Consider the following 143,154-nt stretch of genomic DNA (forward strand, 5'->3'; position numbering starts at 1 on the left):
GTGACATGGCTAAGGACAGTGACATAGGGCATTGAGAGGTCCAGGCTGACACCAGTTGATCAGTGACTGATCAGTACATCAACCCTGAACTGCCCCAGGGGTGGCACGTGCCAGCGGTGGGAACATGTGGTCGTGCAGCCTCCATGTGAGGTCCTGCCTGAGATAGCACCTGGAGCATCCCAGAGGCAGTGGGCAGGAGCCTGTGGTGGTGGTGTGGGGAGGGATGAGCTGTCCCAGAGAGAAGGAGGCTCTGCAGGGGGTTGAGATGGTGACTTACTGGAGACAGCTTAATTCAGGAGACTTCAGTCAGAGGCTTATGTTTAAGAGCTGTTGAGCTGAAAAGCTCTGAGTTAAGGAAATACTAAGTTTTGAAGCTTAACAGCTTGTGATTTTTTTTTTTTTTTTTTTAGGGAAAAATGAAACCATGGAGGGATATAAATCCAAGAAGCCAAGCCCTAGGATTTAATGCAGTGAAAAGACTGGAAAGTGGAATTTCCCACTGGTTTGTGTAGGGTTGTCTGCAGAGGTTTGTCTCTTCTTGCCTCCCTTTGGAAGCATTCAAGCAGCTACCATATGCTTTCAGAGAGGAGCTGCGATGCTCCTGGGTGGTGGGACCAAGGAAAGCCTGTGAGCATCCTCCCTGTGCAGGACAGGCAGGACACCAGAGCAGGGGTGGCCCGGCTCGGGGCATGGGGTGGGGGCATGCACTGACTGAGGAGCCCTGGGTAGTGGACATAGGCTGCCCGGGGAATGGCACTAGTCCACTTGTCTCTCCTTTAGCTTGAGATGTCCATCAGTTTCAGTGCTTTTGTTTTCTTCATTCCTCTACTGATAAAGCACTGAGATTTATTTAACAAGTATGCTGGAGCTTTCAGAGGAATCTGAGGTTTCAGTTCCCAAATCCCATGGAAGTTCAGGAGGTGTTTCTGTGGAAAAAAAACTTTGCAAATCTTGAAACCCTGGCTGCTGAATAAGAGGCTTTGTTAGTTTTTTCTTTTTTCTTACGAAGTGATCATACACATCACAGCAAGGACTGTAGCATGCTGGGTTATCCTTTTGCATGGGGCCGTGAGACGTGCATATGGTCTGGAGCTGGAAGAGGTACTGCTTTTGCCTCTTCCCCAGTGGTCTAGGAAGGGCTGTTGGCTGCAGAAGCTCTTGGGGGGGGCACCCCTGCTCTCTCTGGAGCTGGGACAGCCTGTCTGCAGCACTGGGCTGGCTTGTGGCAGCTTTTGGGATTTCCTGGCCATCTCTGTCCTCCCAGGACTTTGTGCTTTGCCCTGCCACAGCTCCCTCCCCTTCCAGTCCACAGAAGGCTTGTCCCAGTTTGTTGCCCCTCTTATTAATGCTACAGAATGAAAGCTGCCATGCTTGATATCCTATTATTTGTATTATTTATAGTATTCCCTTATCCTGTTACTTTATGTTTGTTTATATTTGGCATGCATTATGTGCTTTTTCAGTCTTCATTCTTGAAGGCAGGAGTGGTCAGAAGGGGCCTCCTCTGGTCATGGCAGGGAGGGCTCCAGCTCTTGCTCACCATTAAGAGACTTCAGGTCACTCCTCACAGCAATTCTCTCCTTAATGCTGATGTGTTATCTTTATCCAGGCTGCAGATAGAGACCTTCACCTCTTTCCAGCTGGGCTTCCCAGCAACTATTAAATAGCAAGTACATCTTGCTAAAAAGATGGGGTCATGCCACATCTGGGTCTCAGTTGTACCAGTCCTCAGGTCTCTTGACTAAGGCCCTAACCCACCCAGGTGCTGGGTCACCGCATGGGATTGATGCTTCTGTATTGGCAGGATTAATGTCTCTAGTTCCCGGTGCCATCCCCACTGGCTGGCGTGGCATGGCCTTCACATGTTCTAGGTTGGCATCTGATTTGTGGGGCTTATCAAGCACCGCTCAACAGTCACAAGCTAAAAACTTGGTGAACATAAGGCAGCCAGCAGCAAAAGCTCTCTTTTGGGTTCTTTTTTTAGTGTAGTAAAGGAAAGATGTGTTACGTATGTTCTGATTTAGTGTTTCAGATGCTTGGTGTGGGAATTCAGCATTTCTGCTTTCACTGTATTTATGCCTTTCAGTTACTTTCCTATGCCTCCATGCATTTTCAAAGTCCAGGCAACCAGCAGAGCAGTTGCAGACACACATTGGGTCTGTGCTGATCTCCCTGGGTCTTCATCTGTCTCGGGGCTTGGTGAAATCCCAGTGTAAAAGCTGATGACGTATGGTTTGGATTGCTTTTTGTTTCCCTACACATGATTTGTTTATGTCCAGGGAGAAACTTCAGTGTGCTAAAATCTAAATTCCATCTGGAGTTAACTGATAAGTGAGCCTTCCCTATGCCTTTTGGTATGCAGTGAAATCTGGGAGCTTCAGGGGCTGAGCACCAGCACCTAGCAGCTTTCCAGCCTCGCAGCTGCTGTCTGACAACTCGTGGTGAAGCAAGGTGCTGGGGACCAACCATGGGTGCAAAGCACCAAAATTGCTAAACACCAAATCATCACGTGCTCTTCTTGCGTTCAAACCATCCTGACGCAGGAGTAGGGAGCTGCTGCTTTCTGCTGCTACCTGTACAAGGCGGGGGAAGCATCACGGGGTGCGTTGGCAGCGTTAGGGGCTGAAGAGGGCTGCAGAAAGCAAAAAAGCTGTCCATGTCTGCTGCTCCTGGCTGCTCTGACCTGCCCTGCTCTAAGCACCTTTCCTGTGCAGTTGCTTGCAGGGCTCTGTCTCAGGGAATGCGTTTTTCATTTAGAAATTGCAGCTTAGCTTGTTCACCTTTTGTACGGCCTTTCCCTCTCTTCGCCCATAGGTACCAGCAGGGCTGTTGGCCATGCTGCCACCTACCACACTGATGACTTGAAAATTGCTTTCAGAATTTTCATGCAAGTTATACATGTATATATGGCTCTGTGTGTTGTGCTTTCAGTGCTTCAAATCAGGGTTTTAGCCTGGCACTTTGTAGCTGGCTGAATCCGAGTCCTGACAGTTTGCTCTTCACCATGTTCTTTCTGCAAGGTTGTGGCTGAATGTCATGGTGCTAAGGCTTAAGTCCTGTCCTCCTGGGTGTTAGTTCAGGGTTGTTTTGAGGTGGCTCTTCTGTCAAATGGCAGTAACTGCGAAGCATCCTCTCACTCTCTGTCTGTCCAGGCTATGTACCAGAAGTGTTTCTAAAATCCCTTCCTACCTTGGGATGAAGTTGCCTTTTTGTGTGTAAACTGAATAAAGACAGAATATGCACCACAGCCCTTCTGAAAGTTGTCTTTCCTTTTACTGAGGGTTTAAAATATAGAAATGCTCTTCAAGTTGATTTTCAGTAAGAACTGCTTATTGAAATGACCCAAGGTTTCAGGTGCAGAAGATGACAGAGGCAAATGGTGCACTGGTTTGCTTGCCAGCCACAGGGCTGGGATGTAGAGCTGAGCTTGGTCTTTGTAAAATGTCAGCCTGGGTTTTTTCTTTTTCCTTTAAATACTGGATCTAAAGGAGAAAGGTCCCCGGTGGCACAGTGTGCCAGGTGCAGTGGGGCCGGATCCTGCGCTGGCCTTTGCTGCCGGCTTCTCATTCACATTCCAAAGGGACATCCAGTGGGTGGGAAGGTTTCCTGCTCAAGCATGCTGCTAAGTCCTTGGGCCCATTGAATGGGTTTCATGCTCTGTGAAATGTCTGCTCGTTGGGTGATATGGACCACTGGAGCAGGGCAAGGGAAACTCATTTCACTGGGGGCACCTTCACAGCCCTACAAGCAAAAGGTCATGCTGCTCAGACTTTGATTGGAGCTGCTGAAGAGCAGTCACTAATCCAATAAGCCACCAAGGCACTGTAGGACATAGTCTTAATTCAGGCATTTGCATGGGTGAGTGAAAGGCAGTAACCCTGGGAGATCCCAGGGAACGCCCTGCAGTGCAGAGACCCTACCTGGCCTGCGTCTGGCTTAATAAAATGTTGTGAACGTCAAGCTTGCAGGAGCACGCTGCGCTGGCCTTCGCGCCCCACGTATGCCCTATGGAAAATAAACAGCTTAAAATAAAAGTGTTCATTTCCCAGTAGGCATTGGCTGTGCTGGCTGGGTTTGTGTTGGGAATCAGATCAAAAAGCAGCCTTCAGCAGAGAAGCAATAGGCATGGGTACAGAGCTCTTAATATATATATATGCACATACACTCACGTATCTTCATAACAACATGCAGCTAAGTGATATTTCTATTTTGCCACAGATACATGTGAGCTACCTCATCTGTTTTCTGTGCTCAGCTGTGTTCTTCAAGGCTGGTAGCCTGAGATTCACTTAATATTGGTATTATCCTTCAGGTAACTCTTGGGATTTTAAAGGGCTTTGTCAGACTATCGAGGCACAAAGCATGGATCTAGTTTAAATAAAGAACTCATGGGCGATTGCAAATGAAATGTTTTAATAATTGAAAAGAGAAAAATCCAATGTGGCCACTTTAAAACACCCCCCCAGGTGTTGCCCTGGCAGTTCTCACTGTTTGAGGTGCTGTAGCTGCTGTAGTTTTCCCTGTTGTTGGGGGAACTGAAACTATAAACGTTAGCAGCAGCTTCACAAATTACTTTTATAGCCATGTTGCTTCCGTCTGGGTGCAGCAGCCCTGGGCTGGCTTGGGTGTTGGACAACGCCATCAGTCGCTGTCTAAGGAGCCTTTTCTCAGAGGTGGGTGATGGGTCTGCCATGATGCAAAGCCCCAAAGTGGTGGGATGGGTGCTCGTGGCCGCTGTAGGGACTTCCATCTCTTCCCCAGCGCTTGCCAATGGCATTTTGACATCGGACTGGTCTTCCGAAGGCACACAGTAGCGAACCATGAACTTCCCTTTAGATACTATTTACATCACTGGGGTGTGCAGGTGTAAAACATTGTCCTAGTTAAAGACCCTGAGGTCCTCGAGGCCAGCCCACATGTTGGTGACATAGAGCAGCTGATGTGCTCAGAGTGCTCAAGGCTGTGCTCACGTAGGAAAGGGGGGCAGGTCGTGTGTGGGATGCTTTGGATTTGAAAACCTCACCAAGAAATCCTGACTTCCATATTACAGTTGCTGAATTTTCTGTACTCGTGGAAGGAGAAAAACACGATGCTTTCAGCTGGCACAAAATGTCACCTGTGTGAAAGGTTCAGCTTTGAGGCTTGGCAGGATGAACCTGATGTCTGATGGTAACGGTGCAGCAGCTTGGCACTGTCATGGCAAGGGTGGGGACCAAGTTTCAGGTACTCCTTTTCTGCACGGATCCTGCTTCCTCAAGGATAATTCTGGGGTTGGGAAGAGAGAAAGGTGACATGGGCTGTTGGTGCAGCAGGAGAAATCTGATTTCAGCTGAGGATGACATCCTTGGTCTGGTGCGGTCTGTGGTGCGCTGGCCATCTGCGGGAGACTTGGTGGCCTTTTCAGGCTCTCCCTTGGGTGGAGAGGCCATGCAGGCTTCCCACAGCCAACCTCTACCATCTTCCCCCTCGGCATGTGATTTATGACAGACTGATTTTACGGCCTTGCATTTGTGCCTAAAGAAGAGTTAAAGGGGAAAAACTATCTAAGGAGGGCCAAAGAAACCCATCACGGCCCAACTCCTGCCCTGGGGCTGTTTCTGAGACAGCTCAGATTAGTTTTCTGGTTGCTCTGAGTTTCAGAGGTCGGGAAAGCAGAGAAGGAGCAATCAAAGCTCATGCTTGCAGATGACTATGAGCAGCTGCAAGTGTTGGGGAGGAGTTACTGCCTTTCGGCTTTGCAGAACTGCTGTGTGTGTTGTGCAGGGTCTCCTTGGACGGCAGATACTGGATTTAGCGGGGTGATGGGCTGGTGCACATGGAAATGCTGGGCTTGACCCCACGCTGTGCCGTGCCCGTGGGTGACTGAGCAGTGCCCAGTGGCAGAAGGTGGTGTACACTGGGTTCCTCCACACCCAGACTGCCTCAAGGAAAAGAAACATTGGTGATGATTAGGAATATATTGAATATTTTCACATCTAAGCTAAATGCTCTCATCCTGCGAGTCCCCAGGTTCTGTTTCTACCGTTTCTGTGTGGGCATCTTGGTGAGTTCAATGTGCAGGGCTCGGGAAAGTGGCTCTGATGGTCTTGGCCGTCCTTGGAAACAGCCTTCAGCTGTGGTGAGGTGCCATGGGCCCGCTGTGACGGGGATGTGTGATGCCACTGATGTTGGTGGCATCAGTAATTGACAGTGGTTTGGATTTTTTTTTTTTTTTAACTTGTGGATCCGTAAGACCAGAAGTGTGAAGTCCGTTAGATATATCTAATACGTGAGTTAGTGCTGGAGGTTTTGTAAGAACTTGCTTTGGTCACTGTTTTCAAACTTCTTAATGTTTTCTGTGCTTCTTGGGCCTGAAAACTCTGTGATTTGCTGTCTGAAGGGTCTCCAGTGATGGACTCTGGGGATGAAAGATGCTGCTTGCTTTGTGGCTGAGAACACGGGGGCAGTGAGCGCTTCGCTCCCCACAGATGTGGGAGCAGCAGGGCCCAACACGCTGCGCCGATGTGCGCTGTTATTCGAGTGGAGAATTTGGAAAGCTCGGAGTTATGAGCTATGGTTATGTTCTCACTTAATAAGGTGTTAACTGACGTTAGGCGCTCTTCGGAGACTTAGGCTATGCGTGGAGGTTAACAGTTCCTGGCGTTTTGTCTGCTATAAACGAGCTTTCAGAGACGGGGAAAGAGTTACCGCACGCTCTCAGCGTGTGAATTTTTTTCTTTACCTGAAAAAAAAAAAAAAAAAATCAGGAGGGGGAAGCCCGCTCGGCTGTCCCCGGGGCTGCCGGCGCGCTGCGGCGGGGCCGGGCCGGGGGTGCGGCGCGGCGGCGCGGCCGCTGGAGGGCAGGCGAAGCGTGCCGAACCGGGCGGGCAGCGGCCCCGCGGCCGGGGAGCGCCGGGCAAACCCCGACAACCTGACCCCGGTGTCACTGTCCCGCCGCGGGAGCGGTGCCGGGCTCATGGACCCGGGCGGGCGCGGCGCGGCCCGGCCCTGCCCGAGCGGCGGCGGGGCCGGGGGCCGGCGGGGGCGGGTGCCCCGGCCCGCAGGGGGCCGCGCCGGGGCTGGCGGGGGCCCCGCTGCTGCCCGCCCGGGGCTCGCCGGGGCCGGGACGCGCTCCTGCCCGCTCGGAGGTAAGAGCGCACCGGGCCGGGCCCCCCCCGCCGCCCCCCGCCGCCCCCCGCCCCGGCCGAGCGCGGGGGGAGCGGCCGCGGCTGACACGTGTCGGCGGCGCGGAGCGGGGCGCGGAGCGGAGCGGGGCGGCAGCCCGGCCGCGGGGGCAGCGGCAGCAGCCGGTCTGTTGGGTTTTGGTGGTTGTTTTGGGGTTTTTGGTGGTTTGGTGTTTTTTGTTTGGTTTTTTTTTTTTTTTTTCACCTCGCGTCTCGGGCGAGCAGCGGCGGTGCCCGCTCCGTCGGGCCGGGGAGGGCGCGGAGGGGGCCGGAGCGGCGCAGCCCCTCTCGCTCCCCCCCCCGCCCCCCCGCCCTTTTTCTTTTTCCTTTCCTTGTTTTTTTTAAAAAAATACTTTCCTCGCCGCCCCTGCCCTCCCGGGCGGGCTGCGCAGGCGGTGCCCCATCCGCGCAGGCGGTGCCAGCCCCGCGGGGGGCTGCCCGGGCGGGTCCCGCCTCCCGCTCCGCGCCCCGCGCATCGCCATGCCGCCCGCGCGGAGCGGGGCGCGGAGCGGGGCGCGGCGGCGGCGCTGTGCGGGCGCGGGGCCGCGGAGAGGCTTTATCCGCCTCGCAGGGCTGGCCCGGGGGGGCGGCGGGGGGGCACTTGCTGATGATCGGAAGTTACTGACAATAAGCACCTTCATCCCCCCCAAAGGCGGAGAGAGAGAGAGGGAGAGGAGGAGGAGGAGGAGAGACAGGGGGAGAGGAGAGCTGATGCCTAAGCGAGTCACTCGGAGGAGGCAAAGCGGGCGGTACCACAACTTCTCGGCGGCGCGGAGCGGCGCGGAGCGGCGCGGAGCGGAGCTCGCCGGCCGGATCGCTCCCATGTCAGGGCGGCGGTGGGGAACTGCACTCCGCTAGCGTGAAGCCACTGACCGCCCCCTCTCCTCGCCCAGCGATGTATTCACTGCTCTCAGCCTGCACTTGCCTGTAAGGATTATGGCATATTTAAAAATATTTTTTATTATTTTTTAAATTTTTTTAAAATTGTTTTTATTTTTTTTTAAACTTTTATTTTGGAGGCTCCGGTTGCATTTTCCTTGCAATCAGGTGGTAATCGGGACCCGAGCCTTTTTATAAGCAGAGCATCGCTCTGCGCCCTTTAAAGAATTGCAAACAAAAACAAAGCAAAAAAAAAAAAATCAACTTTAACCATTTTACCGCATCATTTGATCTTTTGTTGCTTTTTTTTTTTCTCCTCTCCAGATGTTTACATTTCCTGCTGCTGTGCTTTCAGGTACAGGTACGTGTCCTTTCTGTCCTCTTTTGCTTTTGGTTGTAAAATAGAAACAAAGGCGGCGTGCTGACCTCGGAGTGCCAGGCAGTTTTGGCTAGGGCTTTCACTTTTTTCCCGTCTAGTTTTTATAGCCGTATTAAACCGATCCCCGCGCCAGATGCCGGAGTGTCACTTGCGCTGGGAAGGGGCTGCCCCTCGCCGAGCTCCGCGGGCGCGGGCCGGGGCGCAGCCGGGTGCGCCGGTAGCCGGCCGTAGCGGGATCCTCTGGAGTGCATTAGCCTGGCTAATGATGTGAGAGGGAGTGCTGGACTCTCCTCCTTGCACAATGTTGATTGATGCACTTGCCTTGGAAGAGCAGGCGCTCTCCTGCTCGCCCTCCTTTTTTTTTTTTTTTCTTCCCCCCCCCCCCTCCCCTCCCAAGGAACTTACTCCCAAAAACTGATACTTTGAAAAACACGACTTTCCCTAGCCAGGAGAAGGAGGCTGCGTGCTCCCTCCCCATTATTCAGTAGAAAGCCGTCCAAGTCAGATCCTGCCTTTGATCCTGCCTCGGCAGGAATGGAGCGGTTGGAGGAACACCCTGAGTGGCGAGGCTCTGCAGCCCGGGTGCCCGCGCCACGGGGACGGTGGCTGGGGGTGCCGGGACACCCGCTGCCCCCCAACAGCCCCGGGACTGTGCAGCTCCCTGGGATGGGGCTTCTGGCTGGGCATCCCGGAGCAGACCCACCTGTGGGGCTGGGCAGAGCAGGTGCCGCTGCCCCGGCGGGTCCAGCCCCCCGTCCCGCTGGGGCTGGGGGACGCTTGTGCCACCCTCTTGGCCCCGCGCTGGGCTTTGGCCCGGATTGCACCTGCTCACCCTGTCACAGGTACCCGACCGCAGCGAGGGATGGACCTGGAGAAGCACAGCCCTGCAGCCTTGGAGGGGGCTCCATCCCTCTGGCCAAGCTAAAACCCAAACCAGCCCCAGCCCCTGCTCCCCTACCCCTGAAAAAAAAATCCCCGGTCACATTTTTTTTTCATTCCCCTCTGAAAACTGCAGCTCGAACCTAACACCAGCAGAGCCTCCCTTCGGCGGAGCAGCCTCCTCATCAGGAGAGGATCCACAGCTGTAAATTACCCTGCGGTTGGAAGGCGTTTGCTGTATTTCTCCGGTGCGTTTTGGTTTTTTTTCAAGCCCGAGGAATAACAGGCTGCGCAGGGCTCGCAGCAACGGCACCCTTTGCAGCGGGGAGACATTTTTTTGCGCTTGTGCGGTAACTGAAGTTAATCAGCCCTCCAGCCCCCTCCCTCTCCCCCTCCCTTTGGTGCTTTTAGTGAATCAGAAAAAGTTTGGCTGGCTGCCTGGAAAGCACTTGCTAAAATCTGATCTCTTACTTCAGCAGCCTTAAAACTTGGGAAGTTATTGGCATTTATACAGTTGGAGCTTGCAGGCTTCCAAAGCAATAAAATAATAAAAAAAAAAAAAAAGCTCTGCGCTCTGGTGCTATTAGAACCATACTTGCTCCATTTCGTGCTGATTTTGCAGCATTTTGCGGGATTTGAGGCAGGATCCGCTGCGGATGGGCGCTGCGGAGGTGCCCTGGGCCGCGGCTGGAGGGGCAGCAGATCGCGCTGGGTGTTACACTGAGAGGCGAGCTCTTTCGGCGATTAGTGTTGGGAGCCAAAACATTAGATTAGTCATACTCAAGGGCCTTCGAGTGAGTGTTTACAGTATTAATGGTAGATGAAAAGATGTGAATGCTGTAAGTTTTTATTGCCCATTTTGTTACACTTTCTTTCTGGATTTATTCACGGGATTACATGTTTTGAGCCTGAATGGGAGCGAGGGATTATAGGATTTCTTTTATAATGATCAGTTTGGGTAGGAGTTAGCCTTTGGTGAACTGGAGTAAATTAATGCATCACTTAGGTTTAATATTTATTTAGGCTAAAGGAAGTTGTTTAGTTTTGCTTAAAGGGCTCTGTGTTGTATTGGGGAGATTTAAGAGTGCCTGAAATGGATTATATTCTAAGGCCACCATTCACCCTCCCGTGCAAGCCATGATCAGCGGGTCGTCCCATGTGTTAGTCTTTGAGTTACGCTCCTCTGCTGCTCTTACCCTGTGGCTCTGCATGCAAAGGTAAAAATCCCTCCAGCATGTGTTGGGGCTGGAGGTATTCTGGAGTAAAATACTTCAGAATCTCGCTATTTCGTATCTTCTATTAGTTACTTGTGTACAAAGACTGTGGTGCGTTGGCGTGCATGCTGCCTGCAGTTAGGTGGTATGGTAGCTCAGCTGCTGGCTAAAAGCTTTCTTGTAGACCCCGAGCCCACCTCTGCAGCCACCTGTAGGTGACCCCGCGGGGTGTAGTGTCACCTGTGGGCAGGTTGTGGCAGCACCGAAGAGGCATCGCCCAGGCTGGACCATGGGGAGGTCAAAGGGATGGGAGCTTTTAGGAGCAGGATTTAGACTCCTGGACGAGTCAGACTCCTCCAGGTCTTTGCTGTTGGGTGACATTTCCACCAAGGGACACCTGGGAATAGCACGTGGAAGGTCAGAGGGGAGCGCTGCTGGAGCGCAGGTGATAGGTGCTGGTGGCTGCATGCTGGCACGCTATGAGAGCAGCCCTGTACCTTCCAGGGCTGTGAGGAGGACAGCTCGTTCTGCGGTCCCTTCCCCCGTGGCAGCAATGTCTCTGTCTTGTTTTTTTCTCTTGCATCTTGCGATGTTCCTTTGCTGCTTGGGGTTGTTGCAGTCCCCAAGGCAGCAGGGACACTGGATATCCTTGGGGACACTGGAGATATTAATTTATGCAGGTTGTTCTTACGGATGCCCTTTCACCGCTGGTTACTAAACTCTCCCTCTATCACTTATCTTTAGCATCCTTCAGTTTAATTCTCCTGCTGCCTTCTCATACTTCCAGGAGCAATTTGTCCTCCATGTGCTTTTCCCCTCCATACGTCCCGGGGCGTTTTTGGGTTTAGCTTTGGAGTCAGTCCCTGCTCTTCATGCAGGCGAGAAACCTTGCGTGGATGGAGGGGATCTCCTATGCTGTGCTGGCTCTGGCAGCCCTGGTGGCCCTTAGGACATCAGGGTTGGGGACATGGGACCTCGGGAGCTCAGAGGTTCTCCTTTTCCGGGTCAAGTGGAGGCTGGAGGCAGCTTCGGTGTAGGCTGAGTAGGATGTGAGGTTTTGGGTGCTGCCCTGGTTTGCAAGAGCTTCTGTCTCTTCTGCCTCTGGGCCACCTCCAGCACATCGTCAGCTGGGGTATGGGCTGAAGCCGGCATGGGCTGCCCCGGCCGTGCTGTAGAGCAGAGGCTGATGCTGCCTCAGCCTCTTCCCTGCCCTGATAAACCTCAGCGTGTTCTTCTACATGAAGTTCATCTGTCTTAGATTATGAAGAGGTCTCTGATAGGGCCAAATCCTTTGCTTTTATGGCTCTTGTAGGTTAAGATCCAGCTTTGGAATCTGATCCAGAAGCAAACAGGAGGTCAGAGAAGCGCACGCAAGGCAGCACCGGGCTATTTTCACATCTGCTGGTGTTGTGTAAGAGGAAGGCTGCTGTGCACCATGCCAATAGCAACTTATGTTTCTCCTAAGCTCCTGTGCAGCGACAGACCGTTATTGTTTGGGGCTCTGTAAAGTGAGACATAGAGAAGTGTTGCTTCCACACGTTCAGTGAGCCAGATCCTGCGGTCTGGCGAAGCTGCGCGCAGCACATGTCAGAGGCGTGAGCCTGCTGAGCAGCTCCCTCCCCTCTCCCGGTCTGCTCCTCCGCAGCCGTCCTCCCCAGGGGTGGTTGGATGTGAGTGCCACCAAACGGCGCTGGGGACACCGTTGTGGACAAGCCAGAATGTGGTCCTTGTCACAGTCCAGCTTGCCTTGCCACGGGGCTTCTGGCCGCCCCTTCTGCAGGCATGAAGTCATGCTGGAGTCAAGGGTCCCTGCTCGTCCTGCCCTCGCTCTCCTGGCAGCAGCACTGGTGGCCGGCACCGAAGGCGGGGTGCTGGACCGCGCGGCCCCAGCGGGGTTATTCTCATGCCTACCCTCCCTGCGGATGGGCGCCCACCTGCCCACCCCTCCTTGGGGTGACACGAGCATCTGTCTTGAGATGGCGGCCAAGGCTGCGTGTGCTGCCAGGGGCGGATGCTCTGGGACTTGGGCATCACTGCAGCGCTCTTGAAGGTGCCCACGCTGTGGGATAGGGCGGGCGCTACTTCGATGCAGCGTACAGCTCCGCTCCTTGCGGCAAAGCCCTGCGTGCCGAGACTCGCCGGGGGCCCGGCGCCCTGCGGCTCCCAGGCTGGCAGGTCCTGTGCTTGCCATCTCCGCTCAGCCTGGACCGGGACCACCGAGTCCTCAGCACAGCACCCCCGTGCCGGCACCTGCCTTCTGCTCCACGAGGGTGTCTGAACCCCCTCAGATGAAGGTCGCGCTCCTCCATGAGAACATCTGAAGTGAGTTACACTTTCCAGCCCTGTCTCACTGTGGTTCCTGCCGCGCTGCAATGCCCGCCTGAGCTGGCCCACCCTGCGCTCGTGTGGGGCTGCTAGCACACAGGTTGTAGAAGTGATGCTGTGAAGGACAAAATATGGCAAAAGTGGTCTGGGAAAGGCTGGGAAGTTTTCTGTTGATTTTTCTGATCACAGCTAATTTAATAATTAGGCAGTGAGAAGACAAGAGAAACTACATAAGCAAAGCTTGATTTAATTAGAGGAGGAGGAGTTCAGTGATGTTGATGAAGTGCATGACCCTATCACGGGCTGGAGCTGATGAGATGCTCCACGGCTCTGGGTCTGTGCTGCTGCTGGGCTCGTGCAGCAGATGCAGTGCCTGCTCGTGTGACTCTGCTAGTCTGCGACCCACAGAGGCAGGGTTTGGCTGCGCATTAAATCATTTGTTCCTGTTTAAAACCCCCTTGCTCTCCAGGAAACGACCGTGCTGCTTGGCACAAGGGATTTTTATTCCCCCTGCTGACTCATTGCACCGGTCTACAAAGTGTTGTGTCCTGAAGCTGCCCCTCGTGCCTTGCTTCTGCCTCCCAGTCTCTGGAGAGCTCAGGCTCGTGGAGGAAGAGGAGACACATTGGAGCAGTTGCCTGGGCTGGAGGGGGGAAGCCTATGAGTTTCCTATGGGAGAATCGAGACTGAGATTAGCATGGAGTGAGTCCAGATGTGGGTCTTGCTCCTACACAGATGGGGGTACGCAGCCTGTGCCCCCCGCAGTGGCTGCTGGCTGCCTGCCCTGGGCACATGCTGCCTTTGCTTCCCACAGTCCCCAGCCCTTCAATGTGCTGGGACAGGTCCTCTGTCAGAAGACCCCTCAAACAATGTTTAGCAGGAAAATTTGCAACAATAAAGTCAGTCAGAAACAAAAGTGAACTCCTTCAGCATTTGGGGGGCTTAAGCATTTTTTGGGGTGGGTTGTGGCAATGGGCAGCAAAGCAGAGCTGCTGCTTGGAGGCTTTGACCTGCACACCTGCATGCATTGCAGTTTGACTTCTCAGAGATGTGCAAAATGCTTCAGAGTAACAGACGACTCAGGTGTTGTTGAAGAGAGCATGTAGAAGGGAATAATAGGTGCAGGGTTCAGATTTCCCCCGTTTGAGATAGCTGGACGCATTGTGGTTGTTATATTTCATTTCTATTTTGCTTTCCTTGTTGCACCTGACATGTCCAAGACTGGACAGAGGTGAGCAAGCTGGGTTTGGAGCAGTGCTGGGTTTTTCAGGAGGGGTGCCCGCTCAAACCCCACTTGTTTTATGCTTGTAGAGCAGCTTGCCCATAGTGTATCGAGGCAGGAAAGAAAAGAGCAGAATGGGCAAAGGGTGACGCTTCCCAAGCCCTGCCAGTGCATTTGGGAGGTGGTGATGCAGCTGGTGGCAGGTCCTTTGGCAAGGGGGAGGCGGGAGTGACTGCTGAGGGCTTCTGGGTGCTCAGGTAGGATGAACAGCATCGGGGGGGACTCAGGTGGCCACTCAGAATATTTGATTTTGCCCTAAGCTGATAGCGTCAAGCTGGTCAGGCGGGTGAGTGGATATCTCCCTCCTCTGCAGGAGTCTGAGCTCAAGAGAAAGACTCCCCTGGGGCTGAAAATAATTGTTTTGGATCTATAATGCTACTTCCCGGATCCTTGGGAGTATTTTTATGGGTCTCTTCCTTTCCTTAGGAGCTGGGAAAACCCCTGTTGTGCACTGTCCTCTCTCCACACTTGCTGAGCAATAGCTGCTTTCGCTTTGATTCTCCCCAGATACAGAGACTTTAGATATCAGATGTGATAACAGCAGGTGAAGAATGTGTTCAGGGAACAGCATGATTTAAAAAGGAAGAAAAAGGAGTGGCTGCTCTTGGTGCCTGGGCAGGGAGATGTGAGGCCAGGGCCTTTGCCTAGCGTCTCTGCAAACTGCTCTGGTCACACCATGCGTGCTGGGGGGGCTGGAAGCCGTGGGCACAGGGAGGTGCACAGCCCTGACAGGGCTGGCAGGCAGGAGCCCCCCAGATGCTGCCGAGAGAGATGCTCTGTTGCAAAGCGTGACCTTCCCATGCTCTGCTGCTAAGACCAGGGGGGCTTCCACATGGGAATCTGCGGCCCTGACAGGTCTGAACCTTGTGGTTTTTTCTTTCCTTCCCTGGGTTTTTGTGTTTTGATCACCCACTGTGCCGTAACAGCAGGTACAACCAGAAATTATGCAAAGCTGTGCATTACGCTGCCTACCTGGTATGTCGCTTCTGTGTCCTGGTACCTCTCCAGATGTCCATGGAGGATTAGGCATCCAGTGAAGCAGCTGGAGGAAAAGTAAGAAAAAAAAAAACCAAAATAGAAAAGACCGTCTGGCTCTGCCAAAGTATTTTCCTATTGGCATTCAGCAGCCTCACCATAGCATGAAGAGAAAGAAAGGGGAACAGAGAGAGGAAGGAGGAGGCTTAGCCTGTCATGGTCTGCATGTTTCCCTTTGTGCGAGCTCCTTGCCGTGCTGGGGGCTGCGGTGGGTGGGAGCTGACGTGCCAATCTTCCCCGCTTGGCCAGGGGCAGGCTGCGGGGTTCGTGCCCCCGGCGTTGGCTCACCAGCTTGCTTCAATGCGGGCCTGGGCTCCCCAGGCAGTGCTTCGACACCTCCCTGCCTGTTTTGCCTGCACAAACAGCTGGGTTTCAAGCTAAACTACAGGGCAGAGTTTTCCACGTAGTCACAGCACATCCTCCCCTGGCACAGCACTTTGCCAAACCTTTGCCAAACTCCACTCACACCCTGCTCGCTGCACACATTTGCTTTTTCAGGAGGTTATCTGCTTTATTCTGCTGCAGCCAGTGGAAAAGGGGTCGTGCTGCCAGGAAATCTGAAATGCCTTTAACATACTGACCTTAGAGTGCAGTAACAGCATCTAACTGCATGTAGCTCCTGTCTCAGTGTGGTGTTTCTGCTTTGTGGCTGTAGCTGAGTGGGTGCCCGTCGAGCCCGCTGGTGATGCTGGCTGAGGTGAACTTTGCTTTGGAGGCAAGCTGGGAGGAAAGGGGGAAGATCTGAGACTCTGGTGTTGGGTAATCACAGCCCCAGCCTCGGGGGGCAGTTGAAATGGGATAGAAAGAGGGCAGTGGGGAACAGTCCAGCAGGTCCTGCTCACTGCCACATGGCCGGTAATGATGGGAGGGGAGACAGAGCCTGGCCCTCGGGCTTGCCCTATGCCGAGATGGAAGGTGAGACAGTGCCTTCCTGGGTTCATCAGAGCAAACTGGGGGGGCTGGGGCTTGTCCCAGGCAGAGGCAGAGCCCCAGGCGGTGGCCAGGCTGAGGGGCCTGATCCTGCAAACAACGGGAGGACAGCTCTGAGGGGAAGCAGAGTGGTGAGGGGCTGGCTGTGCCCTGTGATTCCTCTGTTGATGTTCATAATCCAAATCACGTTGAGATTGATGAATGCTAAACCTTGGTGGAGGTCCCAGGGAACTGCATATTGCATGGATACAAATACTGAATGCAGCAGTTGGTACCGGATTGCTCTTCCTACAAGGTATTTCCAGCACTCCTTATTCCTCCCGGTTCCTTTTTCTCCTGCTGTATGTTTCAAATCCCATTCTTTCCTGCTAAAGGAAATATCTTTGGCATAATTTTTAAGGACAGCTTGTTAAAAAGCTGTTGTATCTTTTGGAATACCCCGAGCTGCTCTTCTGCAGAAATCCAGAATTAACAGAAAAAATGCAGGAAGCAGTGGCAAGCCTGGTAAATAACTGGGCTTGCAGCATGCGTGCCGGGTGACCATGGGCACATGGCTGGCGGGATATGAAGCCCTGGGAATATAAATTAGAAAATGGGATGAAGGACACTATTGATAGAAAGGCATTTTGCTGCTTCTCTGTTGCTATTAACCCATTTGAAGAGGTCTGGGAAGCTGGTGCTGAGGTGCTGCGATCACAGGGGTTCCCTCACCTGCAGGTGGGACTGGGGTCACCTCCTTCCCTGCAAACCCTGGGCAATCCATGAACCGTGCTGCTCCTTGGGCTTCTCCCATCAAATAGTCAGATACAAACCTGAGCACATGCTAATACTTACATTCCCAACTTGGATTCAAACCGTAGGTAGAATTGGACTCGGTTATAGGAATGTACAAACTAACAGCGAGTGGGGTGCGCACTCTAATTCCAGCCATGATTTCCAACTCTAAAATGAAAGCCGATTTTGACCCCTTTAAGCTGCCAGGCCTTAAGGTTACAATCCTGTATGAGTCGCATCAGTCCCTCAATGTGAGGCTGTACTGTAAGATTGCATGGTGCAGTGCAGTATTGATTATCTGTAAAATAAATTATGATGTATGTAGTGCAGGTTTCTGACCCCGTGGTCATGACCTCGCGGTGATTGGGGAGACTTCCAACCAGCTGAGATCAGAATAGCAAACAGCCCCCCAGCAATCAATAGTAAAACTGGCAGGTCTGATTTTTGGGGCCTTTTACAGGAATAATGTTTGATGCTGTGTACACATGGCATTTTTATCCTGGGGAACAGGCAGTTCTACAAACTTCACCTGAAATTAAATGTGAAACTCTGTGTCGGGTGTTCTGCTGTGTGGCAAGCCAGTCTAACCACGGGGCAGTCAGGGATGGAAGACTTTGCAGTGTAAAAGGGAGCGTGTGTGTTTCTACGTTGGGGTTTTCAGTGATCAGCAAAGCTGGTACGTCTCAGGTTGGAAGGGAGGAGTGAGGGCAGCTCTGCCCGGCAGCACTGGCCAGTCCCAGCCATGGTCTGCAGGGCAGGCGTGGAGGGTCTGCCCTGCTTATATTGTGTATTTATTTTGTGAGTTCGATATAGCATTATCTCAGTCCCTACGAGAGAACTCTTCTGACCTGCAAGCCAAACTGACCATTTTGTGGCAAAAATGATAGCTAGATTGTGGGGCTGAATTTTGAGAGATGTGCAGATGCCTGCAGATGTGGATGTGGTGAATGAGGCGCCTGCTCCAGTGCTTTGCTGGGGTTGCCCCCCTAACCTGTGTAGGTGCAGCAGAGCCACCAAAGCACTGGCAAGGTGGGGGACAGGACTGGGCTGCTCTGAGGCACCCCGAGAGCATCTTCCTCGTTCCTGACCCCGTTAGCGTGAGCATCACTGCGGTGCCTCCAGCTCCTGGGCCAGCTGGGCTGCGCTGGCTGATTTGGAGAGGGAGCAAATAAATGGGAATAGTCTGAAAGAGAGACAGAGGACTTGCTTTTGTGCTGTTTATGTTAGAAGAGTAGGTAATATGAATTTAATTGCCGTTTGAATTTAACAAAGGAGAAAATGGAATTTGTGCAGTTTTCATTTCCTTCTGGGAGCCTGATTTCCCCAGCGTGCACCATCACTGTGTGTGCCAAGAAGCTGAACAACACCAGGTTAAGTTGTGGGGTTTCAGTTCTAAAGAAAATCTTTGCTAACTCTGACACAGGGCCAGCAAGGCTGAGCTTGCAAAGCTGCTCTGTTAGCCGGGTGGCGGGCCCGGGGAGGTGGGGAGCTGTAGGCATTCCCAGACCAAACGGGAGCTATAGACATTCTCAGACCAAACGGGGAACTGTTCGCACTGCTTCACTGGCCCTATTTGTGTGCTGGGCGCCTGCAGGGCTCTGGCCCGCTCCTGCAGGTCCCCTCGCAGAAGGATGCTTGGAGAGCAGGGGGACGGCGATGTCTGGACCGAGGAACAGTGCTGTCCAGCATCCCGGAGCTGTGGGCACCATTGCTGGTGGTTCAAAGAAGGGGCTGTTGGGGAATCTCCAGCTTCATGTCATAAGGTCTCCTTTCCGTGTGTCCCCCCAGCAGCATTTTTTCGCACTGCTGGTGACTGGTGATGGGTGCAGCCAAGCGTGTTGGACTCTGCCTGGTACCCACAAGCTGCGTGGGGATGCGGGACCCCAAACCTCGGAAGGTGATTGTAAAGCCTCATCTTTAAAATGTTTCAAAAAGGATTTATTTTCCAAAAACTGTTGAGAATTGTTCCCTGAAAATGGGAAACCTGCATTCTCAGTTAATTAAGACCAAATGAAACTTCTTCCTAACTCAACAAAGCAGAAAGATAAGAAATCCTATTTGTCTGGCATTTGCAGTGTAAAGATTTCCACGCAGGAGCGCAGCTAATACAGATCAGTACAAATCTTCTATTAGAAAACAAACTGTGCTTTTCATTTCTGGCCCTAGGCTCACATGTTTGTTATATCTGATCCTGAAGGCAGATTGACAGTTCGGTTTGGATTAAATTCAACACATGGTTTATGCCATACTTTTGATAAGGCTCAATATTAATCTGATTATTTTTTTTTTGTGCAGTCTTTAGTACATGAGCAGCAGAACTGTCCATTTCTAGGAATATTTTCACAGTGAAACTATTGAGGAATTTATATCTGGAGGGAAGATGAAATTACTGATTTTAAAAACTCAAGATCTCAAGTAAAGTTGAAATCCTTTAACTGCAGGCAGTAAGCTTACATGAGCTGGGCAGGTTTTGAGCTATTTTATTAACTGATATAAAGAGCATTTTCTTTAAATATCTTTGGAAGGCAGCAGAGGAGGAGACTGGCTTATGCAGAGGGACCAGAGCAGGTTCCTGTACTTTTACCACCAGCATCAGCTCACAGTTCTGGTTAGCTGGGAATGGAGATCATCACTGCACCTTTACATGCTTGTGAGCTCAGGTTTGTTCATGGGAAAGACAGGCATTGCCACTGCCCACTGGTTCCCTGAATGACCTCCTGCGGTATGTCCCAAAGATGGGCTTTTAGGTACATTGGACCATTAGGTACAGTTACTTATTTGTATAGTATATATTTATTCTGTTTATAAAGGGGCTTCACTCTCCAAAGCTGGTGCCTTTCATCATTGCTCTGTTGCCTAGAAAGAAAGTGGGGAAAAAAGGTGGAAGAATTGGGAATGGGGAGGACTGAAGGAGAAGAGAGAAGAGACAAAGGAGGAATTGTTGTCGCCTTTGAACTCTGTGGCTCAGCAGTTGTGTGCCTGGAAACCCGACTGCAAAGCTTTGTGTCCATTCTCACTGTAGCGATCTGTTGGGGCTAATTCTGGGGCCACCTCCACCTCCGATGCAGACGTGGCAACCTGAGAATGTGGTTATTTTATCGGGAGTGAAGCTGGTCCCAAAGCTTGTCTTTGGTGCTTGAAGATAACCAGTGCTGGCAGGATCTGTCAGTTGGTTGTACGGTGCTAGAACCAGGCGCTGGAAAAGCTCTGACTTGACAGTGAGGCTGAAAGCAACTGAGATCCTTATCCCAGCTAAATATTAACTTCATAAAAAATGAAATTAATGGAGCTGGAGATGAACATTGCCTGGATCTGCATTCATTTGAAGCTGCTTCCAGCAGCGAGTTGCACCCAGTGAGGTGCTTATGTGAGCTCTCCTCTGAGTGATGGAGCTGTGGGGCGTGTGTCTCTGGGTGAAGTCCTTGTTTCTCAGCAAGACAGTGCAAGTTCCCTGTATCCATCCATGTTGGGTGAGCCGGAGATCTCCAGCCTCAAACGGAAAATGTGTGTTTGCACAATTAGCGTGGCCCCTTCCTTCCCTGGGAGCAGAATGGTTTATTGATTTCTCTGGCCCGCTCGCCCCCACCTATTCAGCAATAATGACCCTTCCACCCCAACTCTAAATCATCCCAGCCTGCCTCGCCCGTAAGCCCTCTAATCTTTTTGGGTTGTTGTTGGTATTTATGCTCGTGGAGGTTTATGATCTGTCGTCGCTGGCTGCTGAAATGCTTTATTTATCCATATGCTGGGCCACACAGGGAGCGTCCTTATTCTGGTATCATGTTCAGGATGCTGTAGTTAAGGTTTGTGTCAGCACTTCCATGCACAAACCTTGTTATTCAGGGGTTTTGCAACTCCATGGAAAAGAAAACCAGCGACCTGGCACGGCGAGGGGAGGCTCAGAGGCACACATGAAAGCCCAACAACCCACTGCCCATTTAGGGATTATTAGATGGGCAGCCTCTTTCCTTGAGGAAAACAGCCAAAAACATCCTCCTCCTTTGGTTTCATTTTGTAAAAAGAAAACCCTCTTTTGTGTGCTTGTAGTGGTGTCTGATGGGGAAAACACAGTGAGGTAGGACACAGGCTGGAATCCTCTCCAGATACTTAAAAAATAAACATCTGGCCAATGCGGAACAAAACTGCCTTCTCCTCTGAACAAATCATGTGCTGCAGAGGGTGGAGGGTTTGGGGAAGGCAGCGGCCGCTCCCTGCTGCCTCGCTTCACCCGGCCCCGTGGTCGCCCGGCCGGCAGGCTCGGCACCGCAGCCCTCCGAACAGTAGGTGACGGGGTATATAAATGTGATTTATTGCCCTGTTAGTGCAGGAGCTTGTGGGCTTATAAATTACTTGGAGATTTCTTGATAATAGAGGGAGTGTGGTATAAACAGGAGAGATAATAGGGCTTGAGAATGTGTTTCAAAGAACTTTTGGGGAAGGAAAAGTTTCGTGGCTGTTGGCAGGTATGGGCTGATGCCTGGCTGTGGTGGAGGAAGAGCCTTTACAGACCAACCCAGCTGGGATATTTTTTTATTGCTCCCTCTTAACGGCTGATGGATTTTGTGGGCGCTCCATGGAGCAGCCTGGAGCAGAGTTGATAAGTCAGAGTGAAAATGCTTGCGGACCCCATTAGCCCAAGACAGCAGGCTGGGGATTGCAGTGGGGGTAACTTGTTTAAGCAGAATTGATCGGCCACTTGTGTCTGCAGGCAGGAGCAGGCAGTGATGACGTACGCTCCGGTTTCCTCAGGAAGGGGACACTGGCAGCAGGGTTTTTATAAAGGAAAGCCGAGAGTGCCAAATAGATGCTCGACCCTTTTGTTAGCAGGTACCGAGCTGGTGTGACTGGCAGCCCTATGTTACTGCTCCAAAGCCCTTTCTCTCATCTCTGGGATGGTGCCAGCAGGTATTGCAGCACCTTGCCGCGGGTAGCTGAGGGGACTGTGCACTGCGCGTGGCAGCGTGCAGCAGGCTGAAAGCAGCAGTGATGGTACAGGAGCATCATTTGGGGAGGGCATTAGTGAATTGGGAGGTACAGGAATACGTCTCCTCAAACATGCCCTCGGGCTGGGTCCAGGGGATGCCCAGCTTTTGTGCTTACCTCCCTCTCAGTCCTTGGTTTGCTGACCACCTTTGTCAGGGCGTGGGGGAAGGGGTCAGCAGCTTCTCTGTGGGCTTGCGAGAGCACTGGGCTTGATGAGGAGCATCTTGGGTGCCAACACAGAAACAGAGGTGGTTTCCGCCTCCTCTGTTTTCCCTTGAAGCTTTTGGAGCTGGCCTTATGTCTTGTTCACTGAACGTGAACTTCTAAGCCATTTTTGAACATCTTGGTCTTATGCTGAGGATGTTTTTGGTGTGAAATCATGCTCCTGGAAGCTCTGCAGTGTGTTACTCTGTGGCCTCTCAGACTGTGGTTTCAGGTAGGGCCATGCTGGGCAAATGATAGGAAATGGAAAAGGTGGTTGTTAATGATGGCTTTAATTGAGTTTTGCTAAATAAAAGTGAGTCTTCCCAGGTAAGTTGATTTGAAGAGATTTATTTAAAGTGAGTAGCACATTTTCAAAGAGAAATTGGTTCTCTCCACCTCCTATGTCAGCAGGGCTCCCGTGGTGATGTATTTGGGGTTCAGGGGACATGCAGAGAGCTCCATACTGCCTTAGAGTTCATGAAATAGATTTTGCAAGGCAAGCATAGCATAAAGCAAGATCAAAAGAAAACACCTCCCTTGCAGAGACGAAGAAAATTTTGCGTCTTATGTTTCAAATAAGTGAATTACTCATCAAAATCATCTCTGGAAAGCCCTGTTAGAGAAATAGCTTGTAAGACTTCTGTAAATAAAGATGTTTATCATGTACATAGAAAGAGAACTAGGCAGGAGCAACTCTAATATTGCAGGTGCTTGGTCATAGTAACTTGCAGAGAGGAAAAGGAAACTTAGCAGCAATGTGTTGGCAAAGTATGCAATGGAAATGGGGAAAACCTATTTGAAGGGCAAGAGGGTGCTCATCTCCATGGCTGTGATTTCACAAATTGACATTTATTTTTAGGTGATTTGTTGGCCTGCTCCACTTTTCACCCTGAACGCTCTTCCTCAGCACTGTTACCTCGGGACCTTGCCTTTAACAAGTCCCAGTGGGTTCAGAGAGCTCAAGTGACTTGTTCCTGGGAGCTGGTCTCCTGCTGGATTGTGCTGTGCTGTTGTCCCAGTTCCCTGCTCTCTCCTGTTCAGGAGCCTCCAATGTCCTTTCCAAACCTAAGCCTTCCTGTGGCACAGCAGCACCATCTCTGGGCCCCTGCATGAGAATGAATCTTACGTCCCCTCTGTCCCTTTTCTGTGAATTTTGGTTTTTGATACAGCTGTGTACTTTTCTCTTTAAAAAGCAAGGGTTGTGCCCCTGGCTCTTCCAGCAGTATCCCAAGTCAGGGCTCGTCTGATAGACTGTTTGGATATGGTGGATGAAGTCCAAGGGCAGAGAATACATATCGCCAGCATCACTGACAAGTGGGAACTGGAAGTACAAAAGGAAATGCCCAGTGGTGGTTGGTATTTTATTGTTTTTTTTAGACCTGAGCAGAAGTCATTGTCTCTGTAAATCATAGCTTGAACTTTGCAGTGATATTCTTCACATACAACTCCTTTTCCTGTTTTGACACTAAAAGCTTTGGATCAGCCTGGCAGTTGGGGAAGGACAGGTCCACAGTGACCCCTTGTAATGCTACCATGTGTCAGACACGTTCAGCAACACCAGCCCTGCTGTCACAGGCTTTATTTCACTGGGCCAGGATGAAGAGCCCAAAGAGGCTGTCCCCCAGGCTAGGCATCCCCATCGGGTGTTGTAATTAGGCTCTGAAAGAGAGATCAGCCCAGAGAGGCAGGACTTTTCTCCCTCAATATCAAATATTAGCAGGCTGGTATTCAGCACACACGTAACCATTGAAGGTGCTGTGTATTTACCAGTTTCCAGTGATGTTTTGGTAGTTTCCTTAACATGGATTTGATACCTGCCCTGAACCTGCAAGTCTTTCAGAGTGATGCTGTTGGAGGCAGTAGGAGTAAAGAAGATGCTCCATTGAATGATGGAGAAGACAAACTTTAAATGTAGGAGGGGAGGGTGCAAGCTGTGGGAGAGGTTTTGGGTCTCAAACAGCTAATGTCAGACAGTCCTAAAAGCAGGCATGAAAAAACTGGAGGCAGGCTAGTGAGAATGAATGCAAGGCAGAAGTGAGGTATCAGCAGCACAAACATTCCCAGCGGAATGACTCCTGCAATTTCAGTAAATCCCCCGATTGGCCTCCAGTTATTGTTAGATGGATTAACCTCCCTGTCCTTGGTCACAACCATTTTCTTATATCCCAGCACTGTGTAGCGGCTGCCAAATCATGGGATGAGTGAGCAGTGACACCTGAGGAGGTCCCTTTCCCCTTGGCACCATTCCCGTGCAGGGTCACTGGGTGTTATCTTGCTAGAGTAAGCAGGAGCGGGACTAGTTGGAGCTTAGTAAAAGGTTTCCAGAGAGGAAACTTGATAGAGGAAAAGTGGCATGAGATAATTCGATAGGGTGTCCAGGCATCTCTGCTGAATCAGCTGTGTGGTTTTGGAGAAGCCACCTTTCATGTGAGATCAGTGCTTGGAGCTACTGTCCAGGGAGATAGTTGTTAGCCACATCTCTATTTTCTTTGCAAATGCAACGGAAAAAGGTGTTTTGGAAATCCTGTCCTGAACTCATGTGCGCTGCTCGGCAGTTGCCATGTTTTACCCTAGAGGGAGTTGCTTTTCTGCAGTGGGAGCAGGGATCTGTGTGTTCCTTGGACCATGTCAGGGGACTGGGATGAAAGGAGCTACCAGGGTAAACATCGGCTCACTGCTGCGGTGCTGCCACTGCAAATGTTTATTTCTTTTATGGGGAGATTGGTCTCTGGTGATCTTCTGTCTCCTTCTGACGGTGGTGTTTTCCCAAGTATCGCTTAGGTTTCCCATGTCTTGTGCTTTTGCTTCTGTTTTTGTGGAGGTCCTGGCGGGTCTGGTATCAAGCAGAAGAGCCAGAGATATCACCTTGGACCTGATGGGTCCATGTGTTAAAGTGGCGTTGTAAGTCCTAGGCATGAATGACTGCCTTTTTCCAGGGTTTGGAAAACCCATGTCTGGTTTCAGGGGAGTGGGCTTGGGGTTTCTGCTCTGCCCTACTGCCGTGGCCAAACGGGTTTGCAGCCGGAGCATCTGCCCTGGTAGGGAGTTGCTGCTGATGGAGGGAAGGAGAGAAAAGGTCAGGAGTGCTTTGAACCTGGCAGCTTTTTCAGTAATTGGGCTCACGTCTTGTTTGAAGAGATAAACAAATTGCTGGTAAGTATTTTTAGTGGGGTGCCTGCAGCTTTTGTCCCAGGAACACCCCGCTGGGAGGACTGCCCTGGTCTCCGCTGCAGCCCAACTGGGGTGGCCGAGCTGGGTTCCTCCACCGTTGTGTGTGAAAGGGGGCGAGGAGTGGAGGGCGACAGGGACAAACTGTGTGCTCGGCCGGCAGCACCCTGGGGACGAGCGGGGATGGGGAGGGGCAGCCCCCTCACCCTTGTTTCTCACCTTTGCAGAGTTCCCTGTGCATTGTGCAAAGGCTTTTAAGTTGTTTGAGAGCAAGCTGGCTGCTGCTGCTGGGTCTGCTTCGAAAGGGACCTCCTTCATGACTTGCTGCGCGGGTGATCCGTGCTCAGACACGTGTTAGATCCATGCTCAGATCCGTGCTGCCTTGTCGGGGACCAGGTTTGCTCTTAGTGTGTTTTGGGCTGGAGAGACTTTGTGCTTTCCTCTGAAGGTTTTGTTTCTTGAATGCCTGTTTCACTGCTCAAAAACACTAATAGACAACTGCTTGCAACAGTTTCGATTGCTGAATGGTTTTAATTCCTGCATACCAAGGCAGTTCATTTCAGCAGGAGCATTTTCTCGGTAAAGAAAAGACATTTTTTTTGTTTTGTTAAGGTAGCAAAGGCAGTTGTAGCATGCCAAGCTCCCCGAATCCATGATTTCACAGAGGTTGGTTGGGGCTATTCTGCAAAGTCTTGTTGCAGTTTTCTTTGCAGCGATACCTGTGCCACAAAGAGGGACACCAGCATGAAACTACTTCTGAAAAATATTTATGTCCTGGTGCTAGCAGCGAGGAGGGGTGGCAGCAGCACAGAGCCATGCAGGGATCCTGAGTCATGTATGGCCCACATGAAGCCTGGAAGGACGTTGCCACCTGTCAGCAGAGCGTGTGGGGAATTAATGAATATTGAAACTTCCCCCCGAGCAGAGAGTACACCCCTTGGGAGGCACGGCGGGAGGGGTGAATTGTTTTGGGTTTTGTTTTGTCCTTATTGAGCTTGACAGTGTTGGAAATAACTGTGGTGAAGTGGCAATGATGGGAGCTCAGCTCTTACCCAGCAAAGCCATCTGGGGAGAAACCAGAGTAGGAGATTTCAGATGTAAAGGGGAATATTTTGGAAAGCTGAGGCTTGTGGAAGCAGTGACTTTTGCAGATCAGGAGCGTTGTGAAGGCTGTTGCAGTGTAACACATCCTCCAGAGCCGATCCTGTCTCCCCTCGGTGGGTTGTGTGTCTCGGGGTGGGTTTGACCTTCCTGGTAGGATGTGTCAGGAGCAATGCACGTGCAGTGAGGTCTCGGTCCTGGGGAGATGTGAGGGTTTCTGCTGACACCAAGGTTTGGGTTGCCATGATCATACACTGTCCAGGTCCAGGCCGTGTAGTTACGAGGCAGTGTTTTTCGGGCAATATTTGGCACCAAAGGAGATGACACCTGAGTGAGTGGCTGGAGTGAGAGATGGCAGGTGGGGCAGTGCCTGGAGGGGACATGGGGGCTTCACCCTGTCCCTGGATGTCTCTGCCAAGGTCTAAGGTTAGTGGCAGAGCTAAATAAACAGTTGGGTGAATCCAGTCCAGCTTATTTCTATGTTTCTTCCAGTAAAAAAAAAAATGAAATTATTAGTGCAGTAGTAAATGGGAATGTTGTACATTTTTGAAAACTGTGTGCTGAACATGGGAACAAATTTGGAGCCCTGAAATCCAGCCTATCCAACTTCTTTCTGGCGAGTTTCACAGTTATGGCATTAACCCTTGCAACTTTATGCAGCCTAGGCTGCACAGAGATGCCCCATGGAAGCCTGAGGTGTCCTCATGAAACCATCATGGAAATGTAACGTCTTTCAGTACACAAGGGAAGAGTCTGTTGAGCTGTTTGTTTGGTTTTATTTTAATATCCTCTATTTTTTCCCTTACTTATCTTTTTGAAACTCGTGTTCTTATTATTCTGGAATCATCACGCAATTTCCTAAAAATATAGTTTCACTAAGATGTGACTGGATTTTTTAAAACGGAAAAGCAGTGGATCTTGTGGGACAGAGTTGTAGCACTTGAGCAAAGCTAAACTGCTTTGCACCCGCATGGGCTCAGTCTCTTTGCATCAGTATCTCTTCCTGAGACAAAATCACATGGATAAATGACAACTTTGAGTCAAGATTGCTGAGATTGCCTTGAACTGGTATCACAGATGTCCTACAAGACCACAGGACTGGATGTTTTAAAGCTCTGTCATGATCTTCCCAGTTTGGGAACCCCAGAAAGGACAACCAGAGTTACTTGACAAATGTACATTTCAGCGTGTCCATCTGCTGCGTGGAGGATCTCAGTTTTCCTCTTGAGACCTCGGTTGACTGACAGTCAGCCAACAGTCGGAGCTGCAGAACCGAGCACCTGCAGATCCCTTTGGGTACGTGGGGACCTGCAGCGACCCTTTGAAATCATCCTGGGGGAGATGAGTTGCCAAAAGTGGAGTGGTCACATCTGTGTGGTGTCGGGTGACTTCGGGTCGGACCTTCCTTCCAGCCCCGACCTCCCTCGCAAGCCCTGGGCAGCAGCTTTGGAAGGCAACGTTTTGCCAGTCGCAGTGGAAGTCAGAAGGACCACCCAGTTCTGATAAGGGCAATTTAGAAAGGAAGGGGAAGATTGTGAAAAGAGGGGCAAAGGGGCACAAAGGGAAGAAAAAAAAAACCCCACCGCTGAACAAAAATGAAGATCAAGACCGCTGTTAAACACACTGCCTGTGAGGGAGGTCTCCACCGTGCCTTTTCTAATCTAGAGCCAGCAAGGATTGTATTAACAGCTTCAACGCAATGGAACAAATTAATCCCTGATGTAATTGAAATCGGTGAGGTCTCACAATAGGTGAGTTTGACCCAGTGGGATAGAAATAGAACAAGTATTGGAATGAAGGAGTGAAATGAAGTCACACTGTTCAGCCATTGGTATTTCATTCCTAGAAACAAAGGCCAGACAAATGCAGAGAATACATGGCTCTGCTGGGCATGGTTGAAAGCTGCTCAATAATATCAAGCTTTGAAGGGATATTTCTGTGTGGAGAGGAAGTATATAGCAGAGATATAACAAGCATTAAAAAGAAAGAAAGACAAAGAAAGAAAGGAAGAAAGAAAAAGCCCTGCTTGCTCATTGCCTGATTGATAGCTGTGGTAAAATAATACCAACCCTGAATTTAAAAAAATGATGTATCACAACTGGAGAAAAATAAGAAAAACAATTAAGGTCTGAATTGTATTTCCGGACAATCAAAACTGTCAAGTGCTCGTGGTGAGAGGCAGTGTCCTGCAGACAGCCCTGCAGCTGAGATGCACGGGGTTGGTTTGCTTTGCTTGGCACAGGTAGTGGGAACTGGTCCCACTGGGAAGGAGGTGCCTTTTGGTGCTGGGAGGTGGCTTAGTCTTGGCCCCTTTGGTGCAGCTGCACCATGGCACGACACAGGCTCTTGTTAGGGGAAGGTTGATGCTGGAGGGGGTACTCCCTCTTGCAGGCTGCTGAGCTGCCTGTTGCTCATGGTAATTATATTAATAATGTGACTTGGGGGCTGCAGCCAGTGACCTGGTTCTGAATGAGCAGGCAGATGCAGGTGGAGATGTGGAGGATGGGGTGTTGGAGCCCGTTCAGGAGAGCTGCACTGCAGCACTTCAGCAGCACTCTCATGCTGGGCTGTGCACCAGCAGGCAGTGCTGGCTGGAGGCGCCTTCCCTTCCTCTGGTCGCACACGAGTACGGCTGGGGTTTTAAAAGTCATTAATCAAGGCTGAAACCCTGCTCTTCCCCAGACTGAACCATTTCCCAGGGTGGAACAAGTTTAAAATGTCACCATCTCACAAATGGTGCATTTTCACAGCTCTGGCTCAGGCTCACTCAATCATCAAAAGGAGAAATTTGGTTTTCTTGAAGGCAGCATCATCTTTCTCTAGAAAATGGCCAAATACTGACTGATGGGCCATAAAACATTCGTTTCCTCGAACTCTCTCAGGTTCCATTTTTTTGGCACTCCCTCCCACCTTCCTCATGGTTTCATACCAGGCTCAGTAACACTTGTCTGCCAGCTGAGAGTCGATAGACACGTTGCTTTAGGGGAGCTGGATAGCAGTGGTACATGGCTTGGAAAGCTGGTGGGATCTTGGGGAGATGCTGGGGAGTTTAGCTGAGCGATAGCCGTATTTCTCGGGGGCTGTGTGTTTCAGAAAAAATGAAGGTCTGATGCTGCCCGAGGAGGTTTAATGTATGGCCTCTCTGAATGTGGCAGGCAGCTCTCTGGAGAAAAGGAGGCTCCGCTTGCAGAGCAGCTTTTGGATCCAAGTATGTGTCACCTCGCTGAGCTGTATGTCCCCTCTTCCAAGCCCTGGAAATGTCTTCTCTTTGGGTCTTGTTTAACATTTCTAAAATCCAAAGGGACAGGCAGGCTCGACCCCCTCATCACCCCTTTTCCTTCTCCTTTCCAGCTCCATCCCTACATACACTTCACTTAGAGTGCATTAAATAAAGAGCAAACATCCTTGAATTTCACGTACTGCAGCAACTTGAAAGTGCTCAAGTCAAAGAAGGGGCTCAGTTTCAGAGCATATCTGTGCAGGAGTGGGGAGAGCTCTGGGTTTCTACCCATGATGGGCTGATGTCTCCTGTATGGGCCCATGCTGAGAGCTTGGCACCCCTCCTTGGTGTGGGCAGGAGCTCCTCTGCAACGAGGGCAGGCACAGGAGGGGAGGTGGAGGTGAAGGTGGTCTGGTGCTTGACTTTCTTCCTTTCCCAACATAGTGAAATGAAGGTTGGGAAGAGAGCCGACAAAGGGAATAGCCTGAACGCATTGCAAGGAGAAACACAAGGGAAAAAAGTATTATTCCAGCTGAAGGACACTGTTGGGACAAGAATAAACAGATATAAACTGGAGGTAAATATACGAAGTAGAAAATTAAGGCAGAGAATATTAGGGAAGTGATTCTGAAACAGCCTTCTAAGGAAGCAAAGACAAAAGATGGTTCATGACTTGAGCTATGAACAGTCTATAGAGTGGTACAGCTCTTGTGGAGCAAGATCTTTTGGCATCTGGGTTTTAAATAGGATATTCCTGCTGTCTGATGAAATACTTTTTCCCACCAAAAAAAAATTACCCAAAAGTGTTTCAAGTGAAATACTTTATAAACACCGTTGGTGGAGTCTTCCGTGAAGTCTCATGTCTGTATTGTTTTGAACAACCACTTCCATGGTGCGCCGTGTTGCCCTTTCTCGCAGTGCATCCTGGAGGGTACACAGTCATCATCCAAGGTGACATCTCCTAGGACTGAGAGTACAACTTAGCTTTTTGGATATTTATTTTCAAGGAAAAAGTATTTTTCTGTGGATACCAGGAAAAAGCAAACACCAATACAAAGGTTGAGTTCTGTTATTTTGAAAGGCTTAGTTACATTTGTGCAGTTCTGGCACTGTCACGCCGTAGCCTCTCTCCCGTTGGATGCACAGAGATTCACTCTGAAGTGCCCTCTCCCTTCGCTCCGGGTTCGTGCTGTGCATCTGAATATGGAGATGCTTTGTGTTAGATGAATTTCCAAATATGCTTCTAAGCCCAAAGAAGTGAATACGTCAAAGCAGCGCACATCCACTTCTGTCTGGCTTCGAACTAGGCTCCGTAACCTGGAGGTAACACTATCCTGGCGACGGATTGACTTTGCAGTTAAGAGGAGGAAAAAGCAGCAAATAAGGAGTGCATTGTGTTTCACTGTATGTCGAGGATGGCTGTCATGGTGAGCTAGCAAATCCTGCTGTAATTGGCATAGAGGAATTTTGCCAAAGTCATGGAAGCGAAGTGGTTTGTTACTTGCCTTTGCAGACTTGAGAGAGATCTGTCTTGGATATCCTCTTGTTGACCTTAGTGAGTTAACTTCCATGTGTTTAGAAGGTCATGGAGAAAATCATTAATATTAGGTTGATTTGATGGCTGAAACGTAGTAAGTATTTCCTGCTTATCAGATGGGGTTTGAAAAGATTTTGAATGGCTTGATTTGTTTATCTTTTGTAATCGGTAAGGCCCTTAGCAAGAGGGATTTTGTATTCTAGTTCAGTTTGGGGAATGACATATGGTTTGCTCTCTGATGAGGCTTGGAGGCTCCGTAGGATAAAATACAAAAAATCAGGAAATTCTGAAGTCCAGCTCCCAGCTAACTTGGCATGCTGTGGGCCTTGGACATCTCATGCTGTAACTCTTTATGACACAAACAGTAACAGATTAACATCCCCTTTTACAGGAAAGCCCCAAATAGAAAATTCCAAGTGCCTAGAGGTTGGCTAGATGGAGAGCTTGGCACCACGAGGGTTTCATTGGCCTTGGTGGGGCTGTGATTGCTTTCTGTTGACAACAAGGCATCGGTGTTTTCAGAGATGTGGCACAAACTTGTGCAGGAGTAACACTGCAGTGCTGCTGAACTTTTGCTGTTCTTGAGCGTTTCTTGGATTACTTAATGGTGAAACCTTAGGCTGCATCAGCAAAATGGTCTTTCTTTTGCCCTCCATCTGGGATTTAACAAATAGGAGAGCCATTCTTTAAGCTGAAGGATCGTTGTAAAGTCATTTAAAATTAAATGCGCTCGTTGTTTGAGAATCATTTTGGAAAAAAAGCACTTGAAAATCTCCCAGTGTGGGCTGTGTGAAGACAGATGTCGTTTCTGGTTACTGTGGCTGTTTGGAAAGGAGGTAGGACTAAATGCAGCTACCTTGAGTGACTGGGCAAGTACAACAGAGAGGAGGGAAAGCTGCTTCTTTTCAGGAGTGAGGCATTTCTGATGCATCAGTTGCTTGAGGTGATGGTTTTTAAAAGGAATGCTGTTTATTCCCTTGCATAAGCTCTGTATTGCCAACTGTATTTTTAGGATGTCTTTGTAGCTGTGTATTATCACTGAAAGATGTCGTGATAAATAAATAAATAATAAATGGATGAGGAACTGACTGAAAAGAAAAAGAGAAGAAGAATAAAAAGGAAACCAAATGTGAAGCTCTGTTTTAACGACTGGGATTTTGCAGACTATAAACTGTTGGCAAAGAATGAGTGGAGTTATGTGAAACCCACTATAGCGAGATGCTGAAGTTGTCCTGCATAGACAGCTGCCCATACCAGTTGGATAGATTTGTAAAATAGACCACAGTACAATCCCAAATCCCACCAAAATGCTGGAGGGGATAAAGTAATGCAGGAAACCCTTTTCCTATCCCTAGAGAGTGTCCCGCAGGGTACGTTGGTGGTTGAGAGCTAGAAGGTGCAAACAGCCATTCATTTCAGGCACCTGTTGTGCTGACCTCCAGAGTCTGTAGGTTTTGCTACCTACAGCATGGATACATGGATGATCAGATTGAAAAGCCAAAAAAAGGGAGGTGATTTTGTGTATGATGTTTTTATATGCAGTAGTAACATATCAATAGTAAAAATAAAAAAAGAGGAAAAAAAATTCCTTTTGCTTTGGTGAACAGAAGTGAAAGCCCTTAAATTTTCAAGTGGGGTTGGGACTTAAAGACATTTCTGCATTTGTTTTTGTGTGGTTGTGATTGTTATGGAAATGTATTTGGGGGTGGATGGACGTGGTTTTAGGTGACCTTCTTGAGCGAGTGTTGGCGATTAGTTACCGAAGGAGGCATGTGTTACTAATTTTTTTGAGATTTATGAAAGAGAGTCTCTCTTATGGTATATATAAATGGACTTTCTTATCTCAGTAAAGTTAGCTGCTTGAGGGAGCATACTCTTTAGGGCAGGGATACTGTGAGAATGGATTTCAGCAATGATCAAATGGGTTTTATCTCAAGAAATCAACACTGCATGAAATTTTATTTTAGAGTATTGATACTCTCTGCTGCAGGCCAGATGCAGCCCAGGCTGGCAGGGCTAATTCACCTTGGCCACACTCCAGCCAAGCATCCTGTTTCAACAGAGTGGTTAAGCGTGTGCTTATCTTTAAGCAGGCAGCTAAATCCTGGTGGTTTCACTGCTGCTCTGGACTATGACTTCTTGACCAGGGGACAAGTCAGCTGGAGGGAGAACCTGTAGCACATTCCCCCTACAGGATTTCTTTCCCTGGGTTAGAGCTGGGCCTTTTACTGGAGAAGTGATGGAGTGATACATGCTTGGGCTGACTTTATTTCAGGGGTCAGTGTCCCCTGCTGATCCCTGCATCAGGCTACCACTGGGCTTGGACAAGGTTGTGGGTAATGCCAGCCAGGCCCTCGGCTGGGGGAGGAGAAGACATCATCCCTCTGGGCTGCAGCGTGCCCTTCTTGCAAAGGGAGGAGACACTTAATTAGCTGCTCTTGGACAGGAGAATTGTGACAAATGTGCGCAGGGGGATTTGTGGCATGTTCAGAGCTGCCCACTCCATGGGTGCTCCGGAGTCCACCCAGCACTGCGACTACGGGCTGGGGCCTCTGTGGTGTGAGTGCTTGAAAGACAATTAAAAGAGAGAATTAATACATAATAATCTGTTTTGGAAAACAGATTGCCTTTTCTGTTTGAAGTTTCCAAGAAAGCAAAGCAACCTGCCCTTCCCCCCACTTCAGATCCCACCTGTTTTGTTTTTTTTCCTAGAAAAATGTGAAATTCATTAACATGTGGTGAAAGCAATGTAACGACGTCATCTTGATTTAAAATCTGTTTTAAATCTTAAAATGATGGAGCCAGAATCTTAACTGCAAATAGCTTTGCTTTTGTAGGTACGAGGCAGACTGACAACATTACTCGAACATCTCTGGTTTTAGTAGTTTAGCATCCTTTGCAACAATGTCATTTGAAAAGAAAGCAAGAAGTATGTAGGAAGAAAAAAAAAATTAATATTATTCATGTCAAAAGCCAAGTCCTGCTTGCTGTGCTCAGATGTAGCTGCAGTGCCTCAGGAGAGGAGAGAGCGGAGACCCTGGCTCAGTCATGGCCATGAGCTCCATCAGCATCCCGTGGTGCCCTCCTGGCAGGTGTTGTGGCTGCTGCTCCTCTCACGTCCTCAGCTTTGGGTCATGGCTTCTTGCTTCGCTGTCTTCTGAGAGTGGGAAATATTGCTATGATTAATTCTTGTCTGTCACCTTTGTCGTCACCTTCAGTGTCTGTTTAGATCCAGTGTCGCCCTGAATCTCCGTTTGCTCAGCCTGTGCGTTTAGCTCCTGCAGTCTCCTGCTGACTTCTGACAGTAAAATAAGAGAGTTAAATCGCTTTGTCTCTTAGGACTTGGGATTCAAATAGCATAATCCCAGCATTTAATAAGAGCAGCAAAGGTGATCCCGCAACATCCCTGTGAACCTCATTGCTGTTGCCACTGTGTTGAATATAATGTTTTTGTTTGGGTTGCTTAGTGAAGGTCTGGTGCTAAGTAGCGCTGCCTGCCTGAAGTTTTCCTCCTGCTGCTGATCTGTGTGTCTACTTGATAATTGGAAACGCTAAAAAGTTCTTTTGAGGTTTTGACTTTCAGGGAGTATTTGACTTTGAAATATTTGCTGGTATGAGATGACATGCAGGAGGCTGAAGTGGGGTTGTTTTGCGTGTTGTGGCCGCTTGCTCTTATGTTTTAGCCTGGAATGGACCTGAATGCGGATTTATTGACTTTTTTTCATTTGCATTGCACGCTTCATCCCCACACCAATATATCAGAACAACGTTGCTTGCAAGCGTGCTGTAGCAGGAATGTGCTAGGAGGAGAAGTAGTAACCCTGCTAGGAGTAAATGTCATTTCTCTGCCAGTCCCAAACCTAGGCATCATTAAATTCCCATGTGATTTTTATTTTGTGGTGGATTTGAGGTCTCTTAGACGCAAGTGGTACACAGCATTAGAGCTCACTAACAAGTAGAATTTGAATGGACTTTGTCTTGGTCAAATTAAAAATTGCCTATTGTGCAGTGGTTTCATGCCACTTGATAATATTTTGATTTTGGTTTCTGAATGATTTATTGTCCTATGAAGGGAGTCTTCCATCAAAATATTATCCATCTGTGAGTTTGGTGTGGGCAGTGTGGATGTTGTGGTGCAAACACTCTTGGGGACAGATCATGGAGTGATTCTGTGCTTTCATACTGTTTGGGTGTGAAGTGCTTTGGGGTGTGTGCTGCCCAGCCTCCCCTTTGGGAGGGTGTCTTGAGAACATCTGGGTTGTCTGGTCCTCTAACCTTGGGCAAGGCAGGACGACGCTCTGGAAGCAAAAGCAGGAACCCTGCTTTGGTATTTCTTGGGAACAGTTAAGATAGGCAACAAGACCTCCAGAGAAGGGCAGATGTGTCAGTGAAAGTTTCTGGTAATATTTTAAGGCTGTAGTGAACTAAGGTTAATTTAATCTGTTGGCCAAAAAAACCAGATGAAGTGGCTCAAGTGATCAGACCCCTGCTGATAACGGCCTCGTGGTTGGACGTGCTGGTTTGGCTCTCGCTGGTCCTTGTGACCTCTCCCCAAGCTGTGGCCCTGTTGAGGCAGACAGAGATGCATCCATAGATGCTCACTAATGAGCTGGCTTCACTGAAAAGCAGAACTGGCAAAAAAGTTAGGCTGAAGAGTGCCCGTGTACAAATGACATTTTTATTGTAGTAGATTTTATGCCTGTGCAAAGCTAGAGTCCAGTCTGCTAATGTCAGCATAGTTTTTTCCCTTGACTTCTTCCCTGCAGTTAATCTGGGGAATCAATGCAGCTGCTGAAGGTGAAGCACAAATTCTCGAAAATGGAGTTGTCCATCCCCTTTCTCCCATACCTGTCTGTGTAACCTGGTAGAGGCTGTGCATATGCAAAGCAGAGCCTAATTTATGGCCAGCATGGCTGACCAGGATTAAATCAAAGCCGGACTGAGCAGAAGTTTTTACTCACCCCTGCCTCCTGCCCCCCCCCCCAAGTTTGATTGTAAAACCCCAGGTTTGGTTTACTGTCGAGAGCCGGCTCTATCTAGAATTACATGTCGAGTGCCTGATACCGCGGCCGCAGCTGTCAAGGGCAGGGCAGCCAAATCCGAGTCCTCTCGCGCCTCATGCCCGTTGGCAGGTTGGTGTGCAGTCTCTCTGTCCAAGAGGCTTGTTTTGTTTCATGGTCTGTTCTGTTCTCTCTCCCCCCTCCCCATCTGCTCTCAGATGTTTGCTGCCGAGGAGAATGTAGATTTTCGGATACATGTGGAGAACCAGACGCGAGCGAGGGACGACGTGAGCAGGAAGCAGCTTCGGCTCTATCAGCTCTACAGCAGGACAAGTGGGAAACACATCCAGGTGCTCGGCAGGAGGATCAGTGCCAAAGGAGAAGATGGAGATAAATATGGTAAGAATTTTTACTGGGATCCCCCAGACTCCAGGTCAAAGGCTTTAATCCTGTATGTTGGGCCGAGAACCTCTTGGGAGAAAAATAAGAGGAGCAATAAAGAACAGGATAAAAGGGAAGAAAACCTTTCCAGGTTAAGATTTGTTGTGTTGGAGCAGGCTGTCAGCCTGGCTCCCAGCTGCAGGCAGTTCCCACAGTAGTGTCATGCCCCAATTTATTAGCATATGATGGTGCTTGAAGAGAAAAATCTTTTTCTGTCCAACAGATGAGCTCACAGTGTGTTTACTGTAATTCATAAATGATACCCAGGTTGGTGATTGGGGATGTTCTTTCCCCATGAACTCTGGGCTGGAGTTTGGGTGAATCCACTCTCATCTTTCTAGGAGGGAGGGATATTTGGTTGGAACTGAAATTAAGCAGACTTTGGAGCTTTGAGAGTACCCCAGAGCTTAAGTTGAATCTTGGGGCGTGTGGATCCTGCAGGAATGCAAATCATTGAATTGCCCCTGGGCTAGAAGCATGTTCAACTCTTCTCATTGTGATTTGTACACAAGCAACATGCTAGAAATGATGCTAGCAGGCTGAACTATGAAAAAAACTCTGTCATTCTGGAACATTTTGAGGTGGTTGCAGCAGAGATACTTTTGCTCAAGTTGGTTGCTGGAAAGATTTTAAGGCTGTTCAGAGAACTGGTCCTTTTTGTCTTGTGGATGTGCAGCCCTGTGCGTTTATGCATTGCAGCAGAGGTGTGTGCATGCATTGGCTAGCATGCACGTTCACGTGAGGTTGACTTCATGTGTGGCGCTGGTGAGGTGGAGGTGGGCTACGATGATGGCGGGTCAAAATTTGGAAAGGGTTGTTCCTTCTAGGAGCTTCAAGCAGGATGAGGCACAGGCCATGCCCTGCACAGAGGGCAGCTCCCGCCCGTGCCAGTGCAGGCGAGGGAGCAGGGTGAGCTGTGCTCCGGGAGGTGACAGCTAGAAAGCACCTGGCTGGTGTGAAATGAACCCCCAGGGCTGTGGTGTGTGTAGAGTCACCCAATCTTTCAGAGAAAGCCCTGCCCTGAGATCTCATCAACCTTGTCCTTTGTCATTCCCAAATTTCCAGATAAAACAGGAGTGGAAAGTGCCACTTGGCTGCTAATTATTGTGTCATTTTATTGCATTCATCCTCTTAAGGTTTGATATGTAAACTAGTCGCTGTGCCCTAGCTGCTGGCTTCCCAGGAAACACTCTAGCCCACAGTGACTGTCAGGTAACGTGATGCAGTCTTCCTCTCCATAAAAGAAGGCAGCATTTACAGTGGGGTGCAGCAGGGAAGTGTGCCCGTGAGCAGCTGACAAGTGCTAATTTATGTGTCAAAGCCCATCTTGTCCCCTTCATACATATGCAATCGTGTCTGAACAACAAATCCTTGCGCAGGAGCGTGCCCGTGACCGGTGGCGATGCTGCACAATCGCAGAGCCTGAGATTTCCCATCTGGGGAGCTCCCTGGTGCCTGCATTGCTGCTCCACCAAATCCTCTCCACTCCTGGTTGCTGGTCTCCTTCTAACAGCCCGGAGTGCTCCGATCATGGAGGCCATTTGCTGACACCCCAGCCTGCTCCCTCCCCCACACTTCCTAATAAAACTCCTTGATGCGTCAAGCTGCAAAGCCTTCCCATCCCTCGCCGTGCTGAAAGGTTATGGAAATCTGTTCATCATCTTGCTTGGCACGGGAACACTTAGAGCATGATAATCGGGGAGACAGTGAGGTGGGACATGGAGGTCCAGGATGTGACCACGCAGAGCTCCTAGCTGTGATAATGAAGGGGGGTGAGATGTCAGAGTTACTGAAGTGAGAACCATCTGTGTTACAGCCAAAACTGGATACAAAGGCAATGACACAGGATTCATTATGTGCTGGGAACCCCTCCCCCCGAGGCATTATTATGGAGTAACCTTTGATCAAGACCAGAGAGAGGCTTAAACCAGGTCTGGGGATCTCAACAGTTGCAAACTTTTGATCCACATCTCCGTCTTGCTGCTCAGATCTGCCTCTGAAGGAAGACACCTTTCCTCTCATGCAGCAGATGGCTTTTTTTTCTCCTGCTCTTTTTCTCTTTTTTACTGCCTCTGTGCTGGTGCGGTGAATCAGAGCCAGGCTTAGCACTGGGGACTGCCCAGCTCGTTTCTTGGCTACATCCCTCTTGCAGAGGGTGCAGTCTCCCACAGCTTCTCCACTGTCTTAACCCTGTCCCCACTGACAGGGGAGATAACGATGGAGGTGATGTGGATCGATGTCCTGAGGGTTACAGCCCGGGGAAGGCTTTGGGGAGATGAGCAAGAGCTCCTGTCTCAGAAGAGGCGAGAGACATGGGAGAAGGTGCCTGTGAGCTGGCTCCAGCCCCGAATTCTTACAGTTCAGTCCCATTAAGAGAAGGTAACATTAGGCAAGGGCAAGGCAGGCTCAGTTTTAACGTGGGAAGCTCTGTCCAGCAGCCGGCTGTGGCCAAGGTCCATAGTGCTGGTCACCAGCAATTAGCACTAGCCAGTTTTAAGGATGGGGGAGCTAATAACGTTTTAGCACCTCTTTCCCCTCTCCTCCCATACATTCACAAACTGGTTAAAGAACAGTGTCCAAGTGAAGAGATGCTTTTTTTTTTTCCTCCTTTTTTTTTTTTTTTTGCACATATACAACTTCCAAATGGCTGTCGTGGGAGGATTGTCCTGCCTTTGAAGGGAGGTTAGTTTTATTGCAAAGTTTTATTGACTTCTGTAAAACTTCTCACCTCTTGGTTGAAGAGAATGCCCAGAAAAGAGGGGAGGTGGCAGATCTCAGGCAGTGAATTGCTCGTTTCCAGGCAGCCACCATGAGTACAGCAAAATGACCAGCCAGCCCTGGTTCAGGGAGAGAAGTTACCGCAGGGCTAGGGGAAGCTGGCCCGAGGAAGCCCCCCTGAATGTTTTATCCGGGTCTGCAAATGCCGTGTGCAAGGAAAAGTGCATGCTCTGCGATGCATAGTTTTGCTGGCATAATAATTCTGGTATGTAATTTTTGGTTTATGTGTTCTTTGGGGCCAAGATCTGGCCCCATGTGTCGAATTATTAAATCAGCAAATTAAATCAGTTAATAGAATTAATTGAGTCGATGTAATCCTTTTAATCAGATGGATTTGATCCCTTCTCAAATGAATTAGAATCCATTAACAGATAAGTCAATTATTGGACTAAATTAAATCTAATAATAATGCCCGCTGCTCACAGCAACACTAATTAATCTAAATACACTTACCTATCTCCCAAGGTTGTTTTTTTTTTTAAGGCTTAATTGATGTTCCTAAAGTGCTCTGAGATCTTTAGATAACAGAAGATCTATGTGAGCAAAATATTATCTCTTAACAGACTATAAACTAATTAAAAGACTGATCTATTTACAGATTGCATTTTTACTTTAATCTCTTCAACCTATTCAGGAGTTTGCACTGGCCCAGAAAAACAATATTCCTGTTATAAGCTTATTATTACTTTACAGGTTCCTAAGTGGTCCTTTCATTCAGAAAATGAAAGGGGGAAGGAGAAAAAACAACCATTAAAGTGCTGACAAAAAAAAGAAAAGGACCTGGAACCTTTATATTCTACCTCCGATAAATGGTACAGATAGGGAAGAGAGGGATCAGTGACCTGAAACCTTAGATCCTTTCATTTATTTTCATTTCACAAAAGGCAGAAGACATTCTATCCTGTTTGTTCACGATCTTTGTATCCGGCGCAGTTGGGGAGACAGAGCTCTCTTGGTTGGGTGAAGGCATTTTTTGCCTAATTTGTATTTCACAGCCATGTGACTTTTGTTTTAATTTGTCCCTGGCTACTGCTGTCCTGCCAGGCGATGAGAAGTGATAGCCATCAGGAGAGGCGAGGGGGGTGTGAGAGGTCTTTAGGCTTGCCTGCTCTGTGGAGGTAACTTTTATTTGCGGCAAGTGCTTGGGTGTCCTGAAGGCTGGGATGCGGCATATTAGCGTGTTCCAGGTTGCTATCCAGTGGTATTTTGTCCATTGACCTAGTCTATCACAGTTTAAAAAAACTCTTGAGTCCCCTAGAAGGTTATAAACCATCTATTTTATAAACCTCTAGTCTACAGCATGGAAGGCTTTGTTTGAGGACACCCCATACAAGGGGCAGTGCACAGGTATGGCATCTCTCCTTCTCAGCATCCCATCGCTGCCAGCGTTTTCAGCCACCCTGAGCCAGTGAAGTCCTCTCAAAGACTCCGGCTGAGTTCAGTATGTTTTAGCTCAGGACTCAAGAGATGCTCTTGAGACAGGAGGTTTGGGGAGGTTAACAAAACATGGGTTTGCTAGCCAGGTGTCGACAAATCTGGCGTCAGCCAGACCAAGGAGGGAAGCAAATTCAAGAGCTGGTGTGCATGCATGCACAGGATGCCAGGCATTACCTCCACGTGCCATGGGCATTCTTGGTGCAGAACATTGCGCCTTGTACAGATGTGCTTTTTTGGGTGGTACGGGAAAGCAAGGAGCTCGGGGAGATGGGTGCCTCCTTCCTGGGGCCACCCCAGCCTGGGTGATGTGCTCCAGAGCTTGCAGTCCCCGCCTTCTTTTCTGGCTGGAGCTTCCCAGAGATGCCAGTGGACAAGCCCATGGAGAGCACATTACAGCTGTCTAGACATCAGCCACACTCCATCCCGCCAGAGATTTCATTTGTGGTAAAAGTGGGCTCTGTTCCATGAGGAGGTGTAATATGTGTGGAAAATATTATTATAGCAAAATAGCCTCCTTTAATTGACTCTAAATTTTGCAGGATTCCTTCCTAGGTTTGGGTAATCCTGCACTCTCCAGAATTAATGAGCTGACATAGCACTTCTTCGGGTTTGGCAGCCTGACAGCTAATTTAGAACTCCCTAAACTCATTTCACTAATGACTCCCATTTGTTCTATCTCAAAGCCTGGAAACAAATGCAAAATACCAGTGCCATTGTCCCATCTTTAGCAAGTCATTCTTTCCCCTCAGTATTTCTGGCACCTTAACAGCAAGCTGCCTTGGGAAACCTGATTAACCCTTTCCCTTCCTAGAATAGTTAAAATCAATTTTGACCCCCCTCCTGGGAAGATCAGGAAGAAAAAAATGAACTCATTGTGGCTGGAAGGCACAGAATTAACCTGCAAGAAAGATGGGAGATGTAGCCCAAGCAGCAATTTGGGTTAGTTAAATATAGCTGTATTTCCACAGGCTGGACATTCAGAAACCTGCTTTTCTTCCCAGGAACCAGGTATGTGCAAAGGGGCAGTCTGTCTCGGTGCAGCTCAGCCCGATACTCCGCATGAACTGTGATTTGCTTTGTAATTTATTCTGCTGAACCATCAGGATGGCTGTTTCGTATTTAAACGACGTATCGCTGCCTCCAGTCTCTTCCCATTACAGTTTTGACATGACAACAAGACAAATAATTTTTTTAAAAGACCTTTTATCTTCTAAACCATTTATTTTCACTTACTTAGCCCGGGGGCAGAGCTGACCTCAGCGTAAGGGATGATCATTCACCATGGCAGCTGTACAGTCATATGGGTCCTGGGGACTGGCCTGAGCCAGAGAAGCCTTCGCCGTCCAGCTGCTGTGTTGGGGCTCTGTTTTTTTTCCCTTCTTGCCCAACATCCCCTGATCGTTTTATTTTTATTTTTTCCTTAAAAAGTCTCCCCTTCTCATCTGCAGTGGGGCACTGGGAAGTTTTCGGTTGAAAGCCGGCGTGGGGCTGGAGGGAAGGGCTGCAGCAGCTCGCTGCCTTGTTGACCCACACGCGGGGCGGCTGGAGCTGGAGGTCCCAGGCTCTGCTGGGCAGCGAGGAGCCTCGGCTGCCCTCACCTTCCAGGCGGCTTTGAAAGGTTCAGCAGCCATCTGAAACGCGCTATAAGCATCTTTTACGAACCATCTGTACGTTTAAGACATTTCTATTTTTTATTCTGCCATATTCTGTGCCTGTGCCAGGGTAGGGGAAGGCTCTGCTTAGGTGATATGAGAAGTTTGGGAGGAAAAATCCAAGCCTTTTTCTTCTTCATTCATGACAAACCTATTTCAAACAATGTATTTGTTGCCAATTTCCTTTACTTTTGGTTTTGATAGCTGCAATCCCAAACTCCCACTATGGCCAGCTTCACACCTGAGGTTCAGCTCTTTCTGCAGCAGTCCTTGTTTTGTACCTGTAGTAACAGCAGAAGCTGTTTATTTTTCCTCTTACACTACAGTGATTTTTGATTTTATTACTTCTGGACCTTGAGATAGCTTAAAGAGCCCTGACTTTCATAGGGAAAAAAAAAAAAAATCACCTTTTAACATTGTGTCCAAACTTCAAGTCTCCATAATCACTGCTCAGGGTTCAGAAAACATAGGCCTGTCTGTCAGTAAATATTAGGGACCCAGAAATAACGAGGAGAAGTAATTTAGAGGTCTGCTCATAATTTGTCATTTTTAACTTCTGTGTGGAGTGGAAAGTGAGCTACAAAGTGAAAAATCTTTATTTTCATGCAAGTCATAAAAGGGTTTTTGTTAACAGTTTGTGTGTGTATATAATTCTGTGCTGTGATTTAAGTGTTCCCATTAGAAATGCAGAATAGGAAATAGGATCCCATCTGTGAGCAATTTAAGAGGAAGTGAGACAATGGAGTCGATTGCTGCTTCAGTTTAGATAATCAATACAAATATTATTAGTATAGTGATTTATCTTCTGAGACACTTTATGAAAATGTGAATGCCAGACCCTGAAGACAGGTCAATATGATATTATCTGTTCCTGCCTTGCTGTGATTACGTTTTTTTCCCATGAAGCTCAAGCAGCTGCTTTGCTAAATGTTCTTCCCTGGCTGTGATGAAATAGTGCAGAAACAAAGTTAGGGCTTCCCTTTCTCCTCCGTGACTCAAAATGCACTGTACATATTAGTACAAAGTTTACTTTTATCTGAAATTTGTACCTGGGGACTGCTGGGTGGATACTGGGAGGTGATCTTTAAGGTCCCTTCCAACCCAAACTGTTCTATGATTCTGTGATTCTATGAAGAAGTTCTGGAGGAAGCGTGCATAATTTTAAATATATTTCTAGGCCATGAGTGATTCTGTGCACAAATACTGAGAGAGCTCCTTTAAGTTTACTGCAGTTGTTCTATGTTAGTGTCCGTTATCAAGCTTTGTGTTGTGGTATCTGAGTTTTTCCCATATCTAAGCATTCAGCCAGTCATGAATTCAAGTTGGTTCTTGGGATGCAATTAAAAGTACCCTGCGAATAGGCTAGTCTACATTTCTGAAAGGGTTTTTAAATTCCTTTTACTTAGGAGAGAAGGGAAGGAAAACATCATCAACAAATTGTCTGGTAAGTTTTGGCTTTGGTGTACATTACCATGCATGTTGTGAAGCGGCCACTGAGATCTGTCGTTCATAAGAAACATTTTGAGGAAATGAAAAATATCAATAACCCTGTTAAGAACATGCCTGGTTAAAGACAGGATGGGAAATTCAAAAGTTGTTGTGTAAAGAGCACACTTCCGCTTGAAAATAACATGGGATCTTGCTAGGTTGTTGTCTGAGAGACTTAAAGTCAGTAGCTTGCTTTGCTGGAGGCTTAATGTTGGTGGTGTTAGCCAAGATGCTAAGCTGGAGCATCTTCTGCACTCCACTTTGCCCAGGTTAGGTGGTGGGACACTGAGGCTGGACCCTCTAGGCAGTGGAGAGAGAAGGACCTTTGCTCCTCATGTGTAATGAAGTGGCATGAATTTTATCCTCTCAATCGCCTCGTGGTCCTCCCTTATCTCCAAAACAAGGGTTACACCATTCCCTCACCTCGTAGAGGTGCCTTCAGGATAAAAGTATTGCAAATGGAGAGATGTTAAAGAGATGGTGGTAACGATGACCACATCAGTAGCCTGGTTAGAAGTAATTATTTGGTGTTTTTAGATGCTGTGAGACCATTCCTGTTTTCAGGTGGGGGTTTGCTCAAGAAAGGTGTTAGACTTTATAAAAAAATAAGGCACTTTAATCACTCAGATTTCGCTTCAACTCTTTTAAAAAACAGATAGTCAGAAATTTCTGCAGCTGTGAGGTGGAGCACAGCAAACATTAACAATGCCAGTAGCATTGCGTGGCCGTCTGGAAGAGGAGGGAAGAGCCTGGTCCCCTACAAAACTGCACTGAGCCTCAGGCTCGGCGGAAAGGTGAAAAAACAATGAAGCTCCGAAGAGGAGAAATTGCTGATGCATGACGCTTGGAAATCTGGAAGAGTCCGAAAAGTGAGCTGAAAATACCCCCCAAAAATGACTATCTGTGGCTTGAACGAAATAGTGTCCGATCAGCATTCAGAAACCGCTGAATTCAGGCCGTTCCAATACTGGCATTTTCCAGACTGCCTGCCAGTCGGATGCAGAGGAGAACACGTGTAGAGCGTCTGCGGTCTCAGCGCTCGCAAGAAGGGGAAGGCGAGCTGGAAGTAAAGGGAGTGAGAAGGCCCAGGAAAAAAACCCAATTTTTTCTTACTGTGAGGAAGAGAGGGGGTATTGGGGTTGGAGGGAGACGGTCACGTGGCTGCACTCTGTGAGCATCCCTTGTAATGAGCTGTGCCAGCAATAAATAGCACACGCTTTGGTCCCTGGTGAATTTTAAGTATTTTCTGAATGCCCACAACAGACAATTCATGCTTTTATGGTGACGTAGGAGCTGAGACCTAAATGTCTCCTGAGCTTTGTGTCCCTGACTTCTGCTGTAGTCGCTTTGGGGATGTGCCTGTCCTTTGCTGATGCTACCTGGAGTGGTTGAGCTTGAAGAATCACTGGGTAGTGCTCAGATTTATTTTGCCGTTGTCTCTGAGAGCTGAAATGAGTGCCTGAAAGGCCTTCTCCTCCTCTGCATTCACAGCCACCAAAAAGGGGGCCTTTCTTCCCAAAGCAATAAGAAAAACATTCTGCCATCTGCCATGACCCTGCCTTCTTCTAGCTGTAATGAGTTTTGGGTCTTCTCCAACAAGCAGTTTCCCAGCGATCACAACTGGATGGCAGCTGTGCTGGCTGGAAGGATCTGGCCCCAGGTAGCGCTGTGGAGAGGAGTTCCTGTTCTCTGACGCTGCTTGGCTGCTTCTGTTCCTCATCCAAGATCTGGGCTGGTGGGACAGAGGAGGAGCAGATGTTGTGCCTGAGTGGTGTGATGGTGACGCAAGCCATTGGCGTTTGAGCATATGGTAGGCGCCATACGCTTGCGATCCTGGCTTCAAGTTGGCACGGCTGGTATGGTTTGGTTTATACCTGATGTTCCCAAGTGCTTTTGGAAGGACAAGCAGGAGAGGAAACAGGTGGTTGGATGTGAGAGGGGAGCTCTAGCAGGAGGGGACATCACCCACAGCAGCTAGTGGTGGTGAAGACTTCAATGTGGAGAAGCAGCAGGGAAGGGCTAAGAATAAGATGGCATGTAAACACTACATAAATCAAAAAAAATAATATCCAAATGGCCTCAACACTTGGTCAGGGACAGTCATGAGGCTCACAGTGTGTCCGTGCCCCCGTGTGGTGTGGGTGTGAGGGGTATCCTCACCACAAAACCCCCGTTACTGCTCTGGCAGATTTTTGCAGGGGTGAGTGCTGAAGCAGACTGAGTGAGGGGTGCTTTGGGTTCCTAGTTTCAAATCACACATTGTGGTGAGGTGGAGGGTGAACTCCATAGCTGCTGAAAGCTGGTCTTGTCGTATTGGGATCAGTGATGTTGTCCCAGGTTCCATCAGCAAAGGAGCTTGCCTAAAGGTAACTTCAGTATAAATCCCAAATAATGTTTCTGCTGGTTGCATGGAGGGATCACACGGCTGGATCTCTGTTACAGCTGAGGCCTGATTATCCTCTTTCCTACACTCATGAAACTCCACTGACTTCAGCAGAGCTATTCCTGGAGCTCCTGTGTGAGACTGAAAGGAGATTAAGTGCCCAGCAGTGCTTCCCATTCCTCCTGTGTCTTGCACCTTTGTTAAGACCTTGCATTTCAAACCATTTTAGCCGGTGGGAGGCAAATCAAAGCTGTTAGGTTTTAGCCGGTGACAATGGTAGGGTGCTGCGTGGTGTGTCCAGCCCCTTGCCTTTGTGCAACGTTTGCTCAGCAGTGATTCTTGCCATGAATCGGTGATTCATTTGCTTCTGCATCTGCATTTGTAACCATTTTTTTAAAGTTAAGTTTGTGACTGGTGACTCATTAGGAGTAAATAGGCAAAAGGATATTGACTTTACACCTGCTAATTTGGGGGTGCTAACAAGCAAATGTAAGAACTGTATAGCCACTGGGTAAATTGTTCCACCTGGAGGACTGGAGGAGGGGAGATAAAAAGCATTGCAAAGGAACTGCACTTTTGTTTCTAGTTACTAGCATTAGTTGTTCTTGCAACCATAATGAGCTTGGGTCAACATTTGATGGCCACCATTGCTGTAACCTGTTTTGAGCTTCACTAGTGCTGGAACCATTAGACCTGTGTGGGCATGAGAAGAAGCTAAGATCCTAATTAGAAATTGCTAAATATGTTCTCTCAGGAATGAGGTGCCCTTTACAGTGGCTGGTGGAACAAACCCTTCTTCCTGCGGCATATGGGAGTGCAGGGTGATGGATGAGTCAGGATGCGCGTCGCTGCTGGTGCTGGCGTGCTGCGCGCGTGCTGCACTCGGATAGGGAGTTAGAGACATAGAGTAGCTTTCATATAGCTGGTACAGGTGCCGACAGCAGCAAACATCAGCAGTGTGGGATGTCCATTAGGTAAATGTGAATCGGTGTGGCTCCATGGACTGTGGCTGCAGGGACGGCAGAGGTTCGTGGTCACGGCCATGGGCAGCTCACTCCTGATGAAGTCTGTTCTCGGTTTTGCTGGTACTGGGGCACAAGACACCTGCAGATGTGTCTGGCCCTCTCCAGCCACCTTTCTGATGCAGTGACCACACACCCTTGCTTAAATCAAGACAAGGATGTCAGCTTTCTCGGGAAGAGCAGGGGAGCTGGAGCTGTTGCAGGGGAGCTGGAGCACTGCTAAGGAGTGATGGTCTCTAGCCCTGATGATGTTCTGAGCAGAGGCTTGAGGTGGATGACCCTCAGAAAACCTTCCCAGCCTAAATTATTTTGTGATTTGGTGAGCGTTTCTCAACAGTGATTGTCAGAATAGAACTGTAAGATAAAGTCATCAGTGATCCGTTGCTTTGAAGGCAGTGGTTCTCCTTTGGATGTATTCAGTGGGACCCTTAGGAGGTGTGGTTTGTCCCTCCCTTTTTTTCTTGTGATTTTTGTATTGAGTTTCTTAAGGATTTATGTTATTTAAAAAATTGGATGTAGGCAAAGTTTTCCATTCTACCACTTTAGTCCTTCTGCCCTTTTCCTCAGCTTGGGGTGACCCACTTATATTTGTAAAGATGATACCATCTGCACAAGGGTATATAAACTGTAGTTTATCTTAAAAGGTGCATGCTATGGAGTGGAGAGGCACACTTTGTACCAGTGCAATAACCAGTTATCATTTCCACTCCTTTCTGGACACGAATCCACTTTACTGCATACTTTGAATGGAAGGAAGGAGTCCCCAGTCCTGCTGTATCCAATGTCAGGCTCCCTTTCACCACCTCTCACTCTGCGGCTGTGACTTCCAGCCTCACTCCTCCTCGTCCTCAGTGCCTGACCTGGCTGCAGCCAATATCTGTCTCTCAGCGGGAAGAATCTGAGGAAATGCAGCAAACTTCAGCTCCTGAGGCTAAATTGTTGTGCTCTGTAACAGCAAACTGTGTTGAACTAATTGACAACCAGCTTTAAATGTACCCTGATCAAGCAAATACATTGATTTATTTTTTCCTCTCTTAGTGAGTGTTAAGGAGCTTCCAGCTTGGTTTCCTCCCCAACAACTGGATAACTCATCTATTGTGGAGTAAAACTGATGGGCAGTTTTGACCTCTATACAATCCTTTCAGTATGTTGAGGGAGGAAGGAGTTTCTTATACTCGTATGAATGTTTGACCACTTAAAAAAAGCAAAACAAAAAAAGCCCAGCCCAAAACCACACACAACAACAAAAGATGATCCATTTTCTCTGGATGTCTTTGAAAGAAGCTTAGTTTAGAGACAGACTGGAGAGAAAGGCTATTGATTTTGTTTGACCTCCAAACAGACTGCGGTCAGTATATTTTCCCTGTTGGAAGTGGTTCAGGGCTCTGAATTTCCGTGTCAGCGTTTGTATTCTGAAGTGCACTGGAGCTTTTGCTGCTTCTTCAATAAATAGCAAGCTGTAGGCAAAGGGAATGCTGGTATATATGTATTTCCCTCTGGGTCTGCCCTTCCTTTCTTTTTGTTTCCTATATAACTTGGTTGTGTTGCTGGGTAAGCATTTACAAGTCCTTTTCACTGAACGTCATTCAGGTTAGTGGCTTAAGCCTGGACTGCAAGCAACAGTTTTATAATCCCTGTCCTGCTTTTTCCGGTGCCGAGCCAGGTCCTTTCCCAGCCTCTTGCTTGCACCAGCACTGGTTGCTCTACCTGGTGTGAGGAGAGAGGCGCTTTCCTGTACTCAGTGATAAACCCTCTGAAAAATACCATCCCCTCTTCTACCCTGGTTATTCTCAAGCTTTCCATAGGAAACCCTTCTTGATTTGCACTTAGTCTCCTGCAGTGAAATAAAATATTCTGTTTGGTGACTCCCATGTTACTGAAAACGCTCTGCTTGGTACAGGTTTGCATAGTTTTGGAGATGTTCTTGTAAAATGACTTATGACAACGGATGTGCCCTCTCTCTGGCAATCGCCTATCAAAGAGTGGCTTCAAGGGATGGAAGTACCTGCAGGATATGTTGATTGTCGGGTTTCTACATGAACTTCTCAGAGCTCCTTTGAGATGAGCAGTACCAGTTGGCATCTCTTCATGCTGAGGTGTTGACTGCGTTATCTCCTCCTAATTTAACAATAATGCTCCACACGGTGTGTTTTTCGTTCGTATGCTTCCGCCTGCGTTGCGGCAAATTCAACACAGCAAGTTTGCTGCTGTTGGCATATCAAAGGGCAGCCTGATAAACCTGCCACGATGTAATCAGGCTGTGGGCAGAGGGTCGTTGATGTTGGATACCTGTTGCTGAGCTTCCCTTTTGGTTTTGGCGGCATGAGCTTCATTTCTAACCTACATGGACAGACGTCCCTCTTGGTCCTAATGCTGATCCCCTCGTTAGAGAAAGGGTTGTTCTTCATTGCCACTGCCAGCCTCACGTCTGCTTCTAGCTGTGTTTTGGGTCAGGGTGAAGCCTGCTGGTATGGATGCGTGAGAGTCTGCAGCATATGTGGTCTGCTGACAATTATACAGCATCAGTTTCTAACTTAAGCGCTTAATTTCCCAGAGAGTAATAGCCCACTGCATCCTTAAAAAATAATGAATGGTGGAAGATGTATGTGTGCAGTCTGTGCCAAGTCAAGCTGAGGTTGCAGCCTGCGTTGCATGTGTAACTAGTGACTCCCTAGAGCAGGACTTTAAGGGTTCCCCAGTACCTTTTCTTGCTGTCTTTAGCCCAAACCCCCCTCTCCCTACATCTGAATATTCAATTACATTAACCCTTTGCAAATGGCTCAGCAAACACCTCTGAGAGTGGTGAGAAAGCGAGACCTGTAACTGTTAAACCACTACACAAACATGAAGGCAAGGAGCCGATGGAGGGAGATTATGGGAGGTGATGGACTCGCTCCCAACCATCCCCCAGCCCGAGGCAGGGCGTGAGCCTGCCTGCCCAGCACTGCCCGGCAGAGCCCAGCACTGCTTGCCCTGTGTGTCCCCATGGCTGGAGCTGCTGGAGGGGGGTCCCACGGGTGCTGCTCCCCTGTTGCCCAGCCGCACCGGGTGCTCATGTCTACCCCGGGTACTGGTGCTACTAATTATCCCTCAGCTGCAGTTCCCAAGGCCTGCATGGTGAGTGGTCCCCCCCACTTGCACTGGACCATTGGGCAGAAGAGGGCAATGCAGAGGGGCTGCCATGCTGCCTGGGACGATTTAGTAATAGTTATTACTAATACAGCAATAATATTTGTCAGCCTGCTACTTGTCTTGGGAGTTAGTCCTGGACTTGCTGTCTGAACACAGACTGGTCTGTTTAGGTATTACCCACCTCAAGGTTATCATGAAGCTTTGTTAATTAATAAGCAGCAAGTTTTGCCAGACCCCTGAGCAGCAGATGATGTATCAGTAAAACATGCCATTGGAAACACAGGTAACCACTGGGAAAGCAGCAATGCTTTATGTTGCCCTATTGCAATGGCTTCCATAGGTGGTCTCCACTACATTGTGATGGTGGATCAGGAATATGACAGTTTCTTGTTAATGACCTAAATCAAAAACTAAACATGTGTAGAAAAGTAAGGATGTCCTTGTGTTTTAAGTGCCTGTGATCTGTTTCTAAGAGCTGGATACCAAAATATCTCTTTGATTCTCAAAGGTAATTGTACCTCTTAATTAGCTGGAGAAAAAAAACCCCACAGCCTGAGATCTTGCTATATAAATTATAATTAACCCCTTGGCACTGGAAGTTGAGATTTCCTGCCCCCGAGCACAAATGCAAAACGCATTAGCAGCACTTAACGTCAGGCACTCTCGCCCACCGCAGCCGAGGGGTCAGCTCGCTACCCCATAAATACTGCTGCGCTCCCAAGTCGGTAGGAAAATGGCAGGGAAGCCACGGAAACCCGAGGGGAAGCACTAAATACACCATTTGAGGATGTTTGACCTGGTTTTTTTTTTCAGAGCTGCAAATGCCCCAGCAGGAAGGACAACACAGAAAAAAAAAACCCCAAACCCCGGTGAGGAGATACGAGCAAGGAAAGGGACACTTCCTGGCGAGCGGTTTTGTTAGCCGACATGGCTGGTTGCTTCGCCGTGAGAATGGCTCTCGGTGCTCCCGCCTCACACACCTCCAGCGAAATAATTGTCTGGTGCCAGACACACTTGGCTGTGCCTGTTGTATACAGAGCACGCCAGGCAGGGGCCATCGGCCACCCACTGCTGTCATTCACCAGCATCCTGCTTTTTTGTCTCCTTTTCATTCGTGCCTGTTGGGGGATGAGCTTTAACTCTTCACACCGGAGGTGGACCTGCAGTGAAACCCCAGGCCGGGGCAGCTGGAGGCAGGGAGGAGGGCAGCGTGGCGGTTGCTGTGGGGAGGCTGGCGGCTGGCCTGAGCCTGCTCGCACCTGTGGCTCTTCCCTTCCCGCTCCCCTGATCTACAAAAGGTCTCTGCTTACTTCATGACCTCAAGTGGAAGGCCAGGCCTGGTGGGCACCTGGATTTAGGGCGAGCCATCTGCTTTCCCCACCAGGAGCTTGCAGAAGCTCCTTAGTTCAAGGTAGCTGCTTCCTTCGCTCCTTTGGAGTCCTGGAAGGAGAAACGACTCTCTTCAGCCATGGCTCGGTCCCAGGGTGGCTGCAGCTCTGCGCTGGGCTATAAAGCCCTTGCAGATAAGGTGTTGTTTGCCAAGGGCTGTCTCTTGCCCCACGGGTTGTGTGGCGTGTCCTCGGGCTCCTTCGTGCCGGTGGCTGTGGCAGTGAGGGGTATCGTGGGCACTGGCAGCTCCTCCTGCAGCAGCTCGGTGGCGGCAGCAAGCGTGGGGTGACTTGGCCACCTTGGCAGGTTTCTAAGGTGGCTTCGTCCTCTCGTGGCAAAGGTGAGGGGCAGCCCTGCTCCTCGGGGTTGGCATGGAGATGTGACCATCAGGACTGCCTGTAAATATTTCAAGTCTGCTGTGTATAAATAACGGTGGGGAATTTCCTTCTCCTGTCTGCTCCAAAGATTGTAGAGGGAGATAAAACAGGAGAGTAACAAGGTTTCCTGGTGGGAAAGAGGGACGTGCTCACTGGCATGGGGTAGCGAGTGCTGGAAGGAGGGTTTGTCCTTTAGTTTTTGTCCTTTGTCTGTATGTCTGAAGATTTTAAAAGTGAATTATGTGCTGATTAAAGAGCTGGCCGAAGAGCCCTCCAAGCTAAACGAGCTCTGTCTATCCATGTTAGCACGGGTACAGGCGGGACACCTACAGCAGTGGCATCACCTGCCGGTGTGGCACCCACCACCTCAAGGGACCGTCCTCTGTGTAGGTCCACAGGGCCATCCCCTCCAGGGTGGAGAGAGGAGGGAAGGATGCTCTAGAGCAGGGAGGAGAGAAAAGGGCTGAGAAGATTCTGGATGGAAATATGGGGCTGAGTTTGAGCTTTGTAGGTGACCTGGGTCTCTAGATAAACTGAAACTGGGATAAGTAACAAATAATATAACACAGCTTTTACACTGTCATTGCTGATTCTTTAAACCCAGAATACCCCAAAATAAGCTATAAGAGATATTGCCTCTTTTCTTTGCTTCCTTCTTGTTTATAATGCCACAGATGGAGGACTAGCTTAGTTCTGTGCTTGATTTACTTTTTATATTAAGATTTAACATGGGATCTCCATTTCTGAATCCAAACACTTATGGTTTGAATGCAGTATTATATTTGAGATTTTAAAAGTACCTTTATTAAAACATAAAACTAATTTTACAGTTCTGACAGGTCTTATTTAAATACTCAGTGCCAGATGCCTTTTGTCCCAAATGACTCTAGGGAAAAAAAAAAACCCACAACTTTTAAAACTTCTCATGCAATTAAAATACAGTAAAAGGCAAGTAAATAGTCTTACCTATGGTATGGACTGGGGGTAATAGTTTAAGAAAAGCCCTGTGACAAATGTGTTTCTAAAAATAAATATATGAAACCAAAGGTGCTAAAGGCAGAGTTAATGTGACATCTGATTTTTTTGTTGTTATTTCTGTTGCTGCTGCTCTGAGAATAGTTGGAAGAATTGTGCAATGTCTGTAGGGAGAGACCTTTCCAAAGGGACTGATTCAGAGGACCCTTCTCCAAGGTGCATCACCCTAGGGACTCTCTTTGGCTGCAGTTGGTTCCAGAGGATGTGTCCCCCCAGCTGCTATAGAAGATCACCTGTTGTCCACCTCTTTCAGCCCTTACCCAAAAATAGTCACACTCTCATATTCTTATCTAAGAGTGACAATTTTCTATACTTCATTTAATAATATGTTATCTTTTATTTGGCAAAAGTGAGCTTCAGCAGCACAAGCATTAAGAAGTCAGATATCGCTGATGTTTGTGTCCATTTGTAAGAGCCAACCCTGTTCAAAATCTTAAAACACAGAGGAATTTTCCCCATATGCCAGAACATTTTTTCTGGTAGGTTGCGCTCCTGCCTCTGCTCTTCTGGGTTCCAGAGCCACAAGAATCCCATTGAAAATACTGGAGCGTCCTGCAACTTTATTTTCAGCATATTTTTTACTCACTGGAAGAAGGGAAAGTTACACTGAGCTCCTTTGAGAAATGTGTGAACATGCTTATATTTCTATCCATATAATTAATTGTCATAATTTCAACTTTTACTGGCACAGAATAAGAAACCTGCTTGGTAGAATTTAACATCTTTGTATATCAGGCATGGCTGATAATTTTAATTCAGCTAACATTGTTAAATGCTTTATGCATTTCTCCTGATTAGCCCCATTTTGGAGCACTCACAAATACAACAGTGGAACCTGGATGGACTAACTTCTGGAGTAAGTGAAACCATCATGGTGTTGGCATGTGGGAGAGATTTATGTGTTTGGGATTCCTCGGTAAGACGATATGGTGATGCTAACATCACACCTACTTCATTGCTGAGGATGAGCAGCCAACCACCAGGTTGCCCAAGAGAGGTGGGTGAGTGCTTCTGAGTAAATGTGGTCTGTCCTACGCTTCTGGCCACATATAAAGCAGCTTTGGAGAAGCAATAGTACGTGGGGTTCCCATACTTGTCATTCTCCGTTTATTGTTATTTTTGTGTACATCAGTATTTTTATTGGGTTCAGCTGAGACTGGGAACAAGAGAGTCAAAATAACTTCAGCAGGGTTTGTTCTTGTGGTAATTCTAACCCTCTGTGGGACAGGAAGGGTTCACGCTATTTCCAGACCCAAGAGACTCCAGTGCCTTGGATACGTTTCAGCTAGGCGCTCAGGGCCAGGTTCTGTGGTCCTTGTCTGTTGGGCTTGACTATGTCAGTAGGAGTTTATTCAAATGAGAATGATCAAAGACATCAGGGTTTGGTCCTTTATTTTTCATTTTAGGTGCTTTTTCAAGCATAACAGAGCTTCTGAACTTTTTTGAGGCTCATCCTTCACTAATTCCAGACTTGGAGCCTGGCAGCTTGTCAAGCAGTTTTCCTGCCTCTGTAGAAATACTGTCCACTTGAGCTGTGTTTGGAGGCAGCAAGACACCCTGGTGAGATAGAGGAATTTCTGTGCTAACATTTTTAACGTTTCTCTTTCCAGGCCTACTTCTTAGTCATTGCAAGTTTGCAGGTGGCAAAGTTCAGTGCAGAATTTGTTCACTGCCACTCCCCGCCCAGGCACTTTTAAAGCACACAACCTATTGCCTCCAGTTTTACTAAATCTTGTCTAAATAAGCTTATTCATCACCATTGAAGCAACTGCCAAAATATTTTTAGTGTTTCTTATGGTGAATTATGTATAAAACATCTGCAAGAAGCCAAGTCTGATTCCCTACTGCTTAATCCTGTTTTCTTAGATCTACAAATGGGTGCAAATGGCTCCATGTCAGAATGACAGTATTTTACATTCATTTTTCACATGGATAAATGATGACCAGACTCTGGGTAGTGCAGACTTGGGACAGTAATATGTTACTTACAGTTTTCACGTCCTCAGATATTTTTTGTTTGTTTTTCACAGATTCACAGATTCAGGGATTTATTAAGTTTTTGTTTGAGTTGGGCAAAATCTCTAAGAGCTACCTTGGTATTTATTCTGCTTTTATGTCAGCTAAACTGGCAAATAATTTGCATATGCTTGGATTGATAAAAGACCTCAAATTAGTGAATTTTCATTTAAGCTGCTCCCAAGATGTGGTGAATAGAGTTAGTTTATAGGGACTGTGTCTGGAAGCTTTGTTGTCCTTTGTACTCCTGAGAAGAGTACTTTTTTGTTTCAGAATCTCCTTTTTTCCTTGAGATTGCCATTTTGGCATAAGCAACGCACCCCCTACAGGGTGGGGAGGCAGGCTGTCACCGAGATTGTCCCTGAGATGCTTGAGGAACACCAGCAGCTCAGCATCATTCCCTGGATGTGTTTTGTTAGCCACCACTGAACTGGTAGTGGAATTGTTTTGGGTGGGTGGGTGTCCTTACAAGTGAGACCACTGTAATGGTGTGACAGGCTTAAATAGTGGAGGTTTCACTGGTGTGCAAGTGCTGTTTTCTTACCCAAGTATCTTGGTCTGTGCGCCCTGTGGGGTTAACTGCTGCGGCGGTGTGTCATGCTGGCACATCTGTCCTGGGCTGGGTACTCAGCCTGGCGTGGTTGGCACCAGCGTGGATATTTCCCCATGTCTTGGCCTCGTGTCACGTAGACGTGCCCAGTGAGTGCCGAGGGGATAGCTCAGCATCCTGGAAATGGGACAGGATGCCTTCTCGGTGTGAGATGGTTGTTTGCAGATGAGAGTGCCTGAAAGCATCTCCCGGAGACTGAAGCTCTTATCAGCTAGTGCAGAAGCGAAACCCAGAGGAAGGTGTCCCAGAGTGTGCCAGGAAGAGGAACCTTAGCCCTTGTTTCTCTGTTAAAAGTGCTGTGATCCTGCACTTTTCTCCATCACATCAAGCCCTTGGGGCAGTTGCAGGTCGGCAGGGTGAGGAGGCAGCCCTGCGGAGGGCTGGGGAGGGGGGAAGCTCACACCTCCGTGTCCAAAGCCGTGCTCCCAGCATGTTCAACCATGTGGCTGGTGGCAGAGGCGGGACCCTGAAGCCATGTAGGGGCCTTTATCAGCACTCGAGGGACTTCCGATGTGTGTGAAGACCTTTGTGTGAAAGTATTTGCAGGATCAAGTTGCTGCAGTGTAAGTGCCTTTGAGGTCTTTGCTGCATTATAGATTTTCTTCTGATGTCTCCCATGCAAATATTTAACCTGTCTGGTTCCTGAGAGCTACTAAGGCTGTTACACAGGTGGCAGGTTGTCTCTGCAGCCTTTCCTTTGTTCATGCAGAGCCCTCGGTCCTGCTCCCCTTCCCGCCCCAAAATTGGGCAGGAAGAAGTGCTGCAGGGGACATGGCATGGTGTATATTGATGTGTTGATGCTCTGAGTGGCTTATGTGCTCCAAAGCATGTCTTTTTCCCTAACTGCATCAGATGACTGAGCAAAAGATACGATGTTTAAAAGAAAACCTCATTTAGAGAAACAGCATTTTTAAAAGCCTGGGTTAAGAGTGGGCGTGCTGCTCCCTGTGCAGTCCCCCTGCTCTAACACAGGGTAGTTCCCTTGCTTGTGCAAAGTAGTGGCTTAAAAAAGAAAATACCTGGAGCCTGAATCTTGGAGCTGGTCTTACTCTGCCTCCCCACGACCATCCCTTTTAATAATTTGACATACATATCCTATGCTCACTCAAGACAGACTCGATGAGCTAATTACAGTGGTATGTGGGTCAGAGCTCTGCCCTCCTGAGCACCAACCTTGTTGATTTTGGTGGTTACTCCTGATTTGCACCTGAATAATTGAGAAGGGAGTTGGGTTGTATGGGTTATAACTATTTAAAATGATAGTTTGGAGGAATATACAAGTGTGCAAACAAAACCTGAGGATGCGGCGTAGATTCCCTCACTTGTTCATAGCCTGCAGGCCTTATTAGACCCTCCAGACTTTACCTAATTTTGGCGTTATTCCCTCGTCATTACATCATGAATGTGAAGTGGAGACAGGGTCATTCTCTCCTATGTTGTGGTCATGTAAGGGATTCACGTGGTTTTGGTAGGGGGTAGACCATGTTTGAACAGGTTTCAGCTTTATTAAGCACCCTTGGCCGTGCTGGGGTTCACACTGGAAGATTCACTCTTACCAGGTGGTAAATTTTACTCTCCCATCAGATGCGATATATGCTGTGAACTATGGAAATGCGCTTTGTCTTGGTTCGTAGCACCAGAGTAACTAAATTGGAAAGCCACTGTCCATCACAGATGCTGTGATCCCAGCCTCAGTGTATCTGTACATTCTTCTTCTTCATTAACTAGAAATGGTTTCAGGTGCTGAGAATGGTTTCTCTGACTTTGTAATTGTATCAGAAAAAAAGTGCAACAAAACAACAAAATCTCTGTCCCTTCTGAGAGCCTTTACCCCATGAAATCTGTTTTAGCTGGCCTGCTTCAAGACGCCCATGAGCAGCATAAGCTGTAGTTTTTGTTCTCTCTGCAGTTCCTTTTGAAGGATTTTCACCTGAAAAAAACCCCAACCAAACAATGATGGATAGACTCGAAGTATCCAGTCCTTCTGTGCTTTTCTTGTGTTTTCCCCTTTATCTATTTATCTGAAATGGGCTGGTGCTTAGGATTTTGTGATAGGTACATGTAAACCTTACACTTCTCAGGTGCCCTCTTTCTCCTTTCTTTCCTGGTGCTTTTCTGGCTCCTGTCCTCCCACTCCCAGGAAATATTTGAAAGATAATTTGGCATATTTTCTGCCACCTTCACATATCTCCCTGACTTCATGTTTTTTTAGCTGGAAGATAGCTTTTCAACATATATATGTAACCCTTTTCACCTAGACATGTGAGGAATTCCAATCTCTTCCAGTGGGAGTTTTCAGGAAGGTTTAGGTTAAATGGGCCAATAAGGCAAAAGCATGTAGCAGAAGATCTCACCCTCTAAAGACATCTTTTCTCTTTCGTTCTTTCCCCCCCCTTCCCTGGAAAATATATCAGAATATCTAGCTGTCAAAGAATTTAAACAATAATACCTGATCTGAAGGCTAGAGTGGAGGGCTTTTGAAAATAAAGATTGTAATCTCTTTATGGTGTATCCAGGGACTAATGGAGCTGGAAGTCAGATGTTCTGAGCAGCAGACTGCTGTGGGGACACTGCTCTGGCTTGGTGGGGCTTGTTTTACCTGAGTTCTAAATGGGAATTCTCTTGGATATTCCCTGGTGCTTTCGTTGTGGCCATAGCATCTTTGTCATAGAGATGAGACAGCAAGTCAAGTCCAGTTTACATTAATTTAAATCCTATTGGTGGTGACCGAGCATTTCTCCTGCCGTGTGTGAGTGGGCTGGGAGACCTTCTGCTGGGCCAGCCTCCACCACCCAGAAACTCTTGTTGCAGTGTTCAGGGCTGGGATTCATCCCAGCTGATTTTAGCTGACTAGATCTGTTGTGCAAGGTCCCTGTCTGGGCCCCTGAGAGAATTTAGGGAGATGCCTGTTGTAAAAAGGAGAATCAGCTGTAAGGGGTGCCTTAGGCTGGAAGCCAACTGGGTTATGAACCCAACCTTAAAGCTACACTGATCTCTCTTGTAGGAAAGGGGGTCAAGGATCCCTAGAAAAAATAACATGTTTCCAACATCTTAGGAGTCAGATTTTTCAGAAGTGGGTGCCTATGGGTGGCCTTAGCCTCTACTTCAGCAGCTGGGGTCACAGTGAGGAGCAGACAGCATCTGCGGAACCTACTTCCCTCTGCTCCCCACTCGGAGACTTTGGGTGCAGGACGATCTCTGGGGCTCGCAAGCCTCCTTGGGGCACTGGGGTGTGTATTTACTGGTGTCGCACTGGATGCTTGCCCATCTGCTGCTGCTCTGTCTGTGCTGTGGCACTAGCCCAGGAGGGATCTCAGCACTGGCGTACCTTTGCAGCCTGCAGGAAAGGTGACTTCCATTTAGTTCTAAATTATGACATTATTTTATTAGATCTTTAAACTTTATTTAAATTCTTTATTTAAAAAGGGGGAGGAAGGTATCATATTTTAATTAGTAGCGGTGTCAAAGGAGACCTAGATTAATTATTTGAAATCACTCCATCCAGATGGTTTTAATTTTCACAGCAGGGAACCGGCATCTTTTTAAGGTGACATTTTTCAAATTAAAATCAGCTTGGATATTACTCATACTGGCTGCAGAGCGAGGGGGTGGGGAATGCAAGCCGGCATGCCCCCTGTTTGTCCATCTGAGCGCGGGCAGCCAGTGAGGACCTGTGTTGGAGAGGTGCGGGTTGCCGACTCTCCATCAGGACCGCAGCTCAAGGCTCTTGCATCGGAGTGTTTTATCAACGTTAGCTCCTCCTTTGGCTGGCCCAAAGCAGTATCTGGTATTCAATGTTATCCTTAGCAGCTCTAGGCACAGCACTGAGACTGGAATGGACAGGGAATGCCTTGCAGCTTAGACAGGAGCTTGCTGTGTCCTGTTCTTACCTGTGTGCAAGCTGTGGAGCCCTCGCTTGACCCCTTCAGTGGGTGGATTTGACACTGTAGATCTGTAGGCAACTCCTTGGCGCTCTGGGTGTTGGCTGTGGTTCTTGGGCCAATCTTTGGGACCTTTTGTGCTGACTCCATAACCATCCCTCATGTGGAAGCTGTTTCTCTCCCCTTTGAGATTGACCATTAGTCCTCTGCTCGTGTGAGGGGAAGACCTTTCATAGGCATCTCTTTAAAGGTGGTCATACTTTGGCTATTCCCTAGTCTACTAATGCTGTGTTGCATCTGAGCAGCCTCCCTGAGCTTCTTGGAGCAGTGGGCCTTTAGCAAGTTCTATACCATGTTGGTCAGCTGCCCCTTGAAGACCTGGCTTTGACCCTGTGCCATCTTTCCCCATCCTGACTTGGCTCATCTTGATATCCTTTCTATGATGGGATATTTCTGTTTCATGTGGCCCTTCCTCACTTAAGCAGTCACTGGTTTGATACCACCTTGGCAGGTGTGGAGAGAAAGCCTGCAGAACCCAGTTGTCACTTGCAAGCTGCTCTCCATCACAGATACCCAAAACCGTGGTGCATTTCCAAAAGATAAATATCTGTATTTATGCATGATTGCAAGTAATATTCTGCTATAATACAGGCGTTATCCCACTTGCTGTCAGAAGGAAGTTATTCTTTAAATATCCTCTCTGATAACAGGTTTAACAAAAATATCTAAATAAATGTAAGCAGCTAGTAACTGGAAAACCTTGAACTTGCATATGTGACTGAGCTGCAAAGGGAAAACTCCGTTTAAGGCCCTTGTGAGTTAAAGGTTTGTGATATTTGCACTGCTGCAGAAGCCAAGAGTTGACTTTACAAGTGGGAAAAATATTAATGTGTTTAAATGAAACAAACTCCTATTTCTATTCCCATGGTAAATCCTTACAGTGAACATATTTGCTCTTAGAGGGTTTTAAAGTTTGAAATATGAATGCCAAAAAGAATGTGACTTTTTGCAGCACAGATCAAACATTCTCCAGAGTTTGGCAAAAGCCATGTTTCTACAGTAAGGCTCGGGTCTTACAAGCGTGAGTATTTCCAGAGCAGGACCGTGGATTTGCACTTGCTGACACTTACACATTCTTGCATTGTGTTTCGACCGTGTCTCGCTTTCTCCCCCTCCATATCAGAGATGGATCTGAACCAGAATGTCCAGTCTGCCTGTTCCTGCCTCTCCAGGGAAATTCCTGGAATCTGAACCTCGAGCATGACTGGAATTTGTGTTTAGATCAGAGACGGAATAAAACGCTGAATTTGGACGTGTCTAGATTTTCAAGATGATGATGGCATGCTACACATCTGGGTGGCAGCTCAACCACTTCTCCAAAAACACCCAAATTGTGTTAGGGCAGGTGCTTTATGAAGATGCAGCAGAAATCTGCCCTCTACTGTGGCTTCTGACAGTGCTGCAAACCAGCTCTGGTCTCAGTAAACCTGCAAGGTGCTATGAGATTGGCCATATTTCTCCCAGCTAGAGCAGGAGTCACAGACTTGGACTGTCAGAAGGCAATTGGTGACCTCCTGGGAACATAGCTAGACACACCGAGGACGTCTGCAGGGAGGGTGTTGATCAGACAGAACAAGCAGCACTGAATTTCTCCCTAGATAGCTGTTGTGGTGATCTTCAGGAGATCACTGCGATGTTTTGCACCATGAGCGTGTGGCAGGACCACTTCTGTGTAGTGTTTGAGGGCTGCTGGCTGTGGGGAAAGGACTTTCATTCTTGTCATGCTCATCTTTTATCTTCTTGAGAATAAAATCCATGTTCTTGCCTTCCAAGAACCCTCCTGCAGCCTGAAGAAGAGCATTGGCATTGAGCTTTATATTGCCGACGGGGTGGTGGGGTTGGTGTGGACAGATGGAGCACACACGTGTATATGCATACTCTGTGCTAAGCTGGCATTAAATCTGGAGCCTCTGCGTAGGAGTCGATGGAGACATGTCAGACCTACACCTGCGACCAAGCCTGGAGCTCAGCCCTTGGGTGGTTCCTTGGGTGGTTCCTTCATGGAGCATCCCAGCGTGGTGTGGTTCAGGTAGAGGTCATGGGACAATGTGCTGATGAGCTTTGCACGCTCTGACTTAATGGGACCACATTGATAAATGCTTTTTTTCTTCTTCCTTTACAAGCCCAGCTTCTAGTGGAAACAGACACTTTTGGCAGTCAAGTCCGGATCAAAGGGAAGGAGACAGACTTCTACCTTTGCATGAACAGGAAAGGCAAGCTAGTGGGGAAGGTAAGTGTTTCCTATTAATTCATTTGTAACATGAGTGTTACCTTTAGCAGCCTCCTCAAGGCTGTAATGATGTGTTCGAGCTTCGCCTGTCAGCCTCAAATGAAAAGCAGGACGGAGGGGATGTGGGGCTTGCAAGGCCCTGCCCGAGCCCTCCCCCACATCCATAAAATTGAGCTCCTGAGCCAGCCCTGGGATTCTCTGATGGCGCTTCGGATGTGGATGGGTTTGCGCTTTACAGTTGCGTTAAATTGAAGTGAGATGTCACCTCAGCATCCCAGTGTCCTGGCCACCTCCACAGTAACTTTGTGACGTGATCTTTCTTTGGAGGAAAATTCTAAATAAAAGGGCAAGTGGAGCACTGTGCTGAGGAGGTTGGTTAGTGCTGGGGAGGTTAGTGCTGGGGAGGTAGGCAACATAAGGCCCCTTTCAGTGGTGAGCCAGGGGATGGTGTGGCAGAGCTAATACTGGAATCCGAACATTGTGCTGGGGCTGGGCCTCACGGTTCTAGCGTTACAGGAATATTTTATTACTTTGGATCCCTGCACAATGGAAGCATGTAACAAATTACAGCGTATTCACCCATCTAGCTTAACTTCTTTGCTGAAGTCATATTTTTTATGTATTAACTTGTTTTTGTAATTTAGGCAGTTCTTCTGTATTGTTGGCAAACTTAGAGGCTAAGTTAAAATATCACCAAAAAATAAATGTAAAATAAAATACCTCAGCGCTCAAAACTCCCCTCCTCCACTGCCTGCACTTTGCACCACCAGAAATTAAAATCTGGCTTCTCTGTGGCTGTGAAAAAGGGAAGCTGAGTTTTGTTTTGAGTCAACACAACGAAAGCCACGCTCCCAAACAGAAACCAGAAACCAAATTGCTCTGATGAAACATTATTTACTTTTGTGGTCCCGAGAGTGACACTTGTGGGACAAGTGCCTTCCCCGGAGGATCCCTCCTGCCACTTTTGTTTTCCTCACGAGCAATGCAGATGCTTCTGTCGAGACTAAGCGCAGATCTTTCGCAGGCAGCCGCTAGCCGTGGCAGCCTGCCTGACCCACTGCGGAGCAGCTTTGGCAAAGCAGGCAGCATCCAGGATGCTGCTCGAAATCGGTGGCGACTTGGAAATTGATGCTCTGGGAGGATTGGACCAAAGCAGCTCATTCTCTCTGCTTCCTGCACTTCTGCAGTGCAATACTGCTCTGAATGAGACACTGTTGTTTGATACTGGACAAGGAAATTTGTTTTTTAGCCAGATTTAGACCTCTCAGGATATACATGAATGCTTTTGAAGATTGTACCGAACACAAACCTGTCGTTTGATTTTTTTTTTTTTTTGTGCCATAATTTTCCATCCTTTAAATGTGATAATAGCATTTTTCCCTGAAATGTTATGAGGATGATTTTGTTAATGTTTATGAGGTGCTGATACCACAGTAATGGAACCTTAGAAGCATTCAAATCAGACAGGGTAAAATGAGCATGAAATCTTACCTTTTTCTTTAATATACCTTACCCCAGGGTGGATCAGCTGTGGTACACAGTGCAACACACATCCTTTCCTGGTCTACGCTGAGTGTCCAGGAGCATCCTGGTGAAGTCAGAGGCTGTTTTTCAAAGCATATAGTATATTCTGGCAAGATTCCTGCCTTGGTTTGGCCCATTGGGCACCAAGGCAGGACAGTTCTTCAGCTTGTCACCTTTCATGCAGTGCAAAGCTTTTGGTTTTTTTCTTGATGTGCTTTTCATAAAGTTAAGTTGGCAAATGGTTTGTTATAAAAAAATAAACAAATCTATTCTTGTAGAGCCTTCCCACCCCAGACTGCTGACAAGTTCACAAACCAGCCGACCTGAGCAGGAGTGGGTACGGAGCATGGCGTTTGGAAGGAAAATGTTCCAGACGCTTTGCCCATATTAACAGCTTCTCATGAGCAAAAAAAGAAAATAATAGCATGTCTTCCTGATACCAAAGAGTGTGGTTTTAATTAGTATCATAGTTTCAGCTCTTTTTGTGGCAAGACTTTGAGGGAATGCTTTTTAGCTTGAATGCTCTAAACAGCTAGTAAACCCCAAGGAAAACATTAGATAAAAGTTACGCCTGGACTTATACAAATATTTAAGTTCAGTCTGGGGGTGGAGGGGAAAGAAACCCATAAACTGATTGTTTCACAGTCGCCCCGGTATGTTCATTTGGCAAGAGAGGAGCCATGGGACCAAACCGAGTCTTTTTCTCTGCTCATTTCCTATTGCCTTACACTGCATAATCCCTAACAATACCAGCATATGCCATCTGGCTTTGTTCTCCTCCTCAGTCAGCAGTTTTGGATCCCCCCCAGTTGAAAACCTGCTTTGAATTTAGTCCTTTTTGTTTCCCATAATCACCTACAAAGGGTATTACAGACCGGAGCAGGTTGTTGTTGTTCACAGCTGGAACTGGTGACGAATGCAAGAGCTCCAGAGATGGGGCTTGCTCCCCACCTTGGAGCTGGTTGTGTTGCAGGCGAACAGGCTAACCCACAGGACTGAGAAGAGCAGCCTTTGTGTCTTTATATTTATTTATTTATCAGAAGTTGCACCTAAGCCAGTGTTTCTGAGCGGAGGCCATCTGATGGAGCTTTCTCAGGAGCCCCAAACCTTGTGTTTTCTCCCTCGCTTGGTTGTTACCACATGTGTGTTCAGAGCCAATGTTGACCGAAGGGCTTGGAGTTGTTTTGGGCAGGCTTCTAACTTTATTTTTTATCACAGCATGCAACTGCTGAGGTCTCCGACACTCTACGTGCTGCTTATGAAAACTGGAGACAGGGCAGGTGTTATACAGAGAGTGACTTTTCCATTAAAGGTGACCAGCACCGGGGGAAAACAAATTGGATTGTGTTTTTTCATTGGCTCTTGGTGTTATGTTGAAGAAGGCCCAAGAAACATTTCTTTTTTTTTTTTTTGTTCTTCTGACCATATTTTTTTTGTCTGTGGGTTTTTGGTGCCTCTATGTATACACATTTAGAAATTGTAGGTACTGAGTTTTCTGACTTTCTGAAGTTTTCTATGGACCACTGAGCTTTATCATAGAATAGTTTGGGTTGGAAGGGACCTTTAAAGGTCATCTAGTCCAAGCCTGCCTGCAATGAGCAGGGACATCTTCAGCTAGATCAGGTTGCTCAAAGCCCCGTCCAACCTGACCTTGAATTTTTCCAGGGATGGGGTATCTACCACCTCTCTGGGCAACCTGTTGCAGTGTCTCACCACCCTCATTGTAAAAAATTTCTTCTTTATATCTAGTCTAAATCTACCCTCTTTTAGTTTAAAACCGCTACCCCTTGTTCTATCGCAACAGGCCCTGCTAAAAGATTTGTCCCCATCTTTCTTATAAGCCCCCTTAAAGTATTGAAAGGCCACAGTAAGGTCTCCCTGGAGCCTTCTTTTCTCCAGGCTTTGTGGTGGAGTTATATTACAAGGAGAGAGACTAAAATATGAAAACTCGGAAGAGGAATGCTAGGTGCTTTTCTTGAAAACTTTGTCTTTTTTAATTGTTATTCCTGTTTGTTTCTCTCAGGCTTCTCACAAACATGGGGGAGAAGGGGATTCTGACAGGTTCAGCTCTGCTTCCAAGGAGAGGTGCAATGTGACTTGTCTGCTCGTGACAAGGCACAACTTTACCAGTCACCTAGAATGCAAGAACTCTGAATATTTGCAGTAATTCAATGTTAGGGGAGAAGGGGAGCTAATGGTCTCTTCGGAGGAGCTCTGAGTTTCTAACTGATTCTCCTGGGGAGTCCTTCTGTGGTTTTTCTGTCTGCCTTAGCTTCTCTTATCTCATGCATTGAGATAAGGATGTCAATAATAGAGGCGACTTCATGTTTGTAAAAGACTGTCAAAGGTAAGTCTTTTAAGTCTCTGGAGCAAGGAATAGTGTGAGCAGGTGGCTGTTAATTAGTTTGGCCACCTCTAACTGCTCTTGCTGAGTCTGTCCTTACATCAAATCCATGCTCTCTAGAATTACAGGACGCTGCAGAGATTTTCTTTTCCTGCTGTGTCCCAGTCCCCTCGTCAGGAGAGCATTTGCAAGCGGTCAATGATCTCTGTGAAGCTTAAATTGGATCTGTCAGCACCCTTACAAGGTGACCAAAGCCCTGACCCTTCCTCTAGGCATTGCTAGGGCTAGTGGTTGGTACATGGTGATCAGAGCATCTTCTAATTCCCAGGTGCTGTTGCCAGGGAATTTCCCATGGTTCTCTACCAGCCACCCGTGGGATCATGCAGTCTGGTCGACACTAGTGCTCAGCTTATAGCAGGTCAGGAGAGTATTTTGCACTCCCAGCTATAAAGGGAGAGGAGACAATAGGCCTGTTTTTCTGGACTGACCTTGGCTTCCTGCAAAGCTGACACGTGGGAGGTGAGGCTGGTTATTGCAGACAGTGGTGAGGGAGACTTCAGTTTTCAGAGCAAGGTATAGAGACAGGGAATGTAAGTAATGACTGGAAGGAATCCAGATTTGAGAATAATGGGGAAAGAGCTAAGCACATCTTTGATTTGATCCAGAAGTTTCTTCAGAAGATGCTCCAAGCAGTCCCACTAATGTTCTTCCATGGCATTAGGTGGATTACATCTTTTCCAGGTCCAGCAGCAATATTGTTCCCTGCTGGTTTCATTCTGAGAACAGCTCCATCTCTCAGTGTGTTAAATCACTCCTTGAGCTCTTCCAGGACAGAGAAGCAGGTGGTGGGTGCTGGAGCCATCTTCTCAGGGTGGGATGGGACTCAGAGAGCAGGTGGAGTTGGGGCAGCGTAGTGACTGTCAGTTGTGTCCTGTGCTCCTGTGTAACGCTGCTCCACATAATAGGCCTGTAATCTTGAAACTGTGAGCCTGCAGGAGACTCCTATACCACAGTAAATGGGGGCAAGTTCTTCTTTTGAGGTACGATGTGGCTACAGAGAAAACTCCAGAAATAGGGACAAGGTTAGAAAAGCGATAGAGTGGGGTCTATCACAGATATCACCCCTGCCAGCTCTACAGAAAGGGAGAGCAGTAGAGTTGTATCCTGAGAAGTCTCTGCTCATTACATCACTTCAGCTCCTTCTAAGAATTCAAGCCTGAGAGCATGTGATTATATAAAATAGGTGATTTCCCACCAAATCTGCATGCTGACTTGCACCATCTCTCTTTGGGTTTTCTTTCAAAAATCCTCAGTGATCTGGTATACACACACTCTCAGAAAATCATTATAGTATACATGCATTATTTTTGAAAAAGCATTGTATATATGTGTTATTTTAGAAGAAGCATTTTAATGAGTTTGGCTTTATTTCTCTGTTCTCTGTGCTTAATGTGAACAGTGGGAAAAAGCTGTGCAGTGAAAGGTCGGAACCCCCCGGCTGGTTGGGGTGGCTGAGGCATTGCTTCAGATCGATGACAGGTAATTTGGGTGCTTTCTGGGGACAGCTTTGCTGCCTGTGGCGCTGAAGCCCTCCCAGTGCTCACAAAGCACAGACGAGCAGTGCTGAGCTTGTGTCCTCGAGCACAGTCCAGCTCCTGAAGAAAAGCTGTGCCAGCTGAAGCGTGGCTGTGCCAGGGGCACGTCACTGTGCTGGGGGCTGGCGGTGACGTGGCTCTGCTGGCCACCATCACCTCTCCCCCACCCCTGACCAGCACTGCTGTGCTGATACCACTTACAGCATAGACCTGCCTCTCAGATGTAAGATTTTTTCTGGTGTGATAACTGCTTTCCAAGCCAATATATTTCTTAATGTTACCAGAAAGTTGCTAATACCATATGGCAAGGCTCTCTGTATTTTTGCAGGACAACAAACAAATTGTTGCTAGATGCCAGACTGCTCTGGCAGAGCTTTATCACTGATGCCTGCCAGCAGTAGCCTTTAGGGGATAGTAATAATTTGGGGTTGTTTACATTACAGCTTTAAAATAGGGGTTTTCTTAAAACATGTGTGTGTTTAGTCAGGAAAGTTGGCTAAAAAATCTCTGACAGCATCAAAGAGTGAAGGTGCTCGCTATGGCCCATGCATGAAGTCTTGGCCCTTTATAATACCCCTGGCCTTCCAGAAGGAGTGTGTTATGTTACAGGAGCTCCAGATGGTTCAGTGGGAGCCACCCTTGGTAGAACAAAGAGACTTACCTGGGTAGGAGACACCAGGGGGGTTCTCCAAAGCTTTATCGGTGTACCAGGACCAGCTTTTTCATCAGCTGACTTTGGTCCAGGCTGAGGTTGAGCTTTCTTGGAAGTGTACCTTTGAAACACTGATGGTGGGAAACCAGTGCCTTGCCATAAGGCCAGGGGTCTGTGTTAGCCTGAGACAGGGAGACTCAGGGAGGAGCTCCAAGCCTGATGCCCTTCACGTGCCCCAGTCCTGCGTGGCATTTGGGTGCGAGTCTTTCTGGGGTCTGCCTGTGCCGGCGACTGTCCCGATGGTCAAATGTGCTACAAAGATGTTGGGAGGTGTGTGCTGAGGGCAGAGGGCCACTCAGAGGTTTGCAGTTTGAAACTCTGATGCAGTAGATGAGGTGTTTGCACTCCTCAGCTTGTGTATTTAAACTCATGCCTAACTGCATCTTGGATTTGGGGCAGAACTCTGAGTTTCACAGGGTTTTGATGCTCATCCAGAATTTTTCCCGGAGTTGCGCAGTATTGAAAGGGGCTTGTAAAACCTAACAATTTCTGGGGCTGAATGCTGAATTTGCAACAAAAACACAACCAGAATTAGTGGGGTGTCGGGTTTAATAGCGTGCATTTTGCGGATCTCTCTGTGACATGTTCAGCCATAAACTATTCTGACTTGGCATCTCATGTGAAAGCAAAACTTGACATGGCTTTTGCTGGATCTCGCTCAGATCTCATTTTGAACTGCAGTCTGGTTCTTCATATGGAGTGGGATTGGTCCTTTTTTAAAGTGAACTGTTCCCAGGCTTTTGCTCCCCTGTGATTTTGTTTTAGTTTAAGTCATCTAAACAAATGCTTTCATTGGAACCTGGAGCCAAGCCACCTTGGACCCTGTCGTACTTTGAACAGGGACCTGATCCGAAACCAGCCTCAAATGTCTGAAAATCTTGTATCAAGCCCTGCAGGATTGCAAAGGTCTTAAAAGCAATGAGATGACAAAACCAGTTTTCATTTGATTGAGCCATTAGAATCTTCTGCATTCACCTCATCAGGCTTTTTCCTGCAACCAGTGGAAAAAATTTTGAGTTCTGAAAACTTAGAAGCTGAGATTCTCGTGAAATTAAAAGCAGAAGTGGAAGCTAAAATCAGCAGTCACCGTCCTCCATTCTCAGCCCCCAAATACTGTGAGGCTTTTGGTAACACTGCAACCTTTCACAGCTGCTTCTTTCCCATTGCTGGGTCACCATTCAGACTTTTGTGGATGCTGGTGGAATTTGTATCATCTGCTTCATTTGTTGCAGTTTCAAATCTTTACAGTGCTGGAAATGTGTTAGAAGAATTCCCCAAGGAGTGGTTGCTAGATGTTACGGTAGGGATGATGTATCCCACAGTTCCAGGGCGTGTGGACACAATAATTTCCTGGTAGGTGTAATGTGCTCAGAGCTGGCCGGACCCCACTGTGCACCCCCGTTAAGGGGCTGTGGTGGCTCTGCCCTCCGTTGTGAAGCCGTAGGTGGCAGAGGGACGAGGTGTCGCAGCCTGAGGCAGGTATGGTTGTGCTGGGTTTGCACACCCGCGAGCAGGAGCCCCGCTGGAACAGCTCCCGTCTTTGAGCAGAGGCAGCCGTCAGGTGCTGAGCGTTAACCGGCTTTTCCAGGAATCCTCGCTCGGGATGGCACACCGTGTAATGATTCCCAAGAAGCCATTTATGGTTGAAAGCCCAGTGAAATTAATTCCCAGTGTTTATTGCACCAAGGCTGCCTTGGCACAAAAGAGGATAGGCTCTGATGCTGCGGTGGTTCCTTCAAAGTGGTAGGACTTGGTGCGAGCTCACTGGACCTTTGCAGCATTAATATGTGCTATGAGCAATGGGCCTTGTCCTGGTTCAGTAGTTGTGATGACTTGTTTACAACAGTGTTTTGCACAAAAGATTCTCTGGAGGTGGGAAGGAGAGGGGAAAATGATGTGAATGCGGGTAATGAATTTTGTGGAAGAAGTTTCGCTGTTTTGTAGTGGTGTGGGATAGCAGGTGGTTGATCTTGGTGTCGCAGAGAGAGTAGAGGTCATTTTGAAGCTCCATGTGCAGAAGAGGGAGAGCAGTTTTGTGGATGCTGATAAACGCTGAACGGCTGCAAGGCTTGGGAAGGAGAGATGGGGGAGTTTGCAGAGAGAATGGGGGTAGCTGGGGAACGCTGGCAGTGCTTGAGCTCACGTGGCACAAGAGGTTGAGGAGATGGAAGAAACGTGCTTGTATGGAGAAGAACCCTTTGTTTCACAAATGGTTAAAACTTCATCAGTTCTTAACAGGGTCTGTGTGTGCACGTAAGCTTGAATGCCAAAGCTCTGAAGGCTGTCTGAGCCAGAAGGCTGTGGTATTCATGGCACTGAATGGAGAGAGAGAACCTGATGCCCCCGTGTAGGCATTTACCAACGCCTTCCCTTTGCTGATCAGTTGTTAGTGCTGTATGTGCATTTTACCTGCATGGTCTGATGGATTTAGGCCACAGGTTTCATAAATGGAGCACATCATTAAGCACACTGATGTCCACACCGTGTTGCTGGGGTTGGATTTGTATTTAGCTGCTTTGCCAGGCAGAACATTGACAGTGTTGATTGGACATCACCTAACATCTTATAAGAGTAATGTCTATGCTAAGTCCTTCTCTGCTACTTTCAGTTCTTGCAATCTTCTAAGCACCCCAGATGGATGCTGATCCTCTCAGGCTGAGCAAGGACAGGAGGTTTTGCTTTAACTGAAGTGTGGGTAGAGGAGCTGTGCGTGACATGAACTGCGAATCCTGCAAGCAGGGCTTCCTTGGATGGTAGTGGGATCATCTGAGATGGGACTGGTGCTTAATACATCATTTCATGGGCCAGACCACCTGGTCAAGAGGTCATCGTAGTCACGTTTTAGCCATGTATGAACATCTCCAGTCAACTTAAACTTCTCAGCACAACCACAATGCTTTAGGTGTTTGCTCTAAAATAAAGCAAACAGTTCCTTATCCTTTTATTTTAAAAAATAAATTCCTTCATGATACTGGTTTTATGCTAGAGAGGCGCAGTTGCTCAGCTGAGGATGTGAGTGTCAGCCCTTTATCTCCCAGCTGCGTCTGATCACCAGAGAGTTGTGTAACGAGTTTATGGATTTCTTGTGATTCCTCTTTAGCAAACTTCATGTTTTCATTTGGATATTCCTAAGAAGCACTAATTTTCTCTCAAATCTGAGTTCTGCAAAGTCAAGGTTCACATTGCAGACCCAGCTTGTAAGCTTGACCTCTAAATCTTTTTTTTATCCCATGGCTGGAAGCTGTGTATTCCCTTCCAGAGAAGAAATACCACCTTCTTGAAAGCTACATGATAATTTAATTTAATCCTTTCTGTGTTCAAGGAGCAAGTGTCACCATAAAGCTGCTAACATTCTGTCCCCTGTGTTTCTTGGTTGTTGCAGCTGTGTGTCATGTTGGAATATTTCAGTTCCCTAAGGTTAAATGTCAATTAAAATTATTGAGAGGGGGTCCCTAAGCCCTAGTCATGCCTCACCCTGTTTGGGTGAAGAGGGTGTGCTGTATGTGTCTTGTGCTGACAAGTATCAAGTTGAATTTAATTGCTTTCGTCAGAGCATCTTACCTCCCAAGTGCAATTTTTGTTCGTCTTGAGCGTCTCTAAGATCAGGGTGATGTTTCTTCTAAATGTTACTTTGCAAATACACTGATGTATTTAACTTGCAGCAAGGAACAAAGCAATGCAGCCTTGTCTTCCTCAAGTGGATGCAGTTGAGATGCACATTCAGGTGGATCCTGCTCTTTAAAGACTGTTTCTACTTGACTCTCAATTCGTTTCTAGAGATGAAGTGAGAACAGAGGCTAATTTTGAAGTGGAGAATAAAACCTATGCTCCAACAGTAGCAAAAGATAGTCCATTTGATATGGCCATTACAATACTATTTTTAAGGTCAAAGAAAAATAGATCTTGCTTAAATACATTTTTGTTCTTGACATTTTCTTACATTGTGTTTTGGATACTTAAAGATACGAAGTTTTCCTAAGGGAGGAGAAGTCTCGAAAGCCTTGCATTTGTTGTATACAGATGGAAGTTTGTCATTTGCAGTCTGAAACCATTCTGGATGATCATTTTTAATTCATGGCACTTGATTTGATCATGGATTTCCCTTTTTTCTTAGTAATATAATTTGACACGAAGAGAACTGATGCCATCCTGGAGACAATCAATGACCTTACTTGGTCATTCAACTGATTTAAACTTGTCCCAGGGAAACTGGTGTCACTTCCAGAACGTTGGCTGAATGAGATTGCACTTGTTTGAAATGATAACTTAAAAAGTTACTGTGTATGTTTGTTTAATGTGTATTATGTGTCTGGGATTTACCAGACCTGCCATGGGATCAGCAGCTGTTTTAGTCCTGTGTTCTTGCTCCAGTCATCATCTAGACCTGATGTTTTAAACAATTTTAAAAAAAATGTTCCTATAGTGGCATAGGTGCCTATATAATGAATTTAAGCCTACACAAAATATGCTGCTGCTCTTAGTTGGCTTTTATAGAAAGTTCAGAACTAGCCTGTGGAGCCTCAGTGGAGGCTGAAAATGACTGCTCAGAGAGGAAACACAGCAAACCCTGGCAGTGCATTTAAACAACAGGTTGTGCTTTGTGCGGATGGGTAAAAATGCCTCCCCAGCTCTTACCATACTTAGCACCTAGAAGTGTACATGCAACTGGATCAGGTAGATGCAGGTAATGGTAGATGCAGGTAATGGTAGATGCCAAAGATCTGCTCAGATGTCATGTCTGAAACCTGCCTGTGGTTTCAGATCTCCTGAAGCGGTAGCTTCCTCTTGCAGGAAACCCAGTTTTGACTTAAGTTTTGCTAAATTTTCTATTGGTTTCATAAAGTTCATTTAAAAATTGATTGGCATTTCTTGTCATTAATAGTAAGTACACGTAGCTCTCTGAAATGCAGTTAGGAATTTCTATTAACCAAATGTACATCCTTCCAGATGAAGCCAACCTAGTTTGCTCTAATTGCTTATATGTGCCATCCTGCTGCACTGTTGGCAATACATGTGCGTGTGACGGAAGGAGCAGGTTAGGAGGCATGTCCTGGGATAGCCTCAGCCTTGCTTGGTTCATCCCTACAAACACTCCTTTCATCTCTCTATCCTCCTGTTTATCCTATGACAAAATGCTCTTCCAGGGCAGTGTGAGGGTTACTGAACAGATATTAGAGAAGTGGAATTTTTGAATGAAAGGTAGAAGGAAGAAAAAAATTTTGAACTGTTCTCTTCCTTCCTTAGTTCTTGCAGCTTGTGTCTGGCACAAACAGGGACAGGGCTCTGTGAAGCATGGAGGTCCCATCCCACGTGTGCAAGACCGTGCCCATTTTTGCATGCTTTCAGGAGAGATGGGATGTACCCCCAGTGCATGTGGGCAGGTGGGTGCAAACATGGGCATTGCTACTTTGAAACCGGGCCTCTGAATGGAGATGCACCCTCTCTTTGGAGAATCTCCTCTGCATGGGTTTTGTATTACTTCCCCTGCTTTGTGAATGCACTTAGATGTCCTGTATACATAATTAACCTCTCCGCTGTGCTGGCAGACACTTTTATTGACCTGCCCATCATGACTCCTAAGTATTTTCCTCAGAGGATTGTGCAGGTTCAGAGGGCAGAGAGCTGGAGGAAACATGCATGAAGCTGAGTAACTCTTGGCAGTTATAGATGCAGCTTCCCTGATTTACAGCCTGATCTAGGAGCAAGAATGTGCATTTGGGTCAAGAGGTGTCTTTGTGGTCAGGATGCCTTGCCATAAATCCAGAATGCTGAGCATCAGGATGCTTATGATGGATCTGTCCTGATAATGCTTATAAAGTGCATGAGGATGGCTGGGCCCAGGTTACCAGCAGCCAGAGCACTCAGGTTGCTGTGTTGCGAGGGGGTTGTATCTCCCACAGCATTGCTGGATCTGGCAGCTACTGTACCCACCTTGTGGTCGCACCTTCTGACCTACCTTTAAAAGGTGTACGTATGGAGTGGGAGAGGTGGCAGTACTAAAAGCTGCGACATTAACACAGCTCCTGCCCTACCTTCTTCCACTCAGGATTTTCCAAGCCACGTGGAGTGAGTCTGGAGGAGGCTCTGAGTGTTACCTGTCTGACTTTGAGCTGAGCTTGTGCAAAACCACGGGGAAGTGTGATTTCAGGAATGCTTCCTGGAAATCTTATGTCACTAGGTACATGCTGTGTAAAGAGCTCTGGGCCTTTATAGGGGTTATCAGTGATGCTGGGTGCACCAGCCCTTGGTCCTCAGCTGGGGATGCTTCAGGATTGGCTTGCTGGGACTGCTGAGCCACACATCTCCTGAAAACCCAAGTCTTCCCTGCTGTCATCGTTCCAAAATTTAGGAAATACAGGGCAGTATTTCTTCTGTATAATGTAGTGTGTTGAATCTAACATTAGCAGCATTCGAGGAAAATTTCAGCAGCCCTTTGAAACAATTGCTGAGCTCAGTGGGTGTGCCTTGCACCTGGGGGTGGTGTGAGATCCAGCACAGTGGGGTACCACTGCTCAGAAACCCCCTCTGCCTGTCTGTCTGCAGAAGGGGAGGGAGGGATGCGGAAAGGGTCCATCTTCAGGAGTTTTCCTTGAAAAAACCCTAGGTGCGTACACTTCTTGGAAACCTTTTGCTTGAGCAGTAGCTTTCCCTGCTCTGTGATTTTTAGGAAGTGGGGGCTTGCTTTCTTTGCAGAGGGAATTGCTCCCACTTGTATGGAGGGCTGGTATCTCCACAATTTGTCTTAGAGCCTGGTGAGCTGAACTTGTGGAAGGGTGATAATTAAACAGGAGAGTCATCCCCTTGTCACTTGAAAGGTTGAGTCCCACTGCACCCTGTGCTAAGCAGGCATTCCTGGGTTGTCACAGACGTGTTTCCTATGGTTTGGTGTTTGTTATTATTTGCAGCACATCATCAGTGCATTCAGTCGCCTTAGCAGAGGGCTTCTAACTGCGGTGTCATTTGAAGAGGGGGAAGTGTTTTAACATAAGCTTAGCTAACAACAGCTTAACACAGCATCACTCGTAGGGCTTAATTTGTGCCCTGATTTTGCAAACAGAGAAACCTTTCAGTCTTAGAGGCATCTCTCCCTGCACTGTGGTGTTACCCGAGCTGCTTGCGCGAGCTTATTGTTGCCGTAAAAGCCGAGTGAAGTTTGGATTTGCCGGTGCCCACTGAGCCAGATTTGTGAAGCATAAATGAGAAAACCTGCCCTGGCCTCCCTTTCCCATAAAAAGCTGCTCAGGTGGCTTAGTGTGGCAGGCTAATAGGGAGAAGGCGGAGGCGGCGGCTGCACCTGCTAATGCTTTGGCTCAGGCTGGTGGCACAGAGGCTGCCGCGAATTCCCCCTGAGCAGCAAGCTGTTAGTGGCAGGAATGCCTCGCTCGGAGGAGCGCTCCTGCTACGACAACAAAGAGCCCTTTGATCCTTTCCATTTGGAGAACTTAAAATGAGAAAGCCAAACTACAATAAGACCAAGTTGGGTCATAAAAAGGAGAGCAGGAGCACCAAAGCGCTCCGAAGTGTAATTGTAGAAGCAGCAAATGCTTTGGCACTTAATTCTGCTTTAGTGTCAGTTCAACATGTTTCACGTTTAATACTGGAGAGCCCGTTGCCAAATGCTCTGCACAAACAATCCGGTGCTGCTCCTTGGTAAGCTCAGGGCACTCGGAGAGCCCCTGGCTGCAGCGCAGCTCCTTCAGCTCCACTACCCTCAGCTGCACGTGGGATGGAATTGGCCTGTGGTGTATAAACAGTCCCGCTCTCAAGATATCCCTTTCTGGAGGGGGAGCCTTGGATGGCTGCTGCAGCTCCAACCCTGTTTGATAAAGGGACTGGGACCACTTGGGTCCACTGCCTTGTCACTGGGCAGTGGCTTGCTGGGGCTGGGGCTGGCCCCCTGCTATTGTTCACAGGAGATGGTCCGCCAGAGCCAGTGCTTCGTGCTGCTCGGGCTTTACCAGCACCGCTGTGCTTTCCCTCGCAGACGTGGGTGATGCCCCAGGGGTTTCTGTGGAAGGTGGTGTTTAGATCAGGCATTTTATAAGGCATTTATCAGAAGTCTGGCTGACAGCTGCCACATCTTCCCCTGGCTATTAGAGGTGAGTTTAAAGAAAAAAATGCTCTGACTTATTTCTCTACAAAGAACTGACCTGCAAATTGTCGCCTCCGTGGTGGCATGGCCTCATTTCATGGCCAGGCAGCAGCCCCTGGGAGCAAAACTGGCAATTTGGGGGTGGCTTGCCACAGGTTTGAGGAGGTGCTGACTTGAAGAGGACCCGTGCCTTTTGTGGGAGCAGAGTTGTGCCTCTGCAATGGCTCTTGCCCTGCTCTAAGCGGGGAGCTTGGCTGGAGATGCTGCCTGTGGAACGGTGGTGAGCAAAACACAGGAGCAGCTCATCCCCTGAGCATGTGTGGGACATCTCGGGGTCACAAAGCCCTTGTGCCCACCCTGCTCTGTGGGGCTGATGGGGATGTGGGTCCTCCCCTATCATGTGGCAGTGCCATCGCACCAGGCCAGGCCATTCCTGCACAGCTCTGAGGCTTTCAAGAACTCTTCTTTATTTTAAAGGATCAGTTCAAAACATAAACCTCCATATTCTGAAGGGCAAGCACTCTGCAAGGTGCATCCTGACAGTTAAGTATGTATGAAATGCGGCTTGGCAGCATCTCCCAGCTGGCGTCTGCAGCAGAGGGTGCAGCCCCGTGTCGGCAGTAAGCGATTGCTCTGGGAGCTCCTGGGAAAGGGCAAGCAGGTGGCTGGAGCGGGGAGTGATGCTTGGCCAAAGCCTTTTTTTCTTCCTTCCTCCTCTCTTTGGAGGAGTGAGGAGATGGGTGACAGACCCAATGAGTGTTTTGTGATGTTTAAATAGGGACACGGTTAGACCTTAAGTGATGGGCACCTGCTGAAAACAAGGTGACACTTAAAAATTATTGAAAACCCTCATAAATTGCTTTTTCCCCTAATAGATTACCATGGGTCCAGTTCTCCATGGTGTAGGCAATATGTGTGAGTGATTTATTCTATTGAGGATTATAACAAATGCTGTAAAATCATCTTGTAAGTATTTGAAAATCATTTGTCTGTCTCTGACGTGTCTTAGCATGTACAGGAATGCTCTGTTTGGGGAAGTGAGGTCCTTATCCTGATTAATCTTGAGGTACTTGTAAATGTTACTGTAATTTCATGTTATCAAATCATTTAGCTCTTCCTCTTCCAGAACGAACTTATTTTATCTCATGCACCTTGTTTACTTCAAATTAGCCCTGAGGTTGGCCTGAAGTTGCACCTTATTATTCCTCCACCTCCTGTCTCCGTCTTAGGCTCTGTCGGCAAATTTGAAGGTATAAGTAAATACTTTTTGTTATTAATAGAATAACTTCCCCCTCCTACACACACGTTTTCTTTTCATTCCAGTCTTCGTTTTCCATGAGAAACTGACATTGCAGTAGAAGTGGAAACCTCCCAAATTGCATGAAAATGCCTTAATTCTCCTAGCAACAAGGTCAGGGCTCAAATCCAGGACCTTTCCACGAGTGTGGGGGAAACAGCCTTTCCAATTACCTGCTCCCCCTGCGGTATGGATCCGGTCGGTTCATCAGCACCTGGGTTTGGGTGGATTTGAAACTCAGCCATGGTATTGTTTAAAAATTCTCTATTCATAGGGGAAGGGTTTGTAGTGGGCTGAGCCCTGAGAAACCTGGGGCTGGTTTTATGGCTTCCCATTGAAACCTGGTGGAACCCTGTGGTGTCGACTGATTTCCCCCTTCCCCACTCATGTGGCTTTGATCAAACCCAGGGCTTGGAGAACGACCCCCCCAGGATCTGGAACCACTGAGCTTTGCCCAGTTCTGTCATTCATCAAAGTGTTTGTGAGCTTCCAGTTGTAGATGATAAAATTAGGACCTTTGTGCCTAGCCTGGGATGGAGATTGCTGGTCCTATGGCAGATCTGGCTTTGCCCCCATATAGGGCCTTATAGTGGCCTTCCAGTACTTAAAGGGGGTCTACAGGAAAGATGGGGAGGGACCCTTGATCAGGGGGTGTAGGGATAGGACAAGGGATAACAGTTTTAAACTGGTTTAGGTTAGATATAAGGAAGAAATTATTTCCTTTGAGGATGGTGAGGCCCTGGCACAGGTTGCCCAGAGAAGCTGTGGCTGCCCCCTCCCTGGAAGGGTTCAAGGCCAGGTTGGACGGGGCTTTGGGCAACCAGGGCTAGTGGAAGGTGTCCCTGCCCATGGCAGGGGGGTGGAACTAGATGATCTTTAAGGTCCCTTCCAACCCAAACCATTCTGTGATTCTTAACTCCCTCCAGTGCTGTGTATGCTGTGTAAATTAGAGTCCTGAATCCAGCCTGAGATCCACATGCTGCCGCATTCAAAGTGCAGTTCTGGGTCTGTTAGTCTAGATCTCCAAGCTGAGCTGAACCGTTTGCCAAAGTCTTGAACTAGCGGCTGCATTGGGAAAGGAGTCCCAGCAGGGTGGGTGTTTTGCTGCAGATGGTTTGGGAGCAGCACTCATGCACAGGAGCTTCTGGCCTCCAGTTCTGTGCTAATCCTGGCTCCCTTTGTGAGAAGGAAAGTAATTTAGGGACATGGCTTCCTAAGCCGGGTCCTTGAGCTTTGGGTGGTTGCTTTTAGGCTGAGATTGAAAGTTGGGAAAGAGGAAGGACAATGTCCCCTCTGTCACCAGAAATGAAACCGTCTTCCAAACAAAAACCTACCCTGAGAGAGCAGAGGTGTAAAATCAGGCACTTGTGTCACCCCTTCTGGCAGTGGGGCTGGGGCAGGTCTGGTGGCTGAGAACACTGCTGCCACAAGCTGCAGCCGCACTGGGATGCCGTTGGGATTCCATCCCATCTGGGGAGCTGTGCCAGTGTGGGGACAGCCCATTCCACTGCTCACATCACTCAGGGATGCGACTTGAAGCCAAGCCTGGGGTGTGCAATGCGGCTCCAAAATCACCACTGGTTTCGGGGCTCTCCAGGGTCCCAGGGACTGGAGTGGGGTTGGGGACCTCAATGCCTCTGGCACCCCTCTGGCTCATCCCTGGAGCTCCATGCATGGTTTATTTGACAGGTATCATGCCCGAGATGCTGCAGGGCAGAGTTTTCAAAGCGCTGGGAAGACTTGGACTAAGGCTTGTAATGATTTTGATGGGATTTGGGTAGTTATGGATGCAAGCCCATAAGGTATTTCAGAAAACATATCAAAAGTGAGTGGTAGAAGGGGAAACGCTGTTGTCTGGCCCATATGAGATTCTGATTTTTAAAATTTTTCTGATTAGATATGATGTTTCCCTGGCACGAGTTCAATTTATCCTCCTTTCCTAATGGGAAAAGCAAAGCTAAATGTCTTGTTTTGCTTGCAGTTGAAGGAGCTGCCCCGGGTAAACTTAACTGTTGTCTTTCTCTCCTTGGATAGGAGTGTTTAAAAAAAATGGAATTATGACCTCATGCTTTCATGCTTTTTCTTTTTTTAATCATTTCTATTTCAGCTGATGTTTGTTACTGCTCCGATTAACAATGTTTGAGCCAAAACCAAGGTCCAGATGTGATTATTTTATTGATGCCAAATTGGGTTTTGGTCACTGAGCTTGCATTTGGATAATGAATTTTTTTCTTTTTTTTTCCTTTTTCAGCCTGATGGCACCAGCAAGGAGTGCGTCTTCATTGAAAAAGTCCTAGAAAATAACTATACGGCACTGATGTCAGCAAAATATTCAGGCTGGTATGTTGGATTCACCAAAAAAGGGAGGCCACGAAAAGGGCCCAAGACCCGGGAAAACCAGCAAGATGTACATTTTATGAAGAGGTACCCAAAGGGGCAAGTGGAGATACAGAAACCTTTCAAGTACACGACAGTCACCAAGAGGACTAAGAGAATACGACCCACCAACCCCAGTTAAAAATAGACAAAAACAGTGTCACAATAATAAACCACAAAAAAAAAAAAACTGCACCAGAGGAATATTTTTACATTAAAAATAAGGAAGAAGCTCTATTTTTGTACATTGTGTTTAAAAAAAAATAAAAATAAAAAAAATTAATAAAAGACTAGATGGCAAACGCTGGGGAAAAGCTGTTAGGGATTTATTGTGACTTGAAAAACAAAATGAACTGCTTTATTTAAATTGACTTCTTGTTGTTGATGACACACAGGTGCTTATTTCGCTTTTTTGGAAAGGACAACTTTTCAAGCATATCCCCAGAGGAAAAAAAAAAAAAAGTAATTATTAAAAATAAATAAATAAAACCAAAGAAAACCAAAGTTCTTTCCCAAAGTTACTGAGACCCTGCCCCGAAAAGTGCCGGTTTTGCAGTAATCTATTTATTGTCTGCTGCACGCCGGCCCGAGACAAGATGGTGTGTGCCGCAGTGATTGAGTTTCCGTGGAGTTCTCGACGCATCGATCTTCTGTAACCTTTCTGACGACATAAGGTGTCACGGCTCTGTGATCCTGCATTATGCTCAGTTCTGGAGAATGCTGCTAAATACATTCAAGTGACTACAAGATGACCTAGTACACCAATGATAAGGGAATATTTTAAAACCAGCTATATTATATATATTATATATATATAAGCTATTTATTTCACCTCTCTGTATATTGCAGTTCCATGAACCAAGTATTACTGCCTCAACAATTAAAAAAATTATTTAAAACACATGTACATATTTTTGCTGTTCACACTTCTTTCCCCTCCCTGAGTAGTGGTTTTTTAATGCATATTTTTCTTTTACGTCAGGGCAACAGGATATGTTTGGGGTAGTTTCCCCACTATAAGCTTCACTGCTAATTCTGTAATTCCTCCTCTTCCTTAATATCATCTTCCTCTTCCTCCCTTGTTGTTTCCACAAGGAAGAAATCTTGCGTGGGGTGATGATGGGCTGAAAGGGGGGGAATCCACACCAGCATTTTTCAAGAGCAGGAGTAAATTTGATACTTTTCAGCCCAATAAATATTTCCTAAAGCTTTGGCCAAGTAGGGGGTAAACTGGAAAATTAGCATCTGACTCAATTAACACGTACTTACGTGTGGCTTGTGTTTCCTTGACTGGAGGTTTTGAGATGGGCTATTTGTTTCAGCTATTTGATTCAATATTGTATCTTTTAAAACTTGCCCTTAACCGGACAGATCCCTCTCCCTTGCCCTGCATCGTTCTCCCAGCCCGTCAGTGACTTGCTTTCCTGGTCAGTGCAGCCAGCTTTCCTCCCACATGTTTTGCATAGGATATGGATGATGTAAAGCCACATATAAACCCAAGGTGTGAACCTGTATATATAGACTGAGCCATGCGGTGGGGGGGGGGTGGGGGGGGTGAGATGGTGTTAAACAGAGAGTGGGAAAAAGAAGCAAGATGAAATAACTGACCTCAAACTTTAGCTGAAATGACAACCGAGACCAAGTGAAGCTCTGAGGAGAAGTTTGCTTGACTTTTTCCTTCTCTCTGTGTGCAGACATTGTTACACTCCCTAATTCCAGCCAGGGCTGAAAATGCTCAAAGCCACTAAGAAAGCTTTTTCTTGTTAATCAGAAGAACAACTCTCCCCAGAACAAGCTTTCTCAAGATAACTTTGAGAGCTGCAGCCAAATCCTACAGATCAAAGCCATTTGGGAGATGGTGCAGATGATAAGCATGCAAACTTGAGGATGCTTATCTGAACCAATCTCCAAACCTCGCAAGCCTAGAGAAAAATGAACAGTGCTAAGCAGGATCACTCCGTGCTGCTCCACAAAAAGCCGGGCAGCCTTACAGGTGCTGCCTTCACCCCAGCTAAGCATGGGCGGCCACTCGCGCAGCCCCTCTCCCAGTGAATACACTGGGAGCTGCTCTCCTGGTGCACTTGGGAGGCCAGCGTGGAATCGGGACATGATGGCAAAGTGGTGGAATTGGTTGGTGGAGGCTGGAAGGCTTTGCCAGCTTTGCCTTCAGATTGATTCATGTGGGAGAGATTTGGGGAAGGTTCAGAGGAGCGCTGGGGGTGGAGGACTGGGAGCGGCTGGAGATTTGCTGTGTTAGTACCTCCAAGAGGAGAAACCCCATTGATTTCCAGAGTGAGAAAGGATTTATGGGTGTCTTTTTTCTCCTTGAAATATCGCCATGGCCTGTGGCACTGATGTCAGAATGACAGGGTTTGTTTGCCCTTGGGGAAATTCGAAGGGGCGGAGGCGGTAAATGCTGGAGAAGTCTGGGCAGAAGGGATCTCCTGTGAGGCTGAGAGCAATGAGGGAGGATCTGCTCCCTGTCCCACAATGCCCTCTGGGTTTGGAGACTGGCATGTGGGAACCAGTGGCCATGCAATTGGTGGTAGGGACCTCTGGCACTTGTTTCATTGGTTTACAAGAGTATTTCCTGGACAGCAGTGAGGCAGGTTCCTAGGGCTGTGAAAAGTCAGTGTGGTGAGGAGATAATGGTGCTCACCTACGTTAGGTGCCATCAAGAGAGATTTGTGTGCATTGAGTATTTGTGTCTGAACACCTGCTCTTTAGGCTTTATTAACAACAAAATCAGGGACAAAGATGAGAGGAACTCACACCAGCTTCCCTGCAGAGCACCTTCACATTGGGCAAGAGGGTGCTCTGGGGAGGAGACATTCAAGAAATGAGCAGAAATAGGGGAAATCCATCACATGCCCAGTGATGGACAGCCTTGTGCTTGTGGCCACCAGGCATGTGGTTCTTCTGTGCCTGAGTCATGCTTGGTGGTGCTTGGTGGTTAAGCCAGAGGTTGTGGTTGTCAACAGCCCCGTTGGACAGGTCCCTCTGCTGACCTCCAGACTCTAGAGAAGCAGCTTGTCTGTGGTGTTTAACTTTTCTTCCTTTCAGAAAGTCTTTGGGGTCCCTGAATATGAGCTGAGATTCACTGTGTAGGCTATTCAATTTGGTTTACTTTATAATTGAAAATTGTTAATGAGGATTTAATTACTATTGTGGAAGTAACCTCAAGAGCATGGGGTGTAACGCGAGGTGATTGCTTGAAGCAACCGATGGCATTAATGTGTGTGGAGCTCTGGGTGGGCACATTTTAAAACAAATACACTACTTAATTGGATTTAAGAAAAACATATTGTAGCTACTGTTTAAAAAATACTGCTAGATTTGTAGCAATGTTTTCAGAGCTGAGATCAGATAGTGACACACTTTGATAATAATGTGGTTGGTTTTGTCATGAAGCTGGGCACAGGGGCCACCAGGCACACCAAAATGTGAGTCCATCCCAGGAGGGAAACACTGTAGGTCTGGGGAAGTTTTTTGTCAATACTTTGAGCATGTTGCACAAACCAGGCTGCTGTTTGGTAAGACCTTGTGGGTGGTGGGTCTCCCATGCTGTTCCTGTGATGGTGAAGGCTCAGCTGGGCTCTGTGTCTGGTCCAAGTCAGTCACCCTTCACCACAGCATTGCTGTGCCCTGCCCAGGGCTCACCACTGGCCAAGAAGACAAAGAGTGTCCTGGTCCCTGTGCAAGGTATCTTCCAGCTCAGTGGCAACCTTTCCTGGACCACAGAGCTGTCAGCAGGTGGGAGCGGTTGGCCAAGTTGACATCCCTGCAGCTGGAGCCCCAAAGCTAGTGTGGCCTTTCCTGCTCAACAGCCAAGTAGTTTGGTTCTGCCTCTGCCTTGTTGACGCAAACGGAGGTGCTACTGGAGGCTCCGTGCTGCAAAGCTGGGTGGCTGCTGCACCTGATCTGCCCTGTTTGAGCCCGATGTGCCCCTCTTTCCAACAGTTGTCTTTTGGCACCACATTCTTTGGGAGCACGAGCATGTGAAACTTGGTGCTCACTTTCTTGCAGTCTTCTTTAGTTTAAGATCATCCCCATAGTGCTGGCTCACAGGGTCACAGTTAGAGATGAACTTTTTGCAGATGTGAAGCAGTGGGGAAGCGTCTTCCAGGAGCACTCACAGTTTTCACTGTGCCCTTTTGCAAGTGAAGGGTTATTGCACCTGCCCAAAGGTATATCCTACCTACGCAGGGGAACTGATTAATTCAACTACAGCTCTTACACACCAGCATGTATGATATCAACACAGTTAATATTAGCTTCTGGGAGCGTAGCTGATACGCTCCTCCAATAAATGTCACAAAGTGGGACAAGGTGAGAAAGAAGAAATTGGGACAAAAATAATGAAGTCTGGGGAAGAGATGCTGCCCTAATGCTTCAGTGATGAGAAGACCCAGTTTTTATGTCCGTGACTTCTGGAGTTAAGGCCATAGCCTAAATGAGCTGGATGCTCTAGTGTCCCTGAACCCAGTGTGTCTGGAGTGAGATGCACTTGGGAGTGGAGCAGAACTTGGGGAGGATCCTGGAAAGCACCATGAGGCCTGTGCTTGGCTCACCCCTCTGCACCACCTCAAATCACCTTGGTCTTTGCAATACTTATTTACCTTGGCTCGTGGAAACACGGCAAGGTGGAAGTTAGGTCTGGTTTAAGCAAATGCCCAGTCTACACCAGCTCTTGGAGCAAGGCTTGACAGGCACATGCGTAATGCTACAGGCAGTGTTTTGCCCCATGGATGTCCCTCAGCTTTCCTGGAGCCACTGAGTGTTTTGGTGTCTCTGAACTTTCACAAAAGCAGTGGAATGAGATTTCAGCCAGGACCTCAGACTCCAGCTGGAGAAGATGGTCTAGCAGTTTGTCTTGTCTGGGAGTTTCTCCACCAAGAAAGATCTGACTTTGAGTAAACAGAGTTGGCTCTAGGTGGGATAGGTTGGGTAACACAAAACATACGTGGCTTTGGCTCTAAGAGCATGCTATGTTACCATACCTACCTCTGAAAAATAAAGTTGTAATACGTGAAGAACTGTGTGTGTAGAGCGGTGGTTGTTCTTCAGGGCACTGAATTACTCTACAATGCAGGTATCTGCTGATGAAGGAGGCAGAGGTGTGCATATGTCAGTGTAGCTCTATATAACCCCTGCAAAACCTGTTGCGACACAGCCCAGAGCCCTGCTCAGTCCTGCTTGTCCAACATAGCAGAAAGGGTCAGACAAAGCATGGGTGTTCCCCAGGAAAACAGCTTTTGTCTCCTGTCCACTCTCAAGGTATTAAACATCTTGATTTTTGTCTGCTGCAAAGGGAAAGCAGGTATATTCCTATGCATAATTTCCTGGTGTAGTGCCAAAGGGTGGAAGTTTATACTTAAGATTCACAACAGCTGTTTAAAGTGCCTATGTCTCGTGCCAGCCATACCACCTGGATGGCCAAGGGATATATATAAAACTTCAATTATTTTTTGAATGTTTGTTGTTATTCATTTGGAGACAGATGAGAGGAGATTCCTCATGAATGATGTAACCTACGTAGACTCTGTTATATCCAACGGTGTGAGCTGAAAAATTAGGGAGGAAAAACCAGGTCAAACTGAAACTTTTATTTTTTTAAAAGTGAGACAAAGTACTGGGTGGAGAGATTTGGGTTTACCAAAACCATTTAATTCACCCTATTTAACAATTTACTTCATCTCTTTAAATATAGGTATTTGTAAAGGGAAAAAAAAGAGAAATCAGAAGCTTCACTCTGAAAGCAAAAAGCAATATTTGATGTGTAAAAAAATCTCACCTGCCTGTTTCTCAGTTACCGTTGTTTTCAAAGTCTCTGAATAGATTTGAGCCCCGCTCCAAAACCCCATTTCCATGGCAGTTTACTATTTCTTTAGCAAACACCACTTTGCTCCACTGGCCAAGGCCCTGGATGATAACTCCCACTGCCTTTCCCTGGAGCCTGATGAGTGGTCCAGAGCCCAAACTTTCCCTGGGTTGGCTCTGTCTTACCTGTTTTTGCTGTCCCCCTGCTGCCACTCCCTTTTCTCCAGAGGCTGAATCCTGGCTGATGGGAAAAAAAGCTCATAACACCGTTTTTTCTCTCCCATGGCATTTTAAGTTTGCAACACCCATGTTGAGGTGCCAACCCAAGGAGACGTAGACTGCGAGCATCCCCTTCGGTGTGTCACTTGCAGAGTCCCTGTCACGCAGCAAGGTCTGGCACATACCAAGGTCTCCCTGGCAGTCAAGGCCCACAGATTTAGTGGTTACCTGCAGAGACAAGCCAAGTTGTGAGCTCTGGGCTGGTGGTCACCGCTGCAGCACCTGGCCATGTTTGCTTTGGGTGGGGCTTGTTTCGGCTCAGAAAGTTATGGAAAGTTGTAGTCCAACCAGGGCAACCCGAAGGTGGCCAACACCTCCCTAGGCAAGAACTGATTTCCAGTTTTGGACCAGACAAAAGGGTAACTGTCTGCACATCCCTGGTGTCTGCCAGTCTGGGGGACCCATGACTGAGCCACAGGGAGCATAACTGAGTTACGCTGGGCTTGGGAAGCGACCAGTTGAGTTTCCCAAGCCACATCAAACCAATCTGAAGTGAGATAAATTGGTCTGCTTGGGCCTAAAGGATAGAAAACACTGCCTTTGTTTTGAAAAAAACAACCGCAGCGGCCAGGAATAACAGAAGATGTAACCGCATTGAAGCCTCTAATGGGAGTTTCTTCCTTGGTTAAGCAGCGCAAGTGTCATGAGGTTCCCGGTGCATTTTGAGGGATGTCCTGGATGCAGGACAGCATGTCCCAGCTGGGGGAACCACCGCAGATGATGCTGTGGTTCCCCCTTCCCAGTGCCGAGGACCCACTCCTCCCTGAGTTGCATTTTCACTGGCTTGCACGGTCCCAGACTTGGAAGGGCCTTTTTTTTTTTTTCCCCAAAAGAGGCAATTCTGAACCTGCTTCCACACTGAGTAAATGAAAGGAACTGTGGAAATCATGGGAGAAATTTATAATTGGGAGATTTCACCCCAAAACTTCCCAGCTAGGGGGTCTGGAGACACCCACCCATTTTGGGGTACACCAATCTCCATCAGTAGCTGGGAGAGTTGTGCCATCAGAAACTCTGCCATGGGTGGAGCAGAAAGGACACAAGGGAAGGCTCTCCGAGTGTTTGTTAAGGCTGCGCTGAGAGCTGGCTTGAAGTAGCCCCCGTCCCAGCTGGTTCAGAGCCAGCTGTCTGCTTGAGGGATGTTGTGTGCAAGGACAGGAGGAAGCAGCGTCAGGAACAAGGAGGGAAAGTGATGGTGTGAGATAGGCCATGGCCTGCGGCACGCCAACGATTAGTGCATTAGTTCCTGGGAGGTAGTACATGTTACTTTGATCATATGATTGTATTTGCATGAATCAGAATGTAAAAATCTTGGCTGAGGTTTACAAAGGAGCCTAGAGGAATGAGCTGCCTATCTATCTATGTATCTGACACAAGCACATAGTGAAAACCTTTCCACTCCTTCGTGGGACTATTTTCCAAGGAGAGACAGCTATGTGGAGCTTAAATGTTGTTTACAGCCATGGCAGGCTTTAGGGCTGTGATCATCTCTACTCGAGAGCTTTCAAAAGGATAAAATGAGCCTCCTATTATAAGGGCTGAAAATGATCCTAAATGAATAACATACATGCAGCCTTCACAGGCACACATTTCTGAGCCATTGGAAATGTTGGCACATGCAAACAAACAAAAACACATGTCTCGGGTCTCTGGTTTTCATAGATTTGTGCATGCCATGACATTTGAGGGGGTGGCATTGCCAAGAGCTAACGAACCAGATTCCCAAGCTTGGCGCGCAGACCTGACTTGGTGACGCAGGGACTAAGAGGGGAGGCCTTTGGGCTGGGGACAGGCTCTGGGGATTGCAGCATCCCGGGCAGAGCCTTCAAGGGGTGCCCGCCTGGGGGAGGATCAGACAGCGGGGAGGTCTGCTTCCTCCAGAGCAAAGTTTGCAATCGTGAGGCTCTGGAGCAAGATTTGCAATTGGGAGGCTCTCTGGAGGCACCCACCTCCACTTGAAGGCAAACAGGTAACGCAGAGCAATTGCTCTGAACCTGCAGCTGGCAGCAGTGCCCAAAATACTCTCTGGAGAGAAAGTCTGGGCGAGCAGCATGTGTACAGCTCCATCTGATCCTACAGTCACGATGACAGTGGCATTGGCAACTGCCGTCAGAGCCAGCACCAGCCTCCGGGGACCCTGAGGCCGAGTGTGGGGTTCAGGGACTCTATGGAGATGGACTTGTTCCGTCTGCGCTCCGCAGAGCAACCAGCGCGGCCCACAGCGCTCACCCAGCTAGTGTGCACCGTCCATCTGCCTGTCTGTCTGGGTTGCTTGGGAAAGGTAAAACACCATTTCCTGCGGGGTCAGATATTTTGGAGGGGGAAGAAAGCAATTTGTGGCTGTGTTGTCTGCCTGATCAAAAGTGTTACCGGACTCGGCTACACAATGTGCACTCTTTAAACCGGTCCCAATTAGCCCTTCTTGCTAATGCTGCGTTTCATTCCTGGGAGACTGCACTCGGAGCGCTGTTATGACTTTGTGATTGTGCACATACCTTTATGTGCTTTCATTCTTAATCCCCTTTTTGCAGAAGCCAAAAGGTCTTCCAGCCAAAAAGGAAATCAAAACCTTTTGTTGGCTGCTTCATAAGAATTAAGGGTGGGATGAAGGTTGTAGCAGGATCTTAATTAGCCATTGTAAATAACGAGAGCGGCAGTGCCTGCAACCATATACCACCTTGGGTTGAGATATTGTCAGACCACACAAAGCTAGGTGAATGGGCAGCACAATGGCAGATAAAATTCACCCCTGACAACTGCAAGGCAAGGCACGGCAAGGAATATTTTGAGCTATGCATGCACGACGTTGGTCTCCAAATTAATTGTAATGATTTACACTTTTATTGAGCTATCCACAACGACTCCAGGGTCTTTTTTCCTTTTTGCTGTTGGGAAAGTAAAACAAAATATGAGGATGGTTAAAGAGAAGGATAATATTCCTGAAAGCCTGCCTGCTCACAGCAGAGACCCAGAGGAGACCCTTGCTAACATGCCGGGCTCCGCTCTGGATATCTGATCTCAAAAGGGGATATAGTGGAAATAATAAGTGTTCAGAGGCTGACAATGAAAATGATTAGAGGCCTGGTGAGGGAATGCTTTATGAAGGTATTGAAAGGACTGCGCCTGCTTCATTTAGAGACAGGAAAGTAATGAATAGTCTAGACTGCAGAGAAACTAAATTGGGATCTCCTGCTCACCTGCTCTCCCAGCACAGGCAGGGAAATTCAATGAAAGGCAGCAAACTTCAAAACTCATGAAAGAGATCGATTCTTGACTTGGGGAAAATTAACATATGGCATGGCGATTAATCTTTGGGTTCAGACTATGAGAGCCTGGAGACTGGCCTTGGAAGGGCAGGTCAGGTACACGTTGGGCAGCATACCTGCTTCTGGACGGGTGCTTCTCGTGTCCCACCCAGCGAAAGCCATGGTGGCTCAACTTTGTTTCATCCATGTTAAACAGCTCTGAAGAAAGCACAAGATACCTCCAGGTGTGCTTAGTGTCCTTTCCCTGTCCTGTCACATTGGCCTATGTTTCTCACACTCCTGCACTAGCTGAAGGAGCAGCAAAGATGCTCCATGATGGCCTCGTAGGACCCTTGTAGGATCTGGTGCTCTCTTTGTTACCTTTTCACCCCATAAGAAGCTCCACAGACACCTCTCCCCAAGGAGACCTTTGCCCAGGTAGCAGCCACCCTGCTTGCAAACCCTAGCTTGCATTTTCTCTTGGTGCTTTTTGGATTCCAAAGTTCCTTCCCATGTCACACAGGCACAATCCCATTTGCTCACCATTGAGACAGCGCCAGTGCTGGCATGTGGCAGTGTTGTATGCTCACTCTTGCCAGCTCGTTGGAGCAGGAGAGAAGAACTGCTTTCACAGGGTCACCCAGGTCTTCTCCAGACCTCACTGCCTTTCACACCAGCCACGCCAGACAGCTGAGTGCAAGTGGTCCTGTTCTGGGGTTGGAGGAGTTGAGATTACTCGTTTGATCTTGAACATAGCAAGTTTTGAGCTCAGTGTTTCGCAGCCTGATTGTACAAGCTCCTTGCATACATTTGGGCTGAGATCTTTCGTCGCCTGGAGGATTTGGGTATTCAAGTCCCATCCATTTGGCATGTTGCAGCCGGATTTCTCCTGTGTTTTCAGGAGGAGATCCATGCACGCAGCAGGCCCTTTGCTACGGGAACCTAAATGGCTACACGGCATGATTTGCTGGGAAGCATCAGAAATAGCTGCTGGGTGGGAGATGACTGTGGCTCTGAAAGCTCCAGGACGCTGCAGAGTAACTGGGTGTCCTCTCCATCACCTGCACGGGGAGCGGGTTTGGCCTGGCCAGCCCAGCTGTGGGGTGCTGCCGTCAGACGTCGCAGTAGGTGGTCTGAACCCAGCCCAAGGTGCTCTAATCTACAATCTGCTGTAGCAGCCAAGTGATTCAGGGCTGGATGTTTGCTTCGTACCTCTTCAAGGTGTGAACTGAGATCACGTCATACCTTTGAAAGACGACCACAAATACAGACCCTCACACTTCCCAGGTGGCTTCTCCAAGCAGACAGCAGCTCTGCTCCGGTGGTGGAACCGACAGCCACCGGCTTAGCCACCAGTCCTGGTAGAAGCCCTTTTCCTCCCTGGGGCATTGTTCTCCAGATGCGTAGGACAAGCCAGATACCAGCTCACAATCACCTTGGGAGGCAGAGATCGTCTTCAGGAAGTGATTGACTCGAGGAATAAACCAAACCCCTGCCCTTAAGTGGAATTCATGACATTTAAATTTATAGGTGGCATTGCGAGGGAGCTGGGAGCAGGACTTTGTGATGGGGTGCATACCTTCACGGTATGTGCTTCATTAAACATCTTTCCACCCAAGCCAAGTGGCTCATACACCAGAACAGCAATCAAAGCCTTTCCTGGTGGCTTCACAGCCAGAGGAAAAAGGGCCACATTGTCCCCAGGACACGGAGAAAAAGCTCTGGGGAAGGTTTGGCAGTGAGCGGAGGGGAGCATCAGCACCTGGATCAGCCCCGCTGCAGGAGCCTGTCCTGTGCAAAGGGGTCACCCGTGCAGGCAAACGGCAAAAAACATCACTCCGGGAGTAATTACCCCAAGTTCTTGAAAATGGCAGCAGCGGGGGAAAGAAAAATGGATCAAAGGAGCATGCAGAGATGAAAGATTAGCAAAAGTTATTTGGTCTGGAAGTTTCCAGAGAAGTGGTGGTAGGTGCAAGTGAAAATGTGGCTGTGGCTAGAGGTTGGAGAATCAGGAGATGGCTGTGCCTGTGTCTGCTGGCAAATATCCAGACTGGAGTATTTTATTTCATTATCTACTTTTGGGGGTTTTATTATCGGCTTCACATCTGTCCTGCAACTTCTTCTCTGCTGTTTGAAGGATGTTGCTAGTTACAGACCAGGAATAGCTGTGTCTTCCTGGAGGGCACAGGGACACCTGCTAGAGATGTCGAGTCAGATTTGCTGGGATGGTGGAGGGGAAAACGTGAGCAGCCACCTGCACTGGGAGAGCACTGGGTCTCTGGTGCAGTCCCTCGCTTTCAACACATAAGCACACGGGTGCCTTGCGCCAATGTCAGGGGTAAATTGAGTCGATTATCTCCCACCATCTCTGTTGAAAGTGGTACTTAATCCTTTCCTCTAAACCTTTTATCTGACATTAAATGTTCATTAGTTTAAAAGTAAAAAGTTAAGCTGACTCACTTTCCAGCTGGAAAAACCTTTGTAATTGCAGTAAAAATGCACTGAGGGCATATACTGATAACATTGTTTTAGGGAACAAACAAAACCCACCATCAGTTTTGCATTAATTATTTTTCTGTGCAAATGAATTAAACAAACAGGACTGCTGATTTGTAACTTGTGGGCACATTATTGTGTTTACTATTAGACCTTCCTGGAAATTTCCCGAGTTAGAAGAAACATTTAAATTATAACCAGCTACACGTTTCTGGTGGGAATCGTTCCCAGTCATAAATAATAAAGAAGTCTTTAGGCTGATGAGAAGGAATTCAGATTCATCTCCCCGATGTTTCCAGTGAAAATCAGGAATCCTCCTGCTTTGGGAGGACGGTCTCGGGGTGGGGAGGGACACCAACAGGGAGATGGGGATCAATGCTCGGGTGGGCAAGAGCAGGAGACCTGGCTCATCTGCTTGTCCTGCTCTGTGGGCTCGTTAGCGGTTTGCATCACTAGGCAGACAGGCTCCACTCTCAGCTTGGCACCTACATTGTGCTGACCTGGAGGAGCTTGGGTTCTCTACCAGGGCTTCTCCATATGGGCTATGTCTTTTTGCTCTGGGGCAGGAGCCTCCTGACACGGGTGATGCTGCGGATCCTTGTGCTGCAGATGTGATGGGGATCAGAAATGTGGCGCAGGAGCTGGCCAAGATGAGGACAGTGCGCCTGTTGGGCTTTTCCAACCCAAAAATTGGAGTATTATTAGTGGCATCAACGCTTCAGCATCCCCCTTTTGCAAAGCTGGAAAACAAGTGGCAGTTTCTCTGTATTAACTCTTTATCCCCCTGCAGCAAGCCTGTGCTGCCTCCGAACTCTGCCACAGTCCTCCCCGTTTGCACAGCATGAAAGGAGGGAGCCAGAGTTACTGGGGGTTGCTGGGAGACTTGCTGCCATCTGCATCCCTTTCTGCTGGAGACCCATGGTGTGACCCAGGACAAGGACTGGGGATATGGCAGCCTGCACCCTGCAGCAGCCTCTTGTCCCACTGTGCGACCAGCAACCACCAGCCCAGGGTGCGTAATGACATCCTTGCTTGGTGCTGGCACCCACCTTGGGAGATGCCTGCACCAAGGCCAGAGATGAATCTAGGACTGGACCGTGGTCATTAAACAAGGACTAAACATTAAATCAGGAATTAGCTAGGGGTTGGGTGAAATGTCACAGGGAATTTTTTCCTTTTTGCCTTGAAAAGTACAGCTAAAGGATTAAGTTTTGTGTTTTTTAACCAGATTTTTTTTCTTGGAAAGTTCTTCGCATTTTTCCAGCCTAGAAGCAAAGTCTAGAAATATTGAAACGTGAGAAGAATGCATTTCAGGTCCCAGTTTTTCTACTTTTGACAAAAACAAAGGTTTCCTTTAATGCAGTTTTTGCTTATCTGTAAATTTGTGGAAATTTCCAGCCAGCTCTAACATAGATTATTCGGTTTGTAAATTCTGAAATGGAAATGCTGAATTTTCCCACAGTTAGAAGCACAGTGCCAGGACCTCTCCTCCTGCCCCCAACATTGCATCACCCATGGCAGGGCAGCACGCATCCAGAGCAGGTCACAAGCGAGGAGTTCAGCTTCCTAATGCATCAGGACAGTGCTGATATGGCCAATCCAGCTGTTGCTGTCAGGCTGTTTCTGAAGAGTCTGTGTCTGAAGCCCCGGAACAGGGAGTGCTGTGACCCCCTTCCTGGGACCCTCCACACCTGCACGCTTGCTGCTGCAGTTATCGCTTCCAGAAAGCAATACTGGTCGTATTTAATTTACGTGTAAATTATAGATTGTGTGGTCCATTAGCCACTGTGCTGGTGCTGTTGAATTTGCATGAAAGGGATAAAGTTTCCGCAGTGGAAACCCTCCTGTGGCTATGAGAGGTCAGCCATGTCACACGAGGTCCCACTGATGTCCAGGGAAGGTTTGCCACCAGGTAAGTGAGGGGGAACTTACTCCAACCTTTTAGGTTGCACCCTGTATCTAGGCCCGGGTCTGTTATTACTTGAGGATGTTTTATTAACATGCGACCCACCTGTGGCTGCCCCAATAATGCCAGTGGTTGAGATAGTGGGGTTATTTGCAGTTGTTCGAATGTTTTGCTTATGTTGGCAGTGAGCCCTCCATCGCTACCTGCCCTGCAAGCAAAGGAGAGCAGCTGCCGTGCATCGTCTGCTATAGCCAGGGAGCTGGCAGGACCAAAGGCTCATGTAGCGCTGTGTATTTCATAGGAACTCAGTCCTGCAACACTTTGCAGAGTCACGTGGCAATAACAGCAAATAAAACAGACACAAGGGCAGGGGCGAGAGCAGCCCCCGTTCAGGTGCCATTGCTGCTTGTGCATGGGTGCAAAGCTCTCTGCTTTGGGCTGTGGTTTACTGAGACTAAGCTTTTTTGGGCTGGAGACTTGTACAGCACTTAGCACACCAGGCTTTTTTCATGAGAAAAGTAATCATAACTAAAGGGTAGGACAAAGCATGAAAGAAATGATGTGGAGCATGAGTCCCTTCTCTGTGCAGCAAGAGCTGCTGCAAGAGGCTCCTGTTTGCATAACGAAGTAGCTCAGCTTTTCTGTCTGCCCGACTCATTTATGCTTCTCTACAGCTCCTAGCCCCAATCCAGCCAGACTTGACATTAGCAGATGCCAAATGAATATTTGCACAAATGTTCACCAGCGAGTTTTCGTGCCGCTCCCTCCCTCAAGGTGGCAAGTGTGGGTGTGGAGAGCACTGCCCGTGTTTGCGAACATGTCCCTTTGAACTCCCTGGCGGGGAGGGTGAAAGAGAGGGGAAAAGGTTTTCCAAGCAAGAAAATAAAAATAATAAAAAAAAATAAATCATCTGAACAGGTTCCAGCCTGTGTTATTTTGTTGTTAACCCAGAAACCTGTGGATACTGGAATCTGGGAAAGGAGCAGAGGAATCGAAATGGAGTCAGTAAGAGCAGGAAAGCGGTGAGAAATAAAGCAAACCCAAAAAAGCCCCGAATCATGACTTTGGTTTTGTTGATATGAGAATTAGACACATACAAATTAGCTAGGAAATATCCTGTTTCTTTAGGGGGATTGGGGGAGGAGAAGGTATTAACCTTATAAAGGGAACTCTCTGGCCACCCCAGGGAGGGTGTGAAGTAAGTGTTGGGTGATGTGTTGACTTTAATGCAGGAAAAGAGTCTGCTGCCGAGAGCAGCATTAATCCTGCGTCTGCATTTGGGCTGCAGTTGTTAGCATCCTCTCTTGTCTCCCAAATGTAAGTGCCCCATTTAAAGCGGTGCCTGGAGGATGCTGCCCTGGGCACGGTGACTCCCACCCTGGCTGGGACTGGCTGGAGGGGCCCAGGTGGGCAGGGGTTTCCAGTTGAGGATCCCAAATCTGCTTGTCTGGGGGCTGCCAGTGGTGGGCACAGCGGCGGGTATTTTGCCACAGACAGGGTCTCCCAGGGATTTGGTGGTGGCCCCTGTGGAAGCAGGAGGGACCCTTCCCATTCCTGCACCCCTTCAGTGGGGCAGGCGGGAGCAGCCCCATCCCCGAGGGCAGGATTTGGCCACCTTCCCCAGACGTGGCGTTCGCTGGGTCCAGCCAGGGTGGCCACGGAGCCTTCGAGGGGGGAGCATCACCGAAACGCCTGAGGACGGAAGAGTTAAGCGCACCCTGGCAGCGCTCCCCTGCCTCCCCTCCCCGAGCTAATCTAGCAGATGGGGGAGATACTAATTATCCCCCAAGCCGGTGGCTGCGTGGTGAGGGCGATGCTGTCCTGGAGCCGTGCCACGCAGAGCAGCGGTGTGGAGGCATCGCCTCGGCGAGAGCAGGGTGAGCCGTTGTGGGGTGACCCGCGGGGACACGGGATGACCCGTCTGGGAAGAGGACGCTGCTGTAAACCCTGCCTTCAGGAATAAAAGCAAGGCGCTAACGGGGCTGGGGTGGAACTAGGCTTGGCTTTTCCCGTCTCGCTGTATCCTTCCTTTGGGCACGCTGATATCCTTAATTCCTCCTGGGGATTCCCAGAAGAACAAGTAGTTTTTAACCACTGCAGTACTTCATGGCAGGTAACTGGAAAGCTGCTCTGGCAGAGATTGTTTCCTTAAAAAACAAACAAACAAACAAAAATCCATGTATTTAGCATGTCTGAGAGATGCCGAAGGTGCCTCATCAGCAGGCAACCTGTCCCTGGTGTTTGCTGGGCTGGAGGGACTGGTGCCAGCTCTGCTGTTTGAGTGGGGGTCTGTGCAACGCTCCCCCCCCCACCTCCCCCAATGCCACCTTCCTCCCCTGCAAGCCCCGGGTGCCTGCGCCCCTTGACACCACTCTGGGCTTTGCAGATAAAGGCTGCGTTATGAACAAAGCATTATTGATTATTATCCCCTCGAATTTCAGAGCAGGCTAACATTTCATGTGCACAACACAGTCCGTGGGCTTGCTGGAATAAATAACACATGGGAGCTTGTTCATCTGCCTAGTCAATAGGGAGCTGTCGGCTTACATGCGATTTCACACATTTTTTCAGCTAGCTCAGCAATCCAAATGCAAAAATCCGGCAAACAGGGACATCGTGTTTATTTCTGACAATCCCTGGAGAGGACTGTATCCGTAACCCAATGAATGGATTACACTCATCCATAGATGATGGGTTTTTTTCCATCTGTGACAGATATTATATGGAAAATCTCCATTTAATATCTGATCCAAGAATAATTCAATACAAGTGAGTAATATAAGTTAAAAATATTGTAAATTCTCCTTAACTCTTTCAGGGCAGTATGTGCAGGTGGAAGGCAGAAGCTGGTGGAAATAATTTGTGAAATGGGGGAAGGGGAACAAGGCTTTGCAGGTGGCACCTCAACTCAGAGACCTAACATCCATACAGCTCCTGGGAATGCAGGTTGTGGCAAACTGATCAGGTTTTGACCCTTCTGAGGGGCATCCTAAAAGCCTGGATGGGAAATGAAATGCAGAGGTCACAGGCAGATCCCAGTCGATGTTGTCACAGCAGTAGCTGGTGGAAAGATGCTCTTCTGGACTAGTCCGCAGAGTCATGCCTGGATGGAGCACCCAGGGCATGGGCCAGCAGCTGCAAAATAGTGGTAAACTATTAATATGTGGTCATCAGTTCAGAGTAGATGCTTGTGGGTAAATAAATGCGACGTGGGTTGTGCAATGTCAGCTGGGGCTTTGCCCTTTCACAGCATGGCAGTTGGCGCAGTGATGCCAATAATGCCCTGCAGACCAAAACGGGGTGATGAGGCTGTTGTAAGAGATTTCTGAGCAGCAAAGCGCTAAGCAGGGAAACACCCTGAGAACAGAGGCGTGATGTTTCTGGCCAAAGGCTCGAAACATTGTGCTCTTGGGCTCTATGCACCAGCTCTTGCTTTTTGGGTCTTCCAAAGGCATCTTCCAGTATGTCTGACCTGGTTTGAGCTGGATGAAAGAGGCAGTCCATGAGTAAAAGTCTCCAGACCTTCTCCTGAAAACTCACCAGTGTGTCCTAGAAGCAATGAGAGGCTGAGACATGAGCTGAGTATCAGAAATGGAGATGGAGGGGATCAGCTTCTGCTTTCTGCTCTGCTAGCCTGGCATTTTTAAAAAATTAATGTAGTCCTGAATTTATACCGGCATGACTGAGATCTGAGATCTGATCATTAATGACCACATATTGATAAGCTGTCACTGTTTTTTTTGGCTCATATAGCCATTAAATAATAGTGGACCATTCCTGACGTGCTCCAGTGCTGGTCAGAGGGGCAAGCCAGGATAATCCTTGACCCACACAGTTATCAGGTGAGTAAAAATTCACTCTGGGTTGAAAAGCCAGTGCCATACCAGCTGTGCCAAAGCCATGTCCAGTGCCACAGGCCTGGTTGTCAGCCCTTGCTTTGGTGAAACTCATGTTAAAAAGCTTTTTCCTGATCAAGGCTAACTTTTTAAAGAGCTCAGGGCCAGACTTTTTGTCCTGCTCAGGCAGCTTGTTTTAATAACAAAATGATACTTCATGCTTGCAGGCTGGCTCTGTGCAGGTTTGAGCAGAGGTCCTGGGCAGGAGGACCGAGCCTGGCCCTTGGTGCAGGGCTGCCCTGCTTCCCTGCCGGCCTCGTGATGGTGGGAGGTTCAGGAGGTGCACCCCAGCCAGCTCACGCCTGTGCTCTCCAGCCCAGCCTGTCCGTAGCCTGGGGAGCGAAGGCTGCAGTCTCCATGCTGAAAGAGATGCCGGTAGGTAGGTACAGTGAAAATTCAGAATATTGAAACTCCTGACCACACAAACAGCTTAGACAAATTCCATTATCTCATGCTATGTCAGGGCACACTGACATTACTCAATGTGTCTCTGGAGCCACGGTGATGGCTGGAAGTGTCCAGCATGAAACAAAACACTTCGATTTTCCTTCTGGAAGAAGCTGCTCAAACAGAGATCACTTTGCAGACATTTCCATTTCAGTGAAGTCCCATTTTCTGATGGGATTTTTTTCTTTTTTTCCCACCTAGCCAGGAGAAACAAGGCACTGACTGACAAAGGCTGGACTCCGCTGAGTACATATAGAAATAGAAATATATGCATACACAGGCATATGCATACATATACATACACAAAAACATACATGTATACATACACATACATACATACATGTGTGCGTGTGCCTCTCTGTGTGCCTTTATTGCTACCACCAAAGCATCCCGAAGCTTTTGTCCTTGACCTAGGCGACGTGCAGTACCAGCGCTTCGAACCCAAGCAGGAGGGGAAAGACAGCAGATGGGTGCAGACAGAGAGCGAGCACAGGGAGACGATGAGCCAATATTGCTCAGTATGATAGACAGTGGTCTTAGCACACCAGCAGCCTAATTCATTTTTTTTTTCTGTCAATTTTTCGGTAGATATGCTGGCAAAAGATGGATTTAAGGAGGAATGTGATGTGGCAGAGCTTGCTGCTGTTTGCAGAGATCCTCCCGGTGTGGAGGGTGGGCTGAAGGAGGGCACTGGGGCCCGCCAGGGTCAGTGGAAATGAGCAGGCATGACGGTTTACAGTACTTGAGACCAGCATCACACAGGTGAAAGTCCAGCTGAATTCAGTGTGTGTTTTACCTGTCTGGAGACTGGAACCCCTTCAGATAAACTGGGGGATGATATCTGGAGGGGGTGTGGGGGAACACATGAGAGGGAAAAATAAGAAGGTTTTGCCATAACAATGGAATTTCATATGGGATAGACTTACTTTAATCTCAGGAGATCATAGCATCAGTACATATATGTATTTATAAATACAGAATATAACAGCAAAGTTTAGCATTTGGAAACCAAGATACAAGTGAATTTCCTCCCTGGATAATGTCTCAGTTCCACTCCTCAGCCCTATGTGCTGGGCTCTCTGATGCACCATGAAACCCTGTCCAGTCACTTGCCCCTTCTAGTCCTGGGTGCTGTATCCCAGAGAGGTTCCCTCTCATAGCTGTGCATGCCAGATGCCTCGTGCTTTTTAATTCATCTTGGTACAGTCTCAGGAACATGGCAACATCCTCTATCTGAGATTTCAGCCCTCTGGACCTCTTAGCTGCCCTAAGACGTGTTCTCTGCTCTTACTCCAGGAAATGGATTTAGGATGTAGGATTGCTGCCTGAGCTGGATTCTGCCCTGAAAGCCTCCTCTCCCCAAGGGAAAGCCCCTGGGAGGTCTCCATGTCCCCTTCCACCACCCCGCAGCTCATTCCCTTAAATACCTGCAACTTCTTTGAGGATATTTAACTCTTCCCCAGGCTGTGCTGGCCTCTGGTATAATTTCAGCAGCTATTTCCAGCTCTTGTCCTAGTTGTCCGAGCATGCAATCTGATTTGTTTTGACCTGCTAAGCACAGATGTTGTTATGGACAACAAATGCTGGATTCTGCTCTCATCTCCATAGCCTTGGTTAATGCTTTTCATATTTTTCTACCTCAAGCATAATTTATCACATCTTCTGATTTCAGTGGTGCTCAGATGCCTCCTAGGAATTTGGTAATATTTCCCCTTTTCATGCTGCCCCACTGCATTTTGATATCGTCAGTGTGTTGACCGGTATCCTAGCGTGTTCTGTCAGCCATTGACTCCAACTGACTATGCAGACTTCAGGAATATTGTGGAACATATGTTCCCCCACCTCTCTGGGGCCAAATATTTCATTTTGCTTCAAATATCGGGGAGGAAGTAATCGATTAACATGTTCATTACTCATTTCTGGTACAGCACAGTCTAAACATCTTAGGTATAATCCATGCTTTTTGTGGTGAGCACCATATAAACTCACATTAAGAGACTAATGGCCATTGCAGCGTGGCGCTTGCTATTTGAGAAATGAATCCAATTTTGTGTCTTCCTGGTAAGCAGAAATTATGTCGTCATTACTGTTGTGTAGATTTGGATAAACCCTCTGCTGCCTTGAAGATGCTTGTTTATGGTTAGAGCTCTGCGAACTCTTGCAAGGCTTGTATTGTGGTTTATAGCACACTATAATGTTTGTGTGTGTCCTTATACTTTTACCGTTCGATCAGTGAGCAAAGAAAGAGGAAATAAGATTTGTTAGCAATAAAGCAGTATACAATAGCTATTAAAATGGGGTAATTACATAATTAGCACGGTAGTGGTAACTCACCCAGCATGAACAACAGTAAAACAGGCCCCTGTTTCCCTTGGTCTGACTCGAGCCGGGACCCTAACAAAACCTCCAAAATGGTTATTTAGTTGAAACACACACGAAAAACTTAAAAGCCATCGTAAAACTGAGAAGGGAGGCCCAAAAAACCACAGGGAAGCCAAACACTTTCAAAGAAACAATAGTAAATTAGGTGTTAAAGATATAAAAGCCTGTTCCCTAACAATTTAATTAGGTAGCATGTCTGTTACAGACATTATGCTGCTAGTTTTGGAACCCATGGCAGGGCCTCACAGCTCTCAATTCACACCAGCTCCCAAGAGAGGAGTTTGTTATGAAGGACTGATGTTTTTGCTCTACAGAAAAGTGTGATGGTAATCAAGTGAAAATGGCAGGTAGCACAAGAAATTACTATTTTTCTTCCCCTTTGCAACTTTCTTTGACATATATTTACAGTAATTAAAAGCCCAGTTTGAAGAATAGTCCTGGTTTTAATTAGCACCTGCTTCAGTTTCATCTGAGCTCATTCTCTTGAAGAAGGAACAAAACAACAAAACTCTCCTGGAATGGGCTTGAGTTTGACTGGTGTGAGATAAGCCTGCCTCCAAGTTCTGTCCTGCATGCTGGAAGGGGATTCAGCAGCCAGAGGCAGAGCCCCTTTGCTGGGTGTGCAGCCTGCAAACGCGCCTTGGCTGAGGTTTCATTTAACTCCTCTGGCAACCACACGGCATCTCTTGTGCTTGCAAGTGAACATTTTCTTACCCCATCCTAAGTCTGTCTGGTGGGATTCTGGCTCCGCCAAAGAAAATTAAAGTCCTTGTGGCTTTGCCGGGGCTGAGTTCACTATTAGTGACTTTTAAGATTAAACCCATTAGGTGGAATCAGAGACAGGAACACCTGGGGAGGGAAGGAGATTGCTTATTAAGAGGCTGTCGTTAAATTGAAAGGACATTCCAAGTGCCTCACTGCTTCTTAGAAAGTCACCCTATCACTAGATACTGCGATAAACCCTCTCTGGAAAGCCTGGCTTTTACCTCTGAGGCTCTAAAGATGCAGGTTTTTCTCTTTACAGCAAAGATGGTTGCATTTAATGACTGCTGTAGAAAGAGCATGATCTTGTGGGAAGACTCTCCCTGACCTCTTCTCAAAGGCAGGCTACTGAGCAGTACTCCTGCTGTGCTCAGGGTAATTTTGAGGGATAAAGTTTCCGTCGGAGTGTTGCTTGATGGTTTGTTCTTCCATCACCTCCCAGCAATGTTTATACCCAGCAACAGAGAGTCCATCAAGAGCCGAGGAGCCATTTATTTTTAGTAGAGTTCCTTTGCTAAAAAATGATGGCACATCCCTGATGGAGTTAACTGAAGCAGGTGGACAGGTCCTCACGTAACCTTCTCTGTTGGTTTGCAGGCTTTGCCTTAACACTCAGTCTGATTTTATATCATCTAATGGTGAATGTGCCACACAGAGCCAAGTGCTGCCCTGCAATTAGCACACCATTTCGATGATGCCCTGGCCCAGTCTGAGTCATTGCTTCCCTACAGTGCTACTTCTCGTCCAGCAGATCTCAAACCAGTGACATGCAGTCACCTGTCCAAACAAGACCAAGCCCCTTGGAGAACTGATCCTGTTCCCTCCAGAAATGTGGATCTTCTCCTCTGGTTTGATGTTTGTCCATCTCAGGATGCAGAGACACGCAGGTCCACTCCAACATTGCCAGATGGCAAAGAAATCAGAGCTTTTTACATTCAGACTGCACAGGGATGTGCAGAAGTCACTTGAGCACTCGATGTACTACAGGAAGAGGCACTTCTATATCGTTTTTTGAAGTTTCTAATCCTTACTTATGCCTTTACATGCACTTCTAGACCTGTACTGCTGTGCTCAGCTGGAAAAAGGAGTAACACTTTGAAACAGGATCCGATCTGCCTTGAGAACTACTTTCTTTTTAAGGACAGGGTGTGGGGGAAAAGCAGCTCTCTTGGGGAAGAGCTGCTTCCCATAGCCCAAGCGTGGTCCCCGTATTTTGAGAGCGTGCACCCCCTCACTGGATTATGTGCTGAGAACAAGCCTGGGCTAAAGTGTCTCCGCTTGAGAGAGGCCCGCACACTGCAGGACTTGGTGATGCTCCCTTGGAGCTGTGGGGAACCAGCGCAGGCAAAACTGGTTCTCGGTGGTAATGACCAGCCGGATGAGGTGGACAGCTTCCTCTGACCCTGTGTCAGCCACTCGGCTGAGCTGCAATGCTGCAGATAAGGAGCAAAGATCCAGTGACTTCTCTTACTCCGGTATCCATGTCCAAAATTTCCTCCCCAAGCCACCGAGATTCCACTTCTCCTCCCAAAGTAGCTGGCAGCAGCTCCCCTCCCTGGGGAGCAAAGGCTCCTGCATTTCCATGCTGTTGTGTGTGTTGTTTGCGAAGGGCTTTGGAGTGAAATCTTTCTCACAAGGCTTTCTTTTTTTATTAGCACTTCATTGTTTTTTCAGGGCTGGAAACATAAGCTCAGCCATCCCGATGCTATTTTGGACCTCACACCTCTACTTGACCTAAGAGAACTAAGGACAGCTGCAAAAATACAAACAAACAAATAACTTAGAGCATTGGATATGCTTTAAACCACTAATGAGCTAAGCCTAACAGCCCCCCTAGGAGGCATATGTTAATTTATATGTTTTCATTAAGTCTAGTCTTCAGCCTCTTGATTTGTCTGTGCAGTGTGCAGCATTGCAGGGTCCTCGGTGAACAGGGGAGACAACAGTGGGACTGAAGCTTTGGCAAGAGTGTTTGAGATCAGAGCATTTTCTCATATTAAACATCTGCTTAAAAAGGACAGTGACTGTGTCATGGAGGTGTGACAAGATGTTCTGGTCACTGCATGTGCAGATATAGCAAGCGAGGCTGAAAAGAGCTGAAATAATGCACGCAATGTTGAATAGTGGGGAGGAGGATGGCACAGATCCTCAGCAAGCTGCCTCAGCTGTGGATGGGAGCCTCTACTGACCATCCCTCTGCAGGACTCTGGGCCAGGGGCTCTTTTTTGCCAGAGCTGCAAACCCCTGCCCATCTCATTCCATTGTATTCCAGCTGAGCTCAAGGTTTCCCACACCCAGGCACTGAAATAAGGGGAAATAAACCATTCGAGGAAGGGATGATAATATTCCCCCCCCTTGCTTTTCGGTGTTACTAGATGTCAAGCAATTCTGGCATAAACAGCATGTTCCCCCCTCATAGCTCTTTTTTCCAGCTCATTCCCGTGAAGCTGCAGTTATTCGTGACTTCACTCCAGATCTATTGCTCTGGGATTTGGGAAGTGCTGCCACTCCCTCAGCCCACATCACCACTGGGGGGTGGGGAGAAGGAGAAATGGGGAATAAACAGGGCTGTCACCTTGCACAAAGTGGGAGATGGAGCCTGCCTCGGTTGCCCAACCCAGCTGCAGCCCCTTGGGTGGGGACCAAGGGCTGTGACCAAGGGCCGGGGCATGCAGGAAGCTATAGGAAACCATCGCCTCTGTGTATAAATAGCAACATGAAATATTCACATAGCAGCTGCGATAGTAAAACACTGGACATGTCCATGCCCTACAGCTCCTCCTCTGTAATTCCTTGAGGCTAATGCTGTGCGTTGGGTGGTGCAGCAGCAGGGTCAGTGGCCGGTGGGGCTGTGGAGCAGGCTGCATCACAGTTACAGTTGCCCTGTTGCAGGATCTTGTGCTCACCATGGGCTACCTGACCCATGGGAAATCATTCACAACCTGTCTTGCTCCTCTTACAGAAGGCAGATATGTCCACTGGGATTTTTGGCTTGAGTGGTCTGACCTGTGGAGGCAATGCTGATGATCAGAGGGCTGTTGATAGAGCGGGGAGCCAGGAGTGCTGCTGTGACTTGCAGCAGAGCAAAGCCCACTGACTTCAAGCGTCTCTTTGGATAGAGGAGTGAGATGGGTAAAAATAGCAGCTTACTGCTGAGGAAAACTACTTCCTGTCTGGGCCTTATTTCATCGGCCAGGACAGCGCCATGCAGCTGCAAAACTGCAGTCTGGCTCTGTCTCTTTGCTCCCTACTTGAACATGATCAGTGCACTCTAATCACAGCACTTGTTGGGGGACCTCTGGTCCTCAGCACTCTGCTTGAGGGTAGCCAGCCTCAAATATTTGGGGCTCCACATAAGTCACACTTGAAGTATATTAGTATTTGTTTATTTGCACTGAAATTGCCCTAAGAGGTTTCCTAGCTCAGCTAGGAAGTTCCCACCCTGTTTTACTTATGATCTAACCTTGTAGTTTGTAACTTGTTGGCTGGGGGTGGGCATCTGTGGGCTGAAAAACTCAGTGCCCCTGCTCTTGTGATAGGAGTGTTGTCATTTTGCAACTGGACTCATGTCCATTTGGATGACAAGTGGAAAAGGCTGTAGGGCCCTCAGGAAAGTGGACAGAAGAGCAGGTCGTAGACTGGACACATTCTTTTTGAGCATGACCCAAAGGCTGTAGTTTAGGCACAACCAAATATTGGTGAGTATAAAAGCAAAGGCTGAGGAAATTGGAACAATTTGGTGAAGACCAACCTGGAATTACCTGATCTTCTAAATTCTCTTACCAATGGTGGCCAAGGTTCTTCAGCATCTAGGACTACAACACCACCCTTAGTTTGCCTGGTAGAGGTGAAGTCATTTTACAGCTGATCTCAGAAACAGCCCTAACCTTTAGAGTGGGTCCAAAGTTTTTTTCTAAGGCAAGCACTCCTCTGGGTACTGCTGGATTTCTGGGATGGCTTTTCTAGAGAAGTGTTAGTACAACAAAGGAAAGCAAAGAGAAAAATGGTGGTTGACTTGCCAACATCATTTTGGACTAGATCTCATCCTGCCAACTCATGCTTCCTCTGTCTTTCTGCAGATGACTTTCACTCCATGTCACACCAGCCTGTATGGCCACCCACCCTCTCCTTCACTGCACCGTCAGGTGATCATCAAATACACAGGAAGGTGCTACATCATCTGAAACCAGTGAACTTGAGCAAACGGCAGATGAGTTCCAGCAGTCAAGGTACCTTCAGAAATAAAGGAGCATCTTTGTCCAAAGGAGTGCGCCTTTGGAAGAGGAGACACTGGCTGAATCTCACCCAGATACACCGCTCTGCACTGAGTGGTCTCGTGTTTCACAAGCACTCGTGATGTGACTCACTCCAGGAAGGGTTTCCTCTGTTTGTGGTGGGATCTGGTGTAGGTTCTAGCTCCTCAACCAAGCCTGTGGGAGGCTGCCTGTCCAATGGCACATGGTATTATTAGTTCAGTGGCCTGAATTTCTTCACATTCCTATATCTCCCTCATTTTTGGTCAAAACACATTCAGATTTTTTTTTTTCTCCCATCTTAGGAGTAAAATAACTCTGAGAATTTATTCCACTACAATTCCTTTTCCCAGAAGAACAGTAGATAAATATTTCAAGCTGCATCTGATTTGATTTAAGATCTTATTTCTGTTACTGAGGTACATTTTCCTTGCAAGGAGGGCAGACTGCATCAAAACCATGATGATTCACTGAGTTTTGCAAAGGGCTGGTTTGCCAGTTGTGTTCTCCAGCTGTTGCTAGGCTTGTGAACTAGATCTACCTTGGACCTTCCAACAGACCCGAAGGTTTCAGATGGGTGAGGGCTAAGTGGTAACGAGAGTTGGTCAGAAGGCAGCATTTCTGCTCCAGGAGAAGCTCCGACACTTCCCAGTTCTTTTTGTTATGAATTGAGATGAATAGGCGAAATTTGGAAGTTTCCGATGAAATATAAATTTAGAAACTATTCAGAAAAAAACCCTTATTTAAATGATGCTTTGTTTCTACTTTCTTGTCATATAAGAATGGAAAAACTAAGACATTAGGTGGTTCAAAATATAAAATCTGTATAACATTTGAAACAATATTCAATTATGTGCAGCAGTGGAAGCAAAAAGACCATAATGAAATGAAGCACGTCAATGCCATTGAAAAGAACCACTGCGATGGTGATGAAACACCATGTTTTGACATTCTCCTGTTGTAAAATTTCATTGAAATTGACAAACTGCCGAGAAATATTTTGATTTTTGAATAGACTTTACTGGATGAGAAATTGCTCTGTTGAAAAATTTTCAGCTGGCTCTATTGCAAATTGAGTCGACAGCTGATGAGCAGGACCATCGTCACTGCTGGAGTGGGCCTGGAGACAGCGAGGCAAACATGTGAGGGTCAAACCCTGAGCATTTTAGCAGTCACTCATCAAAATACCATTTGACTTGAGCAGGAAGCCGGACTAAATAAGAATGACAGTGTTTGGCACTTTGTGGGTGTCCAGATGGCCTAGCATTAGGCGCTGGCTTCTAAGAGTGGATACGACCCAAGTTGTTATCAAGGCTTCTCGCAGCAGCCATTGCAGAGATTGACAAGTCAGAATGCCTTCATTAGGAGCCAAAGTCAGGTCTGCTAAATCAGCCTCTAAATTTCAAGCAGATGCAAGATGCGAAAGTAGGAGGAAGATGGCAAGAAGAGTTGTTCGCTGGAACAGACGTACTGGAACATGCACTCGTGTCTTCTGCTGGAGGGGCCTCTGCCAAAGGAAAACATCAGTTCTGAGGAACTGCTGGTTCAAACTGACATTTAATCTCCTCAAAAGGGATTTCATGTACACCCGTGGCACACAGATTTTAACTGTCTGATAAGTCTGAAAGTCCACATTGTTCTGCTGTTAACTTCAGGGCAAAATGAAACAAAAATGCTGAAGTCCACAACTGCCTCACTTCCAGTAATTCCTTTTAAATTAGTTAAAGTATATACTTGAAGTGCTAAAAAATAATAATAATAATTTAACACTTAAGAAGAGCTGTCAGTCAGAAAAATGTGTGCCCTGTTTTTGGGTACATAATGATGTGCTGCTTTATCTTATGTGCAAAACTCAGCCCCGGCTCAGCTCAACCTGAGGAGCTGCAGCTGCCACATACACCCCCAGACACTGTACAGTCTGACTGTGACTGAGCTGGAAAAATGTAGGAAGACAACAAATGCAGAATAATGCCCAAGTCTATGGTTTCCTCAACTGTTGTGCATTTGGACTATTACATGACAGGAGGATTTGTCTTAGGAGTTTCACAGTTGGAAGATGTGTGTGATAGATTTATGGTAGTAGATAAAACCTTTTTTTGATGTATGAAGAAGGAAGAATACAACTCTGAAATTACACCAGCCTTGTTTTGTAAAGTCCTAACGCACTGTAATGCTGTGACCCCAAGGGAGGTGCGTGTTTGCACTGAAGCTTTGGCGTGCATCGTGTCATTGATGGTACACAGGAGCTCGTCAAACCGGGACTGGGAGATGGATGTTGTTACACCCTAGTGCACAGCATGGCTGCTGCCTTCATGGTGTTGAGACAAGGGAGCCCTTATAGAGTTCCCTCTGAGGGCTGTGTTTGTTTTCTGTTACGACTTTGGCATTGACTGAACAATGGTATTCTAGTAAATGAGGACGATGCTGCTTGCAGATAACCTACGTTTCAAGCGGGAAGCTTACAAAGCTTTGTTCTGTTTTGCAATGAAGTCCTATTGCTTTGCTTCCACTGACACTTGGGAAGATCTCAATAAATAGGTGTTTTATCACCCAGTTTGATACTGCCTGCACTTGCTTTTTTTCTTTTTATGACGATGTGCTGGGAACATGTTGGATGGCTTCTTCTGATTGCCTCTCAATGTGGATTGAAGGTTAGAGGTGGGCAGGCAAATCACTGCTGGGCAAGAAAGATTTTTGGCACACAGCAATGGGTTGTAGACCTACAAAATAAGGCATCTATGTACAAACATGCACACAAACAAACACTGACTATCTTCCAGTTTCTGCCGTGGCTTCAGTAACACTCTGTGCCTTCCCTATAAGCTTTTCCCAAGGTAGTAGATCAGCTGCTCCCAGGGGAAGCTGCTATACAAGTGAGATTCACAGAAGGGGCAGCGAGGAAGGTCCCACACTGGATCCCAAAGATACCTTCATCTCTGTATCAATGTAGACCTAGTCTGTCACTGCTCTGTGGCCATCCCAACCACACAGAAGTGGTGCAGTGTTGGTGAAGCATTTCTCCACAAACTTGTGCAATACCTTCAGTTACTCACCAAATGCCTCTGCAGTCTGTGCTGTGAGTTTTGCCTATATTGTTTATTTCAGTCGTACCTGCTGTCCCTCTGCAGATTAAAATCTCTGAAGCCTTACTGATGCCCTGGTCTGAGAGTGAGCATCTGCTGCTGGGTTTGTTAGAGAAATTAGAACAAATATTGCAAAAGATAGACTTACTGTTTATATTAATGTTGCAAAATAACTAGCTGTGAGAAGCAGCCGAGAGTGGAGCTAGTCCCTTTCCCAGCCACAGGTTCTCTCTCGTGTCAAACCCTTCTCTCACTTGGCAGCACAGTGCAAATGTGAGAGCTGTGCCTTCTCCTGACAATGGTCTTGCATTGCCCCATGATCTCCAACAGGTCGTCCAGCCTGGCTGAACACGCAAGTTGCCCCTCTACCTTAGTCAGCTCTGCTCGCCCAGGTGGGCTTGAGCAGTGAGGGGAAAGCAGGGGGCAACCTCACATCCTGATGGCAAACCAGGTCCAAGTGACAAACACCGTGTCAGGAGGTCCCACAATCAACACAGTCTGGCTGGACATCACATGGCTGGTTGTAATGTCCCTTCCCCTCTTTCTGAAGTGACACTAACTTGGCTCTTCTGCAGCTCCAGGTATAAGAAAAGCACCACTGGCTGCAAGAACTGGATTAGTAATTTGTAATGAATAATTTATGTGAATAATGCTGCCTTTTTTCCAGTATGTGAGCTGTCTGTAGGAAAAGGCTGGATTTTTCCCAGAGAAACTTGTTATTTGGAAACATTTTTTTGAATAATCTGAAAAAAAAAAAAAATCTTGATCTGCAGCTTATTAGTGAGTTGTTTGTTGTGTTTGATATTCCAAATCCAGACTGTCTTACATGCATGCACACAGCTCACATGGGCCTGATTAAAGTCCATCTAATGTTGGAGGGAGCCTTCCCACTGGCATTGCTGGGCCCTGAGATGGCCCATGCAGTGGACCTCCCGATTTGGAGGGGTCCAGGCAGTACTCAGAAACAGGTTTCTCCCATTCTTGCACCTGGCTGCAGGTATCTATCGTGCTTGCTGAGACTCTGCAGTATTGGCTTAAAATTTGTCAATTCAGGGAACAAATATATTCAGTAACTCCTCTGGCAATAAGGATAAGTGAGCTTTGGGCAGCATCCTTGTAAGATCAGAATTTAGCAAGAGATTTTTTAACAGGTTTGTGAAAACTTCCTGGGCAGAGGAGAGAGGACAGCCTGGTATTTAGAGGACAAATTATATAGGATAATTTTTTTTGAAAGTGCTTTTCCAGTTTCAAAGCTCAATTCCCACTTTCTTTCTCATACGTCAGTTCTGTCCATTCCAGCTCTTACTGTTGGCTTTATTCTTGACTCCTAACCCTTGGAAGTACCATGCTGCTCTTCTCTCTTCTGAAGCAATCAGAAAGAACTGGGCACTCATATGTCTGGGCCACTGGTCCTACCTGTTACAGTGAGGTACTGAGACTTGCTGGGAGTGGAGCTCCTGGGACATCCAGTCCAGTGTGCTATCATTGGTTTCAAGGGCTAGAAACCCATTTATGAACTCCCAGCTGGAGCTTCCTTGTATCTTTAGGGACCTTGGAAAGTCTGGTTCTGCAAGCATGAATCCCTTCGGCCATCCCCAGGAGCACTTAGGCACTTTTGAAAATCTCCCTCATTCCCATTTCTAGCACTTTGTCTGATGGGGCTTTGGCTGATGGAGCATGTCAGACTCCTGGCAGCCCACAACCCAACTGTGGTAACATTTTATAACAGCTCCTGAGAGGAGCTGTAACTACACATGGGGTGCAGCTGACCTCAGCTAGCCTGGCCAAAGTTACTCTCAGCATAATGCACCATACGCTCACGTGTGTGGTGCGTCGCAGAGCAGGGACGGTTCCCATGAGTTCATGGGCAGCCCAGCATCATTCCCCTTCCAACAGTAGATCACACTCTGACAAACAAAAACACCCATTTCTGAGAGTATGAGGATGCTGACAACCAGCCTTGAGACAGCTCTCCTCCAGTCTGAGTTTGCCAGGACCTTGTTATGGAGAGGACACCAGGAGCTTCCTGACTTCCAAACTAATGTCTTCTTAGAGCACGGCAATGCTGAACAAGAGCAAGGCTGCTTCTTGAAACAGTGTAAGCACTGAAAAAACAAACTGATCTCTGAGGGAGGAAAGGGGATCTCTTGCAACCCAAGAAGGTTCAATGGCTTGTTCAATGGGCTGCACAAGTCCCTTCTGGTTTCTGATCTTTCCATCACCTCTGAGGCTCAGTTGTGAGTCTGGTCCCCTGCTTGTGCAGACTTCCTGCTTCTTGCAGGAGTCTCCCTGTTTGCTCTTGTGATGCAAACTCTGCCATAGTGCTGCACCCACTCTTGTCACCACAGCCTTCTCCAGCGGAGCCTGTCCCTTGCTCTCCAGAAAGCTGCACCCTCTCTCCAGAGTGGTTCCAGCTGGCCTGGAGCACAGGAGCCAAGACAAGGTCTGCTGCCCAGTAATAGCCTTTTCCACAGTGGACCACATCTATAAACCAGATTTGAACATGAAGGACATGTTCCAGCCTTCGCCTCACAGCAGACTGAGGGTTTTCCCCCCTCCCATAGCACATCTTGGAGTCTAGACCCCAAAACATCCATGCTGTATCACTGTCAAACACTTCCAGAGTCCAACTTTTGTCTCCTTCCAGGCTTGTCTGCAAGTAGAGGAAAGAAAAGGGGTGAAAAGGAGGCAGAATCAGTGACGTTTTTAAAAACAGAAAGAGCTGGTTTTTTGGCAGAGTTAATGCATGTATATCCAAGGAGGAACTGAAAAATAGGAAAGGAAAGGACCCCAGCCTACATAGCTGTACAGATAGCCATGGATTAGCCGTCACAGAGCAAGAACACTAAGCCATGACAGGAGGCTGGCATAGTATCATCTCAGCTTATTAGTGCCTCTTGTTTTATAAGCTAAGTTCTGGAGGAGGAAGTATGTAGTGAAGTGAAACTGGTGATTGTACAGGCACGCCGGCGATTAAGGTTGAAGTGGGTGGGCAGTCTGTGGGGGCTGGTGTGTTAACTCCAGCCAAGGAGAGGCACATGCTTTCCAATCTATGCTATCTCAGTTTCAGTGCTGCAGACAACCCATCAGGGTGTCATTAACAAGCAGTTACTCCGCTCTCGTTGCTGCGCTTTAAGGAAATATGTCAAAGGCATTTCTGGTGAGCGAGGGCTCGGTGCGATCAGATTGCTCCAGCCTTCTCACAGCATTCCATTCAGATTATAATACACAATAGTTCAGACCCTGCTGTGTCCCATTACTCAATTATGAAATTGCTTTAGAAGTTGGGAGCTTACTGATTGGCTCTGAATGATTTCATACCCATCATATTTCTGTGTGTTTGTGCTCTTGGGCTGATTGCTCCATCTGGTTGGTTCAAGCCATTTCACCCTTCTGTTTCATGCACTAGAATATATTTCATACCTCTCTGTTTTCACTAACAAAATCCCACTCAATGTGCTTTGCATCTTCAAATCAGGTGGTGGAAATGCAAATTACCTTTGAGGTCAGTTGTGGGTATGGCGCCTTCATGTTATTGCCTAAGAGCTAGGAAAAGTGGGAAAGTGTAATGAACTGAAGTACAAACCCGTAGTGCAGAGCTCTTCTGCCTCACCTGTCTGGCAGATGTGCAGATCCCTGTGAGGGAACAACATGGGGAAAGAAGGCTGGAACGGCAACTGAATTTATTTGTGCAGCTTCTACCACTCAGACTGAATCCTAAAGCATTTATCCTCTAAGCATCACAACAATTTAATCCACTAAGCATCACAAGCAGCCTGTGTAAAATTTAACTTTGTTCACAAACTACATGCAAGAGGTAAGGAAAAACTTACATTGATAGTTTGTGCAGATATGACCTACTTTGATGTATCAGATCTTTATGCATCTGTTTGCCTTCCTGCCTTGTTTGTCATAGGGTTAACAGTTCTCAGTGGTGGAAAACTTAATGGAGAGAGGCACTACTGCTTTATGTGTAAAACAGGGTTTTTACACCTGTTTGAAATAAACCCCATGAAACCTGAATGCATGTGGTTTGATTCTACTGACTGACCCAATTTATCATATCCTCCATAAAAGGGGAGCGAACAAGAATGAAGTCAGGAGGACTCAACTTGTGCATCTTTAAGATGTTCAGTCCTGTTTGTGTCCATCCATTCAAGAGCTGAAGCAAAGTCCTGTTCTAAATTAAAATAATGTGTTTTAGTTTGGAGAGCCAAAATAAACTCAGTCTTTGAACTTTTCTAAAACTTACTGCAAGTGGCCACTTGAAGCACCTATTGTTAATAACAGCGTCAATTTTCAGGAACATTTTGTACCACCCATAGCAAAAAAGCTGAGGCTGATAAACTGATAGTACGATGCATTGCCAGAGCCTATTAGAATCAAATTGTTGACATCTTCTAGGGAGATGCTGAACTTACAAAAAAATTCTGGGTAAAAATGTCCTTGGTATGCAATTAATAGTTTTCTCCCTTCTCCGTCAATAAAGGAATGTGATTTAGAGTCAGAGCGAACTGCTCAGGGGGTTGGATGTGTTTAGAAGCCTGTGGATATGGCCAAGCAACTGGATGCCATTGACCTTGTGCTCAAGTCCTCGATCTGCTGTTCAAAGGGGAGAGATTTCTTAATAAAAAGCCTGAACTCTGGTGGTCCCTCAAGAGTTTCTCTTGGGCCAAATCCTGAAATCCTCTCTAGGTTAAGTCCTCACTGGAGACGTTTAGATACATGCACAAATAAAAATGAAATGAGGACACTGGATCTGTCTGGCTTGTTTTTAAGGAATAAGTTCTTTCCCAGAATCAGCATTTAGCTTTTTTTTCCCCCTCCTGCTCAGATTGGACCACCAGCAGGTTTGTTTCACCCTCTAGGTGTTATCAGGGAATTACTGGAAAGCAGCATGACTTTATATACCTTTGATGCTGCTAAAATGATAGTCCCCTTTGCCTACACAGAGATGTAGCTAGAAGGTCTTTGAAAGGTTTCAGCTTATGTTTCCAAGAAGAACCACTGATTTTCTGATGAGTTAAGGCTTTGGCAATGGCAACAGGATTCTCTCACCTGCCAGCAGATAAGGATCATCATAAATGTTCACTATTCTGGGCTATGCTACTCAGTCAATTGAATACTCAAAAAAACCCCCAGTATTGTGCCATCTAAATTTTCCCCTTTCAGACTTTCCACTGGATGTGATCGCTCTGACAATCTGCCATGCCACTAGCACAGAGAGGTGCTTATCTTGCAAAGTTATTTCATTTATTTATTAACTCATTGTGTTTACTTATTTAAATATTCTCTGCAGATGAGACATATGGCAAATGCTGGCCAGCTTAGTCTCAGCTGCTTCTCAGATCCAGATGCTAATATCATTTCATAACTTGGCTTGTGCAGTTCAGATCTGTACCAAAAGACTCTGTTTTGAATTACCATTATATTTGATATTAATACTAAGCATACTCACAGCTGTCCTACATTGCTATTTCCACCCTCCCTGGGAGTCGGCTCTCAGACAGAGGACATAACACTCTTGTATGTCTGCCTCTCAGGCTTTGAGATCTGTCCTGGACTTGCAGCGTATTGTCTGCAGCAGAGAAGATGTGCTAATTGCCACTGCATCATTCTCAATTTATGAGCTTGAGGGCTTTTTCAAGGTCAGGTCTAACCTGGAAAGTTTCTCCGGCATCGTAATAGTCACCTTCAACTCAGCAGCCCAGGAAAGACTTATTTGCAGACTGTCCAAAGTCTCTGAGGGTATTTGGGATGGGATTTTGGAAGTATTTAGTCACCAAAAGATGAGGAATGGTATCTGGTGGGATTTTCCAAACCGTATTGGGCCCAGATCCTCAGTGGTATTATATGTCTTTGTCTCGGTGAAGTCAGTAGGAGTTAAGTACTGAAGCATGCTGAGGGTGTAGGTCTCCATGACCCCTTCTCTTGGACACAGCTGCACAGCTATCTGCATCTTTAGGAGTACAACCACCTTTACAAGCCTGGTGATGGCGAGCCCCAACCAGGCAGATGAGCACATGTCTTCCCCCAGCCTCTGGGGAACGGTCTCACCTCCGGGCCTCGGTCTTGCAGACATACTGAAAGGAAACGTCGCAGCTCGTGTGCGTTTGTCTGCTGTCTAGGAAGCCCATGCCCACTCCTGGCTTGGGCTGTGGAGGGTGCCCAGGAACAGCATTTCCAGCTTGCTAAGGGCAGTGCTTACCAGCTGAGATTGCATAAACATCCCTCGTCAGTGGGAATGACACTTCGGTCAGTTGTATGACTCAAATATTTTCTTTTTCCCACAGAGGAAAGTTGCTAGGGAGAGAAAAAAATCAAACAGTTCAATTCCTAGTGCTCTTTAGATCCTGGATAAGCAACACTCACAGTCACCTTTTTATCTGTGGCCACTGATGTGCCCTGGGCACTGATTTTATAGCACAAGAGCAGAATGTGGTCTTCTGCTATCGAGCAGGTCAGCAGTTACTCTTTCTAGAGAGACAGGGTCTTGTGCCTGTACTGACTAAAAGCTAAATATTTCCTCTGGTGACTAACTAACATCACCTTTTATGGACGAAAAGCTGTAAATCCAATGTAAATCCTATCCCCAGTAAGCCCTTCGGAAGTCAGCTCAGAGATGTTAGGACAAAGGCTAGAAAACATCTTGGGTGACTTTCAGATATTGAGCAGGTTGGCAGCTTTGGCACGAACCCATTAAAATCCACAGCCTTACAGCAGGCATAAATCTGGCCCCAGTAGTGAAATGTCCTGGCCAGACATGGGTTTGAGGTGCACCTCGCCTGGGTGTTTTCCAAGGTACACCGAGATGCATGCTGTGCAGCAGAGAGTCAGCTCCTCTCCCTCCATCTTCTGCTTTCTCCTCAGAGAGGATTCAAGTTTATTTAATCTCATATTTCTTGCTGAAAAACGCTCAGTGAGCATGAAATGCCTTTGAACTCTGGGAGTATTGCTACTGCCTGTAATAAGGCCGGGTAGCAGGAGACAGCCGCTTCCGTAGCTATTACAAACACATCTGCACAACGTGATGCAGGAAGCATCTAAATGCCTTCATAGCCTTGCACACTTTTGCAAGCACATTAGGAAACACAAAGGACACAGTTTGTGACCCGCTCACCAGCCCGCACACAGTATGCAACGGGGGCAAATTGTTGAGCTTAATATAAAAGTATTTCCAACCCAGACAACAATCAGCTGCGAGGGACTTGGAATACATTAGAAAGCGGATAGCCAGGAAACCCTTTCCATGAAGTGAAGAGAGGATTTAGTTGCTGAGTGCTGCAAAGATGCATACATTTTCCTAAAAAAACATTTGTGGTGCCAACATGAAGATTCAGTGCATTGTCAAAACAAGCCAAGATTCTTATTAAAACCAATTGCTTTGGTTTGTTAGGCTACTTTACTATGGTGCCTCTAAGCCAACATATGTATTTGGGTTTAGAAGAGCTGTTTCAGCCAAACCTTAGGTGGCTAGAAATGAATGTGAGCTGAGCAGATGCAGGGTATCATTTGCCCACTACTGTCCTTTGGAGGCTGTTTCATGGTACATGGTATGTCAGATATTGGCTTTCTCTGTGATAGCAGATGGCCTTGTGATGAAGCTGTACAGTGTAACCGCCTAAGAGCAACGCTGTGGGAACCCTAAGTGCTCCTCATTTGCATACACAGTAATGTAACAGAAGAAAATAAGACAAAATACACATGCTATTTCTTGTAATCTGGATTTCATTTAACTGAATGTCATGAATAACAAAGACCATTTTGAAGAGAGAGGTAATATCTTTCATTGCGCTAACTGTGATGATACCAGAAAAACAGAAGAAGCCCTTGTATGCTTGAAAGCTTGTCTGTTTTTTCCAGCTGTATTGGTCTGACAAAAGCCCATCATGGCTACAGCAATACTACTGCTGGCATAAGAAATAAACGGTGTGTGCGTGCTTCTGAAGTGCAGTTCTGCTCTTTATGGTACCAGGGTTGTTCCACCCATGTCGACGAAGACAGGTGGGGTAAATTAAATTGGAACCAGGCCTGGTGTGTGTCTGGTGGATGTGCTAATATTCATTTACTACCTAAACAAACAAAAAAACCCGCTTGAAAAATCTCTTGAATGTATATTTGAAGATAGAATTACTGATTTTTACTTTATTCGGAATATGGCACTGGAAAATTTGCTATGTTTTAACAGTGCAAGCCAAACAAAGGTTAAGACTTTAAAGGGGATGGGTAGAGATGGCAATTCCAACAGTAAAATGCATCAAAAATCAGGAAGCTGAGAAATAGGAATTCTTCTTCTCCCATTTCTTTATTGAGCCTTTTAGTTCCTCTCAGCTCACATCTATATTGTGTCGGTGCTAATGTGTTCCCCTGGACACTATTATTTCTGTGTCATGGTTGTTGCTGCTCTCATCATGGCAGACACAGAAGGAAACCTGAAAGACCCTTGTTTGGGAAAGAGACTGGTGAAAGCAGAAGGGTCTTTGTTTTTTTCAGAAACAACAAGATGGGAGTCAGAAACTGCAGTTAAAAAATATTCGGATTCAGCCTCCACAGACCTCCTTCTCCACAGCCCCTATGTGTGAGTTTTGCTCCTGATTCTTCCTTTAACATGCTTTGTGACCCTGATCCCATCACTCTGTGCTGATCATCTATTTCCTAAAAAAATTTACACCAGTGATGTTGTGATGAGTTGGCTAGTGATGCAATCATCTGCACCAGTTAGTGGGTGGAGCTGCTCCATGCTGTCCCATGGTTAACAGTTTGGGAGCACTTAATTTTCAGGCATCTGAAGCAGATCTGAGAATCCCAAGAGAGAGATGTGTTTTGTGCCAGGGAATTGTTTGTAGACTGCAAAATAGTGACTCTGTGCTTGGTGCCCTTGATGCGTCTACATGTGCTGTGAGATGTGAAGACCCAACACTAGATTCATGGGTGTTTCTCCAACTCTGGAGAGCGATGGAGCATCGGCACCTGCTGTCTCCGTGGGCTGCTGAGGGGCACTCAGCATAGTCAGCTTTTCAAAAGCAAGGACATAGAGCAACTCCTGGATTCCCATGATCTGAGCAAAACCTCAAATTCAGCCTGCCTTCCGCGAGCGGTATTCGCACATCTGAGCCTCAAGGCAAGCTCCCAGCCTAACTATCAGACTCTTGGCAGTAATTTCCACACTGGTTTGTTGTATTTGGACTCAAGATTCCCCCTTGACCCCAGAAGTCACACTAAAATGCTAAAAGTATTTTCTTTACTTGCTAAAGAAAACACAGAGGACTTTATTTAGTTATTCAGAACTCCTCAGCCATTCTTCAGTCACTTCAGGATTTCCAGAGATTGTATCTGTGCTGTTGTCTCCCAGCTTGGGTCGCTCGGCACGGCTCGGAGGGGAAGGAAAGCTGTTACATTTCATTGTCCTCAAAAGAGGGGAGGAAAATCCGACTCGTGCGCCCAACCCAAACAACTCCGCTGCCTCACGCATTCTTGACAGCCAGCAAGGCTTCATTGAAAACTGTCTGTAGCCTTTAACTCTCTTCTAACAAGTTGGCCATTTCCATAGCGAAGATTTTTTCTCCACTGATTTATGAGCTTTAATTTATATGCAAGCCTGGAATACTTGCTTTGGGAAGAGTTCTACCTCAAGCCGAGAGAGCACTGAGATGCACAGCACTTTGCATGGTATGTTTGGTATTTTCATGGCCCAGTCTGTAGCAGGCCAAAAACTCCCAGGTTAGGAGCAAGCCTGGTTGTCGGTGGTGCTGAGCGCTCTTGCTTCCCAGCTTGGCTGGGCCAAAAAGGTGCGTTACTGAATGGGGCGGATTTAACAGGTTTGGAAAGACTCCATATGACCCAGGCAGGCACGGTCTGTAAGTGTGGAAGCACTGCTGCAGCTTGGGCTGCTGTGTAGCCCATACGTGATCTGGGAAATTGTTTAACAGTGTCTCAATGGGTGGTAATGGGATTTTCCAACTTGGAGCTGACTCGCTGGAGCCTGGGTTGTAGGTAGGATTGTGCTGACTTCGCCGTTTCCTTTGGAAGGGATCAAGAGCATTTGGCACTTTTTTGCACCAGGTCAGGAGAGGAGTCCTGACTTCTGGCTTCTTGGCTGTGATATGGCAACTGGTGATGTGCACCCCAAGCCATGGTAGTATCCCATTTTGCTTCATGTTTGTACCTGCTAGGAGGATCCAAATTGCTGTTACTGCATCTCAGCTGAAGGTTGGTACCTTCTATCTGAAAAGCGGTGAATTTTATGTATGCTTTACTAACTTTATTGCTTACAACATAGGAGCAACACGCTTTTCATCCATTGGTTTATTTTCACGATTTGTTGCACTGTGTTATACATACAGATGAAAAGATTGGCTTCTGTATACTTAAAACCTGAGGAGCCATGTTAAAATCATTGGAGTTTGGTGGAGCAAGGAAGCACACTCCTTATACTCGGCCCTTCCTGCCCTCTCAAATATAAGTTGTAATGCCCAGGAAAAGTGTCCCATGGGCAGCCCTATTGTTTCCACAAAAGGAGAGGGATTTCATGCTGTGTCCAGAGAAGGAGGCTCAGCTTGGAGGCCACTGGGGTGGCCAAGACCCCCATGGGCACCACTTGTTGCAGGGAAGGGACTAGTGGATTTCATTTTGTGAAGCAGAGGCGACAAACTCTTTTAGCAGTGCCTTCCTTCAGCCAGATGAGCAGGGTAAGTGTGGCTGCAACCCCACGATTGCCCAGTCATGTACACATACCCTACAAGCACTTGTAACTGTTCCCCATATGAGTCATTCTGACCCATGGCTGCCCTGCAGGAGCTCCTGGTTCACTTTGCAATGGCCAGGAGTGTGCACCCAGGTAGCAAGTACACAAGCACCCCTCAGGGTAGAGACACATGGAGTTACTGTGGTTCAACAAGTCACAGCAGGTCAGCTCAGGCCTCCGGGGAGGTGGTTAGACCCTGATGAGTTTGGGTTTGCCCTTGAGGGCACACATGGGCAGTTACTGTTTCTCAGTGAACTTGTTAGCTGCGGTAACGGGACCACAGCTGAGCCCTCAAGGGCTTGGTCCAACAGCATGGCTGTGCAGAAAAGCACTTAACTGCCTGGGTAAGTCCCTCTACGTAGGAAAACACCAACATGCTGACAGTGAAGTACATGTTTAAATGTTTCTCTAAACACTGTGGCCTTAGGACAGGATCTTCAAGGATATTTAGCTCCCTGATTCCCACTGATTGCACTGAATACCTTCAAAGGCTTGAAACTTGATTGTAGTGGAAGAAGGCATGTTGGCTTTGGAGGAGCATAATGATGCCCCGTGGGTTGGATTCACTGACTTAGCACTGGATGGTGATGCTTACACATCCTGGAGCTAGTGAGACCTGTTGGCCAGGTGGCTCACCTATGTCAAGCTGTGAGCTAGAAGCAGAAGTGTGTTTACACAGTTGTGGTTGTCTAATCTTGACTGTTATCAACTCTTTCACAAGCCTCAAAAAGCTTTATCTAGCACATTGAGATTGATGTCTTGCTACTAGCTGTTATGCGCCTCCACCTTTGATGGGAATAAAGACTCAGTGCTCTAACATATGCTCTGCTTTAAGTAAAACCAAGAAGGGTCTGTCTAGCTGGGGAGACCTGTTGTCTTCACAGATGACATGGTGAGGTTCTTTGCAGCAGGTTTGTTCTTCTCAATGCCCAACAAACTGATCAATGGCTGGGTCACCTCTGCCCCTTGGTGATAGAATTAATAATTGATCACTAACTGGATCTGAAGTTTGGAAGGATCCTGATACACTTGAGAACCTCCTTTCATCTGATAGATGGCTTCTCTGTGTAGCTCACGGGAGCCCACTGGGTTCCCACTGACTGTAGGAGGACTCACTGAAGCACACCTAGGAGGTCTCCCATGGAAAGTGGTGTGGAGTTTATGGAACAGCCCATGGTTGGGGGTATGTTCAGGTCCTGAGGATGCATGTAGATCTGGATGGGATAGCGTGATGGACATCCCAGGAGGCTGGGAGTGTGAATTTGGATCCAGGCACAAGGCTTACTCACACTCTTATGATAAGAAAGCTTGAGGGAGAGGCATAGGGTTATTTATCTATTTGTTTGGCTGTAGACAAGGCAATAAAAGGTGATCTTCTACAAAGCTCAGAATAAGGAAACCTGAGTCAGAGAGTGCCTCAGCCTCCTTCATTGTTATCTGTGTTGCACTAAAGAGAATAATTCATTGCTCTCTCTGGCTTATATAAAATTGCACTCTTGGATGTGACCTCCCTCCTGGGACCCACTCCACCCACCAGTACCTCCCTGACCTCATCTCCCCTTTCCCTTCTCCACCCGGCACTCGCCCCTGCAGTGCTGGCCTCCTCACCCCGTCCCCCGCCAGGAGCTCCTCACAGCTGGGGGCCAGGTGCTCGCTGGTGGCCGAGCCTGCTCTTGCCAAGTTTGGCTCTTGTGTGGTTTTTTGTCTCTACCCAGGAGTCCCCTCCCATAACCGGCTCTCACCTTATCCTTACCTTCTAGCTTTTCCTCTCCACCGCTTCCTGATCCTCCCTCTAAAAATAGGCTCTGTGGTTTGAGAGTTTCCAAACAAACAAACAAAAACCAGTGGAAGGTTGTGGTTTCCACTGTATTTCTTTTGCTTACCTAGAATGAGAAACCACCTTTCACCATGCATCACACAGAATTAAGCCAGTGAAGGACACAGCAGACGTGGTACTTTGGCACAGCCATAGGTGTGTGCCATCTGAGATGGTCCTAGCAGAAGAGAGAGCCTTGTAATGCCCCTCCCATCCTCAACATTCTGAGCTACAGCAATACATGAAACTTGTGTTATTGTAAAGAAAATAAAACTCAGAATGTTTTCCTGGTCACTAGAGTAGCTTGTTCATCACATGAGGAACATTGTTCTCCATCAACTTAAGGAACATGGGATGAATTGAGCACTGTGGGTTGCATTTGCTGTTGGAAAGCAGATAAAATGTTCACCGAAATGCCCAGGAACTAAAATTGTCTTTAGGTGTGACACCTCCACTGTTTGATCAACAGCTGGGTAACCGGGGAAAAGGTCTCAGAAGCAACAACAACAACATCTGAACATATTAGTATGTATATAAATATATACGTATTATATCTTGGGAATATAACTTGTCTGATGTTAAAATCCCATATTCTGGATCCTGGAAGAAGGTGGGCAAAGGTGGGAGTCTCAAGGATTCTAATGACATGACAACGTGCCACCTGTGATTATGCTGAGTGTCCGAGGCTTTCATGCAGGAGGCAAGCAGTGATGGCCTCACTGAACAGGCTAAATCCTGCTCACCTTATTCACACTAGCCCTGAGTGAAGAAAAATGTGGCCAAATATATTGCTTTGAAGTTACTGTCTGATCATGATTCACTGTCTGGCTGCCCCAGTTATTAGGTTGCTTCTGCCATCTCTTGCTTTTCTTTACAAGTTCCACAGCACTTTAATTTCCTCCTTCCTTTAGCCTTTTGCTATAGGTCAGTGTCTGGCAGGGATGGATTCAGCTACGTAATGGCTGTGCCGGTGCTCCCTTGGTCAGGTCATCAAATCCCTACAGGCATTGCTGCCTGAAGTGGGGAGCCGTTCAATGCTCTGCTCAGATGCTTTCCTCCAGGAATCTGCAGCACAGAGCGTGCTGGAAAATTAGATTGGTATGAACAGAGTTGTGCTAAGTGTGTGTTCGTGTACTGAAATAATTATCCTGGTACAATGCTCAGTGCTTGCACAATCAGACTGGTGTTCCCGTGCCTTTTCCAATGTCGATTGACCCCTTGCCCAACCTGCATGCCTCTTTGTATCAATAAAACCAAATACCAGCCCAGAATTGTTCGTGGTGCAAGTTTTCCACATGGATTACAACGATTTCAAACACAAACCAGACTGCAGATCCTTGGGGAGAACATGTGCTTCAGGCTGCCTCCCTCGCAATTTATCCTCTGCTCCTTCTGTTGATGCCCACTTACAGGAAAAAGCGCTTGAACTGGAAGGGCCTGTTTGCTTTTTGTGTAAGGGAGAAGGCTAAGAAACCCCCCTGTCCTAAAGCATTAGCAGTTGTGTTCTCACCACAATGAGCTGGGGGAATAAAAACCCCAAACTTTTCAGACAGAAGCAATATCTTACATATCTGTCCAGTAGGCCTAAAGGCTTGGCAGGTTGTTTTCATCTACATCAGTTTGTCTGACAAAATGGACTACCTTTATCTCTGCAAAACTTCCTTTCCAGAATGGTACACTGCACGATTTTCATAATTCTTATGGATTATGAGATTAATGGAGCAATCCCTGACCTTTGATGTGTGGAAAACCAGCAAGGTATTGCAACATCCTTTGTTGGAGTTGCAGGGACGAACGCTGCTCTATAACCTATACATCATCCTCCTTGTATGCATTCTTTCTTCACAACTCCTGAAATCACAGAGACGCATGTCTTGGATTTCTTTGCATTTTGCAGTGTGAAGAACAACTCCAAAAGCCTCCATTCAAGAATTCTGTGTTAGTTGATTCCTTCAGCTTCGCATCAGGGGTCTGTTTTCATATGCTTCCATGGGAGCTGAGTTGCATGAGCAACTGAAGTAGCGCTGTGCACCGATAGTTAATGATGAGTATTTACGATGCATTTCACAGTGGAATGCCAAAAGACTGGAATTAGAGAGGAATGATGAGCAGCCATGTCAGGATTTTTTGTTCCTGATACCTAGCACAAGCCTGTGTTTAGCTAGAATTTTATTTTTCTTAGTGAACCATTTTCATTGAGATGGGGAAAATGTAAGCCAGGCTTGTCCCTGGGTTAAATTTTGCCCCTTGGAACTTAAGTAACAGAAATAATCTTAAACGAGTTTGCCAGCATTCGAAACCTTATTGAACTCTGAACTATACTGGCTTTACATCCTATCTTTACGACTAACCATCAGTTAATTTTCCACCAAACAGGAACATACCCGAGCATCCACGCCATGCTGATAGCCATGTTGTACTGGAATGTCCTGAATGTTTTGTGGCTTTGAGGAGCCCATTTGTATACATGGTTAAAGCAAATTTGTTTTATTTTCTGTGATACCTTATTATTGTGTCTTTAGCCATTGGATACGATGCTCTGTTTCAGAGCAGGCAGCAGTGATAGTTGTGTGACCATAACTGTGTAAGTACAGTACATGGCAAACAGAAAATGAAATTTTTCATGTTTCAGAGAGTTGAAACATAAAATGAAAATGTGAGGTGAACTGGGAAAGAAAAGGGTTAACCATTGAAAGCAGTGAGTTAAACAAAATATATCTGTGCAAGAGTCTCCCCAAGGAAGTGGCTGAGACCACATCGCTTGGATCATTTAAAATTGGACTGTACAAAGCAGTAGAGAAAATTCTGCAGGGAACAATCCTTCACTGGCAGGTGGGATGGACTCAATGACCTAATAAGTCTTTTCCATCTCCAAGTCTACGAGATGAGTCTATAAGTAGTTTTGCCCAGAGTTCCCATGTGTTGGTTATGAACAGAGCCAAGCTGCACCAAACTGTGTCTTGTTTAAGTTAACTATTTACGCAGTTCTTTTGCCCCACGCTGGTTCATTTTTTAACAGCCTCCCTCCCCAAACAGATGATTCTTTAATACTCACTTCATTTTTGGTATGTAAGGCATGTTAAATCACATACTGTGTCATATATTTTCCTTAAAACAGAACAAGAAGGCAGGAAAAAAGCCCCTTTCTCTTCCATTTCTGCAAGTGACCCCCTGACTCTCATCTTGGGAAGGATTTGGACCACCTGGATCCTTGACCCAGTTGTTCATCAGGTGGTTCCCAGCATCTCGTCAAACACATGGCAAAGAAAACCACCTTTTTCTACACGTGTGATGTGGCACCAGCCGGAGCCCTACATGTCCCATGTGGCATATGGCCATCCTGCCCAGACAGTGACACTTTGGGGTCTCAGAGCTCAAAGTGCATTTGCTTTTGCTCTCAAGTGATTGAGTCTAGCTGGATGAACTCAAAGTCTGTGTTGTCTGCTCTCTGCACCCAAAAAACTCAAATTCATGAAAGGAAAGGCACTGGGGATGTGCAAATGACAGATTTTGGGCTTGCCAACATACCTGCAGGCAGGGGATTCAGCCCTGCCTAGAGTTGGGGGAGATTTAGGAGGTCTCTGCCTCTCCAAGATCTTCTGAAGAAGCCTATGGCCCTGGCCAGCCCTGCCTGGCAGAGGGCCTGCTTCTAATCCCACAGGAGAGCAAGTGCTCCAGACATTGTATTTGGCTCCAGGCTTTTTTTCCCCTTCACCTCAGAAGTGTATTGGCAGAAGGCAGGCAATGAGTTTGGATGGGCTGCTAGATGATGGGACTGACAGACACGATCAAAGGGTTGCTGCTGCAGAACCTGGGGCTGTGTTCAGCTTCCTGCTGCTCTGCATGTCGGCTCTGGCTGGGGGAGGCTTGGGCAGAAGTGGCCAAGCTGGGGACTCTTGTGTCCTTCCCTGGCATAAAGACATTCCACAAGAGGCATCGAGAAACTGTGTTAAGCAGAGAAATTGTGTTAAGTCACAACAGAGTTGGGTGGCTTCCCAGGTGTTCACTGGAAGGGGAGGTAAGTGTGGAGCTTACCAAACTGCAGTCCTTCCTTTCTCCTGGGGATCTTGCTTGAAGCCTCATCCTGACCCAAGGAGATAAAGTGAACTTCTGCTGAGCTAGGTGGAGGTCCTTTGGGAAGAGGGAAGATGTGACTTTCTTCTGAAGGTCTGACATGTCTGTAATATTTGAACACCTTGCAGTGTGTAATGCCACGCATTTGCTGTTCCTGTCATAGCGGAGGATTGTACCTTCACCTCACAAACCTGAGATCTGAAGAAGCTAAGGGTTAGTTTGCTGTTTTTTAAAGATAACCAGGAATTGAGGTCCTTCTCATTTCAGTGAGTAAGAGCTCAGAGCTGCATGGCGAAGGTCCACCTAAGCCCCTGCGCATACTGTTGGTTAAGGTTTCTCTGAAAGTTTAGAGCCAGCCAAAAGGAAATACTAAGTGAAATGTAAGTCGTGGCATAGGTGCCTGAACACGTTTAAAAAGTTAGCTTTAACTACTGGGTGAGAAGCAGAGAATGGATATCCATTTTTCCCTGGCCGGGGTTAGGACTAACCAAGCTGCCTGGGCAGGCTGTGGCACAGAGCCCGGAGGAAGGAGGACTGAAATGCAGTGCCTCAGGAGACCTCCTGGAGATGCTGCTCCAGCTCGAGCCTGGAGTCCTCCTTCCTCCTCCTTGCCCCGAGGCAAGAGTAGCTGGCTTAGATCAACAGCAAAGCATGACGTGCTTAGCCGCAGCAGGAAATGGGAGCAGGAGATAAACCAAAACCTCCTCAAATTCCCCACTCCTACTCACCCGTCTGACTTAAGAAGTAAATCAGGATGTAACATGCAGTTGCTTCTTGTCTAGACCTAAGGTCCAGAGAGCTTGCATGGGGCGGCGAGTCTGTGTGTGGCAATGCACTGTTCTTGCGCAGGCATGAAATCCATGTACCCCCAAGCCTGCCGAGTTCAGCGAGGTCATGGGAGCGCAACTGCGGGGAGGAATTTGCCCCGGCACGATATGCGACACAGGAGCCCACTCGCTTCTTCCCAGAGACCTGGGTTTCCCTCGGTTCCACACAGGGACCCGGCAGAGCTCGCTGCCATGAAGGAGACGCTTTCCACAGACGTGGTTGTTGCTGGAAGAGGCCACAACAAGCAACACCAGATACTCCCAGGCTGCCTGCACTGCCTTCATCACTCGCACTATTTATTTCTCCTGTTTGCTCAGATGTGGAGTTATTTTCATTTATATCATCCCAGGCTAGTAAATATCCCTGCTCCTTGCCAGGGCAGCCAGCCTTTCTGCTTGGCCTTTCGCTCGTTTGCTGCATGTTTTCACGTCTGCTCTGGTAGGGTATTGAAAACTCATCTTTCACTGCTGAGAGACGCAGCCCAGCAAGCAGCTGTTGCTAGAGCTGTGTCCTTGCTGCCTGCACCAACATCTCATCCTACTGTAGCATCTCTGCTATGATGGGTGCTCCTAGAAGGGTTTGCACAGAGGTGTGATGGGTGGGAGGATGCAGGAAGCGAGTGATGAATCAGGCTCATTGTCTCATGCTCCCCACACAGAGACACCTCTCCCCAGTCCCCTGTAATCCATGATTCTGGGTATGAGTTAGCAGAAGGTGCCCCGTGTCTCTTCAGGGAAGGAGAAAGTACTCCTGGATGCAGTAACCACACCAGGATGGGGCTTGGAACTCAGCACAGTACAGTAACGATGTTGATCATTGGCTTTGCAACGGCCATGAATATTGGAGAGCGAGCTCGCACAAGGAGGTGTAGCTCAGTGGGACCAGTGACGAAGAAGGGTTTGGGCTGTTTGGAGTCAGGGCTACAAAACTGCTCTGGCATCACTAATCACCAGGGAAAATTTCCTACCATGAGGTTTTTAAAGGATGCTGAGGCTGTTGTCTGCTGTGCCCATCCCTAGGAGATATCTGTTATCTTTACTCTTTTAGGGTCTAGTAAATAAACACAGGCACACACACAATGGAAACCTGGTAAGAATAAAGGTGTTGATGTTACCCAATTGTCCAAACATCTCTGGTTTCTACCTGATCTGATGTGGGTGTTGGGGAGAGGGCTGCAGAGAGTCTCTCCATCCCGCCTTGTTCAAAGCCCAGCACTGGGACAGAAATGGATCAACTGTCCCGCTATTCACTGGTGTCTTCCTTGGGGCTTCTGTGCTGCTCTCAGGTCTTGAGTGGGAAAACTTCTACCCTCTGCTTGTTGTAGTTTTTTCAGGTGTTATCTTATTGGAGAAAAAACTTTCCTTCCATCTGGGGGCAGAGCTAAGGGAGAGATTGCAGTGACACACAGCACCAACAGACAGTGTCTCTAGAAGTGGGCCAGCGGTTGGAAAGGGCACGGCAACAGGACAAGGAAATTCTGATTTGTACCAAAATCTCCACCTCCTGCCTCCATACTCCAGCTCACGCCATGATTACAAAAATCCACAGTTGTGTGAAGTGTCTCCAACGTGAGTCATTCATGGCAGCACTTTTGTGCACGGAGTGCACGAGGCACGGGTCTCTCTCCTAGGAAAGCAAATTTCCCTTCACGGCTTTTTAGACCTTTTAAATATTTGTTGTGATTGCTGTACTAATTAAATTCAGCTGTTGCAGGTAATATAACTCCTAACAGCTTTTTTTTTTTTTTTTTTAAAAGTTATTTTCTCCCTTTTAGAGGGCAAGTGAGCAGCACTTAAAGGTATACGGCCAGTCCACTGGGAAGGCTGCTGGCAGAACTGCAGAGCTTTGATTGAACTCTGAAATCACTGTTTTGACCGTGCCAGTTTGCCTTAGCCCTGCATGGAGAGGGATGGAGGTGCAGTGCTCTGATGGGAAGGCACAGACCACCACCTGCCTGTATTTTCCCTGCCCACGCTTTGAATCCTGATAGACTGGATGGCCAGTGCATAAGATGGGAAGGGAGGGTGCCCATCATATGAACTCTTCCCTAGATTGCTTTGGGTCTTTCTGGACCTCAGCACCATCACTTCTTCAGCTTGCTGAAGCAGGCTGTGCAAAACAGAGGCTCCCTTGTCATCTCTGCTCCTCATAAGGGTTATCCAGCATCTAAACCTTTGGCAACATGGTTCAGATTTGTAGGCAAATTGCGTAGATGAAAAGTCGATGTCTTATGAGAAAACTGCATTTTTGTGGTCTTGTTCTGATGCTGTGCTGCGCCGTGTGTGGGGTTCAGGGCTTCCCGGTGCTCACCTTTCAGGTTGTCAAGGAGAATTTCTGCTTGTCAAAAATTATTCGCAACGCCCTCTCTGTGTGTCCTCCAATGTTTTGAATTTTAAAGAGTAGCCCCAGGGCAGTATATTTAAAACATGATCTCAGGGAAACTGGTTCATTGCATTTGTAAGCCTAAAGAGCCGAGCTCAGAATGACAACGATAAATAGACATTAGGGTTTGTGGAGTCACACCGAGGTCAGGCGCTCCCCCCTGCCCCATCCCCCATGATTTGGGCCAGTATTGCATTTCCTAATTCAAAACCAAGCCTGTTTCTTTGTGCTTTACAACTGCCCATCCCACCAGCTCTTCTAACACAGGCACTGTGTCTGCTCCTGATGCAGAAGGTTAGTGCCAGGGCGCTGAAACCCAGGTACCCTGAACCAGGCACAGGGCTATATTTAGCTGTCTGTACAAAGCTCCTTGATCTTCAGAAGGCTGGAGCACCTGCAAGCCCCATCACTGCCCGTGGGACCTGCAAGCACTCCCCAGCCTTTGAAAAAATCAAACCACCACGTTCGAGGATAGAGATTGAGATGATAGTGGGTGATTGAGTTATTGCAACTTAATGAGTTGCCTCTCATCTGCCAAGCCACAGCAACTCTGTGTGTGTGTGCATGCACGCACGCTCCTATTCATCTCAGCCGTAGGATTTGAACTAAAATAGTTCCTGTGGATTTGCACTGGTTTGGCAGCAATCCTGAGGCCAGTTACCAGGCACTGCTGGTAAGTCTTAACCAGTGGAGTTTAGAGCACTTGAGTCTGAACATCCTTCCTCCAAGCACAGCGGGGTATTTTGTGCTCCCAGGAGCAAAACTGGGTTGGGGGACAGGGACTGGGTGCAGCTCATATATATATTAGGTGACCTGGCTCCTGGCTTATTCTGAGTTTTGGAATAAAACAATGAGCTCAGGGAGAGTTAGAGCTCCTCTGGAAATGTGAGTGGAGCCACATTTGCATTTAGCAAAGTGCCAAACTGCCCTGGCAAATGCCACCAGGTAGCTGAGCCTACAAACTGAGACCTTGGTCTTCAGGTGCTTCCAGGCCTTAGGTTTGCCCTCAGGGTTTTAATTAGACTGATGAACAGTGAGAGGCCTTTTGTGAGAGTTGGTCCTGGCGCCTTATTTCAATTTTCCTTCAGTATAGCTCTTAGCTTTTGGTTGAAGTCCATCCACTAGTGAAATGGGATGAAAAAAAGTCTTCTGGTCTTGCTCTCAGGTCCCTGCAGCACTTGGTTTTCCAGCCTAGTCTCCTTATTTAACCATCACAGGAAGAGTCAGGGAAAGGAGGACCTGTCTTGGATAAGAAGCCATCATTTTATCCCATGCTTAAAAGACTTCTGTGCTCTGAAGAGGCCAAATAACATTTTCCCCCCATAAGTTTTTAACTTTGGGCACCTTTGCAAATGACTCTGCTGGCTGGGATGGAGCCCTGGAGTGCCAGAACACCACGGGAAGAGGCTGCTCTGTGATACTGCCAACCTGAGGAGGAGGAAACGCTGGAAATCCCCTAAGCACGCCTGTTTTCTTGAGATTCCCAACTCAATTTTGCAAACTCAGAAGATTTTATATAATTTGGTTTAGTCAGTTCAGAGGTTTAAGGCACTTGGCTACGCATCTGGATTGCATCTTGGGGGTGGGTTATCCAAAAAAGAACTCAGACAGAACAGTTGGAAATTCAGCCATTGCTAGCAAAACTGAAGGAAAACAAGAGTGTGGGAAGGGAGTTTCTACTTTGCTACTTGGTGTGCTGGACTCTGGATTTAAACCTGTGATCTGCCTCTGTACTTGTTTGAGCCATCAGGTAGTGGAGGAAAGGTGGGGATGTGCCATAAGCCGCCATCTGATGCCATTTAGTGTCAGTGAAAAAAACTTAAACTCCCTCTCTAATCACCTGCCTGTGCCACCTGAAGGTCTTTAGAGTAAAAAAACCCACCACCAACAAAAACTGATACGTAATTTCTAAAGGTGCAAATAAATCTCCCATCAGATGTGCAAGTGGAACAAGCGCAGCTCTCTGACATGATGGTTTCTGCACAAGCGCCAAAGGGCTTTATTCAGGCTTCCCAGTCTGCAAAGGATGGCCTTAAAAAGCCCCTAAATGAAATGTTTCAAGTTGAAAAGTCCAAGTCGATTCAAAATAGAAACAAAGAAAGTTAATTTTAAGAGCCCTTTAATTTTTAGCCTGTAAAAGCCAAGAAAGTTGCGTATTGATGAGACAGTGCCCCGAGACAAATGAAACAGCTCAGCACCCCACTGCTGGTGTTGACTATCCTTAGGTCTCGTTGTCTTCAAGAGCTGATAGAGATCAGCACCTCCTAGGTCTGAACCTTTAACCATTTGCCATGTTTTGCCTCACAGGCAGCTGCACTTCAGCGGTGGGTGAAACGATTCCTCTTTGTCTGAAAGGGCAAATTCTTCCCTTTAGATGTTTGTGCTCACCTCCCATTAACTTTGGTATGAGCTGAGCTCATGCTTCCAAAAGCAAAATTTGGCTTATAATTTCTGCATGCTTCGGGATCCTTCGGGTACCATATAAATGTAAGATACTGTGATTCAGTGCTAAAGAGCAGAGAAAATGCAACCCCCCAGGAGACACTGTAAGAGAAAATCATATAGAGCTTTTGTTTAAAACAAAAAAAAAAAAAAAGGAGAAAGATTAAGAAAAACAACTGAGATTCATTGCAAAGCTGATTTCATTGCAAACCAAGGACGAGAACGTACAATCTCTTACGTGATCGCTTCTTTGACTTTGGTGAGTTACGGGCCATTGGATCAGGCTGCAGTTTCGAAGGCATTATTGAAAATGTCTTACCTCCTATATTTCCTAGTTTTTAATCAAACTCACTGCGCTGCCAGAGGTGTTTCATTTACCAGGAGAGGGGTCAGCGAGGCAACCCCGAGCAGCAGGAAATAGCAAATGCAGAACAGTTCCTCCATGCTTGGAAGCTCTCCGAGGGCAAACAGCCCTTGGATGCTCGTTATTATCTACCTTTGCTGCACCCCTCACAAATTTAGGGCATCCTGCTGTCTCTCCTGGGGTGTGAGTGGTATACGGGGAGTAACTGGAGGCTGCTGGGTTTGGGACTTCTGGTTATTGTCTTCAGATTTCACCAACCAGCTCTGTGCCAGGCAAAAGAGCTAACAATGCATACATTTAATAATTTTATTTTCTATCTGCTGCCATTTTATAGTTTCTTGGCTTGTTACAATTGTTATAAAATTACTTTATTCTATTTTCCCATCTGTTACATTTTTGCCTCTTTACAGGGGGACATTGCATGATGCACATAGGCTAATTCAGCTTTAAAATTATTGTATGACTGTTGTTTATGGAAAACGACACTGTATTTGCAGAACAACATGTGGCTTCTCTGTAGCACCAAGGAGAACGTATGAAGTCAGTAAACACAATTGTCAGCAGATGGACATGGCTGCCCCCTCCCCTCCTACCCCAGCTCCTTTGCTTTGATTTGTGGTCTTGTCTACCTAAGTCAGAGCTGTAATTGCTCATTAATTTAGTCATCCACTTTACATTCCCACAGCCCAGTTGAGGGATTTCCGTCTCCACCGGGGAGGTGCACCGCGTTTGCTGGTGGTGAAACCATTCAAGCTTGGTGTGCAGTCTAAGCCATAGAAGAACTGATTTCACACAAAAAAATTAGATAGAGGAGTAACCAGCTGAATCTTCCCTCCCTACCTTGTTTTTCTTCTGTTTTCTCTGCTTTTTCTGTTCAGTTCTGTCAAAGCCTCTTGGTTTGATTATTCTTTCTCATAGCAAGTGTCTCTCTGGAAGTATGAGCTGGCCCACCATGAAAACTGGCCTGTGAGACTACGGTCTTGGTAGCAGAAAGGCGGGGGGATGCTCTGAACACACACTGAGGATTTAACAATGCTTTCTGAAACTCCTCCTCTAGTTTCTTTGCTCCCCCCGCCCCTTTATTGCAATTTGTACTGTCACTCACGGTACCAGCAGTCCGTGTTTTTCAATGTTTATGAGATATATATTAAAGACTTGGTAAAGTTAAATTATTCATATTATTAGATGAAATTGAGTGTTTAATCTGGGGGTTTGGTGATCCCAAGGGATTTCTGAATATGCAAAATCTTGTTTTAGAAAAAAAATAGTGAAGTTGAAGAGTCCTATTTATATAAAATCCTCCCTCCCTTCACTCCTCCTTCCTGCCCCCAGTTGTAATACATTTTAATGTAATGTACTTTTTAAACAAAATTTTAGCTCCAAGAGAGGGAACAAAATTACTCTTAACAGTGGGCCAGAGCCTGTTCCCACCAGAAAAGCCTACATGCTATACAAGGCATGAGGCAAAGAAAATCTGCACACCTGCAGTTCCCAATGGCTGCAATGGAAGCCATGACAGCATTTGTGGAAGGCACCAACTGCACTGAAAGATTTCAGGCAATGATGTGAGTGTGCTGCCTCTATTAGGATTTGTGAATAACATCAAATATATTTTGTGTGTGATTTCAATGTAAAACTGTAATTTCTATGGCTGTAGACAATTAGCTATGTTTTGATTACAGCTGTCTAACTGGAAAGTCGGGGTGAATTTGCAATCTCTACAGTCGCCCAACTATTTAATGGCAACAGTTTTGGAAAAGGAACTCCAGGTTTCCCATTTAAAATTATTGTCATATCTGTTGATTGTAGTATAAAGGTTAAAAAAAATCAGAGAAGACATGTCAATATTAGGTCTGACTACAGCAGTGCAAAATCCCTTCCATGTCATCTCTCTTGTGGCTTCCTTCCTCTGGCAGTAGGTACTTCTCTGGTGGATGCTGTCCTTCAGGCTTAGGAAAGGGAACAAACAGAATTACATATAAAATCGCAGCTTGTACTGGAATTTAGCTTGATGAAGGCCTCAGACTGAACTGGCAAGTAGGTTTTGTTTGAACTCTGCAGCCCCTATGCTCAATTCCTTATTAACTTTTTCAATATGTTCTATTACAGTCAGGCAACAATATGGGAGCTATCTTGCAGCTAATTTAACACCTGTAAATTCCCATGGCTGGTAATGAAACATTGTATAGGCTAGTGGATGAAGCATTTGCTTCATATATCAAAGGTCATTAGTTCAGTATTTGTTAATGCTGTAGCTTTTATTAAATTTTTTTTTTCAGTTTTTTTTTTCATCAGTGTACTTACAGCCTGATTAATTCTTCTGCTTCCCAAAGCTAAACACAAAAAATGAGTATCATCTGACCCAGAACACTGGGACTAAATTCTTTGTTGAAATCTTGAATTAACCCACTTGAAATAATACTTCCAAAGCTCCTCTCCCATTTAGTCTCATGCAGATTGGGAGGCAGCGTGAGAACAGGGGAGACAGGGAGGCGAGCAGCACCCTCGCTAGCCTGGCCCCCATGGGAGAAAGGCAGGTAACAGTTGTGCCCAGTTTAGCATTTGTATCAAGTTCAGACCAGGCAACCTTGTGGTTTTCCGTGTCTGGATTAGTAGTCTCCACTTAGTCAATACAATTCTTTATGTGCTCAAAACTAAGTGCATGCTTTGGTGCTCTGCTGACTGAGGTCACAGCAGGTACCATCTCAGTTGTAAGGAGCAATGGTTTTACGTAACTCATGTGCCTCCCAACATTTAAATTAATTCCCTTTGTGGCATGTTCAACAACCAGACACCTCTCTAGTACCATGTATATATTTTTCATTTCCTGGCTTTCCCGGTTTTGCTTGTTTTTTGTTATGGTAGTTTACAATTTTTGATTATCTGGAGGCAATCACTGGAAGACAGAAGACTGTGAAGAGGAGACGCAACCCACCACAACCAGACCAAATCATCTGCCATTAAGCGATGTCCTCAATGTCCTTGGCCATACTGCCTAGGTACCACTTGGTGGTGCTGGATAGAGGCACAAGTGCCCCTGATTTAGGGATGGTCTCCACCAGTGGCTTTCTTTGGTCAGCTTGGCTGGTCACCGTTACACAAGTAACACCACTGCCTTACCCTGTACTGCTGGTGAAAGGACTATTTCCCTCTGCTAAGAGCATGCTGTGTCATCACTGCTGCACTGCCTATGCTAAAAAGAGCTGACACCAGTGAGCTCCGAGCCCCACAGCTGGTTTTTCTGGATGTTTTGTATCTAAACTGACCCTTTCTCAACCCTGTCATGGGTTGGGTCCACCACAGTAGCCAACTTTTGAAAACACAACCAGCACAAAGCAACGTTATAATGAAACCAAGCAGCTTCTGAAGATGAAATCACATGAACTCTGCATCCAAATGTGATGCTGCAACTTCTGGGAAATGCTGAGCGTGCGCTTCTTCACCTTGAAAGGTCTTGGCGTGTATGCTGTTTATCAAAATAACAAGTCATTGAAATACAGCTGAAAGTGTTGCCAGAAATGTTGAATGAACCACTGTTGTTTCTAGCCTACCATGGTCTCTACTGGCTTTTCCAGAGAAGGGAAATCAGTGGGCTCAAAGAATGAATCCTGTATACAGATCTCACCCAATTGTAGCTGTGTCTCTTGCTAACCTGCAGTGAGCGCTGCCCCACCATCAGCACACCTCAGACACACGCAGCTCACTGCAAGAGTGGGACCTTCTCCTTCATTTATCTTGACAGTGATTCTGGACATTATTTTTAATAATAGGTACCACTCGTCAAGGCTCCCCTCCCAGAACATGCCATTTAATTCTGGTTATCAACAGAGAGAAGAAATTCTGGATGTATTCCTGAGACTCACTATTAATTTAATCTGAAATAAGATGTGCTTTTTATTAACAGCTTTATGCTGTAGCATTTTATAGGATATTGGGTTCTTTGTAAGACACACATGCTGTTTTATATTCATATCTGCGCCTGTCTCAGAGCTGGCTTTGTGATGCATCTCATTAATTCAAGATTGAAATGTCTTTCTCATTCTATGACATTTAGATGCCAGATATTTTCTACAAAGCTTATTAAAACGCAGTTTTGTACTTCATCATTCACTGTACTACCAAACAGGCACATCAATGCATTCCTGTTGCTTGTATATTCCACAGGAGAAGGTCCTATTCAGCTTGCAGAGCAAGAAAAACACACCCTGAATCACACATCTTTTTTAGACAAAGGAAAAAATAATTGTTAGCGGGTCAGAGGTGCTCCAAAATTAACAGTAGTTTCTGTCTATATTCTGAGTAATATAAAAATGATTTGCAATAGCGTATATGCACAGATAATGTAAATCTATTTTCAAATGACAGGCATCATTCTAGAAACGTGACTGCTAAAACCACTTTCAGGCTAAATAGCAATAAAGCCTGTTTGTGTGATGGGCTCAGCTTTCCAGCGATGTGAGCTATTGCACCCACCATCCTCAGAACTGTCCTGGGATCCTCTGTGCTAACACTACCACTTGCTGGGGTCAGATGCACTAGTAGTTGCACTGGTGGCTTTAGCAACCTTGACCACTGCAGCAGCAACAGCCGTGCAGGGACTTAAGCTACTGAGCACACCCTTGGTGCGTGCTTGCCTCAGAAACACTGCTGTCTCCTCCTCCTCCCTTCCTCTGGTGTGAGTCACATCTGAATGCCTGACACTAGGAGCCAAACTCCCTGCAGCTGCAAAAGAGAAGTTTGAGTGCCCAGGCACCTCGTGCCCTGCCAGACAGGCTCGTGTGCATGTGTATGTGCATGCGCACACGCGTGTGTACATGTGTGTGCGTGCCTGTGGGTGCACAGATGCCCGGCTCAGGGGGACCAGAACCCCTCTGCGCCGCCAAACGCTGGCAGACAGCAGGTAGCTGGAGCACAACCAGACATTTTCCTTCTGAGCTGTGCACGGAGCAGCCCCATGCCCCAGGACTCCCCCCAAGCTGGCAGCCCCCCAGGCCTTGGTACCAGGCAGGGCACACTACCACGTGCTTGGGAAGAAAAGGCCCCACCAGCTGGGAGTGTGTTTCACTTCATTAAGGTACCACCTCCATTTCCCCAGCCTTTCCTACTGCTGTCCTATGAAGAAATGATGCTGAGGCCAGGGCTGGTTAGCACAAAGTTGTTAGCTTGTGAGTACAAATTACCTTTATAAAAAAAAAGAAACGAACTGAAATGATGAGCCTTCAGTGCCCAGAGGCAGCCCAGCTCCCCGGCCAGTTCCCGCGGGCCTGCAGCGGTGCCGTGCTGGGCTCGACCCAGCCCAGCAGCTTCCCCGCTCCCACCCGCACCCAGTGACTCGGCCCCAGGCCTGCAGGGTCAGGCTCTTACAACCACAGCTACAATGAATGGTGGTTTAAGGTTCTCTTTTATTGAGTTAATCTTGTTTTTGTTGCGATTTCCCCACGGGTGTTATAAAAAGGCCTAAAAGAATACAGGCCAGCCCTGCCACCTCTCCACCGACAGAGCCAGTGCCATGTCAGGGCTGGCCCGAGCATCCCGCCTGAATCCAGACGGTGCCTCCCCCTGCGAAGCTTTGATGTGCAGTTTTCAAAGCTTTTAAACCAAGATAGAAAACTCGTATTTGACAACGTTTCTGTATGTTTGATTGAACTTCTCAGATCTCTCCATTTCTCTTCAGATGTACAGAGCCCATGAGCTAAAAGCCAAGCTTTTTCCACAGCTTATGTTCTTGTAAAAACAGCTCCAAGTACACACATTCTGCTCCTCGCTCCAGTTGGGGCTCTGCATGCCAAGTCAAGTATTTATTTTCATTACTTTTGAGACCACCAAAATTAATGTATCTTTCAGACAGGAAGAATTTTATTTATTATGGTGGATTTGAATCCAAGAGATGAAAGAAGAGCAGCGTGCATCTCAAAAGTGACCGAGGCTGGGAGCAGGAGCAGACGGCTCGACCTGAGCTCCCCTCCCTCCCTGGCACCACAGCATCGCGAATCCCCCCTAAAACACCTCCGTAAATCCTGCCACAGTTACAGTAGTGAGGTCAAGCTTCAATGTTTTAATGAATTCCCCATTTTCCTAAGTTGCTGGTGTAGTTGCTGGTTGATGGTACAGCTGGGTGGGGTGGGAGGCTGTCAGAGGGAATCTGCTCGTCCCCAGGGAGCAGCACCCAGACTGAAAACAGATTAACTTTCCCCTTTTTCATGTGCTGATCCCTGAACTCTACACCATGAACATTTTCCCCGAGGTGACAGGTGAAATGGGCAAGCCAAGCCATGTCTCCTCAGTGCTGGCTACAGCCCCACCAGCTGTTTCTTTTGATAAGCTTCACTCAAACTGCTTAAACTGGGATTTCAGCATCAGTCTGTGATGCTGAAGGAGGATGTTGAAGCGCGGTGGCTCAGCTATCGGCATGAATTCAGATCCCATTAATGTGATGGACCCTAGCACGTGTTTCACGTTATTTCCAACCCAACCTGCTCCACCTGCCCCGGGCTGTCCTGGAGCATGCATGTCCCACTGGGCTGGCTGCAGTTGGGAAGACATGTGCCCTGAGTGTTCCGTTTGTGTTACGCTTTGCTTACAAGAGGAATACATCACTGTTCACTCATGTTGGATTGCCGTGTTTTAGAAAGATACAAATAAATTATAAAAACCACAGACAAAATTTGGGCTTGCTCATGCATTTCAGCCAAGAGCTTGGAGGCAAACTGGGCCTTAGTTATTCTGAGAGAACTCCCCACTGAAATCCTGCTCCCCGGCTCACATGAACAAGCAAGGTACACTGAGGATCCTGGTCCCAGCAGTTGGCTTTTCACTGACACCCTCCCTTTATTTCAGCATTTCGGTGTGCTCTGACAGTCGGGTTGCAGTGCCAGAGGACATTACCGAGAGCTCTGACCAAATGCTCTGTTGATATTAAATAGATGTATAATTGTGTTGGTTTGTTTCTAACCAGTGAATAAAATGCGATTCAAAGTAACTGAACAGTCGAGTTGCTTGTCTAACGTACATTCTGGTTAGCTTTCATTTCTCCTGATGAATGCTGTCCGAGCTTCATCGTTCACGAAAGCCGACTCAGGAGAAGAAATGACACACCTGCCCTCCGTCCAGGTCCCACAGGCACTCATTAAAGGTTTCCTAAAGCAGCAACGTGGGAAGTGCTACGCAGCTGACGCATCACTGCATTTGCTTTTCAGTGCACTTGCAACACAGGATACAGCTACAGGAGCTTCCGGAGCTTCACTCGATGAGATCGCTCTCTGGTCCTGGGGTCTGAAGTGTGTTACGAGTTCATGGGAAGGGACACAGGAGTTCTGAAAAGTCACGTTTGCTGGACCAGGAACTGGTCATGTCCCTGCAGTCAGTCAATACTCTCTGGTCATCAACACCTCACGGTTCACACAGTGGTCAATGAATACACCAAATCGTAGTGCCCCAACCTTCTCCTGGGAAGCTTCCCCTCATCCTGCTGCTCACTGAATGAGTGTTACCTGTATTAAATAGGTGTTGTCTAATATTTTTTGCTGTTTGTGGCAATACTGTCCTTTGTGATCTCCTCATCAAACCCACCTGGACATTGTGGCGGTGGGAACTGCTCAGTGCAAAAAGAGTGAGAAGCTGTGTCCTTGGACCTAACGCACCATGCTCTCCAGTGCATTTCATCTGGGGAAATCAAGACCCAGCAGTATTTTTTCTATATTACTTAATTATTTTGCTATGGATCCCATCATGACCTCCTCTGAAAGTGCAGAAATGAAATTCTAGTTTGTTAAAGGAACAAAATGCTGCTGCTGCTGCTTTCCAATGTGTCTGGAGTTCCACCAAAATGTTGCCGAAGTCATCCTGCCCATTAGGAAGAAAATGGATTACATCTCTATAACAACTTCTTAGAAAACATAATTTCACTTGTAGACCAGAGCCAGTCCAAAGATGGATTGGGTTGGTCATCAGCATTGGTCATTTTTCAGTAAAAATATCCTACTGAGAAACCTCATTGATGCAACTACACTCGAGGCTCCCCTACAGAGGGAGGCAGCTGGGTTATGTCATGGAGACAAGAGGAAAGTGCAGTGGGACTGAAAGGAAGACAAAACTAGGCTTGGAAGTTCAACACCTCATACAACAACTTGATGCTTCTTCCACGAAGCTCACTGAAGCTTCGAATACATCCTACATGCGTTAACAAGGCACCTGTCCCCCGATGTACTTGCCTGAAATAATGCCAGTTTGGAAGTCCTTGAGATACTGGATCATTAGACAGTGTCAGATCCTTTCCAGGCTGTATTTGATATAATTTCTCACTGCAAAACCTGAGGTGGAACTGTGATTTGAGTTGCTTTAATCATCTCTGATAACACCTCAAGCCTTGGTCCCAGTTCTTTAAGAGCACAAAGAAAAAAGTGATGTATTGGACACCCAATAAAAGAGAATTTGTGCTATCCACAGTTAGTTTGAATTCAACTTAATTGTTTATTACTCTGAGGTCTCTGAAGGATAAAGAATATGGAATAAAATATTTCTACCACCTCAGCCTTTGTGAAAACATTCACAACCTGTTAAACACTAGGGTCAGTAACTTTGAAATGATCTCACAATTTGATTTCATTATATTTTAATTGTAAATGATATATTCCAGGGCTCACGAAGGGTGAGAAGCTGGGACTAAGGGAACATTAAAACCCTGGGTTTTTTTTAATTTTCCAGCCAGATGTACTGCAGGCAGGTGCAACACAAACTCCCAAATACCCTGCTAACGTAACGAAAGCCTGACCTAGCGGGACCGATCTGAACGGGCTTTTCAGCCTGCATGCTTATTCAATTCTGTCTGTGGAAAGGCTGCCAACCAGGACACGCGGTGCCAGAAGCATGGTGGTTTTTTTAATGCAAAGTTGCAAAACCACAAAACTCATTTTTACTAGTGACCTTTTTACCACTAATTGTCGGGGTACTTAAAAAAAAAAAAAAAAGTTACTTTGGTCAGGGCTGAAACGACATCCCAGAAATGCTCCTCCGGCAGCTGCTCCCTAACCCCGTGCTGTTTTCCCAGTGTTTGCATCCAAACTAGACTGGGTCCTCCTTGGATGAGTCAGACAGCTTTTTGGGTTGTTGTTTTATTTTTTCTTGCAAAGCAGCTTTTGATTGTGAAATAAATCACCAAAAAATAGCTGGGGTGTTGGAAAGAGGGAGCACGGAGTAGGGGGTGGGGGTGCAGACAAGGAGAGGCTCCAGGACTGTGTCTGCACCAAATGCTGCATGAAGGTGGCTGGATTTTTCCTCTTGCTTTTGCTGTTTTTTTCCCCTCTAGAACACACAGGTCTATTTTACTTTATTTCTACAGCTTTTTTAGACATGGACTAGTCAGTAGTTACAGCTGGGCTCACTGTCCCTATGAGAGTTTGACCAAGTTTTGATCTCCTTTGCCCAGGTTTTAATACTGATTCATTCCCCAATTTCATTAGAATTGGCGACATGTAAGAGGTGTATTTGTGAGCAGAACTTGACCTACTTTTTCCACCTCCTCTGCCGAGCATTTTACGAAGGGATTTAGCCGATGCTCGGCTGGGGGCAGTGGGACTCTCGGCCGGACCTTTCAAGCTCATCCAGTTCTGCGCTCTTCATACGCTTCCACAGAGAATCCCAATTTCAAGTGAAAAAAGGAGACCAGTCTACTTTAACAAATCCCAGTAAATTAAAACAACTCAATGTTCTCAGGCTACTTTATTTATAATTTTTGCCATGTTGCAGTTTCAGCTAAAATTGTGTAAAAGCTGGTCTTTTAAAATTGTTTCCATGCAGTGGAATACTTCTATACTCTGTAAATGCCTTAAAATGTAGACAGTATTTACACTGAAATGACTAGCAGAAAGCTGAGTGGCAACATCCCTTGTTAGCAGGTACCTCACAGGAAGAGCGTGCTGCTTCTTCAGCAAAAAACCCCAAATTAAAGAACAAACCTCCAAACTGGATCTGGCCTCCTGCTGTGCTTGATGGTCCCATGATGTGCGTTTCTGTTGTTGCTTTTATAGATAGCAAATAGAGAAATTTCCAGCCTAAATGAGAAAGAACAATTCGCAATAAAGCATCTAATGACTAGCAGCTTGGGAACTGCGCTCAGCCACATCCATGTAAATCCGTCCCCTGCAATCAAGGAAATATCCCTTCTACTGAGGGATTTTGTTATTGCTGGTTTTGCTGTTATTTTCAGCCTTTGTCTCCAAAAAAATGTTCATGTGGTGCAAAAGTCCTAAGGTGTTTTCCTCTCCCACTCCAAAGCCACATCTTCACTAAGCCCAGCAACTGCTGTGGGATGGCCTGTTTGTAAACATGAGGTGAAAGCACTTTGTTCCATTTTTTCTGTCATCACATCCTAATTTTCTCTTTCTATATTTTCCTCGCTTCCCAGTATTTATAATTATCTCCAGAAAATATTCTTGGCCTCTAGCTTGTCCAGGCTAGTTTATAGCAGCAGTTAAAATTCAAAACCAGCCCTGTTGATTGGCTGGTGGCTGGGTCACATGGCAGCTCCCTGATTGGCCGAGCCCAACACATTGGGAAGCGGTTTAGCGGAGCATGAAACCACCCACTAAATCATAACTGAACGCAGCTGTCGACTTAGCGCTGGGCTGGATGACGAGGCACTGGAAGGGCAGGACCAGCCCTAAGTGTGTGCTCGCTTCTTGGCTGCTTTCACCTCCATCCCCATCACATTGTACTGCGTCTTCACCCACTTGCTTTGGAAAGCTCTCTGCTTTCCAAAACAGGATTTTTGCAGTAAACAGTTTATGGAGTTATTTACAGCTCAATTGACTGAGCATCCTACCAGAACAATGAAGGAATGCTGTGGCGTGTGTTGTCTGTTGAGTGCAATCAGCAGGAGAAAAGTCTTCTCTGAGTGCTTGAATGTATTCTGAACCCCTCTCCTTCCTCCACTCCACAACCATCAAACCAGTTACAACACAAGCCTTACACACAGAAAAACTGGAATGTAGAAGATGACAGGAACCCAGAAATGCAATTAACGAAAAGCCAAAAATGGGTAACCTATAATTTTAGGTTTTTTTTTTTTTTTTAATTATCCCGAAGGGTCTATACTTGAGTTCTGCTGGAAGCATGGGTAGATGGGCAATTTGCCAGGGGGAGAAGCACCGTGCCACCACTGCCGTGTTGAGAGGGAGGTGCTAACAGGGCAGGGTTCTCATCCCGCACCAGCGTCTGGTTTTGGTTGGACTGGGTTTTGAATGTCACTTTTATTACCTTCGAGCCTCAATTTTTTCAAGGAAGCCCTCCAAAATCTTTGAAATTTTGCTCTTCTTTGAAGGCAGGGAAAGTTGTACCCTCACCTTAAGTGAGACAAGAGAGCCCAAGGCAGTTCAGAAACATGTAGCTGAGAAGGTCTCCTACGATCTCTGTCACAGAATGGGTCTGCTCAGCATTTCTGGGACAACTCTGTTAATCTGAGGTTTAATTTGTTAATGTTCAGTGTATGGAGCTCCTTAACTGAAACCACTGAGAAAAGTGCAAATGGCCTCTGCCTTAACAAAATACTAATTACATCAGAGGTAAAGTAAGGTGAACGTTGCTTTCCAGGGAACAGCTTTAAAAATGAGTTCTCCAAAGCTGCAGCAGTGCCACGGTCTCACTTGTGGTTTGGGGCTCCTCTAGGACCTAGTTCCTCCAAAGACATAGCAGTGAGCCTGTACCCCAGGAAATGGGATTATCGCCCCCATCAAGACCTAAGGCACAGCACTGCCTTGCCAAATCATGACTGAGATTTCTCAGATCTAGTGAACAGATGTTCTCTAGATGGTGTGATGGGCACCCCCAATCCCGTGCTGGGGAGAAAAGGCTGGGCTGGGCAAATGTGCAAAGAAGGGTCATTCGGGTGGGAGCAAAGGCCAACGCTGGCTGCAGAGTGCTGGTTCCATGCTCCATGCACAAGGCGCAGCTCGAAGCTCAGCAACAGCAGACACCGGGTGCTGGCACAGCAGCTCA

General features: G+C 47.2%; 1 protein-coding gene across 1 annotated transcript; it reads left to right on the forward strand.

Annotated features, from left to right (window-relative positions):
* Positions 1-7,867: 7,867 nt before the first annotated feature.
* Positions 7,868-80,851, forward strand: FGF18 (fibroblast growth factor 18). Its single transcript, XM_074838340.1, has 5 exons — positions 7,868-8,090; positions 8,367-8,403; positions 36,292-36,472; positions 61,898-62,004; positions 79,820-80,851. The coding sequence occupies exons 1-5, from the start codon at positions 8,059-8,061 to the stop codon at positions 80,084-80,086; spliced, it is 624 nt and encodes a 207-aa protein (XP_074694441.1). The 5' UTR covers positions 7,868-8,058; the 3' UTR covers positions 80,087-80,851.
* The last annotated feature ends 62,303 nt before the right edge of the window (positions 80,852-143,154 follow it).

The sequence above is a fragment of the Strix aluco genome, chromosome 13, assembly GCF_031877795.1.
Source record: "Strix aluco isolate bStrAlu1 chromosome 13, bStrAlu1.hap1, whole genome shotgun sequence".
Taxonomy (NCBI): domain Eukaryota; kingdom Metazoa; phylum Chordata; class Aves; order Strigiformes; family Strigidae; genus Strix; species Strix aluco.

Coding starts and splice junctions, on each gene's coding strand:
- FGF18 (XM_074838340.1), top strand. CDS start 8,059: ATGTATTCACTGCTCTCAGCCTGCACTTGCCT. Junction 8,404..36,291: donor TGCTGTGCTTTCAGGTACAG/GTACGTGTCCTT, acceptor ATCTGCTCTCAG/ATGTTTGCTGCCGAGGAGAA. Junction 36,473..61,897: donor AGAAGATGGAGATAAATATG/GTAAGAATTTTT, acceptor TTCCTTTACAAG/CCCAGCTTCTAGTGGAAACA.